Genomic DNA, 125359 nt, shown 5'->3' with positions numbered 1-125359 from the left:
CTGTGTCATTCCTATGTTGGGTATCCTGAGCTTGCTGCCGCTGCGCCTACTGTTCTATCACTCTTGGAGACCGTCTAGTCCTAGGCGAAGGGGGGTCAGGAATGCTGCCCAAGGACACTGAATCTGCCAGCTGTCTCCCTCCTGGTGTTTCCTCTTCTAGCTGTTCCTCACCCAGTATTTCCCAGCTTTTCCGCTCTGGACTATGCCCTTCTGCAAACCACTGTTCTGAATCAATACTGTCCTCCTGCCCTTGGGAAGCTTCAGAAGAAGGGGGCAGCGGCTCCCACCATTCCTCCTCAGTCCAGCCCCTGGCAATTGTTGGGACAATGTGGAAAGGAGGTGAGACTCTGCCCAGACCTAGAATAGGAAGAATGGAGGCTAGGAGATGCCTGCTTACAGATTCCTGCATCCCTTCCGCCACCCCACCAAAAGGCATACATAAACTCTCTCCCTTTTTCCCAAGGCTATAATCAGACACTCATTTATCAAGCATTAAATGTGATTTGAACCCTCCCTAACGCAGATATGTTTTTCTGCATTCGTGTGGCTGACGGGGTCCGAGCAGAGAGAACGAGCCCCCTCATTTTTTAAGTCTATACATACATTGTAGTGCGTGTGTGCGTGTGCGTGTGTGTGTGTGCATATGTGTATTGCTTTTATGTATAATTTTACAATTTTTAATTGACACCATTACTCCCCTTGTAAACTATCGTTGTGGTTTTTTCTGGTCTATGACCGTAATAAATTAATTCAAAAATTAATTCAATTCTGATGTGCAGAGATCTTTCTCATACTAATTAATTCCAGAGGGTTCTGGAAGCTTCTCTGTGTGAAAGAAACAAGCAGAAGGTTCCTGATGTTTGGGTTATTCCTTCAGAGAAGCTGAGTACAGCTGGCTTAAACTGGTTCTCTTTTTTTTTCTGTCAAGAGCATGCTGACTCGGTTTCACTTTCTCTTTTCCTTCTGGTGTGGCATTCTGTATATAGTGTTAAGGTTCAGTCTTATTATAAGTTATTGGAATTTTTAAGTTAAGTCTGCTGCAACTGGATTTCTTATGGACAGTGCCAATCCTGAATGTATTGGATTTGTGACCATTATGCTCATTTGCCTTCAGTAGCAGTAAAGCTCTGCTGGATGAAAAACAATTGCCTCTGATCTGTTTTTTGGGGAATCCTGCAACGTGTTTAAGTTTTTACTCTGCTAACTACCGGTATACACTGGAATCTGCTCTGGATCAATACTGAGTAGAATTCCATGACATCCCTCCTTCTGTATTCAGAATTTTTGTACTTTTGCTATTTTACATATCATGATGTTTCCATACTGTATCTTAAAGGAAGGCATTAATCCCCTTGTTTTGCATGGAAGATTGCTTGTTCTTAGGATAAAGGACAACAAAAGAACATCGGATGCAAGGGAAACTTCCCCTTAGCTGAGCCAAACCACTGGCCCATGCAGCTCAGTACTGGCAACTCTGATTGGCAGCATCTCCCCACCATTTCAGGCAGGAGATATTCCTATCCCTTCTTGGAGAAACCAGAGATTGAACTAGGAATATGCAGAGCTGGTGCTGTATTCCTGAGCTGCAGCCTTTCCCATGAACTTGGGTATTTTGAGTTTTCCGGAGAACTGAAAAAGAGGTTGGGAATAGTCTCCCATTCGAAGTGAATTATTTACTTATTTCCCACCCTTCTCACCCCTAAGGTTCCAGGGTGCGCTACAGCGATCGAATATGACATTAAAAGTTTTACATGTGTTTTGGAAGAGATGAGGTAGGTGAGATAGACAGGAGCTAGTCTTTGGGTTTGGAAAGAGCCTTTGTTGCATGGTGCTAAAAATGTGTACGTGGTACAGTGGATGCTCGGGTTGCGAATGTGATCCGTGCAGAATGCACGTTAGCAACCTGCAGCGTTCGCAACTCGCAGCAGTGCGTCTGTGCATGTGCGGGTTGCGATTCGGTGCTTCTGCGCATGCACAAAGCGCGATTTATTGCTTCTTCACATGCACGGCCGCCGAAACCTGGAAGTAACCTGTTCCGGTACTTCCGGGTTTCGGCAGGTCCGTAACCCCAGAAAACGCAAACTGAAGCATCTTTAACCCAAGGTAAGACTGTATTTCCCCTACAAGGCCTTGGTCACCTGGGTGCTGCTAGGACAGGTGGAGTCTCTTGAAGCTCCATCAGCACAGCTGCCTCCGCACCCTCCCAAGTTACAGACAGAAAGCAGTTACAGATAGGTAGCCGTGTTGGTCTGCCATAGTCAAAACAAAAAAATTTCCTTCCAGTAGCACCTTAAAGACCAACTAAGTCAGTTCTTGGTATGAGCTTTCGTGTGCATGCAGTGTATCTGAAGAAGTGTGCATGCACACGAAAGCTCATACCAAGAACTGACTTAGTTGGTCTTTAAGGTGCTACTGGAAGACAGAAAGCAGGGACTCTAGTGTCCTTATTTGAGCAGAGCCACACAAGATGGATGGAGTGAGATCTGCTAAACCTGATAACAATCCCAGGCTAAAGGGGGGTGTAGAGATGATGTAGGATTCCTGGATCCCAGCAGCCCCAACCACCACTACTGGCGATGGGAGCCGGGAGCCCAGCAGCACCCAAAAGGCCACAAGTTCTGTACCCTTTGTTTAAGACATAAAAGGCCTGTGGCACCACGAGGTCCAAACCCCACCCGATGTCACAAGCCTCCCGCTCTTTGCATCTCAGGCTTTGGGAAACCCTGGAGTTGTCGTTCCACTTCTTGGGAAACACTGACAGGGAAAGAGCTCACAATATATGGGAAGGAGAGCCAACACAGCCCTCCTCCTGCCCCTCTGCACTCCCATTGTCAGGGAACTGCCATCGGAGCCAGAGGCGGAGGCAAGGCTCGAGAGTGATGCTGGAGAGGGGCCCAGCAGGGAGAGAGGCAGCCCATCTGCTGGGGAAGGAAATCAGCGTAACACCAGGGGTGAAGGGGGGCAGATGGGGGAATCGGAGAGAAGGCTCCAGGACTCTTCCCCGGAGACCAGCGGGGAGAGCACGGGTCCTCCGCTGCCCACACCCTCCCTGCGCAGAAGACTTCCGCGCAGGGAGAGTAGGAGGAGACTTGGCGTTAAAGAACTTCTTTGCTGGAAGAGGTTCAAGAAACGCCCACTGACAGATTCTGCCAGCGACTGAAACAGCCACAAAGTGAAGGGCTGTCCAGACAGAAAGGGTTCAACCAGGTAACCTAGCCAGCAGTGGCGGCAACTTACGCACGAGCAACCCCTAGAACCATTACACCCATCCTAGCCCGAGAGCCCATGAAAGGAAGCCAGGAAGCAGGTGGGTTTCTAGAAAAAGAAAAAAAAACTGGTTTATTGTACGAAAACATCTGAGATAGGAGGAAGCGATCAGCCCCGTGAGGTGGGCATGGTAAAGCCATCTATGGAATGAATGGCAACTCAAATAGCAAGGAGAGGCGTTTTATAAAACTCAGCGTTTTATAGCAAGTGCAGGGTTTTGCGACGTTGCAGAACTACAACTCCCATCATCCCTTGGGCATGCTTGCTGGGGCTGCTGGGAGCTGGGAGACAGGAACATGGTTCAAATCCACCTTCCACCAGCCACACTCGTGGGTGGGAGCTGTCGTTCGGGTCAAAGATCTTATGGAATTTTTAAGCAGCCGATGCTGGTCCTCCTCAGAGTAGACCCTCTGGAAGTAATGGGCATGGCTAGCTTGGGTCCAGTAATGTTAACACATGGGTAGGCAAACTAAGGCCCGGGGGCCGGATACGACCCAATCGCCTTCTAAATCCGGCCCGCGGACGGTCCGGGAATCAGCCTGTTTTTACATGAGTTGAATGTGTCCTTTTATTTAAAATGCATCTCTGGGTTATTTGTGGGGGACAGAAATTAATTCATTTCCTCCCCAAAAAAATATATAGTCCGGCCCTCCAAAAGGTCTGAGGGACAGTGGACCGGCCCCCTGCTGAAAAAGTTTGCTGACCCCTGCATTAACAGATCTGCTCTCTGGGGGAAACTGAGAGCGTTAAACCTATCCAACACCAGTTGCAGAGAAAACACCCCGTTCAGTTCCTGGTTCATACAGGCCTTCCTGCAGAGCGGGCAGACCCAATCCCCAGGACTCCTGCAGCATCCTGATCTCCCCTTCTCCCTGCTAACGCCAACCCATCTCACGGGCGCAGAACATTTATTGCTGAGCGAGGGGTTCTGATGCCGCCTCCTTGGGCCGCTCCCAGAGGTAGGTCTGGATGGAGTCGGCGGTCGACACGGCCTCAATGTGGCCCACGCCAGGGTCGGAGATGACAAACGGGACATCCTTGTGGGACCTGAGGAAGAGGGCGAGACAGGAAACGATTTAGAAAGACAGGCAGGCGGTGTGCCGAGAGGAAAATCTGGGCCAGGAACAGTACCGGATTTTGGTTTGATGAGGCCCTAAGCTACTGAAGGTAATGGGGCCCTTTATATGTCCAGCTGTACTTTGTCAACAACAAATTGTCACTGTTTTTTGTGTTGAATATATGCTTTATGGTAATTTATGGACCTAATAGGTATCTAAGGGACAAGAGTGGCGCTGTGGGTTAAACCACAGAGCCTAGGACTTGCCGATCAGAAGGTCGGTGGTTCAAATCCCCGCGATGGGGTGAGCTCCCGCTGCTCGGTCCCTGCTCCTGCCAACCTAGCAGTTCAAAAGCACAAAGTGCAAGTGGATAAATGGGTACCGCTCCGGTGCGAAGGTAAATGGCGTTTCTGTGCACAGCTCTGGTTCGCCAGCAGCGGCTTAGTCATGCTGGCCACATGACCCGGAAGCTGTATGCCAGCTCCCTCAGCCAATAAAGTGAGATGAGCACCACAACCCCAGAGTCGGCTAAGGATCTAATCATCGGGGTCCCTTTACCCTTTACCTTTTAATAGGTATCTAAAGCCATTTGCACATAACAAAATGTGTATTTTAGCAAAGCAATTGTGGAACTGAAATACAATTAAGAAGTATATTAATAGTGAAATAATTATTAAGCTCTAACTGTATGTAGGTTTTACTTGTTTTTTTATCTTATATTTTGGAAATGTAGTTTCATTTTTCCCCCTTTGCATTTTTGGACACACACACCCCTCAGAGAGTGGGGCCCTAAGCCATAGCTTCTTTAACTTATACAGTGATACCTCGGGTTACATACGCTTCAGGTTACATATGCTTCGGGTTACAGACTCTGCTAACCCAGAAATAGTGCTTCAGGTTAAGAACTTTGCTTCAGGATGAGAACAGAAATCGTGCTCTGGCGGCGTGGCAGCAGCAGGAGGCCCTATTAGCTAAAGTGGTGCTTCAGGTTAAGAACAGTTTCAGGTTAAGAACGGACCTCCGGAACGAATTAAGTACTTAACCAGAGGTACCGCTGTACGTAAATCTGGCACTGGCCAGGAATAGTTCTGGAGGGTGCCCTGGGAGAAATCTGCTTCTTCCTCGGCCCACGAGAAAAGGGCAACCAAAACGAGCTCAAAGGCCAGGCAGCGGAGTCAAGGCAGAGAAGAGGAAGACATTGGAGAAAAGGTTCCTGCATCTTTTCGTCTTATTTTCTTCTGACAGCTGTTCAGCGGCAGCACGGAGGCCACCTGGCTCCCACTCACCTGTTCAAGACAACAACGGCCGCTGAGCCATCTGGACGCAGGAAGGCCGAATATTCCAGGTCGGTCCACTTACTCCTCTGAATCTCAATCCGCTGGGTTCCCTCTGGGAGGAACTTGCTGCAATGGCATATCAAAGAAGCAGGAAAGGGGAATATGGTTAGATCTAAGTAGCCCAAGACCAGCCCTGCTGCTGCAGAGCGAGGGTGTACTTGTCCCACCTTAACACAACCAAGGGGGTTATCCTGAGGGGGTTTGGGGGGGGCTGGGCCTGAGAGTGTTTATCTGTTTGCTTGTTTATTAAATTTGTATCCCGTACCTTCCTCTCAGAGGAGCCCAGGGCAGCAAATATAAAATATTTAAAAACATTACGGTTTTAAAAGAATGATGATGGGGGGGGGGGCTTCCAAAAACATACTTACCACATCTAAAACGTTTATTTATATTTATTTATTGAATTTATATACCGCCCTATACCCGGAGGTCTCAGGTTGGTTCACATAAAAGATCACAATATATAAAATCAAAGTAAAAACAATTACCTGGTAACACCCCCCCCCCCAAAAAAAGCCGCATTTTAAAAGGGTACAGGATGTTGATCAGGTCAGCCAAAGGCCTGGTTAAAAAGGAACATTTTTGCCTGGCGCCTAAAGGTGTATAATGACGGCACCAGGTGAACTTCCCCGGGGAGAGCGGTCCATAGACGGGGAGCCACCGCAGAGAAGGCTACGTTCTCGAGTTGCCACCCTCTGGAGCAACCACATTCCCTCGTGGTTTTTAATTTCACCCTTGCCTTGCCCCACATCTATCAGCCATCTGATTCCTGGGTGAACAGGAACATTTAAATAAAAATCTGCCTACAACCTGACAGCACAAGGGACAGGTGCACGTCACCAGGGAGGGTGTTCCACAAACAAGGAGCCACCCCCGAGAAGGCCCTGTCACCCATCAAAGCCCAGCAGGCCATAGCCTGAGGCGGCGCCACCCACAGGGCCTCCCCATTTTAGGACTCAATATGGTTGGCACGGGGGTCACCTGCTTTGGGGACTTGTGGAGGGTCGCGCCGTCTCACCTGAAGTGTGCCATGTGATAAAACATGGGCTGTTTGTAAAACACATCGTTGGCCGCGTCTACAATGACAGGACTGTCAACATAATTTTTGCTCCAGTTGGGGCCTCCTTCCATGTCCAGGACAAGGTTCCAGTCCGTCCAGCCTGTGACGTAGTTATTGAGATTCTGCAGGAAGGCGGAGAAGAACACTTGATTCGTTTATTAATCTTATTTATTTCACATTTTTAATGTACCACTAGGTTGATCAGATTGTATGCGCTGGCTACATAGAAGTACTTTTCAAACTAAGGAAGGAAACCAATACATCATAGTCATACACACCTCTTAATAGGCTTAATTTACGCATTAATTCAATTTTTTGCCTTTCATTTCCTCCCAAAGCCACCTGAGGGCAGCAAACAAGAAATGATAAACCCATATTTTAGTGTTCTAAATGTCAGTTTGCATTTCTTAGTAATGAAAGTATTGATCTGATGTCTACTGAATTCCTAGTCTACTGAATTCCAGAGGGTTCTGGAAGCTTCTCTGTGTGAAAGAAACAAGCAGAAGGTTCCGGATGTTTGGGTTATTCCTTCAGAGAAGCTGAGTACAGATGGCTTAAACTGGTTCTCTTATCTCTTTCTGTCAAGCTCATGCTGACTATAAAAATAGACCACAAGGAGCCGGGATTTGACTTTCTCTTTCAATCTCTTTTCCTTCTGGTGTGGCGTTCTGTACATAGTATGCTATAATGTCAAGGTTTAGACTTTTTATAAGTTATTGTAATTTTAAGCTAAGTCTGCTGCAACTGGATTTCTTATGAACAGCGCCACTCCTGAATGTATTGGATTTGTGACCATTATGCTCAATTGCCTTCAGTAGCAGTAAAGCTCTGCTGGATAAAACACAATTGCCTCTGATCTATTTTTTGGGAATCTGCCTCTGGATCAATACTGAGTAGAATTCAAGGACACTAAACTGTGGAACTCCCTGCCAATTGACTGCCAATTGGCAGGCACCTTCACCGTACTCTTTTGGCCGCCGGCTGAAAACGTCTTTGTCTAGGCAAACCCAACCCGGACACGTAGAAGTTTACAGGTGTTTTAGTTCTTTTTAGCTGGTTTTAATGAGCTTTTTGAGGACGCAGGTGGCGCTGTGGGTTAAAGCCTCAGCGCCTAGGACTTGCCGATCGAAAGGTCGGTGGTTCGAATCCCTGTGGCGGGGTGCGCTCCCGCTGCTCGGTCCCAGCGCCTGCCAACCTAGCAGTTCGAAAGCACCTCCGGGTGCAAGTAGATAAATAGGGACCGCTTACCAGCGGGAAGGTAAACGTCGTTTCCGTGTGCGGCTCTGGCTCACCAGAGCAGCGATGTCACGCTGGCCACGTGACCCGGAAGTGTCTCCGGACAGCACTGGTCCCTGGCCTCTTGAGTGAGATGGGTGCACAACCCCAGAGTCTGTCAAGACTGGCCCGTACGGGCAGGGGTACCTTTACCTTTACCTAATGAGCTTTTGAATATTTTTAAAAGCTGGCAGTGGCCGATTTGTGCAGGTGTGATGTTCCGAGACATTGGCGCACATCCATGAAATCGCCTACAATCTGAACACCCGTCGAGAAAGCCTGAAAACACCCCATTCCACCCCTTTTTGTAACGTTTTCAGATCACGTCTGAGCGGCAGAATGCGCAGTCACTGCAAACATATCAGACGCACCTAAAACTGTTGCTGCCCGTACTCATTTTTCACTGGGTTTTTTAATCTTTCGCTTTCATATTTCATTTTGTATTTTTCGTTAACTGTGGAGAGGTTTCCTTCAAGCTGATATATATAATGGTATAGAAATTTTGTTCAGACAAAGAAACAAATGTCAGACTCTGAAATTCTACTAAACTTTTCTTTTTTTTAAAAAAAGAAGTTACTGCAGCTCCCGCTCCTACCGCAAGGATACTGTGGCTGTATTTGCTGCCGCGGTCCCACTCCCCCAGCACCACACGGGGCTCCCAAAAATACGATCCTGTAGAGGCTTCGGTGGAGATGAGATAATACTTGGGGAAAAGGTGGTGAGTGATGGAGAGAGTCAAGTCGATGGGGGCCAGGAAATCCAAATACCAGTGGATGCCGATCCCATTGATGTAACTGGCTGCCACGGGGTCCTTGAGAACCTAGAAGAACGCAAGGGATAATAAAAACCGAGCTGTCAAGCTCACAGAGCTCTTAACAGCTTCAAATTCTATTTTTGGCCTTTCCATCCCCCACCAGCATGTTTCTAGACCTCATGGAGGAGAGCGAAGATGAGAGCTACAAATCACCAAAGCAAACTCAAGGCTAGCTGGTTTCAGTGGGCCATATCTTCAGGATGTGCACATTTGAGACTCTGTAAGGTAGCGATGAGGGGTGGGAAGAGAAGTCTAATTCCTTGTCCTGGGTTATGAAGATGGGAATTTAGCAATTGCTCCCCACAGGTGTGGGTAACCTGTTTACCCCACTCCCCTTGAGGCAATCGGTTCAGACCTCAGGCCAGAGCAATCGGTCCTTCCTCCGGCTGCTCTGATTGGGAGAAAAGAATAATAATGATAATGATGATGATGATGATGATGATGATGATGATGATGATGATTATTTATACCCCGCCCATGTGGCTGGGTTTCCAAACTCGATAGATACCGTATTTTTCGCTCTATAAGACGCGCCAGACCACAAGACGCACCTAGTTTTTGGAGGAGGAAAACAAGAAAAAAAATATTCTGAATCTCAGAAGCCAGAACAGCAAGAGGGATCACTGCGCAGTGAAAGCAGCAATCCCTCTTGCTGTTCTGGCTTCTGGGATAGCTGCGCAGCCTGCATTCGCTCCATAAGACACACACACATTTCCCCTTACTTTTTAGGAGGGGAAAAGTGAGTCTTATAGAGCAAAAATACGGTATTTAGCTTGATCCTTCCTGGTTTATTTGTACAACAACAACAACAATTTATTGCTCTGGACTCAAGGGATGCTTAGGGCAAAGCCATGACTGTCCAAACGGCCTCCTGGGGCTTTAAACGCATAGTGTCGACATGGCCTCATCTCCAATGCCTTTGGCAAAATAGATAGGAAAACAGAGCCCCTGGGGTTTGAGTTCCACCAGTCCAGGGTGGCCCACTCACCACTTCGGCCCAGTAAGGGAGCATCATCCTTTGGTCATCCAGAATGATCAGCTCAATGCCCTTGTAAGAGCTGTTGGCCAAGGCAGGACCCAGATCTTGGGCGATGAAGTCCCGTTGGTGCTCAGGGGAGAAGCCCAGGCACTGGAAGGGGTAAAAGATGATGTCGCCAGCCGTCGGCTCGTTCCCGGCCGTCACAGCCCAGAAAGTCAAGTTATACTTGGCGTATTCGTCTAAGAACCTGCAGAGGGGAATGGCAGAGAAAGTTAGCAGGAGCTGCGAGCCAAGATATCCTCGCTAAGGATATTACTTCCTGAGATTTTTCTTTTAAGAAACTAAACTTTTTTGTCCGTCCAGAATCTTCCCATTTTCAGCTTCATGGAATGCCCACAGGTTTGATGAGAAGGGTGCAATAACTTTGTCTATCCGCTCTCTCTCGGCTGAACATAACTTTTATAGACATCCACCATTTCATCTCATCCCGCCTTTTCTCTAAGAGAAAAGGTCCCAAATGCTTCAACCTTTCTTCCTAGTGAAGTCACTCTTTTTCCTTGATGATTTCTGAACCTTTCTCAGCTCTACGATATCCTTTTTCTCCCCTGAGGAAGAAGGCGGCCCCTTGGTGCTGAATTGTCTCCTCGCGTCTCCGCCATTTTTCTCTTGTTGTAAACAAAAAATCTGCCCTTTTCCCTTCTGGGGTATCCAAGAGCCCATATAGAGTCCTTACGTAGGTTCCCTATTGGTAGGCGAAAATAACAGAGGCCAACCAGAGAATATTGAGAAGCAAAGCAGCTAGTAAGCCTGATCTTTATTGATCTGTTGCAACAGGGTGCTCCCCTCACCCGCAGGAGAGAGGAGGGACCCAGAACAAGGCCTTATATAGTCTTTTGAAATTGCCACCCTGTAGATCAAGACCACCCCCAGAAACATCATACCTACATCACAGAAATGGCAGTCTAAAACAGAAATTTGGATGTTGTTTTTCCTGTTTGCCAGGTTATCTGAGTGCCTTTCCTGATAGTCTATCACCTATTAAAATGCTGATTACTCAATTCCTGAGACAATGGGAAGGCTCCCTGACCCCCCTCCCTCCTTGCAGGGAAAACATTTGGTCAGTTTGGAAATCAAAATGGTTTCAGGTCGGTCTTCCTGTGCTGATTTATGTGCGTGCCTGGTTGGTACACTTATGAACGTTTAACATATATCTAAGACCTCAAAAGGGACGCGGGTGGCGCTGTGGGTTAAACCACAGAGCCTAGGGCTTGCCGATCAGAAGGTTGGTGGTTCAAATCCCCGCAACGGGGTGAGCTCCCAGTGCTCGGTCCCTGCTCCTGCCAACCTAGCAGTTCGAAAGCACGTCAAAGTTCAAGTAGATAAATAGGTACCACTCCGGCAGGAAGGTAAACGGTGTTTCCATGCGCTGCTCTGGTTCGCCAGAAGCGGCTTAATCATGCTGGCCACATGACCCGGAAGCTTTACACTGGCTCCCTTGGCCAGTAAAGCAAGATGAGCACCGCAACCCCAGAGTCGGTCACAACTGGACCTAATGGTCAGGGGTCCCTTTACCTTTACCTTTTAAGACCTCAAAATTTCTATCACCATCTCCCAGTAGCCTTTGCTGCACTAGCAGTGTGCTTTGTTTGTGTGCCTAACAACTTTATTGCTCTGCGGCTGTCGCAAACTGGTCAGCCGTCAAATAAAATGGAACCAAACAACGTCGGTGGTCGGTGTCGTTACCTGATGAAATAGTTGGCCCAGGCCTTGTGGTATCTGTCTCCCGGCTTCCCCTTGAGGGTTCCTCGGCCTGTCATGGCCCCGTTGGTCTTCATCCACACTGGGGAGGTCCAAGGGCTGGCGTAGAGGGCAAGTGGCTTCTTGGCCACCGCCTGGGCTTGCTGAAGGATTGGGATCTGGGGAGGGGAAGTGGAACATCGTTTGTAATCAATAAAGATTTGGCCTGATTTTACCCAACACCTGTGTCGTGTCTTAGTGATTTCACTGCTCTCACACGGTTGCCAGAGAGAATATTCTGTTAGAATTCCTGCTCCGTGATTGCAGTCATGGGATTGTTGTCTTTCACATGACGGTGTATGTTTTGACTCCACAGAGTGGGAAGTGACGGAGACAGGATGTTTGTGTTACTGTGTTCTGTGAAGTGGGACTATTGTCCTTTGTTCTTTTTCTCTTTGCTGTCTGGTGCTAGAGAGAGAGGGAGCCATGTTGCAGTGCTCCGTGTGTGTTTATATGTAAATAAAGTAGATTAGCCAAAATGCTGAGTTGCTGAGGTCTGTCACACAAACTGCGCAGACTCTGTGGATCCCTAAGTGTGGCAGTGTCTGTTGGCATCGGTCGCTGTGATGTTCGGGCAGAAGAAAGCTTTTGAAGCTCACAAACGAATGACCAGGAGGGAGAGAACATGCCAGTCGGGCATGTTTCTCTGCCAGGGTCCTACTCGAGTGTAGGACAAGCTCCTGACACATTTCCCAGGTTCCTCTGGTGGCCCCCAGCTCTTGTTGGGCTGTCACCATCCCTAACCATTGGCCATGCTGGCTGATGGGGATGGTGAGAGCTGGAGGCCAAGAACTGCAGCTCCGATCGTCCCTAACTATTGGCCAGTACTGGATGTGGATGATGGGCATTGGAGTCCAATAATATTCTGAAGGATACCAGGTCCGCTCATCTCCAGATCAGTGGAAGAGAGGACACAGAAGACCTGTGGTTCAGTCCTTAGGATCTGCCATAAAGGCAACAGAGCTGGCCAAGCAGCGGACTGTGTCTCTCCAGCTATTGTTGGACTACAACTCCTATCATCCACAGCCAGTATTGGCCAATAGTCAGGGATGATGCAGGGCTGCAGTTCAACAATATTCCTGGAAGAGTCAGCTGCTTAGTAGAGGATGCTGCTATCGTCAGAGCATTGGTCCCTTGGTCCGTCCAGCTATAAAATAATAACTAAATAAAATAGCTTGGTATTGTCTGCACTGACTGGCAGCAGCTCTCCAGGATTTTAGACAGGGGACTGGGGATTAAACCTGAGACCAGATGCTCTACCAGTGAGCTACGGCCATTTCTCTTTTATCTTATAAGATGGCATTCGGGGTCCAAAGTGGAGCCTGAGAGTCTTGGGCTAAGGTTTCTTAGTCAGTCCCCCTAAGCACAAATGAAACGGGTTCACATTAAAAAGCAAACCGAATCCACTTTCTCCCCTGGGAATGGGCCTAAATCTTTATCCTGGGGATCGGCAAATCCCTTCACCTTCATTTTGGTGTCTTCTTCCGTCAGGCTAAAGTTTTTCAGCTCAAAGTCGTCCTCCGAATCGTCGTACGTATAGAGCCTCACGGAGAAATCGCAGCTTGCCATGGGGACGCGGACCAAGGTGTATTCGATCCCTTGGAGAAAGCGGAGCCAATGGCAGACAGAGCAGGGTTACTCCCAGGAATAGGGCTCACTGAGGAAATGTTTTTTTTTGGGGGGGGGGGGGTCCTTCCATATTTCAAAGTGAATTCACCCGATCCGCAAATTAATGTGTAAATTGGACAAAGTCTGATTTGGAACCCACAGGCCTAACAAATTCTGTTGGATCTTTGGAGGCGATGAGTGTGGTTATTATTACTTGTTCAATTTCTTTCCTGCCCTGCACCGTGGGGTCCTAGGGAAGGTCACAATGATGTAAAACCAGTCCTTTTTTTCTTTAAAAAAATGGTTAGGGTTACTCTCACCATTTTATAGTTCAAATCGGGAAAATAAATGCAGTAAATGGACAAAAGCACAAAGATTCACAAAATGTTTAAGGGTATGTGTGCCCCTGTGTCCCCTCAGAAAAAGCACTGTGTAAAACTATAATGTTTTAAATCAGTTTAAAACAACCAAGAGAATAGATTGGGTCCTAATATAGATAGGAGAGAGAGAGAGAGAACAGATTACTAGATAGACAGATTGAGACAGAGTGAAACTCAGAGTTTGAGCATTAGAATAGTTAGTGAGTTAGAAAGAATTAGAGAGCGAGTTAAACAGCATTAGACAGCAATTGCACCACAAGCTGGGGGGGAAATGAGGCAAATTTTCCCTTATGGTACAGGACAATGCAACATCCTTGCTAAGGACATTGTATGGGGCTGCCCTCTGGGGTCACGTGCGATTTTTATGTACAGTGGTACCTCGGGTTACATACGCTTCAGGTTACAGAGTCCGCTAACCCAGAAATAGTACCTCGGGTTAAGAACTTTGCTTCAGGATGAGAACAGAAATCACGTGGCAGTGGGAGGCCCCATTAGCTAAAGCGGTACCTCAGGTTAAGAACAGTTTCAGGTTAAGAACAGACCTCCAGAACGAATTAAGTTCTTAAACCGAGGTACCACTGTATAAGGAAAGGAATAAAACCCTAGTGCAATTGCACCTTCCAGACACAAGATGGCAGTATGAAGAAGATTGCAGGGAGCCCCATGGTTTGCAGCAGTTTAAAAATATATATATATTTACTGTGGGAGGATGAGAGGCAGGGGAAGAAGCAGGTGGAAAAAGTCCAGTGAGGACTGAGCATAACTGCTTAGAGTAGTAAAGGATGAATCTGTCCATTCTCATTTCCCCATTCTCAGGCTCCATCTGCAACTGTACATTTGAACCAGCATCCTGCCACTTTGAACACCACTTCCCCCAGAGGATTCTGGGAATTGTAGTTTTTGCTGAGAGTTGACGGAGGAGGCCCCTGTTTTCATCGCAGAACTACCGTTCCCAGAGTTCCCTGTGAAGAAGGTTTGGACCAGGCATAGGCAAACTCGGCCCTCCAGATGTTTTGGTCCCGTTAGCAAGGGATGATGGGAGTTGTAGTCCCAAAACATCTGGAGGGCCGAGTTTGCCTATGCCTGGGTTTGGACTGTTACACCAACTCTGGGACTTGTCAGTTTCCTTCAGGTTCGCCAACGTTTTTGCTCTTCTGCCTTCCACACCAGGATGGCATGCAGATATTAGACGGGGTAGAGCTTTCTCCCCCCCGCCCACCCACCCACTGGAATAGCAGAGGAGCAGAACCAGCGGAGTAAGTTGGCAACCCGGCTGCTGCTACCCAACTCTTGGCAACTTACCTTGTTCTGAGAAATAGGATTTGAGGAGATTTGTCTGAGCCTTTGGAGAAAGCGCCAGGATATTGATGGCCGCCGAATCTGTCAAGGCCCCACCAAAGCCCTTGATTTTTTGATATTTCTGGGATGTCTTGATCTTCAGCGTGAGGGTTTCTATAGGGAAGGAAGAAGGAAGGTGGCTTAGATTGCATAGCACTGCTTGCTTATTCCTAGTAGATGCTGCTACTTTAGGGTAGGGTTGGGCTACATCTGTCCATTGCAGTTTTCCCTCTCTTTCTTATTTTTCCAGTCTTAAATTCTACATTTCCACATCAGTCAGTCATTTATTTATTTATTTATTTATTTATTTACTTTGATTAAATTTTCAAAATTTAACAAAAATAACAAACAACAGCAAACGCAACAACAACCACAAAGAAAAATATACACAAAAAGAATATCAAATCCATAAAAAGGGATTCTCTGAATCCCTTTGACTTCCCTCCCTACCGCGCCCTGGTTCCTTAAATTTTCTTTTCAGCCGCATATCATTTCTACTCCAAATTATTATTATTTACCTCAAATTTCCCGTGCTATTTCTAAAATTTATTTATTTTTTAAAGCCCCCACGAAAATACACCAGCATTTTAGTGTGAATTTCTCCTAATGTAGACTAGCAGTAGCCGCACAGCAAGTGACAGTAGAGCTCCTTGCAGATAAACATCTATTTATTACACACCAGGTAGCCATATTTGAGCTGGCAGTCAAGAATGTGGAATCCAGCTATGTGAATGCACGCAAATCTTAAGTCTTAATGTTCTGAATTTTTTAATGTTGTAAACTGCTACAGGTTACGTGTATGATTTTAGATGGAAGTTTCCCTTTTTTCACTGTCATCAATTGTAAAGGCTTTTGGCTTTTGGCTACATATAATAAAAATTGACAATGTTACTAAGATTGGATTAAGTACAGTTAATATGTATGTTTGTTTAAAAATAACCACCATATCTCAGTCCTGCCTACCTCACAGGGTCGTTGTGAGGTTAAAATGGAGTGTGTAAGCTTAATTTTATTGGAGAAAGGTTAGGATATATATAGAGAGAGGAAGACTCCTTGGAGGTAGATCTAAAAAAGTAGACAAACCCACCTTTTCCTGGAGGGTCATTGTGCAGGGCTCCTTCACTGCGCTCCACACGCGACCCGGCTTTGTTGCTTTCATACTTGACGTACGAACCCAGAGGGAGGAGGGAGACAGGCTCCAAGGTGTCACAGTAGTTAGCCCCACATTCACACACCAACGAGCCGTGCCCAAAATTCCTGGCAGAACATGGACTGCCTCCTGGGGAAAGGAAGGGAAAATCTGGCTTTTTTGTTGTTCCATTTCTGGGAAGCGGAGAGGTAAGTCAGGAAGAGATCAATGAGGCCTTTTAGCAGGAAAGCTTTGCCGAATCAGTAGCCACGCAAAGCCGTATGCGCTAGAACAATTGCAATTTATTTCTATGCATATAGTAAAAATGTAAGCATGTCATCACACTGCAGTTGGCTTGACCACAGACAGGTGGCGCTATGAACTACAGCATGACAAGAGGCAGTGGGCGGGTGGTCTGAGCAAGTGTCAGAGGGACAACCATGATAGGAATAGAAATGGCTTTTCCCTGATAGGAGGAAACATCTGGGCCACCTCATTGGTCTGTGATGTCGCAGTTGGGAGAGTGGGGGTGAAGTTATGGCAAGCACAGAAAGCTGGTATAGTTAGAAAGCTAAAGAATGGCAATGGTGGCTGAGCCTTGGATTATGTTTCCAGAACCAAAAGTGCTTCTAAAAGGGGGATAATCAGTGCTCCTCATACCTGCAATTCTTTGCAGTGCCCACATCAGCCCACATCCTTCCTCCCCGATTATTCCCAATTTTTCCTTTCTGGGAAGCGAGGGGTGGGGGTGGGGTGGGGAGTTGATATTTTTTGTTAATAAAACAGCCCGGTAGCCAATCACCCATCTTGCTTCTGCAATATTCAGCCTCCATCGGAAAGCCCCCCCCCTTTGCCATCCAGCACCACAATGACTGAGCAACACCTTTTATCACCACAGGTAGACTGCCTCTGGGTGTGGATGCTCTACTTAGACCTCAAACGAGGCAGGGGGGAGTCACTGGCACATCTTCTGGAGGCAAGTCTCTTGGTTGGTAAGGCCAGGCTTGTTTGTAATCGTAAACCTTCGGTCGAATGTCGCTCACCTGTCACAGCAACCGTCAGCTGGAGAAGCAGGAAACAAACAATGGCCCCTTTCCACATGGTTTCACAGCCAGATGCAGTAAATGCTGCTGCGGGGAAAGATGGTCCTGAAACAAAAATAAAGAGGGGGGGGGGCGTGTTCAGTCATGATTTCAAGGCTCATCATTTATAACCTCATGGCTAGCCAGCTCTCCCTCCAGCTGTGTTTTCAGCTGTGTTTTCTCCAACAAGACTTCCATGGGCATGTGCAAAGTGCAGTGCAAAAAGAGTCAGATAGCTTCATCCATTTCAGTGTCTGCCCATCTTGTTTTTCCAGTCTTAAGTGCTGTTTTCCTCATCAGTTTGTGATTATTACTTAAAGGGGGGGGGAGAGATCTCATGAGAATTAATCAGCATTTTAGCAGGCATTTTTCATGATTCTATGCAAAAAAATTATTTCCTAATCTACTGCTTCCAACCCAGGTCCCCTAATATATATAGTGCATTTGGGTACATGGTTTTTGCAATTATATGCATTTCGATGCACACTTTATCCTGATGTATGCATTTTGATGAATGTGACTGGGCTGGAAAAACTCATTGCGAAATGCAGAGGTGGAGGGAATTTTGAAAGATCTTAAAGTTTCATCTACTGGTTTCAGAAAGAGCGAATGAGGGAGGTTTGCCTTTAAATGCAAACTGGCTCAAATTCCTTCTGCATGACTGGCAGATTGAGATCTGGGAGATGGGGCACAGCCAATCGAGGGGCTGGACCAGATGACTTTCGTCAACTGCACGCTTCCCTTGTGAGGATGGACAGAAGGATTCGTCCATTTCTTTTTCTCATTTTATCCATCTCAATTTTGGTTCTCCTTGTTCCTGCAGCAACTTGCCAATTTTCTTTTCTTAAAGTCCTCATGAAAATTCAACAGCAGTTTAGTCACACATTTTTGTGACTTCTAAGAAACACATTTTTAATGAAGTTTTGATATTTCTGCAAGCAATTTCTCCTACTATAACGCATCTCGTTCTGTCATTTGAAACAACATACTCATTTTTAGGCACCGATCTCTGCATTTTTGTGAACATTGGTCAGAGAGCTGCATTGCAAAACTGAGCCAAATGTGGATTTAGAAGGACGGGTGTGGTTTGCTTCTCGTGTTGTTTCAGAAAGTGGTAAAGGTAAAGGGACCCCTGACTGTTAAGTCCAGTCGCGGACGACTCAGGGATTGTGGCGCTCATCTTGCTTTACTGGCTGAGGGAGCCGACGTTTGTCCGCAGACAGTTTTTCCAGGTCATGTGGCCAGCATGACTAATCTGCTTCTGACAAACCAGAGCAGTGCACGGAAATGCCGTTTACCTTCCCTCTGGAGTGGTACCTATTTATCTACTTGCACTTTGATGTGCTTTGGAACTGCTAGGTTGGCAGGAGCAGGGATCGAACAACGGGAGCTCATCCTGTTGCGGGGATTTGAACCGCTGACCTTCTGACTGCCGGAGCACGATTTCTGTTCTCATCCTGAAGCAAAGTTCTTAACCTGAAGCACTATTTCTGGGCCAGCGGAGTCTGTAACCTGAAGCGTATGTAACCCGAGGTACCACTGTACAATGTTTAGGAAGAACATGAAACACCCTTACTGCTGAATGAGTTTGCATGTATGTAGTGGAAGGAATGTAGAATTCCACTGCTTCCACTACAAAGGTAAAGGTAAAGGGACCCCTGACCATTAGGTCCAGTTGTGACCCACTCTGGTGTTGCGGCGCTCATCTCGCTTTATTGGCTGAGGGAAACACCCCCTCCGTTTACCTTCCCGCCAGAGCGGTACCTAATGGTCGGCAGAAGCAGGGACCAGCAACGGAAGTCACCACATCTCTGAACTGCAAGCCCCAAGCTCAGCACCAACCAATATACACTGTTACAAAAACCTTAGACTTGCTTTGATCTCTTTTTTGCACCAGCAATATTCCCCCCAGAGGGAGGTGCACCGTTCCTGGAGGTACTGCAATACCAGGTCGATGCATGGAGTGGACGGAGCAAGCCCCTATTCCATCTCCCAGCTCCAAAAATCCATTTAATATATAGTCCTCAAATAGAGGACATATCAGATATTAAACTGATAAGAACAGATACTACACTTGATCTTAGCCAAAAGGCCGAGAAGCGATAACAAGCTAAGCAAAAATTAAGCGGGTCTTCTTTCCCGATGCCTTTTGAGCTCTCGGGGGGCATCTGGTATTGCAAAGCGCTCACCGCCCCGACGGGATCAACACCGTTTCCAGTTCAACAAAACATGCTCTGGCAACTTTTCTGCTTCTGTTGCCGAACTCACCGGCCTTTTGATGGGCAGTTTAATTTCAAAAATAGTGGATTCTGTTGATTTTATCCATTTCTCAGCCGTCTGTCAGGTCAGCTCGACGGCCATTGGTGTTATATTTGCATAAACCCACCCCTATTGGCCATCGCGTGCTGCGCAACTGTTAACTCACTGCTTGCCAGCAGAGGTCCCAAACGTTTCAATTTGACAGCTCCTTGTTCCTTTTAAGCTGAATACTCGTGCTCCCTTTAAGATTCATGCACATTAGGAAGGAAAAATGCTTAAAAAAAAAAAAAACAGAGAGAAGAAGAATCAGCATTGCATGAGGGCATTCAGCATTTGTTTTCCAGAGGTACTTTGGCTGTCCCCTGTTGGAAGCAGGAATCTGGGTTAGAGGCATTTCTCTGCTTGGATCAGGCAAACCACCTTGACTGATGCGCAGCAGTGTGTGGCTGCACACAGGGTCCATCTAAAACGCATTAAAACACATGATTTCCCCCCAGAGAATCCTGGGAGCTGTAGTTTGTTAAGGGTGCTGGGAAATGGAGCTCTGTGAGGTATAAACTGCCGCGGGAACCAGTGGCGTAGCAGGGGGGGTGCAGGGGGGGCTGGCCGCACCGGGCGCAACATCTGGGGGTTAGGGTTAGGGGGAGCAAATCCATGGGTTAGGGGGCGCAAATTACTTGCCTTGCCCCGGGTGCTGACAACCCACGCTACGCCACTGGCAGGAACCCCCCCCCATCATTCAGTTTGTACAAACTTCACACACACACACTACATACACTACGCTTCTGTTATAAATTCATAGAAAATCAACCATACATCAGATCTGCACTGTCCATTTTTATTTTACTCCATGAAGGAAGGACTACAAAATGGGGAAGGTTTGATACAGGGCAGCCATAATCCTTGAGCATCCCAGCACATACACTGGAGCCCTGCCCAGTTGCTATGCCAACCCTGATGGTCCTAGACAGAAGACCATCAAGATCACAAAGAACTTGCATATGGGAGTGGATTCAGCAGGGACTGGAACAAAGGACAATGATCAGCTCTTCCCTCTGGGGGCAGGAAACTGCAAACTCCCCTCTGTCACCTGGAAAGTACTCATGGGGAGGGGGAAAGGGGGAACCAGCCAGGTGACAAGATACTCAGGTTACCTTCACAACTCCTCCCTCAACCCCTCCTTTTTGTGATGTAGTCTTAGGGGTGTAGTTTGGGGGATTAGTAACTAATAAAAGTTGGGGTCTTCTTTTGTTCTGGGCTTCCATTTTGCTTCATCTTGTTGCAAGTGGGAGTCCTGTCGCGACAGTATCCAATAAAGGCCAAGCCTACAGGCTGCTGTTTTGCTCCAAGTTATCCTGGTTGGTGTCTTTGTTTTTGTCCAAGGGAGCCATCAGATTTTTCCGTTAACAAAACTACACTTCTCATGATTCTTTGCAGGGAAGGGAAAATGATGTTATTCAAATATATGGTGCCGAATGCTTTTTTTGCCCATAAGAGATGCAAATCAGATGTGGCAAGCGGCTGAGCCTCCTCGCCAGTTCTTATCTGACAGAAATCAGAGCACATAAAAGGAAATGATGAGGAAAAGCTTCTCTGGCTTAGTTTCTGTCTGCCAGGCGTCCATTAAAAGGCAGAGGAGCAGGTGCAGTTGAAACAAGATGGCAACTGCTCCGACTGGAGGGCAAGTTGTTGCAGCATTAGACAAAAACAAACAGGTCTGTGTCTGTTGGGATGGGCCAAGGAGGCCCTAAGGTGTGGCTGGCGTAGGAGGATGAGAAGGAGAGGGTGGCTGGGAGAATATTTTCCCCAGGCAGTCTGCAGGTGCAAACAGGGCTGGCCCAAGACAATTTGCCACCTGAGGTGGACCCCCAAAATGACAGCCCCCTTCCCCACCAACAAAGAAGGGGTTAGGGAAGATCTGCCTCGGGAGCAAGCAGGGAGGAAAGATCAACGTCAGGATCTGCTGCCCTGGTGGTACCTGCCGCCAGAGGCAGTCGCTGCCCCTTGCCTCGTGAGTGGGCCGGCCCTGCAGACCCTCAAAGTGTCCCTATTTGCCAGAGACAGTCCTGGATTTACAGAAGCCATCCCGGTTTCTGATTTGATCCCAGAATGTCCCACTTGGCACATCCCTATTTTCATCAGAGAAAGATTGGAGGCTATGGAGCTATGCAAACCCCGAGCCAAGGAGATAAGTAACTATACAACATTTAGAAGACATCTGGTTTCTCACTTTTTAATGTTTAATTCTGTTTTTATATATGTTAGAAGCCACCCAGAGTGGCTGGGGAAACCCAGTCAGATGGGCAAGGTATGAATAATAAAATTATTATTATTATTATTATTATTATTATTATTATTATTATTATTATTATTACTATTACTATTATTATTGAATAGGACAGGCTTCCTCAACCTCGGCCCTCCTGATGTTTTTGGCCTACAACTCCCATGATCCCTAGCTAGCAGGACCAGTGGTCAGGGAGGATGGGAATTGTAGTCTCAAAACATCTGGAGGGCCGATGTTGAGGAAGCCTGGAATAGGATGTCCTATTTTCATCAGAGAAATGTTGGAGGGTATGGGGTTCAAAGCAGGATAGGAGTAACTATGGGAAAGTGCTAGAATAATAGTAATAGTAATAATAATATATTATTTATACCCCGCCCATCTGGCTGGGTTTCCCCAGCCACTCTGGGCGGCTCCCAACCGAATATTAAAACACAATATAGCATTAAACATTAAAAACTTCCCTAAACAGGACTATTAGTTCTGTGTTCTGCTGCTCTGAAGGCTGAATCCGTAGATGTAAGAACATGCAGGTGGACCAACCTGTCTCTTTTGATCCTCCAAGTTTCTCCCACCCCTCGGGCTTCAGTTCAGTTCTCCAAGAGTGACAGTAGCTAAATATAAGAACCTAGGAAGAGCGTGCAGGATCAGGCCAAGGGCCTGTCTAGTCCAGCATCCTGTTTTCACAGTGGCCAAGCCACTTCTGGGAAACCCACAAGCAAAACTCCAATTGTGCTCAATGTGTTCAGCATCACCTGGCACCACCAACTCTGTACTGTAATGACCTGCAAAAAGGAGCACAGAGGCCCTCCTCATACATATTCCACCAGTTATTTCAGGCTTACAAATAAAATCAAAAGTCTTTGAACATTGTAGTGCCCTGGCAGTTGCCGCACAAAGTTTCTGGAAGAAGAATAAACAGGGAGAGCTGATGATTGGAGGCGGCTGGAGGATGGATGGCGGTTAACAGATTGAGGTTGAATCCTGACAAGACAGAAGTACTGTTTTTGGGGGACAGGGAGCGGGCGGGTGTGAGGGATTCCCTGGTGCTGAATGGGGTAACTGTGCCCCTGAAGGACCAGGTGTGCAGCCTGGGAGTCATTTTGGACTCATAGCTGTCCATGGAGGCGCAGGTTAACTCTGTGTCCAGGGCAGCTGTTTACCAGCTCCATCTGGTACACAGGCTGAGACCCTCCCTGCCCGCGGACTGTTTTGCCAGAGTGGTGCATGCTCTGGTTATCTCCCGCTTGGACTACTGCAACGCGCTCTACGTGGGGCTACCTTTGAAGGTGACCCGGAAACTGCAATTAATCCAGAATGCGGCAGCTAGACTGGTGACTGGGAGCGGCCGCCGAGAACACATAACACTGGTTCTAAAAGAACAATTCAAAGTGTTGGTGCTGACCTTTCAAGCCCTAAACGGCCTCGGTCCAGTATACCTGAAGCAGCGTCTCCACCTCCATCATTCAGCTCAGACACTGAGATCCAGCGCCGAGGGCCTTCTGGCGGTTCCCTCATTGTGAGAAGTGAGGCTACAGGGAACCAGACAGAGGGCCTTCTTGGTAGTGGCGCCCGCCCTGTGGAACGCCCTCCCATCAGATGTCAAAGAGATAAAGAATTACCTGACATTCAGAAGACATCTTAAGGCAGCCCTGTTCAGGGAAGCTTTTAATATGTAATGCTGTACTGTTTTTAACACTGATTGGGAGCCGCCCAGAGTGGCTGGGGAAACTCAGCCAGATGGGCGGGGTATAAATAATAAATTATGATGATGATGATGATCTGGGACCTGGGATAGCTCAGTTGGAAGAGGGTTGTGGCTTGGAGCCCCACGTCGAGCATTCCTGCATTGCAGGGGGTTGGACTAGATGTCCTTCAAGGTCCCTTCCAACTTTACAGTTCTATGGTCTATGTGTCCATGAAATTCAGAAGCATTGCTACCCAGGACCGCAGAAGCAGAGCACAGCCGTCACAGCTAGTTCTCTGTCCAAGTTGGTGGCTGTCCCTGCCTCCTTTGGGCAGGAGTTCCATGGTTAAACCATCCTAAAATCTCCCAGCGTTCAGAAGATACTGATGTTATAAATATGAAATTGGGGACTGCTAAATATGTGATATGATGAAATCCAGATTGGAGGGTGTCAAGGAAGTCTTTTAGCAATGTAAATACACCGAGGAATAAGAAGGAAAAAATTCTTCTTTTGTTTTGTGTGTTTTTAAGTTTTTATGTTGTGTCAAATGTCATGTTTTTCCTTTGTGTTTTTGTCTGTGTTTTATAAGAGAAAACTAATAAATCTTTTTGGGGGGGGGGAATAAAAATCTGCCAGCGTTCACCTGCAGTGGATGACTGTGAGTTCCAATGCTAGGAGAGAGGCAGAAAAGTTTTTAATCTGCACTGGAAGCTGCCTTGGGCTCCATGAGATCGTTTGTCCGGAGAGCTCTGCATTGTCCACACTGGAGCTCTCCAGGGTCTTAAGAGAGGAGTTTTCCTCCAGCTTCCAAATTAAGGAACAGGCTCACTACCAAAATGATTACGGTTTTAAATGACAATTTAAGGTTATATTCTAGTGATCAAGATTTAATGTATATTTTTAACTGCTGTTATATCTGAAGTGTCTCTGTTAAACCCAATCACAATCCAATGTATTCCTGTTGTGTTTTATGATTTTTCCGATATTGTAAGTGAGCCGGAACTGGTCTGTGACCGGAATAATAAAATTCATTCTCCAGCCCAACCTAGAGATGCCCGGGATTGCATACAAAGCCTATGCTTTGCCAATGAGCTATGGTCCTTCTTCTGCAGCCCCCTCCTCTTTTGGGGGATCCTTCCTAGGTCAGATTCCTTATTGGTTCTGCTTGGCACACACACACACACACACACACACACACACACACACACACACAGTCTCTCTCTCTCTTAGGGGTTTGAGAGAGAAAGAAAGAAAGAAAGAAAGAAAGAAAGAAAGAAAGAAAGAAAGAAAGAACTCTATGGGGCTGCGGTCAGCTCAGCCCCCCAAAAATATGTGAAGATGGGCCTGAGCCCCCCACAATCTTGAGGGCCCTGTAGGGCCTTGCGGCCTCCTCCTATCAATTGTTATTAAAGTTTTCACAACACAATAAAATTATATCTAGAACAAAGGAAGACTTCCTCCCGCCACGTGTGTGTCGTACGTGTGACATCATGTGCATTCAACAAGCTCCGCCCCCCGCATGCCGCACAGAACTCGGCGCCTCTGGAGAGAGGGATGTGTGAGTGTGAAAACGCTAGCCTATTGCAGAAATATAAAAACCTCCCACTTTTGTCTCTGGCCCCTCCCGCCGCTGGCATGTGGCCCTCGGGAGGTTGTGGAGAAGTGAATGCAGCCCTCCAGCTGCAAAAAAGGAGGTACCGGTGTTTCCCTGATCTCCTCTATAGCGGCTCAGCTTTCCAAAGTACAGAGAGTCTCCTTGGAAGTGCTAGTAATTGATTTGCGGTTTCATTGCAATCAAGCAATCAATTGCGATATGGATTAAGAGAACAGGTCCCTGCCCCACTAGGCTTACAATCTCAGGATCAAAGTCAACACTGCGGTGATTGTGCAGATGCAATCAGCACATGCTTTTTTTGCAGCACCAGGGAAACGGAGCAAGGCAGCTGTTGCTTTTTGTGACACCACCACTGGCCAAGGGTTCGACAAAAGGCGCAGACAACATCAGACGATCAGAGGACAGCCTTCCTGCTCTAGAAAGGCAAAAAGACTTCAAAGGTTTTAGGCTAGGCTAGGGGAAAATTAGATGGTTGTATTTCGTGGCCTCTGATTTGGGACAAGGACCCCCATGGTTTGTGGATGAGATTATTTATGTACTGCGGTACCTCGGTTTACATACGCTTCAGGTTACATACGCTTCAGGTTACAGACTCCGCTAACCCAGAAATAGTACCTCAGGTTAAGAACTTTGCTTCAGGATGAGAACAGAAATCGTGCTCCGGCAGCACAGCGGCAGAAGGAGGCCCCATTAGCTAAAGTGGTGCTTCAGGTTAAGAACAGTTTCAGGTTAAGAACGGACATCCAAGACGAATTAAGTTCTTAACCCGAGGTACCACTGTACTTATTAAATTTATAGCCGACTTCCCCCACCCCAAGGAACTCAAGGTGGCCCATATACATCTCTCTCCCCCTTCCCATTTTATCCTCACAACAACCCTGTGAGGTAGGTTAGCATACCCTCCAACATTTCTCTGATGAAAATAGGGACATCCTATTCCATAATAATAATATTAATTGTATTATTTATACCACGACCATCTGACTGGGTACACCAGCTACTCTGGGTGGCTACCAACATATATAAAAACATAATGATTTTTTTTTTAAAAAAAAACTGCCCTGTAGTTCAGATCTCTTCTAAAAGTCAGATAGTTGTTTATTTCCTTGACATCTGATGGGAGGGCGTTCCACAGGGCGGGCGCCACTACCAAGAAGGCCCTCTGTCTGGTTCCCTGTAACCTCACTTCTTGCAGTGAGGGAACTGCCAGAAGGCCCTCAGAGATGGACCTCAGTGTCCAGGCTGGACAATGGGGGTGGAGACGCTCCTTCAGGTATACTGGACCGAAGCCGTTTAGGGCTTTAAAGGTCAGCACCAACACTTTGAATTTGAAATGTAGGTCTTTCAAGACCAGTGTTATATGGGCAGTTATATGGTCTCAGCCTGCGTACCAGAGGGAGCTGTTAGACAGCTGCCCTGGACACAGAATTGACCTGCGCCTCTATAGACAGCTGTGAGTCCAAAATGACTCCCAGGCTGCACACCTGGTCCTTCAGGGGCACAGTTACCCCATTCTGGGCTAGGGAGTCCCCCACACCAGCTCGCCCGCTGTCCCCCCAAAACAGTCCTCCTGTCTTGTCAGGATTCAGCCTCAATCCATCCTCCAGCCGCCTCCAGGCACTCACACAGGACCTTCACTGGTTCTGATTTTAAAAAGAGGTAGAGCTGGGTATCATCTGCATACTGATGAACACCCAGCCCAAACCCCCTGACGATCTCTCCCAGTGGCTTCATATAGATGTTAAATAGCATGGGGGACAGGACAGAACCCTGAGGCACCCCACAAGTGAGAGCCCAGGGGGTCTGAAAACTCATCCCCCAACACCACTCGCCCCAATGAGAATCCCACAAGCAGGACCTGAGGGGAACAGCAAATCTCCCCTTCTGTGGAGGTGGATATAGTCAGAGAGTTTAGCAGCCATCAGTAGCCTCGGCCTCTGCTAATCTGCCTCCGTTAATCCACTTTCAAAGCCATTCCAAGTTGGAAGCCATCCCTTTCTCCTGTGACAGGGAGTTCCGCAGGGTAATTGGAAAAAATTAAAAGAAGCAGTAAAAGACATTCAACTTCTGCTGTGTTGCCTCTTAAGAGTTCATCCACACTTCCTTATGTCCCATTTCTCTTCCCCGCCCCCTGTTTCCTGGGCGAAACCAGCTCTTTAGTGCTCAGTTTGGATTTTCTCCAGGCTGATTTTCTCCGAGCTAAGAGTGGGTTTTCTCTGCGAAAGGAGTGCAGCAAGGGGGAAACAGCTCAAATTCATGCCCTTACTATACGCAGTGTAAATACAGTGCTACCTCAGGTTACATACGCTTCAGGTTACATACGCTTCAGGTTACAGACTCCGCTAACCCAGAAATAGTGCTTCAGGTTAAGAACTTTGCTTCAGGGTGAGAACAGAAATTGGGCTCTGGCGGCGCAGCAGCAGCAGGAGACCCCATTAGCTAAAGTGGTGCTTCAGGTTAAGAACAGTTTCAGGTTAAATACAGACCTCCGGAATGAATTAAGTACTTAACCTGAGGTACCACTGTAAGAACTTCCTTTTATGTGCCTCCATAGACAGCTGTGAGTCCAAAATGTGAGCTCCTACTTGCTTTTTCTCTCAAGCTCAAAACCCCCAGATGCTCTCCTGTACTATTTCAGACATGTGGTTTATATACGGTACTTATGTATCTGATTGCCTTGTACATTTATTATATATATATATATATATATATATATATATATATATATATATGGGACCTTAGAATTCTAAAAAATAAAAATTAAAAAAACCAGATGCGGTGACTTTCTTCGCTAGGGGAAGAAATTCAAGAGCAGCTCTCTCTCCCATGTGGGAAAGACGGAATCCAAGCCTGTCACAACCCCATCTCCTTCCATGCCCAGTCCCCCACTCCCTACGACAACCCCTGCCCCAGCTCACCTGTTTGTCCGCCACAGATGCGAGACAGAGGACCCCTGGCTCAGTCTTGATGCTTCCAGAACCCAGTTCCCTTGCGTGGCTCCCCGGGATCCTGAAACACCTGAGAGCAACTGGCTGGTGGATCTGGCAAACATAAGTGGGAGGGATCCCGCCCGTCTGGCTCAACAGGAAAATCCGCTCCTGATGAAACCTGGTTCCCTGTTCCCCCGTTTTGGATATGCAATTCCTCTGGGAATTGGGGCCTGGGTGTCGCAAGTGCTTTCTTCAACGCACCCAGAGTTGTGGAAGCAGGAGCTCTGCCTCGCCGCAGGGCTACACAGACCTGCTCATTCCAAAACTTAGGCAGAGGAAAAAAACCCCCAAATTTTCAGGGCAGAGGCCTGCTTTTAAATTAAAAGCTGAGGCAAACTGCAAGGCTGTAAACTTGGCCGTGGAACTGTAGGGTCTTCCTGACTCACCAGGGATAGACTGGTCTCCCTCCTTGGATTTCCAGTTCTCTCTAGTGGGAATTTTATAAAGGAAAGTGCATAGGTGGAATTGTGCCCACTTGCACTGTCGGGAAGAATACAGTTTAGGAACTCTGAAAGGTAGCGGTTCTCGTGAGAGGTGACACAGCAGGAGTTTTTAAAATGATGTACAGCATAGAAAAAGTGGCTACAGAAAAGCGTTTCTCCCTCTCTCATAACACTAGAATTTGGGGACATGCAATGAAGATTCAGGACACATAAAAGGAAGTTCTTATTTACACTGTGTACAGTTAGACTTCGGAACTCCCTCCCACAGGAGGCCATGATGGCTGCTAACTCGGGTGACTTTGAAAGGGAATTAGAGGAGAGCCAGTGTGGTGTAGTGGTTAAGAGCGGTGGACTCGTAATCTGGTGAACCGGGTTCGCGTCTCCGCTCCTCCACATGCAGCTGCTCAGTGACCTTGGGCCAGTCACACTTCTCTGAAGTCTCTCAGCCCCACTCACCTCACAGAGTGTTTGTTGTGGGGGAGGAAGGGAAAGGAGAATGTTAGCCGCTTTGAGACTCCTTCGGGTAGTGATAAAGCGGGATATCAAATCCAAACTCTTCTTCTTATATAAAAAAAAAGAAAAGAAAAATAAAGGGAATTAGAGAAACCAGTGAAGGCAGTGAACATCCTGTACAATTGCCTGGAGGCAGTTGGCGGATGGATAGCGGCTAATGGATTGAGGTTGAATCCTGACAAGACAGAAGTACTGTTCTTGGTCTTGCCAGAGTGGTGCATGCTCTGGTTATCTCCCGCTTGGACTACTGCAATGCGCTCTACGTGGGGCTACCTTTGAAGGCGACCTGGCAACTACAAATAATCCAGAATGCGGCAGCTAGACTGGTGACTGGGAGCGGCTACCGAGACCATATAACACCGGTCTTGAAAGACCTACACTGGCTCCCAGTATGTTTCCAAGCACAATTCCAAGTATTGGTGCTGACCTTTCAAGCCCTAAACGGCCTCGGTCCAGTATACCTGAAGGAGCATCTCCACCTCCATCGTTCTGCCCGGACACTAAGGTCCAGAGCTGAGGGCCTTCTGGCGGTTCCCTCACTGCGAGAAGCCATGTTACAGGGAACCAGGCAGAGGGCCTTCTCGGTAGTGGCACCCGCCCTGTGGAATGCCCTCCCACCAGATGTCAAAGAAAAGAAATAATTACCAAACTTTTAGAAGACATCTGAAGGCAGCCCTGTTTAGGGAAGCTTTTAATGTTTACTAGGTTATTGTATTTTAGTGTTTTGTTGGAAGCCGCCCAGAGTGGCTGGGGAAACCCAGACAGATGGGTGGGGTATAAATAAATAATAATAATAATAATAATAATAATAATAATAATAATAATATGGAGGAGAGTGGCCTATTGATGGCTATTGGCCACGGTGGTTGTGCTCTGCCTGCACAGTCAGAGGCGGCAATGCTTTCAAATACTGGTTGCCTGAAGCCACCGGAGGGGAGAGAGCTCTTGTGTTCGAATTCTGCTTGTGGGTTTCTCACAGGTATCCGGCTGTGAGAATAGGAGGCTGGACTCTGTTCGAATGGCGGTTCCGTATCACAACTAGGATTGTCCTCAGGACAAGAACGAATGTCCTTTTCGGACAATTTGAAGAAATATTATGGTATGGCGAACTCGTGAGCAGGATTCGAGCTATGAGCAACAGAAGTAATTTGATTAGACTATTGCGGTTATGATTTGATAGGTAGAAGGTAGGGTGCAGCAGAAAGAGAGAAACAACTCTGTGGAAAAAGAGGCGGGAAGCCGACAAAAATGAGAGAAAAGGTGAAACTGTATGTTGATTCTATAGGTTGAAAATGTTGAAACTTTATAAAATATAATCGGAAGGAAAAGATTGTCCTCGGGATCATTTGATGCTGTTGCTCTCATTTTGAAAAGGTATCTATCCGTATTCTGCAAATATATATACTACACTGAAATGTTTAAACGTTTCTTTGCTTGTCCTTCAGTCTTCCCATCACGCTTGCCATCTTTTCCTGCCTCACCCCTTGAGACTTCTAGAATGTTCTTAACTGTTTTTACAGCGTTTTTTAAACTGCTTTTGAATACCCACAGGCTATGTAGGGATGGATGGAGCTGTCCACATCGGTCCTCTCTATTTATTTACTTGTAGTATTCAAATGGGGGGACGCATTTACTTGTAGTATTCAAATGGGTGGCGCTGTGGGTTAAAGCCTCAGCGCCTAGGACTTGCCGATCGAAAGGTCGGCGGTTCGAATCCCTGCGGCGGGGTGCGCTCCCGCTGCTCGGTCCCAGCGCCTGCCAACCTAGCAGTTCGAAAGCACCTCCGGGTGCAAGTAGATAAATAGGGACCGCTTACTAGCGGGAAGGTAAACGGCGTTTCCGTGTGCAGCTCTGGCTCGCCAGAGCAGCGATGTCACGCTGGCCACGTGACCCGGAAGTGTCTCCGGACAGCGCTGGCCCCTGGCCTCTTGAGTGAGATGGGCGCACAACCCCAGAGTCTGTCAAGACTGGCCCGTACGGGCAGGGGTACCTTTACCTTTACCTTTTAGTATTCAAATGCCACTTATCAGGTGGAGCTCATAGAGCAGTTTGCAGAAGATTATTACAACAAAAGGCACCGGTTGTTTTTTGTTTGCTGTTTTAAGTTATGAAAGAATGGAGAAGACAACTTGTTTGTTAAGGGGAAAGCTTTTAATGCTTCTTTGCCACTTGTCCTTCAGATATCCCTGTGGTGGCAGTTGGTGGCAGGGGGAAAAGAAGGGGGCACATTTCTGCCGCAATTTGTGATTTGAACTTTTTAAAAAAAAATAAATAAATACAAATATTCTTGAACATTTGGCAGGAAAGGGATCTCAGGGTTTCATGGCAGTTCACTTGATGAAAATGTCATCCCAGTGTATGACAAGTGTGAAAAAGGCAAAGTCCGTTCCTTTGCAGAGGGGAATTGAAAATAAAACTGCCACTCTGCCATAAAGATATAGAGAAGCTTTTTAAGGTCTAATGTTTTATTATGTTTTAATATATGTTGGAAGCTGCCCAGAGTGGCTGGGGCAACACAGTCAGATGAGCAGGGTACAAATAATGTTGTTGTTGTTGTTGTATCTGTGGTACACCCATACTTTGAATGCTGTGTACAGCTCTGGTTGCCTCCCTTAAAGAACAATATACATTTCTAATTTGTTTTTAAATATATGGAGATATTACTGCAAAGTGCTTTGATCTTTCTCATAGCGGTAAATAAACAGGTTATCAATCAAGCAACAAAGCAGTCAATAAATTAAACAAATGAAGTAGAGAAATTTGCTGATGAATCTTCATGAGGATATAGCTGTTATAGCTTTCTACTGTATTTTTCGCTCCATAAGACGCACCTGACCATAAGGCGCACCTAGTTTTTAGAGGGGGAATGCAAGAAAAAAAAATCCTTCTCTCTCCTCGGGGAAAAGCCCCCAAGAGCCGCACACACGTTCTGCGTGGCTCTTTAAAGGGAGCGCGGCTCTTGGGGGCTTTTGCGGGAGGTGGGGGAAGTGAGAGAGCCACGCTCTGTCACTTCCCTCACCTCCAGCAAGAGCCACGGATAGCCGCGCGAAGCCTCCGCAGGGCAGCGGGATGAAGGCTCCCTGTGCCCTGTGGAGGCTTTGCCTGGCTAAGCCAGAAGCTAGAACAGCGAGAGGGAACGCTGGGCAGCGCTCACTCTCGCTGTTCTGTCTTCTGTCTTAGCCGCGCAGCCTGCATTCACTCCATAAGACGCACACACATTTCCCCTTACTTTTTAGGAGGGGAAAAGTGTGTCTTATAGAGCGAAAAATACGGTATATATCTCACAACATTGCTACAAGATGAATTTAGGATTGTAAAAATGAGAAACCAGGTGAGTTTAAGTGACTTTTCCATCCCTGGTGTGCACTAGACAGTCCTTTGGTCTGACGCTGAAAACTCCTCTTGACTTCTGAGGGACTACTGGAGTGTTAAGTGCTCATTTGACATAATTCGGCATCATCCTAGGGTGGGAACCCCTGAGGGTGAGGGTCATCAAGCTCCACCCTCTGCGGCACAGAAATCCTGTCCACAGCTGTCTTTGGGTGGGCTTGAACCACCAACCTTCTGGTTAACAGCCCGGCGCACTGACCCACCAACACTCCTCGGTTCAAGATTTTTCTCCAGGACCATGAGATCTAGAAGCTTGGCGATGAGCGTTTTTGCTAACACATCTGGAAGCCAGATTCGGTTGCACCTTCCAGCTGCGAAACTTTCAAAGGAACCGAAGGAAGGGAACGAAGGAAGAGTTGGCGCCATGGATTAAAACGCTCTGGGCTTGTGAAAAGGCAATGAAGTACATGTAGCAATCGTTGTGGTTCTCATCAGACAGGTTTTTTTGCCACCACAAAGAGAGGGTGTGGGAAAGCAGGCAAGGTGTGTCAGGAGGCCTGGAGGTGAGGTTCACGACGGCTGCATCATAATCACACCTGTAATTATGCCTTACAACCTTGATGGCAGAAAGTGAGAATGAATTAAAGAACCTTTTAATGAGGGTGAAAGAGGAGAGCGCAAAATATGGTCTGAAGCTCAACATCAAAAAAACGAAGATCATGGCCACTGGTCCCATCACCTCCTGGCAAATAGAAGGGGAAGAAATGGAGGCAGTGAGATATTTTACTTTCTTGGGCTCCGTGATCACTGCAGATGGAGGGCACAAGGAGAAGGGTACGACAGAGGATGAGATGGTTGGACAGTGTTCGCGAAGCTACCAGCATGAGTTTGACCAAACTGCGGGAGGCAGTGGAAGACAGGAGTGCCTGGCGTGCTCTGGGCCAGGGAGTCATAAAGAGTCGGACACGACTAAACAACTAAACAACAACACAACTTGTATACAGTGAGATTACGCAAACACCGCCCACTCAGGTCTGTAGGGATGATCGCGGAGTGGGGAGTGGGGTCCAGAGGGAGCACACTCCCCACCCGCAGGCGGCCACAGCTGTCTGAACATTGTACCCTCTGTCTAACCTTTTGCGATCTCAGTAGTCTGCGGTGTCCTGTCTGTGATCTTTGTCTCTGAGACCTTTTGTCTCCTTCGTCATACACTGTGCAAGGGGAAAATGACGCTGTGGAAACAGGTGCCAAAATAACTTTGTACCACCCCACGATCTCGGGACCGGAAGATGTGTAAAGGTCACAGCCCCAAATGTATCTGCCTGGTTTGCATATTTGTCTCAATAAAAGGAGGCTCCACAGGGCTGGCCGGCAGCTTGCATGCAGCTCATCGACTCCTGCCTCATGTCCATCACTTCATGGCTCTCTTAGTCTTAATTCCCCTCGTTTACTGACACGCACACCCATCAAACCCGAAAGTCAGTTGCCCTGTTGTTATCTTTTTATTCAGCAGCCTAACAGCCCACGGATAGAAGCTGTGTGGCCGCCGTGCGCGAGCGGCGGCCTGTACGGATTTGCGCATGTGCGGTATACCATACAGACTGCGCATGTGTGGCATTCTGTATGGCCGCCACATGTGTGCACTCCGTATGGGGTGCCGCACATGTGCAGTCTGTACGGAAGCAAAGTTCTTAACCCGAGGTACTATTTCTGGGTTAGCGGAGTCTGTAACCTGAAGCGTATGTAACCCGAGGTACCACTGTATAGCATATTCAACACAAAAAAAGTGACTATTTGTTGTTGACAAAGGACAGCTGGACATAGAAAGGGCCCCATTACCTTCAATAGCTAAGGGCCCCAATTAACCTAAATCCGGCCCTGGTTGTGGTGGATATTGGTTCCCACCACTTGCCATCCGCACCCGGGGGGGGGGGCGAGTTTGCACCACTCATTTAAAGCCCCACAATTACCAGCTGCTTGCCTGGTTAGAGGCAGTGCTGATAACGCCCAGGTTGCATGTTTGGCCCCTGTATGGGGCAGCTGCATATTCCTGCATTGCAGGGGACTAGAAAATGATCCACAGGGTCCCTTCCAACAGATTCCATGATTCCCTCTTTAAGCAGTCATGGTTTCCTGCAAAGGATTCTGGAACCTGGGAAGGATGTGGATTGCTATTAGGAGACCTAACGTTCCCAGAGTGCTTCAATAATCAATCCCTCTTCCCAGGGAACTCTGGGAGCATGGAAATCTGCATTGCTTGTTGAAATTAGGGTTATAATTAGGGTTGCAATGCACCCCTAATTATTATTCCTGGATAATTATAAGTTGATCACGAAGGTGTAATAATAATACATAATAATTTATTATTTATACCCCGCCTATCTGCCTGGGTTTCCCCAGCCACTCTGGGCGGCTCCCAACAGAATATTAAAAATACAGTGATGCCTCTAGATGCTAATGAGATCTGTTCCGGAGCCCTGTTTGCATCCTGAAGTGAACGCAACCCGCGTCTGCGCGTGTGCACATGCGCAGGTCACAATTCGTCACTTCTGCGCATGCACGTGACCTCATTTTGAGCGTCTGCGCATGCGCAAACGGTGAAACCTGGAAGTAACCATTGCTTCCGGGTCGCCGCGGAGCGCAACCCGAAAACACTCGCCCTAAAGCAACTTTAACCCGAGGTATGACTGTACATTAAAACATCAGTCATTAAAAACTTCCCTAAACAGGGCTGCCTTCAGATGTTTTTCAAAACGTCAGATAGTTATTCATCTCCTTGACATCTGACGGGAGGGCGTTCCACAGAGTGGGCGCCACTACCGAGAAGGCCCTCTGCCTGGTTCCCTGCAACCTCACTTCTCGCAGGGAGGGAACCACCAGAAGGCCCTCGGCTGAATGATGGGAGACGCTCCTTCAGGTATACTGGGCCGAGGCCATTTAGGGCTTTAAAGTTCAGCACCAACACCTTGAATTGTGCTCAGGACCTTGCATTTCTGAATCTGACACTGTACTACTGTCCCCAAACCGTCGGATAGCTCCCAGTTTGTGGGTTGGGGGGGGGGTATGAATTACCGGCATTTATGAGTTACTGGTCTCTACAGCCACAACAGGCGCTGTGATTCCCTGGCAGTTTCACTTCACCCCTAGAGGCATACTCCACAGACCCTCCAAGTGTCCTTATTTTCCAGGGACACTCCTGGATTTACAGAAGCCATTCCAGTTTCTGATTTGATCCTGGAATGTCCCGCTTCTCCTTAGGACGTCCCTATTTTCATCGGAGTGTATGGAGTTATGTGACCCCCCCAAGCCAAGGAGATAAGTAACCATACAACCTTTAGAAGACATCTGAAGGCAGCCTTGAATAGGGAATGTTTTTTAAAAATGTGTAATGTTATGTTATGTTTTTTTATATGCTGGTAGCCGCACAGAGTGTCTGGGGCAACCTAGTCAGATGGGTGGGGTATACAGTAAATAATAATAAAAATATTATTATTATTGAATAAAGGTAAAGGGACCCCTGACCATTAGGTCCAGTCGTGACCGGCTCTGGAGTTGCGGCGCTCATTTCGCTTTACTGGCCGAGGGAGCAGGCATACAGCTTCCGGGTCATGTGTCCAGCATGACTAAGCCGCTTTGGCCAACCAGAGCAGCGCACGGAAACGCCGTTTACCTTCCCGCCGGAGTGGTACCTATTTATCTACTTGCACATTGTGCTTTCAAACTGCTAGGTTGGCAGGAGCAGGGACAGAGCAATGGGAGCTCACCCCGTCGCGGGGATTCGAACCACGTCCTTCTGATTGGCAAGTCCTAGGCTCTGTAGTTTAACCCACAGCGCCACCCGCGTCCCTTATTATTATTGAATAGGATGTCTCTATTTTCATCGGAGAAATGTTGGAGGGTACGGGGTTCAAAGCAGAATCAGAGTAACTATGGGAAAGTACTATAATTATTATTATTTATACCCCGCCCATCTGGCTGGATTTCCCCAACCCATCTGGGCAGCTACCAACTGAATATTAAAACACAATACAGCTTTAAACATTAAAAACATTAGCAGAGGCCAAGGCTATTGATGGCTATCCATCTCCCTGACTTTGATCCACCTACATGCTAGAGGAGGTAATGCTTCTGAATATAATTTTCTTGAAAATGCAGAAAGGGAGCGTTGCTGTTGCCCTCAGGTTCTGCTTGTGGGATTCTCGTTGGGGTGAGTGAATACAACGAGCTGGGCTGGATGGGCTATCGGTCTGATCCAGCAGCCAGGCTCTTCCTCTGTTCTCCAGAGATGCCTTCCACTGCCGACGATGGCTAAATGGAACTTCCATGTTCAGAAGCAATCTACCTTAGAATAACCATACGTTTGGGGCAAAAAAAAAAATGGGGAAGGGGTGTTATATAGTTATGCAACCCCCGAGCCAAGGAGATAAGTAACTATACAAACTTTAGAGGACATCTGAAGGCAGCCCTGTATGGGGCAGTTATTATGTTTAATGTTTTATTATGTGTTTATTGTTAAGTTGTGGGTGAACATATCAGACGACACAGCGATTCTTCAAAGAGCTCTTGTTTATTCACAGGCCAGAACAGAACTGAACTGAAGGGTGCAGACAGCCTGCTTATATAGAGCTCCACTAGAACGCAACAGTAACCACTTTCTGTAACTATCCAGTCACTGAACGTCACTTTCAATCCCTTATTTGCATATGTGGACCTGAGTGAAAACTATCTACAGTATCCCCCTGCTCGCCCAGGGTGAGAACTTCAGTACATAACGCCTGTATATGTTGGAAGCTGCCCAGAGTGGCTGGGGCAACCCAGTCAGATGGGCGGGGTAATAATAAAAATAGTAATAGTAATAGTAATAGTAACAGCAACATTATTATTATTGTTGTTGTTGTTGTTGTTGTTGTTGTTGTTGTTATTGTTATGGAATAGGAAATCCCTATTTTCATTGGAGAAATGTTGGTGGGTATGTGCGCCGTTGTCTTTTGAGACAGACAGATGCCAACAACAACAACAACTATTAACTCTCACTAGTTAACTCCCTCTGATCAGAATCCTCTCTGGGTTTTGGGCTCTCTAACTGAAGCAGTTAAGAACCCACGAAGAGCCTGGGTTCTAGTCCAGCATGCTGTTCTCCCAATGGCCCACCAGTTTCCTCAGTGAGAATCCTACAATGGGATTTGAGGACAAGAGCACACTCTCCCCTTATGGGGTTTTTACAGAAGCAACGTGGGGTCTGACTATGGAGGCAGAGTGCAGCTGTCTCGGCTAGTAGCCTTATCTTCCAGCAACTTGCCCAGTCCTCTTTTAAACTCAGAGCAAGGAGTGTCTGTCGCAAGAGATAAGCCCCAGCTTTGCAAGACACAAGATGAAGATCACAGACAAGATAGAACACAAGCACTGCTGATTATGAATAAAGGCGCTGGTAAATGTGGGATAGGGACGCGGGTGGTGCTGTGGGTTAAACCACAAAGCCTAGGACTTGCCGATCAGAAGGTCGGCGGTTCAAATCCCCAAGACAGGGTGAGCTCCCGTTTCTCGGTCCCTGCTCCTGCCCACCTAGCAGTTCGAAAGCACGTCAAAGTGCAAGTAGATAAATAGGTACCACTCCGGCGGGAAGGTAAACGGCGTTTCCGTGCACTGCTCTGGTTCACCAGAAGCGGCTTAGTCATGCTGGCCACATGACCTGGAAGCTGTACGCCGGCTCCCTCGGCCAATAAAGCAAGATGAGCGCCGCAACCCCAGAGTCAGCCACAACTGGACCTAATGGTCAGGGGTCCCTTTACCTTTACCCTTTAAATGTGGGATGGTGACTGATTGATCGGAAGAAGACCTATAATCTCCCCACCAACAAATCAAGTTGAATGCTGGTCACTGGACAAAGAAATCAGAACAATTCCTCGATAAAAAGCAGGCAACATATGTTTTTAGGACCCACCTCATTTCTGCAATTTTTACTTGTTTTTACATGCCGTATATTTAAAGCACTGTGATAATACTGCTTTAAACAGTGGTTTATATGGTTTCTCCCAGAGAATTCTGGGAGCTGTAGTTTGCTAAGGGTGTGGATCCTGTTCCCCTCCCTGCAGGAGTGGTTTAACAACCTATCTCTCTTTACTAAGAACTCTGAGAAATGTAGCTCCATGGGGGAATATATAAAGGACCCCTGACAGCGAACGACTCTGGGGTTGCGGCGCTCATCTCGCTTTACTGGCCAAGGGAGCCGACGTTTGTCCACAGACAGTTTTTCCGGGTCATGTGGCCAGCATGACTAAGCCGCTTCTGGTGAAACCAGAGTAGCACACGGAAACACCATTTACCTTCCTGCTGGAGTGGTACCTATTTATCTACTTGCACTGCATGCTTTCAAACTGCTAGGTTGGCAGGAGCTGGGACTTAGCAACGGGAGCTCACCCTCTCATAGGGATTCGAACCGCCAACTTTCCAATCGGCAAGCCCAAGAGGCTCAGTTGTTTACACCACAGCGCCACTTGTGTCCCCATGGGGGAATAGGGGGGTCTCTTAAGAGGGGGCCTCGGCACCCATAACAAACTACAGCTCCCAGAATTCTTTGGGGGAAGCCAGGACCTTTCAAAGTGGTATCAGATCATATCAATGGTGGACGGGGCCACGAAAATGCTTTCTTCACCAGAAACACAATGACTATTACATCTCTTGACTACGCACAATTATTTGCTTGCAGGTGTCCTCTACAGGTCAATGAAGTGCATATAGTGCAATGAAAGCCAAGGCTGTGTACCAACCTCTTCTGCACAGAAATGAAAATGGATCTAAAGCTCGTAGCTGAAATACATGAGGAAAAGAAGGGGGGAATAAATAACTCCCCGGTTTCTCCTCTCAAGTCGCAAGGGCCTCCTCCCAGCTCCCTCACCGGCGACTTTTAACTGCCGGAGATGTCACAAACGTGGAGTTGCTTCTTGTTATTCCTGCCGGTCTGCCGGAACACCTCTCTTGATTTACATCTTCCCATTTATCTTATACATCAGGTTATTCTTCATTAAGTAACATTTCCAGTGAGAGAGCATCCCAACCTCCTTTTAAATAGGGTGGGAATTCCCACAGTGGTTTAACCATTCCTCTTCCCAGGGAATTATGGGAAGAAGAAGAAGCATATCTCAATAATTCTTGGCACCTTTAAGCTAGAGCTCCCAGCATTCTTTGAGGGAAGCTATGGTATATTTAGTATTTTACATGGATGGTGTCAGTGTAGCTCATGTTTGATGGGGCTGATGGGAGTTGTAGCCCAACAACATCCAGAATTTAGCCACCCCTTGATCGCCTCACAGAGCTACAATTCTCAGAGTGGTTTAACAATCAACCCTTCTTCCCAGGGAACTCTGGGAATTTTAGCTCTGTGGGGATCAGAGTGTCTTCTAACAACTCTCAGCGCCCTTTAACAAACTACAGATCCCAAAACTCTTTTGGCAGTTTAAAGTGGTACCATAATGCTTTCAGTGTATGCTGTTCATGTGCCCTCTGTAATGATATATTTCCCCATGCAATTTTCTGCCATCAACATGCTTGCTTTTATGCCACCTTACTTTATCATGTTATTTCAAACCTAATTTACTTTTAAAAAAATTAAATATATAAACATTCAGCGGGATAACTCACTCTTTTTACTGAATCCAAACAGAAGATTGTCCGTCTGGAAACGATGAGAAGAATTAAGTATCTGCTGTAATTAATTAATCGATTGATTAATTTCAATGGTTAATTATTAGCTTTATTAGTATCTACCATTCGGCTTCTAAGCAGGTGGGAAGACTGACCCTGAGCCTCCAATTTAAAGGAATTTCATCAGAAACAACAATGTTTATTTACCCCATGGGAGACCTGTCTCAGAGATATTAGGGCAGATGTGAGGAATCTGTGGCCTGCCAGATGTTGCTGGACTACAACTCCCATAATCCCTGCCCTTTGGTTGTGATGGCTGGGGGCTGATGGGAGCTGGAGTCCAAGAACATGGCTGAACTACAACTCCCATCATCCCTGCCCATTCGCCGTGCTGGCTAGGTCCGATGAGAGTTGGAGTCTGAAATATCTGAAGAGCGTGAACTTCAAGTGGTCTCTGTGTTTTCCAGTGCCTTTTGCCAGCTGCAACTGTACTTGGAGGGGTTCGGAGATCCATGTCCCGCTAACCTAGACTGCTGCAATGTGCTGCACATGGGGCTGCCCATGGAAACGGCCTGGGAACTTTTGCTGGTGCAGAGTAAAGCTGCAAGGCTGCTAAATGGAACCAGATGCTAGGAACATATTAAAAAGGTAAAGGGACCCCTGACCATTAGGTCCAGTCGCAGACGACTCTGACGTTGCAGTGCTCATCTCGCTCTATAGGCCAAGGGAGCCGGCGTTTGTCCACGGACAGCTTCCGGGTCATGTGGCCAGCATGACTAAGCCACTTCTAGCAAACCAGAGCAGCGCACGGAAATGCCGTTTACCTTCCCGCCAGAGCGGTACCTATTTATCTACTGGCACTGATGTGCTTTCGAACTGCTAGGTGGGCAAGAGCTGGGACCAAACAACCGGAGCTCACCCCGTCGCGGGGATTTAAACCGCCGACCTTCCGATCGGCAAATACTTTCCCTGGCTGCTAATCTGTTTCCAGGGAACTGGTGGTGTTGACCTTGGAGTCTGCACTCACACCTTGGGACCTTGCTAGCATCCCTTCCAGCGTGTCCTGAGATCATATAGAGTCGAGTCCTTGCAAGGAGCACCCACAACGATGGGAGAGAAGGGAAGCAGGGCTCAATTCGACTGCTTTCGTAAGGCTCGGCTCCATCAGGCACCTCCTACCCCTGAACTAGGCTTGATGGTCATTATAAGAGTAATTGTTTCAGAGGCCTGAGGCAGCTAAAAAAGCCAATGCAATTCTGGGCTGCATCAATAGGAGTATAGTATCTAGATCAAGGGAGGTAATAGTGCCACTGTATTCTGCTCTGGTCAGACCTCACCTGGAGTACTGTGCCCACTTCTGGGCACCACAGTTCAAGAAGGACACTGACAAACTGGAACGTGTCCAGAGGAGGGCAACTAAAATGGTCAAAGGACTGGAAACGATGCCTTATGAGGAACGGCTAAGGGAGCTGGGCATGTTTAGCCTGGAGAAGAGGAGGTTAAGGGGTGATATGATAGCCATGTTCAAATATATAAAAGGATGTCATATAGATGAGGAGAAAGGTTGTTTTCTGCTGCTCCAGAGAAGCGGACACGGAGCAATGGATCCAAACTACAAGAAAGAAGATTCCACCTAAACATTAGGAGGAACTTCCTGACAGTGAGAGCTGTTCGACAGTGGAATTTGCTGCCAAGGAGTGTGGTGGAGTCTCCTTCTTTGGAGGTCTTTAAGCAGAGGCTTGACAACCATATGTCAGGAGTGCTCTGATGGTGTTTCCTGCTTGGCAGGGGGTTGGACTCGATGGCCCTTGTGGTCTCTTCCAACTCTATGATTCTATGATTCTATCTTTTCCATCCTTGTGTGTTATGTGATCCCACCCTACCCTGAGCCAAGGAGATAAGTAACTCTAAACCTTTAGAAGACATCTGAAGGCTATCTAAAGAGAAGTTTTTCATGTTTTAGTATGTTTTTCCTATATGTTGGAAGCCACCCAGAGTGGCTGAGCCAATGCAGTCAGATGGGTGGAGTATAAATAATAAAATTATTATTATTATGGAATAAAAGGACTGTCAGAGCTGTCCGACAGTGGAACAGTCTCCCTTGGGAGGTGGCGGACTCTCCTACCTTGGAGAGGTTTTTAAGCAGAGGTTAGATGGCCATCTGTCATATGTGCTTTAGCTGAGATTCCTGCATGGTTGGGGGTCAGACTAGATGCCTCTGGGGCTCCCTTCCAATTCTATGATTCTATTACTCTATTTTCATTGGAGAAATGTTGGAGGGCATATCGGGATTATGGGGGCAGAGCTTCCAGTTTAGGGATTACATGGATCTGAGTACAAGAGAGAGAGAAAAGAAAGACAGAAAGACAGAAAGACAGACGAAAGAAAGAAAGAAAGAAAGAAAGAAAGAAAGAAAGAAAGAAAGAAAGAAAGAAAGAAAGAAAAACTGGCTCAAGGTCACGGACTTCTTAACCAAAACGAATACCCAAATGTTCAGGACCACCCATCACGTCAGCAGCTGAATGTATGGCTCAGAAGAACCTTCAAAAAGCAGAACCAATTCTTCACCACAAGGACTTTGGTTTCCAGAAATTCATGTTTGAGGCAGGGAGGAGGGAACGAGAAGGGGGTCCGGGAACAGCGCTGCCAAGATAAATGGGTCAACCACAACGCCGAAGGCCGACGGACAAGAGACGTCCGGCCAGCATGGGGCAAAGAGGCTTCAGGCCCATTTCCAGACCTCGTTGCGGATACAGAAGCAGGCGGCTGTGGAACTTGGCAGGCAAGGGAGAGCCGACGTCACCCTGTCTGGATCAACAAGCCAGGCAGGGGCTTCTGTCTGGCAAAGGCTGCCAGGAAATCGATCCTGGTGCCTAGGCCTCCAAGCCTCACCAAACAGAGCGGATCCAGCTGTGTGAAGGGGGTTGTGGGATTACGCACGGAACTGGGGTTTATGTAAGGCGAAACAAGGGAGGCTGTCTATATAAGATCAGGGTGTGGCGTGGAGAAGGTGGCGGGTTTTTCCTTCCTCTCCTTTCTATAGCTCAGGGAGAAACCCAGTAAAACTGAGGGGGTCTGCAGACTGAGGGGAGAAGAAAGTTCCTTGCTTTATTGTAGGGAACTCATTGCCACAAGGAATAGCCACAAGTGTGAGCGATTTGAAGTAGGGCTATTCCAGTCATTTGGCTGAGTAAAAGGTAAAGGTAAAGGGACCCCTGCTTGCTAGTTTCCCAAAGCCACCAATGTGAGAAGGTTGGACACTGGACGTGAGCACCACAGAACTGGAAGGGCCATGAGGGTTAGCCTGTCCAACCCACTGAAATGCAGGAATCTTCTTTGCCCTACCTGGGGCTCGAACTGGCCACCCTGAGATTAAGAGTCTCATAAGATTAAGAGTTTGAATCAATGGACAAATTATAGGAATTGGATAGCACGGGGGGGAACCAACCCAAGCATCCAAATTAGAATGAATCATCTGTGCACATGGTTAAAGATTTGAAGAGAGAACAATTTTTTGGGGGGGAGGGGGGAAATTAGGATAAATGAGTAGGGACAAAAGTACACAGTGGTACCTCGGGTTACATACACTTCAGGTTACATACGCTTCAGGTTACACACTCCACTAAACCAGAAATAGCACTTCAGGTTAAGAACTTTGCTTCAGGATAAGAACAGAAATCAGGCATTAGCTAAAGTGGTGCTTCAGGTTAACAATTTCAGGTTAAGAACGGACCTCCGGAACGAATGAAGTACTTAACCCGAGTTACCACTGTATATTGTTATGCATAACTAATAGGAGGATGATTTTGATGCATGTTATTGTTAGATTGTCAACTGAATGATTTATTCCGTAAATTATTGACGTCCCTGAATGACAGTGTGATTATAAAGAAGGGGGGGGCAATAAAAAAAAATGTAAAATCAAGAGTCTCTCTTCTGCCTTGGTCAGACCACACACCTGGAATACTGTGTCCAATTCTGGGTACCACAATTTAGGAAGCATGTTGACAAGCTGGAAGGTGTGCAGAGGAGGGTGACCAAGATGACTGAGGGTCTTACGAGGAGCAGTTGATGGAGTTGGGTATGTTCAGCCTGGGAAAGAGGAGACAGGCTAGCCTCCTCTTCAAATATCCAAAGGGCAGCCGCATGGAAGATGGGGCAAGCTTGTTTTCTCCAGCTTCAAGTTATAGCAAAGGAGATTTTGACCAAACACCAGAAAAAAACTTTCTGACAGTAAGAGCTGTTTGACAGTGGAACGGACTCCCTTGGGAGGTGGTAGACTCTTTACTTGAAGGGCTTTAAAGCAGAGGTTGGATGGCCACCTGTCATGGATGCTTATTTCAGATTCCTGCATTGCAGGTGTAATGGTTCTAGGGGTTGCTCGTGCGTAAGTCGTCGCCACACCTGGCTGGGTTACCTGGGTGAACCCTTTCTGTCCGGACAGCCACCCATCCGTGGCTGTCTCAATCGCTGGCAGAATCTGTCAGTGGACGTTTCTTGAACTTCTTCCAGCAAAGAAGTTCTTTGACGCCGAGTCTCCTCCTACTCTCCCTGCGCGGAAGTCTTCTGCGCAGGGAGGGTGTGGGCAGCAGAGGACCCATGCTCTCCCCGCTGGTCTCCGGTGAAGAGTCCTGGAGCCTCCTCTCTGATTCCCCCATCTGCCCCCCTTCTCCATTGGTGTTATGCTGTTTTCCTTCCCCAGCAGATGGGCTGCCTCTCTTCCTACTGGGACCCTCTCCGGCATCCCTCTGGAGCCTTCCCTCCGCCTCTGGCTCTGATGGCAGTTCCCTGACAGCAGGGAGTTGGACTAGATGGCCCTTGGGGTCCCTTTCAAGTCTGTGACTTGGTGGGCCTTTGGCCTGATCCAGGAGAACTCTTATGTTTTTATGCTGGTGAAATCACCCAGTGAAAATCAATGGTGCCCCCTGATTCAAGGCCCACCTAAGGAAGTTCTTGTCCTGCACTACGGATGCAGAATCCGTCCGTCCCATTGAACGTGGCCAACAGCTAGGGATAATGTCAGTAGCAACATCTAGAGCAGTGGTTCTCACATTTCTCATCCCCTCACTTGAAAAATCACAGGTAGTTTCAACAGTTGGGCTTTTTTTTTTTGCCTCCTGTAGATGTGCTAAAAGGGACGCGGGTGGCGCTGTGGGTTAAACCACAGAGCCTAGGACTTGCCGATCAGAAGGTCGGTGGTTCGAATCCCTGTGACAGGGTGAGCTCCCGTTCCTCGGTCCCTGCTCCTGCCAACCTGGCAGTTCGAAAGCACTTCAAAGTGCAAGTAGATAAATAGGCACCACTCTGGTGGGAAGGTAAACGGCATTTCCGTGCGCTGCTCTGGTTCGCCAGAAGCAGCTTAGTCCTGCTGGCCACATGACCCGGAAGCTGTACGCCGGCTCCCTCAGCCAATAAAGCGAGATGAGCGCCACAACCCCAGAGTTGGTCATGACTGGACCTAATGGTCAGGGGTCCCTTTACCTTTAGATGTGCTAAACGTTGCATTTCAAAATTGTATTTTATTGCTTTTCTATTTCTTACACTGATATTCTATTGCATTCCCATTCCACAGAATTCAAACTGCAATGCAATACAAAAATGCAATCTAAGAAAGAAAAGAAGCAACAATTCTTATTTTTATTGTTTTAAAAAGCCCTCAGTAAGGATATTTAATGCCACGGACTACCTCAGCAAAGCTTTAAAGGCCGCTGAGGGTCGATGGACCACAGAACTTCCTGGATCTCAAATTTCCTGGGGAGGTACGGCCGGTCTGGACCCTTTCGATGGCCATCTCCCACCAAACAACAGGTTTCGATCCGGCTTAGAGGTTTGTGACGCAGAGCGAAAGCAAGTCATCTGGCAGAGGTTGGTTCACAGAGGTTTATTGGGCCCGGCTGGGCGCCCACCCCCATGATTCTGGAATGAACAAGAGGGTAGAGTCTGAGGGGGTGACAGGGACGGTCTGGGTCCAGCGAGGTACAAAAACAACGGTCCGTTTGGAGAACGCAGAACAGGTCCCTGGAGCTCACTCCTCTTCCTCCTCTTCTTCCTCCTCGAGGGCGATGGCGCGGGGGCCGCCGGGCCGGGGCTGCTGCTTCTGGACCGAGACGATACCGGTGAGGAGAGCGTAGCCGACCATGGCCATCAGGCCCACCAGCACCGACAGGACCTGGTTGCGGCGCTTGTATGGCTCCTCCTCAGCGTCACTCCCGTCCCCGGCGGCTGCCTTGGGGACGCTGGGCGGCGGGTCGCCTGAGGGAGACAACCGGCACGGCCGTCAGGGGGAAGAATCGCAATAATGTGAGGTAGGCAAGATGGCGGAGGCGTGGCGGCTGAGGCGACTCATCGGTCAGAGCAGGGCTGGGGAAGCTGGCGCTGCCCAGACGCGGCTAGACTCCAGCTCCCATCATTCCTGGCCGCCGGGAGGCAGAGGACATTCTGGTACTACAACTCCCATCATCGCTGGCCAGGGCTGATGGGAGTTGGAGTCCAAAAGCGGCTGGAGGTTCTCCCTAGCTATGGGAAGAAGGGGGTGAAATCCCATTTCCCAGGGGCCTCCCTTCCCAGCAAATTACCAACACGCCATATTGGTTTCGGTGCCTGATTAAAACATTTTTGCTTAGGCAAGTTATCCAGACACGCAGAAATCATTTTATAATCATTTCATTTTTTAATGAAATATTTTTAGAATGTGTGAATATCTGATTGTTTGATTGTTGATTGTTGTTAGCCGCCCTGAGCCTGGCTTCGGCTGGGGAGGGCGGGATATAAATAAAATGTATTATTATTATTATTATTTCTTTTTAAGCTACCGTTGGTTTTAAAACCACCGTTTGGAATATTTTCAATACCTGCTTTTAGCTTGTCTTTTCTTGATAATAATTTAATTTATTATTATTATTATTCTTTATGTGACACCCTTCCGATTGGGGTGCTGCAAACTACTTTGAGGGGGGGTTGTTTTTGTTTTTTAAAAAAGAAATATTGGTACATAAATGTTGTTAAATAAAAATAAGCCCCCCTGCTGGTCGCCCTCAAGCTCAGACCTGCTGATGGTAATGCACATGACTAATTTAAGGGCCATTCCTTTCATTGGGTCTTCTTCTGAGTGGAAACTAAGAAACAAGCGTAAATTGCTAAAATAATGCATTACATAAGAAATCAGTCAATGGAATTAAGATGCCTGATTTGTCAGCATCATATGATTAGAATGTCAGACTAGGATTAGGGAGAGACCAGGATTCAAATCCTCACCCCGTCCGTGAAAAGTCGTTGGGTGCCTCCCAGCCTAACCTACCTCACCAGGTTGTTGTGGGGATTAAATAAGAAATGGGGCAGAGAACCACGTACGCCACCTTGAGCTCACTGGAGAAGGTAAGATATAAATGGAATATATATCCCTCGCTGCAAGAAATTAAGTTGACAGGGAACCAGGCAGAGGGACTTCTCAGTAGTGGCACCCACCCTGTGGAACGCCCTCCCATCAGATGTCAAGGAAATAAACAACTATTTGACTTTTAGAAGACACTTGAAGGCAGCCCTGTATAGGGAAGTTTTTAGTGTTTGATGATTTATTATGCTTTTATATTTCTTGGAAGCCGCCCAGAGTGGCTGGGGCAACCTAGCCAGATGAGCTGGGTACAAATAATTAATTTATTATTAAAATTATTGTATTATTGGCTATTATAAATAACGAATTTTCCAGCACCATCTTGATCTTTTGCCAATTTCCCCCCGGCCGCTTGGGGTTTGCTGTGGTTCCTTCCTCCTCTCCTACCCTGGGTCCCTTTCTCGCTCCCCCCCCCCCCCCAGGCGACAGAACCAAGCACCCACCTTCATCCCAGGGGAAGTAGAGACTTAAGATGGATGTGCAATAATTGCAGAGGTTCGGGAGGGACTTGAGGTGCTGCTGGAACTTCCCGTTGGGCAGTTTGGCTTTCAAGAGCGGGGCCAAGTGGCTGAAGACAATGGCGTCCAGGGAGGCAGGCCTGAAAAGAGGAGGAGGGAGGGAGGAAAGAAAGAAAGAAAGAACAGAAGAGGTGAGGGAATCCCCAGCAGGGCAAGAGGCGAAGGCTAACCCTCTCCTGTCAGCAGTGTGGTGGACTTGGGAGTCCAGGGTTCAAATCCTGTGGCCAACACACTGGTCTGTCTGCAGGTTTACAAACCACTTCACAACCCAAACTTACCAAAATGCTACACAATGAAAAGATTAAATGGAAATTAAATGAGGAGGGAAAGAGAAACATATACCGTATTTTTCGCTCCACAAGATGCACCTGACCAGAGGAGGAAACAAGAAAAAAAAATATTCTGAACGTAACAGTGGGTGTATGATTTTTGTGGTTCATGCCGTGGCCACAGACATGATATGTGATTTGACGGTGAGTTTGGGGTAGCCCAATGCAAAAATCCTGAGAAGATCCGTGCTTTGTAACCACGTTTCTGAGCCATTGCGGCTCCTGAAACAGTGGATGCGTGGTTTTTTTGGTGCAGGCTGTAGCCATGGACATGCTATGTGATCTGATGGTGAATTTGGGGTGACCCAATGCAACAATCCTGAGGATCCATGTGCTTTTACCTCCCCACTCTCAGGCAGCCTCCTTTATCGCTAGCCTCCCTTATCTCTCTCCCGATCCCTTGCTGATCAGCGGCTTTGTTTCAACACCCACTTCCCTCTTTCAAAAAAAAAAGCATGATCTGCTTTTCGCCCCTGGGCAATTCGGCTCCAGGGACCATGCATTCGCTTCATAAGATGCACAGACATTTCCCCTTACTTTTTAGGAGGAAAAAAGTGTGTGTTATGGAGCGAAAAATACGGTAAGAATTTATTATTATTATTATTAGTCATATCTTGAATCCCAAGCACCTTGTAATTCGAACGGCGTGGCTCCCGAACGCCGCTAACCCAGAAGCGAGTGTTCCAGTTTGCAAACGTTCTTTGGAACCTGATTGTCCGGCGGGGCTTCCGTGGTTTCCAACTGGCTGCAGGAGCTTCCTGCAGCCAATCAGTAGCCGCGCTTTGGTTTCCGAACGTTTTGGAAGTCGAATGAAATTCCGGAACGGATTCCGTTCGACTTCCAAGGTACGAATGTATTATTATTATTATTATTACCGCATGTGCCACCTTGAGCTCCTTGGAGGAACAGGTTGCCTATAAACACAGTAAATAAGTGGCAAGCGTCGCCAGCGTTTGGCTAAATTAATGTGAAAGACAGTGCCTCTGAGCATGGACAGAGTGTGCTCCCACTCATGGTAGAGTAAGGAGACATTAAAGAACTGCAGGGATTCCAGTTCCTAAGGGACTTCGCACGCTCTTACAGAAGCCTACATACTTCCACTCACAAACGGCGAACTTACGAATCTCCGAAAAAGAACTTCTGCCTGCCAAGGCGTTGGGACAGCAGCGTCAGACACTCACGGGCTTCCCGGTACAGCTGCGGGGCACAGGGAGAGAAAAACGCTGTCAGGCTGCGACCCTTGCCATTCTCAAGCATTGCCCCTTGACACAAAGTGGCTCCCTCACCTCCCAGAAACCTTACCCCCATAAGAACCGCCTGCTTCTTTGCATAGCTGTCAACTTGCAGATTTGAAAATAAGGGACCAGCAGCCTCAAAAATAAGGGATCAGCAGCCAAAATAAGGGATTTTCCAGGCACAGGTATGTTCAACTTCTGAGCCCTTCCGAGCCAAAGGCAGAAAGCCCAGCCAGCAGCCAAACGAAGCCTCAAGCCTCAAGGAAAACCACTGTCACCTCTCCGCTGGGAAGCACTGAGCAAAGGCGAGTCTCCAGGCAACGCGGCCGATTTGATCGGCACAAGGCATGCAAGCTCCACCCCCCAGTCATTCTTAGACTCCTTATTGGGTGAACAACGCAGCCAAGCAACACAGTTGGAGCCTCCCTCCTCCCTGGCTGTCAGGGAGGGAGGGAGAGGAGCTGCTTCCTTTGAAACCCGGGAAATTTAAGGGACATCATCAATAAGGGACAGCAGCGGGACATGGCGCTGGGATAAGGGACTGTCCCGCCAAATAAGGGACGCTTGACAGCTATGCTTCTTTGGGCTGCAGAAAAGACCCTCTGTCCAGGCAAGCAAGAGGCAAAGAACAGAGTTCAAGGGAGGGCGAATCAGGGCCAGCAGAGGGTGTGGCCCTGAGGAAAGGAGGCGGGGCCTGGGAAGAGTTCCGAGGGCCAGGGGGAGAGGGCTGGAGGGCCGCCTCTGAAGTTCTCCACCACCCTGCTGTCGCTGCCCCGGCTTGTTGCGGCCTCATCCTGCTCCCACTGACCTCCTTCTCCAGCTCCTCTTCGTTGTCCAGGCAGTTTTCCCCGCAGACCATTTGCAGCCGCTCCAGCTGCCGCTTCTGCATGCGGCCCGGGAGGAAGAAGTTCAGGGGGAAAGGGATGGCCTCCCCGTACCACTTCCGGGTGTGCTCCACGTAGTTTTTGGCGTCTACCCAGAACGTGTGGATCTGTCGGAGAAAGAGAAGCCTGATGGGACAACAACTCCCTTTCTTTGTCGTTTTCTGCATTTATATCCCCCAAAGTGGAAAAAAGCAGAAGCCCCAGCAGAGGAAGACAAAATAGCAAAACTTACCGGAAGAATAAGAAATCAAGATAACAAAATTTTTTCATATAAAAGAATGGAAATGGTTTATTGAATATTTACAGATAAATTGCAAACAGAATAAAAACATTAGCAGGATTATTGTAATAACCAGCGGCTTCGTAAGAGTATATGTTTAAAGCGGATAATTAAATGAGCCAATTACCGTATTTTTCGTCCCACAGGACGCATCGGCCCATAGGACGCACCTAGTTTTTTGTGGGGGAAATAAAGGGAATTCCCCCCCCCTTTATTTCCCCTCCCAAACCAGGTCGGGGAATCCAAACCAGGTTGGGGAACAGCGGTATGGCGGCGCTCCGCCTCCCCGCTGTCCCCCGAGCTTGTGGGGCTGGCGCTGGGGAGAAGTGCGCTTTTCCCTAGCGCCAGCCTCCAAACCAGGTCGAGGAACAGCGGGATGGTGGCGCTGTGCCTCCCAGCTGTCCCCCGAGCTTGTGGGGCTGCCCGATGTCTGCCTGAAGCGTGGAGCACTCTGCTTCAGAGCTCCCTGCGCTCCGTGCAGCAGGCTGCTATCCGCAGCCTAGGGGGCCCTGCAAGAACTCCCGCGGGCTCCCCAGGCTTGCTGATAGCTTCCTGAAGCCTGGAGAGCAAGAGGGGTTGGTGCGCACCGGCCCCTCTCGCTCTCCAAGCTTCAACGAAAGCCTGCATTCGCCCCATGGGACGCACACAGATTTCCCCTTCATTTTTGGAGGGGAAAAAGTGCGTCATATCGGGCGAAAAATACGGTAAAAGAATTTGGATATGCAGAAGATATTAAAAAATAAATTTAAGGAACCGCAGAAAGAGGGGGAAGGAAGTCAAACTTCACTCTCCCATCTTATGGCTTCCAGCAACTTGTATTCAGAACTATTACTGCCTCCAGCCATTCAGGCAAAGCCAATGACAGTCTTGTCCTCTGAGAATCTCTGCAACCCTCTTTTTGGCCATCACTGCCTCCTGTGGCAGTGAGTTCCACAGTTTAACTATGTGCTGCTGCAAGAAGAAGCAGGGGGAGGGGGTTGTGTGTGCAGCTGCATAATCTATTGTTTTTATTCATTCAAACTCGGCTTCCCTTTCCTGCATGAAAGGGAAAGTCAGACCCGTCAGTCACAAACACAGTGGGGCAGCCCGTTTGGGCCCCGACCCTACAAGTCTGGAGTGTAGAGTGGTTGCCCCCACCCCCGATTGACGCAGCAACTTCTCCCACCTGCCCCAACTCACCAGCACAGGCAGGAGCTTCTCCTGCAACAGGGACACGAAGGCGAGCGTGTCAGCCCCCTGTCGAGCCGAGAGGTCATAGTCTGCGTTGAATTTCTGCAGGGGGGGGGGAGAAAGGATCAGGGCAAGGACAGAGGTCCCCCACAGCTCCCTCAGGACCTCGTATGGGGAGGGGGTGCTGCTGGCACATTTGGGCCCATGTGGTGGGTTTTTATTATTATTTATTTTTAATTACCATCAAATTATTATCAGATTGTTGTTGTTGTTCTTATACCACCCTTTATCAAAATATCACAGGGCAGTGTTTGTCTAATTCAATTTGTATAAAGGGTAAGGGGACCCCTGACCATTAGGTCCAGTCGTGACCAACTCTGGGGTTGCGGCGCTCATCTTGCTTTACTGGCCGAGGGAGCCGGAGTACAGCTTCCCGGTCATGTGGCCAGCATGACTAAGCCACTTCTGGCGAACCAGAGCAGCGCACGGAAACGGCGTTTACCTTCCTGCTGGAGCGGTACCTATTTATCTACTTGCACTTTGACGTGCTTTCGAACTGCTAGGTTGGCAGGAGCAGGGACCGAGCAACGGGAGCTCACCCCGTCGCAGGGATTCGAACCGACGACCTTCTGATCGGCAAGTCCTAGGCTCTGTGGTTTAACCCACAGCGCCACCCGCGTCCCTCTATATAAATTTGTATACTGCCCTATATATCCACAGGTCTCAGTGCGGTTACAACAAAATTTCACAAAATAAAAACTCAAAATAAATAAAAACGAAAAAACCCAATAGCCGCCCCCCCAAAAAACACATTTTTAAAGGGCCTTGGGTGTCTATCAGTGCTAGAGAGGTTGTGCAACTGTGATTTCAGAATCAGGGGGGACTCCCTTCCTTTGCCCCCACCCAACCTCGATTGCCCCAGAGGTGATCCCAAGGAGGCTGTAAGGGAGATACCCATTTCCTGAGGTGGGTGATGATCTGCTGAGTGTCTGAGATGATGCCTTCATCTTTTGTCCTCAGTGCCGGGAGGGTCCCTGCAAACAGACAACGTCAGAGGCAGGTGACTGGGTTGTTTCCCAGGCACAGTTAGGAGAGCTGGGTTTCAGCCCTGAAGCCCTTCACAAGTGACCCACTGAATCAGGGAGTGTCCCAAAAAAGGAAAAGTTATGGGGAAATGATACCTTTGATCACAAGGCACACAAAGTTCCCATGGCTGGTTCTCCTTAATATGCATATGTTGCAAATCATAAATAAAAGAACTCATAACACATCTGTTAAACGCTGCAAGAACAACCATTGCCAGGACATGGAAATCATTGCAATTATTCAATATGGACCAATGTCATAATGCAATTGGGCATTAGCATTATTGGAAAAACCAACAGAGAAATTAAAAGGAGCAAGAGCCTAAAAGAAACACAACAATTTTTATGCAGTCTGGGGTGACTTCAATTGCACAAATGATGAGGCATGTGGGAGAGCAGTACCCATCGTCTACCGCACAGTTTGGTGTGCGCAAAGCACATATTTTAATTATTATTTTTTGCTCCTTCCTCCCGCCTTCATATAAACTCCTGTAGATCATAATTGCTGTTGATACAAAATCTCTTTGTAGTCAACAATCCAAGCCAATATATGGTGTGATGCATCGTTTTGTGTCTGTTAAAACTATGATGGTTTTGGTATATAACATATACATAACTTTGTTAGTGCATTTGAAGACGTTTCTCTGAGTGTTTGCCGTTGTTTTATTTTTGATTTTCATTTTGTGTAATTGTTGCGTGTCCGTATGCTCTAATAAAAAGTAAAATGAAGAATAAGGTTTGGCCAATGACCCATCTAGTCCAGCGTCCTGCAGTGGCATAGTGTGGGGGGTGCAGGGGGGCTGGCCGCACCGGGCGCAACATGGGGGGGCGGACTTGCACTCGCAGCTCTCTGCCCCTACCTGGCTCGAGTGCTAAAATCCATGGGTTAGGGGGCGCAAATTACTTGCCTTGCCCCGGGTGCTGACAACCCACGCTATGCCACTGGCGTCCTGTTCTCACAGCGGCCGACCAGGTGTCTCTTGGAAAATCCACAAGCAGATCCCGAACTCAAGAGCCCTCTCCCCTCCTGTGATTTCCAAATACTGGTGTTCTGAAATACTGCTACCAGGGTATTGTTAGCCCAGAAATGGAAGCAAGAAGAAATTCCGACAAAAGAATGGCAGGCAAAATTAATGGACTACGAAGAATCAGATAAAATGACAGGAAGGATTCGAAACTTGCGGGATCAGAGATTCACAGAAGATTGGAAGAAATATACGAACTATTTGTAGAGCAACTGTAATCAACAAATTACGCTAGTAGGATTACAAGAAGTTTTGTAAGGAGAAATGTATGAAACATTGCAAAGTAGAGAAAGAACAGAGATACTAGTTATGAGATAAATGTAATAGTGAAGTAAGAAATGTATATTAAGTGTAAAGGCTGGAAAACTTTCAGATGTGATTGATGGAAGTCAAAAAATGGTGTAAGATAGGAAAGTGTTTAATTACTGTTGAAAATGATATGTTGGAAAATTAATTTAAAAATTATAAAAAAAGAAACAAACATTACTACCAACCACTTGTGCAGAAAGAAGGAGGCAGACGTCCCTCAATTTCCCTGCTTCCCATGAAAATCTTACCTGAGGGGCTTCGCCAAGGATTTGTGATTTTGTGAACCTTGAGGGGTGCACCTGTGAAACGGGCATAAGTCTGGAAAGGAGGGGGGGAAACAAACTGAGCTTTGTGTAGTGTATTTATTTTTTACATTCCCTCAAGGAGATCAGAGTGGCTTATAAAATCCCCTCTCCCCCCTACAACAATCTTGTGAGGTAGGCAAGGCTATGAAGCAATAAGTGATCAAGCACGCTTGAGCTCCATGGCTGAACGCCGGTCTTCCCAACTCTAATTCACACAACACGTTTAAAGTGCTATGATACCCCTTTACACAGTCATGGCTTCCACCTGCACCAAAGAACTCTGGGAGCTGTAGTTTCTTAAGGGATTGTGAAGGGATGAAGAGAATTGTTTGGAGGAGACACCTATTCTGGAACTACAATTCCCAGAGTGGTTTAACCATCAATCCCTCTCTCTGGGGAACTCTGGGAATTATAGCTCCGTGAGGAGAACAGGGGTCTCCTAACCGCTCTGAGCACCCTTAACAAACTACAGCTCCCAGAATTCTTTGGGGGAACCCGTGACCAATCAGCCCAGTGGCCCATCTAGCTCTCACCAAGGGCAACCGGTTGCCCCAATGGGAAGCCCGTAAGCTGGACCCGGGCGCAACAGCAGCTGTCTCTCCACTTGTGATTTCCAATAACTGTTCTGTCTAATGTGGTAGGCCCAACTGGTTTGCAAGTAGCCCCTGATAAGTCTTAGCCTCCGTCAATCTGTCAAATCGGCAGATTAAAAATAAACTTTTAAAAATATAATTGCAAGGGGGAGGCTGCAAACAAGCCTAAGAGCCACCCCGGGGGGGGGGGGGAATAAACCCAAAGTCAGTGACTAAATCACAGCTATAAACACAGCACTGGCCCACAATTAGCTAAAAGACCTTTTACCATATGGTAGAAGGTCATGGAGAAAAGGGAGAAAGTTTAAAGGTTACATATTCCTTTAAAATGTTAACAACCCCTGGAATTGCAGGTCTGCTTGTCAACCTTTTCTATTTTCTTAAACAGGCTTTGCTCCTTAGTTTTTAAAAGGCGGGGAGGGGGGAAACCGTCATCCTGGAGTGCTTTGCTTCTTATAATAACCTGCTTTGCTTAAGGGCTTCGAAAGCTCCAACGCTGCCAACTTTCTGCCTGCTAAAAAGCACCGGAGCAGCGCTGGGGACTGAAGTTGGCCCAGGGAAAGGACGAAGAGCAGCCAGGAGGTAAAGACGTGGCCCCTCGTCTTTCCCCAAGTCCTCCCCACCGTGCCAGGGAAGAGGCAGAGGCTGCGTCCCAAAGGGCAAAGCTTTTGGGGAGAGCCAGCGGCGCCCGCGTTTGGAGATGGGGTCCCCCGCTCCACGCCACTCGCTCTCCAAGGCTCACCAAAACGGCCAGGCAGTCGGGATCCACCGACGGCAACCCCCAGCCGCCAGCCCAGCAGTACAGCTCCATGGGCGCCGCCATGTTGCAGCCCTTCCGACCCGGAACAACACGCTCCGAGGGAAAGAGGGGGGTAGAGAAGAGAAGTCACTCCGATTCCGTCCAGTCCCCGCGCGCAAAAGCGTGCGCTCTGCGCTTAGGGCGCAGCGGAAAAACGGCCCCGATCGCAGCGCGGGAATTCAACCCGGTTCTGCGTTCGATGGCCAAGGGGGAGCTTTCCCCTCGACTTTCTCTTGAACCCGAGCCCTAGGGGCGGGTTTGACTCGGGAGTATCCGCACGAAGGCTTCAAACAGCGCGCTCTTCCTTCCTAGCCACGGTCTACCCAGGAGTAAGCCCCACTGAGTTTGGAGAGGCTTGCTTTCTCGGGGAAGGGGAGCTAGGATCGCAGACTTCTTCCCCCAAAGTGGCGTGCTTGTAGCAACACGCGTCATTAAAAGCTCATGGCTTCCCCCAAGGGTGCCAGTTCTCACCGTGAAATAGTTACAGTAAGTGCCACACTTTTAACATGTGGGTACTGCGTACCCTTGAGTACCCCCATAAAAGCACTTATTATTATTATTGGTGTTTAGATCTGGCCTTTTATCCCCAGCATTCAAGGTGGCCTCCAACATTTGCAAACAACCTTATAAAATACAAAGTAAAAAAAGCAAACTAAACTGATTGACATCTGATGCCCTTTTAAAATGTGTCGCAGAAGGGGAGATTATTGGGTTGTCTCTGTTTTTGTTTTTATTATGTATCTTGTACTTTTTATATTGTGATTTTATGTTGTGAACCGCCCTGAAATCTACAGGTATAGGGTGGTATACAAATTCAATTAAAAATTAGATAGAGAAAAGCTATAATTACAATACATCAGAACGCATTGGCAATTAAAATGCAGTGTGATCTTGACAGTGGCCTTAATTTTCAAGGGCTGGTCTGTACAGGAAGGTTTTATCCTACCTACGCTGTGGGTTAAACCACAGAGACTAGGACTTGCTGATCAGAAGGTCAGCGATTTGAATCCCCGCGACGGGGGAGGGGGAGCTCCCGTTGCTCGGTCCCTGCTCCTGCCAACCTAGCAGTTCAAAAGCACGTCAAAGTGCAAGTAGATAAAGAGGTACTGCTCTGGCGGGAAGATAAACGGTGTTTCCGTGCGCTGCTCTGGTTCACCAGAAGCGGCTTAGACATGCTGGCCACATGACCCGGAAGCTGTACGCCGGATTCCTTGGCCAATAAAGCGAGATAAGCGCTGCAACCCCAGAGTCAGTCACAACTGGACCTAATGGTCAGGGGTCCCTTTACCTTTACAGAAGGGATAACAAGGAGGTGGGCCAGTTTGGCCTCTCTCGGGAGGGAATTCCATAACATGGGAGCAGCCACTAACCATTGATGGATAAGCACAGAAGGCTTTTGCCTTACTTCTGAGTAACTGCTACTCAACCTCCACACAAATGGGGACAAGACGTCCAGTGCATGAGAAGATTTTCACTCTGGGTAACCATTAAAGGAAATGTTTCTCTGAGCATGTCTTTCCTTTACCATAATACAGGGGTGTGGAACTTAAAGCCCGGGGGGGGCTCCAGTCCTCTCTATCCGGCCCTTGAAACCCTCCAGTCCTCTCTATCCGGCCCTTGAAACACTCCCCAGTCCACACCTCTCCTACCAAGGCCACACCCCTCCCCAGTCCTCTTTTGCACCCTGACTAAAATTTGCATTCATTTTGCCTCTGGGCCAACCCCTATTCCTTTCAAAGAGCTACAATTTCAGCATTGCCTGGGAACAGGGATGGGTCATTAAACCATTTTGGGAAGTGTAGCTCTGGGAGAGGAGCAGGGCGCCTCCTAACAGCTCTCAGCACCCTTAACGAACTATAGTTCCCAGGATTTGTGGGGAAGCCATGAGTGTTTGAAGTGATATGGTGATGCTTTAAATGTACAGAGCAGAGAGGGCCTTGGTGTGTCACAGTCAACATTCTTAGCTTCTACCTGCTTTTTTGTGTATTGTCAAAAGAGGGAGCATCTCTCTTTGAACAACTCCCCCCCTTGCACAACACAACACACACACATGCAGAGGCCATTGGATAGCTCAGTTGGTTAGAGCATGATGCTGATAATACCAAGGTTGTAGGTTCGACCCCCATAAGGGATTTTTTGCACTTGGGCAAAAAAAATGAGAGGCACAAATACAAGATGGGTGACACCTGGCTTGAGAGCAGTACATGTGAAAAGGATCTAGGAGTTTTGGTTGACCACAAACTTGACATGAGCCAACAGTGTGACGCGGCAGCTAAAAAAGCCAATGCAATTCTGGGCTGCATCAATAGGAGTATAGCATCTAGATCAAGGGAAGTCATAGTGCCACTGTATTCTGCTCTGGTCAGACCTCACCTGGAGTACTGTGTCCAGTTCTGGGCACCACAGTTCAAGAAGGACACTGACAAACTGGAACGTGTCCAGAGGAGGGCAACCAAAATGGTCAAAGGCCTGGAAACGATGCCTTATGAGGAACGGCTAAGGGAGCTGGGCATGTTTAGCCTGGAGAAGAGGAGGTTAAGGGGTGATATGATAGCCATGTTCAAATATATAAAAGGATGTCACATAGAGGAGGGAGAAAGGTTGTTTTCTGCTGCTCCAGAGAAGCGGACACGGAGCAATGGTTCCAAACTACAAGAAAGAAGATTCCACCTAAACATTAGGAAGAACTTCCTGACAGTAAGAGCTGTTTGACAGTGGAATTTGCTGCCAAGGAGTGTGGTGGAGTCTCCTTCTTTGGAGGTCTTTAAGCAGAGGCTTGACAACCATAGTCAGGAGTGCTCTGATGGTGTTTCCTGCTTGGCAGGGGGTTGGACTCCATGGCCCTTGTGGTCTCTTCCAACTCTACGATTCTATGAAGGGACTCGCATTTTCCTGCATTGACAGGGTTTGGACTAGATCATGGGTGGGCAAACTAAGGCCCGGGGGCCGGATCCGGCCCAATTGCCTTCTAAATCCGGCCCGCGGATGGTCCGGGAATCAGCGTGTTTTTACGTGAGTAGAATGCGTGCTTTTATTTAAAATGCATCTCTGGGTTATTTGTGGGGCATAGGAATTCATTATTATTTTTCAAAATATAGTCCGGCCCCCCACAAGGTCTGAGGGACAGTGGACCGGCCCCCTGCTGAAAAAGTTTGCTGACCCCTAGACTAGGGTCCCTTCCAACTCTACAATTCTATGATTCTACATTATGGAGAGGCCCTCTCTGACATTGGGTTGGATTTATTCTTTATTTTCATTCATTTATTGATTACATTTACATCACACCTTTCCTCCAAGGATCGCAGGGCGGCACAGATGGTTCCTCTTCCTCCCCATTTCATCCACACAACAACCCTGTGAGGTAGGCTAGGCTGAGAGAGTAAGTGACTTCTCCAAGGTAACCCAGGGAACATCATGGGTAGGGTGGCCATATTCCCCAAGGTGAAAATCTGGACAAAGTTGCTGAGGTTTTGGGGGCCTTTTTTTTGGATTTTTAAAGCATTTTTTTTAAAAAAAAAAACCCAACTTTCCATATGTCCGGCCATTTTGCCAATTCAGTGAAAACCCACCCAGATGCTGTTTTGAGAGCCCAATTCCTGGAAATGTTCAGAAAAACCCAGACATATGGCAGCCCTAATCATGCGTCTAGTAGGGAATTTGAACCCTGGACTCCCAGGTCTTAGTCCAACACTCTGACCACTCCACCACACTCTCTGACTGTCCAGCTACGGTCTACTCAAGATCGAACCTATTGCTGTTAATGGACCCAAGTTAGTCATGTTCCTTCGTTTCTCCCTCCAAGTAGCGCTAACATTGGACGCAACCCCTCCATTTTAACAATAACCATTCATTTTTGCCCCCTGTTCAGCCAAGCACAAGTCGAAAGACAGACACTGACGTCAGGGAGGCTCTCTTGTGTTTGCAGAGGAGCGAAGGATCCAAACCAGAGGAAACAAGAAGAGATTGATTTGGTTGGGGGGAGAGGGAGAGACATGCATCCTGTCCCTTTTTGCCAAGGGAGGTGAGATCCAGCTCTGAGGCTGCAGCAGATGGGCCTCTGTTCCTGTTTGAGGCAGAGAACTCAATCTCGGGGGCACCCTTGGCTCAGAAAAGAGGCGGATTTGCCCAGGCAGGCAGCCAGCACGTTCCTCTGTGGCTATTGCCTCATTATATTTCCCTTGCAAAAAATAGTGCCTCCGCAATGATCTCATTTGAAGGGGACACCAGAACACGATTCCATCACATTCTGGGCAGGAGTCTGTGCACACACACACACACACACACACACACACACACACACACAGGAGGAAGGGAGGGAGAAAGCCTCTTTTACAACGCTGTTGCTCAGGTCTGCCGCTGCAGAGGGAGCCAGAGTGGGTGGACTACAGCTCTCCAGAAGCTCTCAAACCCTCCGAAAGGATATTGTAGAGTCAGGAAAGGTTCATAAAAGGGCAACCCAAGTGATCCAGGGGACAGAGCAGCTCCACAATGAAGAAAGGTGGCAGCGTTTGAGGCTTTTTATGCAGCTGGATAGCTCAGTTGGTTCGAAAGCACATCAAAGTGCAAGTAGATAAATAGGTACCACTCCAGCGGGAAGGTAAACGGCGTTTCCGTGCACTGCTCTGGTTCGCCAGAAGCAGCTTAGTCATGCTGGGCACATGACCCGGAAGTTGTATACTGGCTCCCTCGGCCAATAAAGCGAGATGAGCGCCGCAATCCCAGTCACAACTGGACCAAATGGTCGGGGGTCCCTTTACCTTTACCTTTACCTTTAGCTCAGTTGATTAGAGTAGGGTTGCCGTCTTTCAAACAGTGAAAAGTTTGAAATATGGCAACCCTATGAAATATGGCAACCCAGGCAGAAAAGTTGTTCAGCTTTTTTTTTTAGTTCTGCCCAACATTGTTGAACTTTCTTAGCAAAATCCCCCCCCCCCCCAAAAAATGCTATTTTCCAGCAATTTTTGTGGAAGGTCAGCAAAAACGCCACTGTAGACATTAGACATTTTTACCTAGTTCCACCCAGACACTGCTGCCGACTGCAATATTCCAGACTGCAGAAATCCCAGACATACAGTAACCCTAGGTTAGAGCGTGGTGCTGCTAACACCAAGGCTTCAGGTTCGAGCCCCATAAGAGACACGATGCATTGCGGTGGGGTGGGCTAGATGATCCTCAAGCTCCCTTCCAGGTCAATGATTCTTTGATTCAGGGACTGAATCCGCAACAACCGCTGCTGGCAAACGTCTTGCTGGAAGAGAAAAGGCAAGTAAGAAGTTTATAGGAAGATAGAGAAAGTAGAGAAAAGTTTGTCTCCCTCTCTCTTCCAATGAAGCTGAATGATGGAAGATTTAGGACAGATAAAGTCCTCCTTTGCACAGCGCACACTCATATCATACTGTAAAACCTTTTATTGGCATCACATGCAACATCCAAAACAAATCAGTACAGAATTACCACTTCCCCAGTGGCACAAAACATTTGCTAAATGAAAAGAGGCAGAGACCCCAGCATTCAAGGATACGAGTCAATGAGCACACTCTGTCTCTTTTCCAAAGTTTGGTGAATTCTGACCGTGTGATCCGTTTGTTCTCGACAGAGAAAGGTGATCTTTCCCCTGTTGTTGGAGTCACTCGGTTTGACAAATTTATCGACATTTAATAACTGAACTGTCCCACTAGCACTCGCATAGGTCACCTAAGAAGAGGGGGATTGGCGATTGGACTGTCAAAGAAACCATAGCAATTAAAACCGAGGTTAGGAGAATCTATAGAGAGTTCAGAGAGATGGACAGCCTAATATCTACTTCTCCAGATCCCGACAACTCAGGGAAACTATCCAGCTCAGTCGGACAAGATGTAATCAGCGCATACTCGAACCATAGCTGTCAACCTTCCCTTTTTTTTTGCGGGAAATTCAATAATTTCAGCACCGCTTCCCGCTGCTATCCCGGATTGTTAGATATCCCGTAGACTGTCCCCAGGACAGGTGAGGCTGCTGATCCCTTATTTTCGAGGCTGCTGATCCCTTATTTGCAAATCTGAAAGTTGACAGCTATGACTCGAACTACGGAACTCCCTGCCACAGGAGGCAGTGCTGGCCACCAACTTAGAAGGTTTTCAAAGAGGATTGGGCAAATTCATGGCTACTAGCCATGATGGCTATGCTCTGCTTCCACAGCGGAGGCAGCGATGCTTCTGAAAGACAGGGCTTTTCATGTGAATGTGCAAAGACCCCCTGTCTTCTCAGCTGCCTTGCTCATCCCGTCTCAACCTGCAGTCCTTGCCAGAAGCCGACTGGTTTTTTGTGGGAGGTGGCGTGAGGCTTGGATCCAAAACCCAGCCCGCGCCACACTCTCTCTGAAACGGGTTGCTATGGAAAGACAACAAGGCTTCTGGAGGCAGGGGAGGGGGGGGAACCCTCGCTCTGTAATTTAGAGGGAATCCAGAAAGGAATATTCCTCCAATTCCCGTTTCATGAGGAAATATTTGGATCGGGGCCCTGTCTGGCCACAAAAGCCTGGCTCGAGTTTGTCTCTGCGGCCTGATGAGGCTCCCCTAGGCTAGAGGAGAAGCGGAGGGAAGGCCCACCTGGGCGCAACCAGGCCCCGTTGTTATGGCGGCAGGGGAAACAAAGCGTAAACACAGCTTGGCCTGCCGCGGCCCCGGCTGAGGGATTGGCCTCCGCTCAGGGGACAACCGTCTTGGCCAACTTTCTGGGGAGGGGAGGCTTCTTGCAGGTCCTGCCCCAGCCACCAACAGCTGCATCTCCCTATTTCACAAAGGGCTGAAACACATTTGTGTGTGTGTGTGTGAAGGGCGAAATCAACGGGCACGACTAACTTTATTCATTTCCATGGGTCTGCTCTGAGTAGGCTGGCCATCGCACACGGAGAACACTGAATTCACATTAAATTGAATTAATCAGCAGCAGAACCGAAAGTTTGAAAGGCAAAAGCTGCCCTGAGTAGCTGGGGCAACCTAGCTGGATGGGCAGGGTACAAATAAATATATGATTCTGATTTGGGCAGAATGCAAACAGAGAGGAAGATAGCCTAATTTCTTGGGGCAGGGAGTTCCACAGGTGGCTTGTGCTTTTCGCCGACCCACAAGCCACTGGGAGGTCTTCCCATTCAAGGGAGCTCTGCTCAGTAATAGAGCATCTCAAGACCCCTGAGTTGGTGCTGGAGAACCCTCTGTTCCTATTTCAACCAACCCTTTATTTGGGACCACGAGAACTGGAATCTTGATTTATTTTTAGCAGGCTTGTACAGTAGCTCGATGGTACAGTTATATTGTTGTTGTTGTTGTTTAGTCATTTAGTCGTCTCCGACTCTTCGTGACCCCCTGGACCAGAGCACGCCAGGCACTCCTGTCTTCCACTGCCTCCCACAGTTTGGTCAAACTCATGCTGGTAGCTTCGAGAACACTGTCCCACCATCTCGTCCTCTGTCATCCCCTTCTCCTTGTGCCCTCCATCTTTCCCAACATCAGGGTCTTTTCCAGGGAGTCTTCTCTTCTCATGAGGTGGCCAAAGTCTTGGAGCCTCAGCTTCAGGATCTGTCCTTCCAGTGAGCACTCAGGGCTGATTTCCTTCAGAATGGAGAGGTTTGATCTTCTTGCAGACCATGGGACTCTCAAGAGTCTCCTCCAGCACCAGAATTCAAAAGCATCAATTCTTCAGTGATCAGCCTTCTTATACATCTCCCAGGTAGGGCTTGGAAAAACCCACCGCCTGAAAGCCTGGACAGCTGCTGCCAGTCAGTGTTGCGAATACTGATCTAGATGGACCAAATGGACTGACTTCCTGTGCTCCTATGTTCCTAAGATAACTGTGTCCCATATTGATGGCTGTGTCTGTGTGCAGGAATAACATCTGGGCTTCCTGCTTCAATTGGGTCCTGCAAGGGATGCTCTCGTTTTCAGCCACAGAAAAATGTGCCTTGCGGGGAGACTTCTTCCCAGAATATGTATTCCCTGCCCACCCCCCGCCGCCTCTGAAAAATGGGAAGGGGATTCCCTTCATCCCTAGGACATGCCACATGCCCGCAATCCTGCTGCTCGCTGGGTGGAGAGAGGGATCTTGGCCAAACCTCAACAGCAGTAAAAGAAGAAGCACCCCTCTCCAGCTCCTGGGAGCCGACCCAAGTCTTGGAAGAAAAACAATGAGGTCATCTTGGAAGCTCTGTGCAAGACAAGAGCCCAGACCTTTAAGGATCCATCGGAGGAGAGAGAGGGTGGTGGGGCAAAGGGGGAGCAGAGATGGGACAGTCCTGTCTACACAGGCTAGGGAGGAGGAGGAAGATTTATTTCATTTAGGAACTGCTTCCCACGAGGCATCCCATTACAAAGAATATGCTGGGAGCATCAGGGCGGAAACAATATGAGCAGCTGGAATGGTGTGTGTGTGTATGTTTGTGAAGGAGACACTGAACTGGTGCCAAAGTGTCCTTTCTGCATTGACTCATCTGCCATAAAACCCAAGAGCATTGTCACTGGCAATTTGGGATATATTCTAGGCGAATCTATCCATTTCGGTTTTCCCCAGTTTTTCGTTTTTCTGATCTATTCACTTTTCCACATCAGTTTGCAGTTTATTTATTTATTTATAATGCATTTTAGCTGGATAGCTCAGTTGGTTACAGCGTATTGCTGACAACACCGAGGTTGCAGGTTCGATCCCAGACAGCTGCAAATTCCTGCATTGCAAGGACTTGGACTAGAATGATCTTCAGGGTCCCTTCCAGCTCTAGGTTTCTATGAGATAACAGCACGTTAGTGTGAATTTCTCCCAACGGACACATTCTTGTATGCAATTTCGCCTGATAGACACATTATTATTTTTTTTTGCAAAGCCATTTTCCCTAATATGATGCAATGCCTTATTGTGTCTTATTTTCTCTCACATAGGGTTTCAACACACACTCTACCAAAACATGCATTTTTGTAACCATGACTTGGCTGGGGAACCACGTTGCAGAAATTTGGAGAAGTGAGAATTTGGAAAGATGGCTTTGTTTTGGTTTGTGCATTCTTTCTAAAAGGGCTAATTAGGTAGGTTTGCTTTTAAATGCAAACTGGATCCAATTTTTCTTCCATCTCCAGCTGTGCATCCCCAGTTCAGGCCGGCCTTCACGGATCTTGCCATTGTACTTGTAAGCCAAGCACAACTATGTACTCTCCTGCAGGTCATGCATTGCTGGGCTGTTTCTGAGGGAAGGTTGCCAGCTGGTAGTGATGTCATCCCCAAGCTTTCAAGGGATCTTGCCCCATATTTCTTCCTGTTAATGGGAAGGAGAGCACATCCTAGGCACAGGCAAGTTTCTCATTCGATTCCTGATATCCACTGGACATCCACTCAGGACAGATAAAAGAAAGGACTTAATTATTCAGGTGATAATTAAACGATGGAATTCACTGCCACAGTGAGGCACAGCTTTGAAAGAGGGCTAGAGCATGGGTAGGCAAACTAAGGCCCAGGGGCCGGATGCTGCCCAATCACCTTCTCAATCCGGCCCGCGGACGGTCCGGGAATCAGCGTATTTTTACATGAGAAGAATGTGTCCTTTTATTTAAAATGCACCTCTGGGTTATTTGTGGGGCCTGCCTGGTGTTTTTACATGAGTAGAATGTGTGCTTTTATTTAAAATGCATTTCTGGGTTGTTTGTGGGGCTTAGGAATTCGTTCATTTTCCCCCCAAAATATAGTCCGGCCCAGCACAAGGTCTAAGGGACAGTGGACCGGCCCCCTGCTGAAAAAGTTTGCTCACCCCTAGGCTAGAGGAATTCATGGAGAATATAACCTCAATGGCTGTGTTCCAGCTCTACTCTTGGTGGGGTGCTAAGGTGCCTCTGAATATCAGTGGCTGGGAACCACAAGTACAGAAGGGACTATTGCACCCAGGTCTTCCTAGCTGTGGTTTTCCCATAGGCACCAAGTTGGCCCCTGGGTGAACGGGATGCTGGGCAAGTCGGGCCTTTGATCTGGTCCAGGAGGACTCTTTTTAAGTTCATGGGTGGCGCTGTGGGTTAAACCACAGAGCCTAGGACTTGCTGATCAGAAGGTCAGCGGTTCGAATCCCTGCGACGGGGTGAGCTCCCGTTGCTCGGTCCCTGCTCCTGCCAACCTAGCAGTTCGAAAGCACGTCAAAGTGCAAATAGATAAAGAGGTACCACTCCGACGGGAAGGTAAATGGCGTTTCCGTGCGCTGCTCTGGTTCGCCAGAAGCGGCTTAGCCATGCTGGCCACATGACCCGGAAGCTGTACGCCGGCTCCCCTGGCCAATAAAGCGAGATGAGCGCCGCAACCCCAGAGTTGGCCACGACTGGACCTAATGGTCAGGGGTCCCTTTACCTTTATTCTTAATAAATTCAAGAGTCAACACGCCATCTTCAGAGGCAGCCTGCCTGTGAACATCACACCCTCCAGAACCAATAGCTTGGGTGGGGGGCAGCCATCTACCCCCCTTCAGTGGGTACATCTGACTGGCCACCTTTTGAAACCAGAACCCCAGGCCTTTCCTGTTTGGTGCTTCTTCTGCAGTCCGCCAGTGCCCTTCTGATAAAGAATCGCCAGGGACTCGCTCACACTTTGCTCTTCTTGTGCCTCTAAAGCACAGGTCCAAGTGCTTTTCCGTTTCCCCCGGGGACAAGCAGAAGTGTGGAGGAGCCCCAAGACATGTTCCGTTGTTTGGCTAGCAGTGGCTATTTGCCCTGTGGACCCTGGCAGACAGCAGTCCTGAACTCCCTTCAGAAACTGGGTTTTGCCCCTCAAGCCTTTCTAAGCCTGGGGTTGGGGCAGGCAAAAGCTACATTCAGGCAAAGAATCATAGACACCGAGAGACAACAGGACTGTTCAAGGTGCCCTGACTATAAAATTGGAGAAATCGAGAGAGATATAGCCGCACCGGCAGCATATCTCTTCTTTCTCGTATCCAAAAATGCAAGAAGGGTCTTTACACTCGCCAGAAGCTCGGCTTTGCCCTTGCAGGTCCTGGAAGGATCCTTTTAAAAAATCCCGTATGCTTAGAGACTGTGCCTCTTCATTAGGGGAGATAGGAAGCCCAGAGCACTTGTTCTTTAGCTGTCCCTTTTATGAAGAGGCACGGAGTGAGACCATTGGTCCCCTATTGGTGAGGCTCACTGACCTCCCGGAAAAGCAAAAATTGACCTTTTCTTGTTAGGCAAAAATCAGAAGACGACTTGGATGGTCACCAGATTCTGTGTACAGATCTGTAGGCGCAGACCATCTCCCGACTCAAACTAGTTCGTTAAGAAAATCCCCAAACTTGGTTCCATGGGTGACTCTGGGTCAGCTCCCTGCGGCAGTTTATCTTAAAGTTTTAAGTGTCTACGTGCTTATCGCATTTATAAATTTTAAATTTATTGTTGTACATTGTTTTAATTGTTTTCTTTCTGTGACTGTACCCCCAAGTGCGTTTTATAAGCTGGTCTCCGACCATAATAAATTATCTCTCTATCTATCTGTCTTGAGGACCAAGAACTGAGCCTCCAGGATCAGGGGCAGTCTACCTCATTACCAGTTACCAGGCACAACGACAGCAGAGGGGCATATTCTGCTGCCCCAGTCGCAGGATGATGCTGTTTATTTGGCTTGGCCACCGGATGAAAAGCCCACGCTGGACTGGAGGGACCCCTCTTTCGATCCGGTCCAGCAGAGTATCCTGCCGCTTTAAGAGCGATCCCGGGACGGAAAATTCCACCCCGTGCAGCTTTCTCCCCTCATTGCATCTTTTTGATGTGTGTTAGTGGGCGGGGGGGGGGGGGGGAGCGCGCGCGAGAGAAGCCACATCAGATGGAAACCCGCGACGGCAAGCGACTCCTTAAAGGGACAGGAGCCCGGACGCCGCGATTTGGTTCTCGTTGAGGACAGGCGAGGTCCTGTAGTCGTGCTCCCTTTTCCTTTTCCCTTTTGGGAGGGCGAGCAGAGCATCCCCACCCCGCCCTGTTCCCCCCGATTCGTGCCCCCCACCCCGCCCGGAAACCTGCTCCGATCCGCGGGCGCAGAGGCAGGGAGGGCTCGGCTCGGATCGTGGAAGAGGCAGCGCTTCTTCGGCCGCGCCGTTGCAAGCGAGCCTCGGCTGCCGCTGCTGCCCTTTGTCCCTGCGGCGGCGCCGCCCCTTCCTCGGAGCGCCCCCATCCGCCGCCCCCGCCGGCCGCCCCGCCGGCCGCCCGTCCACGCCCCGCTCCTCCTCCTGCGCCTGGAAGCTGCGAGGATGGAGCGGCTCCTGCGAAGACCCCCGGCCGCCCTCCGCCGCCTCCCGCTCCTCCTTCTCCTCCTCCTGGGCGCAGCGGGCGCAGCCAGGCAGGGGCTGCAAGGTAAGCGGGCGGCGGGGACGGCGCGCTCGGTCCAAGCCCAGCCAAAGTCCCGGGTTCGGTCCCCGAAGGGCTCGCTCGTCCGGAAGCGCTGCCCGAGTTCTGCTTTAGGGGCAGAAGGTGCCGGGTTCGACCACGGGGAGGGATTGCTGGAGAGATGCTGCCGGTCAGTGTCGACCAGGCGGACCCAGTGGTCGGATTGCTGCCGGTCAGTGTCGACCAGGCGGACCCAGTGCTCTGATTGCTGCCGGTCAGTGTTGGCAGCGCGGAGCTAGATGGATGGAGTGAGTGTTGGTGACGCCAAGCTAGGGGGACCCGATGGTCCGATTGCTGCCCAGTGCTATGATTGCTGCCGGTCAGTGTCAGCAATCCTGAGCTAGACAGACTCAATGGTCTTTTTTGCTGCTGGTCAGTGTTGGCAGCATGAGGCTAGTCAGTGTTGGTCATGCCAAGCTAGGTGGACCCAATGGTCCAATTGCTGCCAGTCAGTGTCGACAGTCCTGAGTTTGATGGACCAAGTGGTCTGACTTGTATATGAGACAATCTGTTTAAAACAGCCGAATGCAAAAATGGTCCTTTTCTAAACATAGAGTAAGCTTCTTAGTCCTCATGGTTGCTTTAAATCACAAGAGAGGGCACTGATCAATAGCCAGACCATTGGTCCAAATTGGCTCAATACTGTCGACCTTCTATCCAAAACCAGGAGGTCTGGATTCTTGCTTCACATTTCTGGGAAGAACACCACCTAACAGCAAAGCATGTGGTTTGAATTCAGAATGTCCCAGGTTCCGTCTCATGTTGGGAGGCTGATTTAAACAGCAGCATCGGTCTCTTTTCCTGCCTCACCTGGAAATGCCATCAGGGACTGAACCCTCTGCATGCAAAGAAGATGCTCTGCTTCTGAGCTATAGTCCTTCCCTTAAATCTAAACTAAGATTCCAGTCCTCATGACTCTGGATTAAGGGCTGATTTCAGCAAGATGTTTCCTCACAGCCACACTCTTAGTCCAGCTAGCTTGGACAGGGAGTCTCCAGGGTTTGGGAGGCGGGACGACGGCATTCTCAGCCCTGCCAGGGATTGAACGCCAGACCTTTCGCCTGCAAAGCAGATGGTGCAACTCTGAGTAAGAGAAGGAAGGGAAGATGGCAAGGAGGACAGCAATTTAACCCTCCCTCTCCCCAAGTCACTATGGCCATCTCTAATCTCATCACACACACGTTCGGATCTGCTTTTTAAATCATCTTTCTATCCCCTCTCTTGCCAACCTAGCAGTCTGAAAGCATGTCAAAGTGCAAGTAGATAAATAGGTACCACTCCGGCAGGAAGGTAAACAGCATTTCTGTGCACTGCTCTGGTTCGCCAGAAGCGGCTTAGTCATGCTGGCCACATGACCTGGAAGCTGTACGCCGGCTCCCTCGGCCAATAAAGAGAGATGAGCGCCACAACCCCAGAGTCGGTCACGACTGGATCTAATGATCAGGGGTCCCTTTACCTTTTATCCCCCCTCTCTCTCCTCTGAGAAGCTCAAGGTAGTTTACATCTTCCTCCTTCACTCTTTATCCTCACAACAACCCTCCAAAGTAGGCTGGGCCAAGAGACAGTGAGCTTCTGAACCCAACTCTCTCGAGTTAGACATTCTAAACATTTAAGGTTCCCTGGCTGTCAATGTAAAGAAATAGTTTAGTATCAATAAATAAAGCAATATATTGGTGCTGGTGTTCTTAGTTCTGCAAATCTAACAAGTGATCAAAATATGAAGAGTGGTGGTGGTGAAGTAGAGGGGGACTGAGATAAAATTGTAAGTTTAAGAGTTCAGCGCTTCAAATGTTGTGGGGGGGATGCCACATTTTTGAATGCTTCCCTGCATTAACACCATCTTTCCCCTGCATGGAGAAAGCCAGCTCCAAAGGCAAAACGTTGGTCTCCTAGGACACATCTCCCTGATGAGCTGTGTTTCTGCTTGCGGGGATTTGTTGTCATCTTAATGTGGAGGAGCATTCGGAAGTGGTGCTTCCCACCTATAGCCTGAAGCGGTACAGACCATTTGACCAGGGTCTACAGATAACCAAAATAAAGCAATAGAATGGACTGTATCACTCCTGGAAGCTTCTCCCTTCACATACAAAAAACAATTGAGCTCTCTGCAAGGAGAAATGTAGCACTTCAGGGAGAGCAGTGGGCAGGGAGCTTTTTACAGAGAGGAGCATTTGCGTGTGTTGCGGAGGGGTGGAATAAAACCTCCCCTTCACTTGGAGTCCAAGTGGCACAGTCCATTCTGATGCTTTGTCCTGAAGCAGGTGTGAACAGAGGATGAATCAAGCCCCTGATTTGCATGCAGAAGGTCTCAGGTTTAATCCCTACCATCTCCAGGTAGGACTGGGAGAAAAACACCGTCTGAACTCCTGGAAAGCTGCTGCCAGTCAGTGTAGGCAACACTAGCCTATAATAATAATAATAATAATAATAATAATAATAATAATAATAATGTATTATTTATACCCTGCCCATCTGGCTGGGCTTCCCCAGCCACTATGGGCAGCTTTCAAAAAAATATTAAAATACCGTAATACATCAAACATTAAAAGCTTCCCTAAACAGGGCTGCCTTCAGATGTCTTCTAAAAGTCTGGTAGTAGTTGTTCTCTTTAACATCTGGTGGGAGGGTGTTCCACAGGGCGGGTGCCACTACCGAGAAGGCCCTCTGCCTGGTTCCCTGTAACTTGGCTTCTCACAATGAGGGAACCACCAGAAGGCCCTCGGTGCTGGACCTCAGTGTCCGGGCAGAAGGATGGGGGTGGAGACGCTCCTTCAGGTATACTGGGCCGAGGCTGTTTAGGGCTTTAAATGTCAGCACCGACACTTTGAATTGTGCTCGGAAACATATTGGGAGCCAATGTAGGTCTTTCAAGACCGGTGTTATATGGTCTCGGCGGCCGCTCCCAGTCACCAGTCTGGCTGCCGCATTCTGGATTAGTTGTAGATGGACCAGTAGTCTGATTCAGTGTAAGGCATCTTCCTATGGTCTTTTCCTCTTATGCTTAACTCTGTGACAAGGTTCTGTGCTGCTCAGACTGGCAGCCAACCCCCCCCCCCCAAAGAAAAACCAGGCAAGCTGTTAATCCACCCAGGGGCCAAATCGTCGCCAACGGCTGTAACATTCCTTTCCGTAGCAGCTGTCCAAATTAAGTGTTAACGGTATTCCTGGTTTGAGATATATATAGTTAATCTGTTTGTACTCAAAGTTCTGGGCAGGATCTGCCCCGACTTCTGTGCCAGGGAGTGGAATCCGAGGATGTTCCAGGTGGACTCTTTATCAGACACCGCACACACCTTTGGGAGGTCTGGTCCGGGGCGGGTGGCGAGGCTGTGAATATGGACCCTCTCCTCCTGCCCAGAAGGAGACCACAGAACCCCCAGTAGATGCAAAGGCTTCTGTGTGCTTGAACGGAGACAGTGTGCTCAATCCATTCTTGTAAATAAATATCGGGCTGGAAGGCTGCAAACCGGAGGCCCTCTTTTCCCAGGACTTGCAGTGCCTTCCATAAGCACACAAGGACAGCCTGCTGGACCAAGCCAAGGGCCCACCTACTCCATCTAGGACCAGGCCGACCAGGACCTGAGCACAAGAACACTCTGCCCACTTGCGACTCCCTGCAACGGGCACCTGGAGGCAGAATGCATCTGACAGTAGAGGTAGAATGTAGCCGTCATGGCTAGTAGCCATGGGCAGCCTTTTCCTCCAAGAATTTGTCCTCTTAAAGCCATCCAAGGGATGCGGGTGGCGCTGTGGGTTAAACCACAGAGCCTAGGACTCACCGATCAGAAGGTCGGCGGTTCAAATCCCCGCGACGGGATGAGCTCCCGTTGCTCGGTCCCTGCTCCTGCCAACCTACCAGTTCAAAAGCATGTCAAAGTGCAAGTAGATTAATAGGTATCGCTCCAGCGGGAAGGTAAACAGCATTTCCACGCACTGCTCTGGTTCGCCAGAAGCGGCTTAGCCATTCTGGCCACATGACCCGGAAGCTGTACGCCGGCTCCCTCAGCCAATAAAGCGAGATGAGCGCGCAACCCCAGAGTCGGTCACGACTGGACCTCATGGTCAGGGGTCCCTTTACCTTTTTAAAAGCCATCCAAGCTGGTGGCCATTGATGCCTCTTGTGGGAGTGAGTTCCACAGTTTAACAAAGAAAAAGTTCCTTTTATCTTTTCTAACATTCAGCTTCATTGCAGTGGTGTAGCATGGGTTGCTAGTGCCCGGGGCAGCGTGTGTGGGAGGGAGGGAAACAGAGGCATTCAACTGCCCCAAACCTGCAGAGATAAGAAAAGAAGAGTCGTTCCATTGTCTGGAGAGGTCAGTTCCTGGTTTGCACAGAGAAGCCGTTTTGAACGGAGCTCAGCGATGCAAGCATGCAGCTATGCTGAAGCAGCACCGGGTGTCAAAATTTTGCACCCCTAAGAATTTTTCACCTGGGGAAGCTGTCCCTCTGGCCCCCAAGCTACGCCCCTCCACTGATCCATGAGTTCTACCATTATAAGAGAGGGAGAAAAACTTTTCCCAATCCAATTTCTCCATGCATAATTTTTATAAACTTCTGTCATGTCACCCCTGACACACCTTTTCTCTAAACTAAGAAGTCCCAAACACTGCAACCTTTCAGTCCATCCCCTTGGTAATTTTAATTTCGCTTCCCTGAACGTTTCCCAGCTAAACAATATCCTTTCTGGAGTGAGGCGGCAGGCGGCAGTATACTGAGTTGGAGAGAGGCAGGGCTCAGCAGCAGCAAAGTTGACCCGGTGCAAACTCACCAGCAGAACTAGACTCCCTGCCAATACGTTCCCACTGCGCTGACCTCCCTGCTACACCCATCTCCATCCTGGTATTATTCTGCAGTGACTCAGATACAGGAAGGTTGGGTGAGTAGGCCAGTCCTGCCACATTGTCTGCTGCGGCTGCAAATGAAAGAGACATTCAGCTAGACACTCTCAAGGCAACACAGCCTGCCTTTAAATTATAATAATTCCAATCATAAAAACAACACACACACACACACACACACAAGATTGCATTGCATTGGATAATGTTTTGACGCAGGAACAAGCTGGATAGTTGCATTTTGTTCTGGAAGTGCAGTAAATTATCCTGATGTGAAAGGAGGGTAGAGAAATCAAGGCAGTTAAGGAATAACAAACCCTCCAAGTGTCCCTATTTTCCAGGGACGTCCCTGATTTAGAGAAGCCGTCCCATTTTTAAATTTGATCCTGGAATGTCCCTCTTTTCCTTAAAGGTAAAGGTAAAGGGACCCCTGTTAGGTCCAGTCGTGACCGACTCTGGGGTTGCGGCGCTCATCTCGCTTTACTGGCCGAGGGAGCCAGCTACAGCTTCCGGGTCATGTGGCCAGCATGACTGAGCCGCTTCTGGCGAACCAGAGCAGCACACGTAAATGCCATTTACCTTCCTGCCAGAGTGGTACCTATTTATCTACTTGCACTGGCATGCTTTCGAACTGCTAGGTTGGCAGGAGCTGGGACCGAGCAACGGGAGCTCACCCCGTCACGGGGATTCGAACCACCGACCTTCTGATTGGCAAGTCCTAGGCTCTGTGGTTTAACCCACAGCGCCACCCACGTCCCATCTTTTCCTTAGGACATCCCTATTTTCATTGGAGAAATGTTGGAGGCATGGAGGCAATCCTGTATTGGGAAGGTTTTTTAAAAAAATGTTTAATGTTTTATTATGTTTTTATATATGTTGGAAGCTGCCTAGAGCAGTGTTTCCCAACCTTGTGCCTCCAGATGTTTTTGGCCTACAACTCCCATCATCCCTAGCTAGCAAGACCAGTGGTCAGGGATGATGGGAGTTGTAGGCCAAAAACATCTGGAGGCACAAGGTTGGGAAACACTGGCCTAGAGTGGCTGGGGCAACCCAGGAAGATGCGTGGAGTATAAATAGTAAAATCTTCATTATGGAATCGGACGTCCCTATTTTCATAGGAGAAATGTTGGAGGGTATGGAATAAAATCCTAAAGTCAAGAAGACCTTACTTTAGGTGGAGGGTTGGGAAAGGTTGAAACTCATCTAGCCTGCCACCTTGTGTGGAGATTAGGAGTTGCGCTTGGCTCTAAAAGCGCAGCATCTTTTCCTGAGCCAAACTTGCCCACCGCCCTGCAGAACACTTGGAAATTGTCTGTGGCCTTCTTGGCTCGCATAGGTAAGCTGCCTCTTACCATTGGTTGGTACTGACTGCACTGGCTGGCAGCAGCTCTCCAGGGTTTTAAAAAGGGAGTCTCTTCCAGCCCTACATAGAGATACCGGGACTTGAACCCAGGATCTTGTTCACACAGAGCAGAGATCCCACCACCAAGCTATGGCCCTTCCCTTAAATCAGGCATAGGCAAACTCGGCCCTCCAGATGTTTTGAGACTACAATTCCCATCACCCCTGGCCACTGGTCCAGTTAGCTAGGGATGATGGGAGTTGCAGCCCTAAAACATCTGGAGGGCTGAGTTTGCCTATGCCTGCCTTAAATAGACCGTAAGGTTCTAGTCCTCATGGTTCTCAGCTGGCTGGAGCGTGGTGCTGGAAGGTCAAGGTTGCAGATTCAAGTCCTATATGGGACAGCTGCATATTCCTGCATTGCAGGGGGTTGAACGAGATGACCCCAACTCTACAAAGCCACTTCCACCCTGCCAAAGGAGGTGGTGTTGCAGGCTTCACGTTCACGCCCCCACTACGTGCGCCATGGTTGGCGCTCAGCCTCGGTGCAATTGAGGGAATCCCCGGCCGCGTCACCCCCTGGACAGCCAATTGGCTGGCTCGGGGGGGGCATGGCCTGCCCTATTTATCACTGGCGCTGCTGGGGATCTCCCTCTTTTGCCGCCTCCAGCTACTCCGGTTTCCCACCCTTTAAGGTTTTCGTCCTTGACCTTGCTATGGACCTTGGTTGGTCGCCATTAAGGGGCCTGGTAGGAATTTTTTCCACTTGGCAAATTGGCACCAGCCACTTGGTTTTCGCCTGCCTCGTAGCAAATCGTCACAACTTTCTTGGTATTGGTGGTTAGGCATTGGTATTGTTCTGTAGTTGGAAGAGGGGAGGAAGAGCCATCACCTGCCCCACATATTGAAGGGTAGTCCGATAAAGGATTCTGGGGGGCATGGCCCTGTCCGAAGCCTAGGGAGCTGAGGGCCTAAGGCACGCCCCCAAGCGGTGACCCCGGGGGAGTTGCTAGCATAGCTGTCAACCGTCCCTTATTTGACGGGAAATTCCATTATCTCAGCGTCATGTCCCGCTGCTGTCCCTTATTGATGATGTCCCTTAAATTTCCTGGGTTTCAAAGGAAGCAGCTCCTCTCCCTCCCTCCTCGCCGGCCAGGGAGGAGGGAGGCTCCAACTGTGTTGCTTGGCTGCGTTGCTCACCCAATAAGGAGTCTAAGAACGACTGGGGGGTGGAGCTTGCATGCCTTGTGCCGATCAAAGGGGACTGGCCTTTGCTCAGCGCTTCCCAGCAGAGAGGTGACGGTGGTTTTCCTTGCTGCATCCCCTTTGCTGGGTTGCTGCGCTGTGGGAACCACTGGTTGAGGCTTTGTTTGGCTGCTGGCTGGGCTTTCTGCCCTTGGCTCGGAGGGGCTCAGAAAATCCCTTATTTTGGCTGCTGATCCCTTATTTTCGAGGCTGCTGGTCCCTTATTTTCAAATCTGTAAGTTGACAGCTATGGGAAGTTCCTAGTTAATGTGCATCAGCCGGACTCCCCCTACTGATGGTCAACCCTTCCCAGTCTTCAGGCGGACGGGCTGGTTGGATATACAGTAGTTGGTTAGGACCAATGCCTAAGCCAATACCGCTCATCACCTGTAACCAACAAAGTTGTGGCCTTATTTAGCCCATTAACCTTAATAATTGTGTCATGTGTCTTTATTTCCACTGGGGGGGGGGGATGAGAACTTGCCACGCAATTCTATGATTCTATGAATCAGGCCCTTGGTCCATCTAACTCAGTATTGTCCACACTGACTGGCAGCAGCTCTCTCCAGGGTTTCAAGCAGCCCTGTGCGAAGCTGCCACCGGGGATTGAGCCTAGGACATTCTGGATGCAAAGCAGATGTTCCCCCCATTGAGCAACGAACGCACATCAGACAGGCAGAGGGAGAAAGTGCCACAACACAAACTCTTTTTCTTCTGTGACGGACAGCCAGTTCTGCCAATGCTTGACCTTTGCTCTCCCACTGCTCCTCCCCTAGTACTTGACCTCCTGTCGGTGACGGAGCCCAGGCATATGGCCAATGTGGCCGAGAAGATCCACACGGAGCTGCTGACCGTCCGTGACCTCTACCTGCTCTCCACCTTCCGCCTGCCCCCCAAGCAAGGCGGGGTGTTGTTTGGGGTCTACTACAAGAAGGACAACAGCCGCTGGCTTGAAGCCACGGTGGTGGGCAAGACCAACAAAGGTGAGTGAGAGCGAGGAGACCTAGGATCCGAACCCGCCACCCTGTCCAGGCGTGAGGGGGAAAGAAAAAGGCCAGGAATGTCTCAGGGCCCACCTGCACCGAGCATTTAAAGCAGTATTTGCCACTTTAAACAGCCACGGCTCCCCTCCTGCAAAGACCCCTGGGAACTGTAGTTTGTTAAAGGCACTGGGAGTCATTCAGAGCCCCCCTGTTCCCCTCTGATTCCTGGAGTTGCCTGGGAAGAGAGATTGAGCGATAAGCCGTTCTGAGAATTGTAGGAGGGGGGTCTCCTAAAAACTCTTAGCACCTATAACAAACTACAATTCCCAAGTTGGTTGATTCCTAACTGTTGCTCCAGCTTGGGGGGGGGGGAGTCCTGAGTTTAAGTACAGTGGTACGTCGTTTTATGAACAGTCCTGTTAACGAACTACAGTGGTACCTCAGGTTAAGAACTTAATTCATTCTGGAGGTCCGTTCTTAACCTGAAACTGTTCTTAACCTGAAGCACCACTTTAGCTAATGGGGCCTCCTGCTGCTGCCGTGCTGCCAGAGCACAATTTCTGTTCTCATCCTGAAGCAAAATTCTTAACCCGAGGTAATATTTCTGGGTTAGCAGAGTCTGTAACCTGAAGCGTCTGTAACCCGAGGCACCACTGTATTCAGTTTACAAACTCCGCAAAACCGGAAGTAGTGTTCCTGTTTGCGAACCTTACCTCGTTCTACGAACAGAATCCAAAAAGTGGAAGGGCACCGGCAGCAGGAGGCCTCATTAGGGAAAATGCACCTCAGTTTCAGAACAGATTTGGTTTAAGAACGGACTTCAGGAACGGATTAAATTCGTAAACCAAGGTACCACTGTAATAAGTTAACTTCGACCTGAAAGAAATGCATCTCCTGACCCAACTTTGTTTTACCAACCTTTTTTCTCAGTAAATAAAACTTTTATTGTTTGATCAACCCCTGCCTGAGACTCCCGGGAATGAAGTCCCACCCCCCACAAGACCCCCCCAAAAGGTAGCCTGCGGTAAATTGTAGAAATTTGTTTAATCGGTGAGTCCGCTATATTTAATTGGGGACACTTATTGGGGTGAGCCCATTTACATGTCTAAGGAGTTGGCCATTGTTATGTACTGAAGTTCTCACCCTGGGCAGCAGGGGGATACTGTAGATAGTTTTCACTCACGTCCACATTTGGCCCCTGAGGACTGGAATCTTGTTTTCATTTTGGGTGCGGGACTGTGGCTCAGTGGGAGAGTGTTATGTACTGAAGTTCTCACCCTGGGTCAGCAGGGGGATATTGTAGATAGTTATGCAAATAAGGGATCGAAAGTGACGTTCAGTGATTGGATAGTTTTAGAAAATGGTTACTGTTGCATTCTAGTGGAGCTCTATATAAGCAGGCTGGCTGAAGCCTTCAGTTCAGTTCTGTCCTGCCTGTGAATAAACAAGAGCTGTTTGAAGAATCACTGTGTCGTCTGATATGTTCACCCACAACTTAACAGCCATCACAACTATAGCATTTGCAGTCGTACCTTGGAAGTCAAACGGAATCCATTCCGGAAGTCCGTTTGACTTCCAAAATGTTCAGAACCAAAGTGTGGCTTCGGATTGGCTGCAAGAAACTCCTGCAGCCAATCGGAAGCCACAGAAGCCCCGTCGGACGTTCGGCTTCCAAAAATAGTTTGCAAACCGGAACAGTCACTTCCGGGTTTGCGGCGTTCGGGAGCCAAAACATTCGAGAACTAAGCTGTTTGAAAACCAAGGTATGACTATACACAGCTTTGAACATCATGCTCATCCCTTCTCTCTCTCTTTCTCTCCCACCAGTCCACCTCCGATACCTGCGGGCCGACGGGAAGGTGCATTCGGTGAACCTGCAGAACACCAACCTGGTCGACGGGCGCAGCCACACCGCCCTCCTGCGGATGAGCAGCCTGCAAGGTGGCCGCCTCTCGGTGGAGCTTTACGTGGACTGCAAGCTAGTGGACTCCAGCGCCGGGCAGCCCGAGATGGCGCCCCTCGACCCGGAGCAGGTGGAGGCAGTGGAGGTTCGGACGGGACAGAAAGGCTACCTCCGCTCACAGGTAAGGGAGGAAAAGAAAAGCTGACATTCTGTCACCCTTTAGTGTGACCAAGGGAGTGAGTGATTGATTGATTGATTGATTGATTGATTGGGTGGTTCACAGAAAAGATCACAATATACAAAAATAATATTAAAAACAATAACCCAATAACACACACCCATTATTATTAATTTTTACATAAATGGTGTTCGTTGTTGTACTGCTATAATATGCTGTTTGGGTAAGGTGACTAAAGTTCCAATTAAGGCTTAGAATAAAACCAAACACTTTTTACTTTAGATGTCATCAATACAGTGGCACCTCAGGTTACATATGCTTCAGGTTACATACACTTAGGTTACAGACTCCGCTAACCCAGAAATAGTGCTTCAGGTTAAGAACTTTGCTTCAGGATGAGAACAGAAATCGTGCTCTAGTGGCGCGGCAGCAGCAGGAGGCCCCATTAGCTAAAGTGGTGCTTCAGGTTAAGAACAGTTTCAGGTTAAGTACGGACCTCCAGAACGAATTAAGTACTTAACCTGAGGTACCACTGTATTATGATAGTTTGCCTTTTATATAATACACTGATTTCTCTGATACTTTTCAATGTACAAATGGGATGGGAAGTGAAGGGCGGGGCTATGCAAATGAAAGGGAGGGGCAATACAGAAAAGGGCCATCTTGTTTGCAAGATCTCTAGGGAGAGTGTGATGATCAGGGCTGACAACATGGATTATAAAGAACCACTTGGGGAAATCTCTTTGTCGTCTGCTTTGTCAACCCACTACTTAATTGGGGGGGGGGGCAGCTAAGCCCCGCTACACATAATCACATGACATGATGCACCATTAGAATGGTAATGTCCATCGACTTGGGGGGCCCCAGCCCCCTCAAATTTTTTATTAGTCGTTGGCTCCTGTGGTGCCGATTTAATTCTCACCATGCCCATAGGATCTTTAAAAGCTGACCTTTCTGTTTCCTCCATAAGACAATGGCTGAAGCTTTTTATTACGTCATGAAGCTGATTTATGTTAACGAAGAAAATTTCAGCCTTCCTCTCTTACAGCACTCCCTCATTTTATTATTAGATTATTATTTTTTAATAAATTTGTATACCACCCTATACCTATATATCTCAGGTCAGTTCACAGCATAAAATTACAATATAAAAACCACAAAGCACATAATAAAAACTAGAACAAAAACCAAGCCAATAATCCACCCCTCCCTTTCCACAACACATTTAAAAATGCATCTGATATCTATCAGCCAAAGGCCTTGTTGTAGAGGAACATTTTCTCCTAATGGCGTATAATGAAGGCTCCAGGTGAGCCTCCCTGGAGAGATAATTCCACAATTGAGGAGCCACCGAGGAAAAGACCCGATCTTGTGTTGCAACCCTCCGTATCTCACATGGAGGAAACACACGAAGAAGGACCTCAGAGGAAGATCTCAGGGTCCAGGTTGGTTCATTTGGAGACAGTCCTTGAGGTATTGAGGTCCTGAGCCATTTATCTGTGCAGCAACCTTGTGAGGTAGGGTTGGGTGAGATAAGTTGACTGGGAAAAGCCAGGCTTCCTCAACCTCGGCCCTCCAGATGTTTTGGGCCTACAAATCCCATGATCCCTAGCTAGTAGGACCAGTGGTCAGGGAGGATGGGAATAGTAGTCTCAAAACATCTGGAGGGCCGAGGTTGAGGAAGCCCGGGGCAAAAGCAGTATCTGGCCCTCATAAGTCTTTCCCAAGCCATACCCCTGCATCCTCCTCTAATGTTTTTGCCAGGCTGGAATGTGTCCTTGAATTCCTCATGATGCCTCTAGCCTGCCCGGAAGAAGAATTTGAGAGGGGTGTTTGCAATAACCAGCCTACCGTACAAAGGGAGGGGCATTGCATTCATTGCCCCTCCCACTTTTGCTTCTGGCTCCACCCACCACCTGCATGTGGCCCCTGGAAGGCGAATGTGGCCCTTGAACTTTACTAGTCTCACTTGCCCCCATTTAGGGGATTGCAACCTAGGCGTACTGACACCTCTCCTCACCCCCAATTCCATCTTAGGGTTTCTTGGAATCCCTGAAGCTGATCCTGGGAGGCTCAATGAGCCGCGTGGGAGCCTTAAGCGAATGCCCCTTCCAGGGGGATGAATCCATGCAGAACACAGGTAAGGATTTCTTCGGCTTTTTACTTGCTCGGCCAGAGCGGGATATTCCATTCACGTTCAGGATCTGGGCTCAGGGTCCTGTGGTGCATTCCCACTATGGCTGCATTCACACAACGCGTTTAAAGCCGTGTCAGACCGCTTTAACCCCAAAGGATTCTGGGAGCTGCCGTTTGTTCAGGGCGCTAAGAGTTGTAAGGAAACCCACCCCGAGCTACAATTCCCAGAGTGGTTTAACAGTCAATCAAATCTCACAGAGAACTCTGGGAGTTGTAGTTTGGGCCCGGGAGGGCTAGGAGGGATTTCCTAACCATTTTCGGTATCTTTAACACACTACAGGTCCCATAATATTTTTGGGGAAGCCAGGGCTCCTTAAAGTGGGATGAGAGCATTTTAAATGGATGCTATGAATGTGGCCTCTGAGTTACAGTGGAACCTCGATTGTCGAACATTTCGGAAGTCGATCAATATGGAACCCAGAAGTGAATGCTTCCGTTTTCAAATGCGCCTCGGAACTCGAAGCGTTTCTCCATTTTTTAAAAAGGAATTTGCCAACTGGCAATTGCACCTCGGTTGTTGAACATTTCAGAAGTTGAACGGTCTTCCAAAATGGATTACGTTCGACAACAGAGGATCCACTGTATTCTGATAGCAGAGGCCCACATCCCCGTTTTGGGTCCACCAGCAACTGACAGTGCGTTATTGAACTTCTTCAAGCCCTTACACAGCATCTTAATTCTGTTTTCCTTTCACTTTCAGTATCCAACGTGATCAATTCCCTATTTGGTGAGTCTGATGACTGCTCATTTCTTACATCCCCCTCATTCTTGTGTGTCTCAGAACAAATCTTGTCTTCTTAAGCACAAGTTTTTTCCTCAGTTGCAGAGCTTGTTGCGTGGTGAGGGCAATGATGTTCTTGGTTCAAGCATCTTAAGTCTTAAGGCATGGGTAGGCAAACTAAGGCCCGGGGGCCGGATCCAGCCCAATTGCCTTCTCAATCCGGCCCGTGGACGGTCCGAGAATCAGCGTGTTTTTACATGAGTAGAATGTGTCCTTTTATTTAAAATGCATCTCTGGGTTATTTGTGGGGCATAGGAATTCGTTCTCCCCCCCCCCCACAAAAAAATATAGTCCGGCCCCCCACAAGGTCTGAGGGACAGTGGACCGGCCCCCTGCTGAAAAAGTTTGCTGACCCCCTGTAAGGTGTTACTAGCAGTACATAAAGCCCTGAACAGCTTGGGACTAGTTTACCTGCGAGAGATATCTTTACCCCAAATATTCCCATTTGACAACTTTGATCTGTGGAACCGGTTCTGTTACACATGCCACATAGTACTCATTCTGCATTTGTAAGAAGTCAATCTTTTAGCTTGGCAGCACCTGAACTTTGGCAGCACCTGAACTGTTGACGTCAGGCAGACACCTTTCCAATACACTTTTCCATGCCTGCTAAAAATATCATTGTTTAGGCAAGCCTACCTAGACCTGTAGAACATCGGCATGTGTTTTGACCTGGCTTTTTAGCTTATCGACGATCTTAATTATTTTTCAAATGTTTTAAACGGTTGCTTTCTCACTGATAATTTCAGCGTTTCTTTCAGCATTTGTAAAACACCTTCTGAGGTGGTTTTTCTTGTACATAAATAAATTTTCCATAAAAATAAATAAGTCGAGGCAATTGACTTTCCCCCATTGTTGTGACAGGGGAGCAAACCAGGGCCCTCGTGAAACAACTCACCCTTTTCAACCAGATCTTGATGGAACTTCAGGAGGATATGAGAGACCAGGTGAGAGGGGGACAATAAGTCCAGGTAAGGTCAACCTGGGGAGGGGTATACAACTTTGCAAAAAAAAAAAAATCTCAACCACTTTCATGTCTGTATTTTCACCTTTTGAAATATGGCAACCCTACACTGAAAACTTTTTATATTCGGTCAGAGTCAAAGAATACATCTTTTCAAAATAGCTACTGTTATGCACTGAAGTTCTCACCCTGGGCCAGCAGGGGGATACTGTAGATAGTTTTCACTCAGGTCCGCATATGCAAATAAGGAATTGAAAGTGATGTTCAGTGATTGGATAGTTACAGAAAGTGGTTACTGTTGCTTTGTAGTTGAGCTCTATATAAGCAGGTTGGCTGAACCCTTCAGTTCAGTTCTGTTCTGGCCTGTGAATAAACAAGAACTGTCTAAAGAATCTCTGTGTTGTCTGATATGTTCACCTACAACTTAACAGCTACCCAATTTCTTATTTTTAACTTTTTAAATATATTTTTTTGTATTGTTTGGTTTGCTGCGCAATTGTTGCAAACTACTCTGCTGCCCCATTTCCTTGTCCATCGCTCCAGCGCCCCATCTGCAGCGCACTCCATTGCACACACAGTGATGTGTCTCTGTTCTTTCCAGGTGAAGGAGATGTCTTTGATCCGGAACACCATCATGGAATGTCAGGTGTGCGGTGAGTGCCGAGGGAGGGGACTGGGTGGGAAAGACGGAATGATGTGAAATTGGGTTCTTTCCTGGACTGTGAGGCAAGCACCGTTCATGATTATATGTTGGGCTTTAAGTTATGTGAAATTCCCAGCACTAAATACCTAAAGAGACCCCTTGAGTCGATTGCCACATTTAGCAACATCGATAAAATCTATTACCTGCTGTCTGGCTTGGACAAACACAGTGAAGTTTGTGCTAAAAGCCTCTCAGCTCAGGAAAGCCCTAAAGTCCTGTCTTGCACACAGAGTTGTCCGCCATTTGTGTATATCTGTGAAGTGTTTTATAATGTTTTAAACATATGTGCTATAATCAGTGCTTCTTTTCCTAACAAAAATGTTTAGAGGTACTCTCATTTTGACTCAAGGAAATCACCATTTTATAGTTCAAATCAGGGAAAATGAATACAGTAAATGGACAAAAGTACAAAGATTCACAAAATGGTTAGAGGCATGCGTCCCCGCAGGGGAAAAAAAGCACTGGCTATAATATGTTTCTGAGATGTGTCTGTTTTTGTTTGCTCTTGGCTATAACCTGTAATTTGGTTGACCAATAAAATCTGATGATGATGATACGCACGCAAGCTTGATTTTGTCAGTCATCCTAGCACAGCCTTCTGGGGTGGGTGGGTCACTTGCCCTATTATTATTATTATTATTATTATTATTATTATTATTATTATTATTATTACCACCATGCCCATCTGACTGGGTTGCCCCAGCCACTGTGGGCAGCTTCCAACATATATAAAAACATAATGAAACATCAAGCATAAAAAAAAAAAATCCCTATACAGGGCTGCCTTCAGATATTTTCTAAAGGTTGTTTATTTACTTATTTCCTTGGCCCGGGGGTTGAATAACACCATACCCTCCAACAATTCTCTGATGAAAATAGGGACGTCCTAGGGAAAAGCGGGACCTTCTGGGATCAAATCAGAAACCGGGACAGCTTCTGTAAATCCCGGACTGTCCCTGGAAAATAGGGGCACTTGGAGGGTCTCCAATAGGACTGGAATACAGGCCCAGAGCAAATGCCCAACCCTTGATGCAGGTTCTGGTTGTCAGCATCCTTCCCCTTATTATTCCTTTGCTCCAGTATTCACTGACTTGACCCCTCGCTGCCATCATTTCCCCTCTTCTCCACGGCAGGCTTTCACGAACACCGCTCCCGCTGCAACCCAAATCCTTGCTTCAGCGGCGTCGACTGCATGGAGACCTACGAGTACCCGGGCTACCGTTGCGGACCTTGTCCGCCAGGCTTTGAAGGCAACGGCACCCACTGCGCCGACATCAACGAGGTAAGCACAGTGGTTTTAGCATCATTCAGCTAGGAATTTGGCTGTCCTGAGGCTGAGGTTTAGCTGCCAGCCAGATTCATCATCCTCTGTGCTGGAGTCGACACAGTCATGTTCAGATCTCGGTGACCTCGCAGTTTCCAGCTTGATGCCAAATCAGATTTGTCATTCTTTGGCAAAGAGTTTTATTCCACCACAAACTCTTAGGCTGATTTTCAGTTGATCCTCGTTAATGGTCCCACCCTGCTTTCATAAGGTCAAGTGCTTCCTTTGTTCGGTTTCTTTCCTTGGCAATAACTCTGAACGATTTTTGCCTGCTGTTAACTGTTCTATTTATTTATTTTTGTTGTTGTTGAATAATTCCCCCCCTCATTTTTTCATTGGTTTTCCAAATTTATAATAAACACAAAAAGAAAACATACAACAAACAAACAAACAAACATATATCTTAACTGTTAGAATCCCACTTTAAATAACATTGTTAGGTGACTTCCTCAGATCCCCCCTAACTGTGTTTCCATAATACTCATTTTAGCGGTTTTCCAATATCCACTTTCAAATTAAATTAACTTGTTCCATTAACATCTTTCTTTCTTTTCATAATGCTCTCAATCCATAATGATAAACTATCAAACTATTTTACTCCTAGGCCAATTTGGTATTTACAAGTAGTTCTACTTAATTTATGTTTGAGTATCTAGCCAAATAGTCCTTAAATTTCTTCCATTCTTCTTGATGTTCCTCTTCCTTCCGATCGCGGATTCTTCCGGTCAGGTCGGCCAGCTCCAAAAAATCCATCATCTTCATCTGCCATTCCTTAATTTTTATTGGACTCCAAGAAAACAAAACAGAGGAACTTCTAGTAAACACACCTAACGGAATCTTGCTACCGACACAGCAATGTAAATCTTTATTACGGTCATAGACCAGCATTAACACTACCAACACAGAGTCACAGCAAATGATGGCATTATCTTGGAATAATTGCCAGTTTTGTGTGATTATTATGCATCAGTATATCCCGTCGAAAGCAAGTTGTGGGTATTGGAGGGGCCTGAGAATTTCGTAAAACCTAATAAACAAAGTGATTATTTTAAAAAAATGCGATAGGCAGGTAGCATGGTGTTGAGGGTTGGCGCCAATTTGAAGATGAAGGACTCACAACCGAGGTCTCCTGTTGTCCACAGTGTGCCCATGCCAACCCCTGTTTCCCTGGATCCAAATGTCTCAACACGGCACCCGGTTTCCGCTGCGAACCCTGCCCGCCCGGCTACAAGGGGAACCTCATATCTGGAGTAGGGGCAGACTATGCCAAAGCCAGCAAACAGGTGAGGAATTTTCTTTTTTGGGGGGTGTTTCTTTTATATAAAACCAAGATTGCCCATGCGGTTATATTCCTTTGCCCCAGGCACATGGTGGAACTGGCACCATTACTGGTGCTGCATAATGCTCATTCCCCATTTGTAAGAAACCAACCTTTTCGGGTAGCAGCATCTACACTTGGGAACTTCCTGTCCATTGACACCAAAGAGGGGCATTTGCCGCATTCTTTTCCGCTAAAAAAGTTTTGGCTTAGGGACTTGCCAATCAGAAGGTCAGCAGTTCGAATCCTCGCGACAGGGTGAGCTCCCATTGCTCGGTCCCTGCTCCTGCCAAACTAGCAGTTCGAAAGCACCTCAAAGTGCAAGTAGATAAATAGGTACCGCTCCAGCGGGAAGGTAAATGGCGTTTCCATGCGCTGCTCTGGTTCACCAGAAGCGGCTTAGTCATGCTGGCCACATGACCCGGAAGCTGTACGCCGGCTCCATCGGCCAATAAAGCGAGATGAGCGCCGCAACTCCAGAGTCGGTCACGACTGGACCTAATGGTTAGGGGTCCCTTTACCTTTTATCCAGACACGTACAATGTTGTCACGTTTTTATCTTATTGTTCATTTTAATTATCTTTCAAGGGCGTTTTTAGCTGTGTTTCAACGATCATTTCACTGTTTTATTCTTTTTGTAAACCACTCTGAGGTGTTTTCTTACATGTGCTGTTAGCTATTACGACCACAATCGATTTATCGATCACCTTCTAAGCCGCCATCTCAAGGCGATTTCCACATAAGGCAATTTAAAACAGTTAAAAAGGCAAAAACAACAGACGCGTTTAAAATTGGACTAAAACCGTTGCAAGTGGACGCTCGTGGGCGATCGAGTGATATATAAATTTTGTGCAATAAATCAATAACGAATAGATGAATAAGCAAACGTTCCAATAAATAACAACTCGAGAGGGGTCTTTATTTCTTTATGTATTGCATTTATATATCAAAACGATCTCTCTCCTCTCTCCAGACTTGCACAGACATTGACGAATGCAACGATGGGAACAATGGCGGATGTGACCCCAACGCCATCTGCACCAATACAGTGGTAAGTCTGTCTAGGGTGAAGAAGTGGGGTCCTCCATGTGGAAACAGGGACTGAAGAGGCTACGGTTACATGCCCCGACTGCCCTTATGCTACTGGGACCGGTTCAGGTTCTTGTATTGATTTGTAAGCCCCGAACAATTAGGATCCACGATACATCAAGGACCACCTGATCCTTTATTTCCCTGCCCAATCAGGGAGCTGTTTGGGGGAGCCACTGCTAGGGGTCCACCATGTTAGGGGTCTCCCATGCCTCGTATAAACGTCCACACGCTCCAACACATTGAGGCCAAAACCTGGACGCTGTCTTCCCAGTTGCCACCTCCTCATGTTTTAATCACAAGAGCACGGCAGCCATTTTGGTTCTTGCGTTCTCGCACGATTTCATGCTGTGGTTTCCCCTCCTGAAAAAAAGCACTTTGGGGAGCACGGTGCCCCAAAATGCATGTTTTTGGGTGCCGCACGAAGGTTGTGGCCACACAAAAAGCATTGTTCTGGGGTTGGGGGAGGAATCATGCCACAAAGTCACACGAGATCAAGGCAACCAAAATGGCCGCCATTCTCTCACGGTAAAAAAATGGAATGCCCCGGTTTTTCCGTGACACTTGGAGGCATGCACATCTTGTATCCACCAGATCTGTGCATTCAGGAGTGTGGGTCCGATTTTGCGCAGTTCCCTTCCAGCTGAAGTCAAACAGTCCCCTTCCCTGTTGAACGTCCAGCTGAGCAGGTCTTGTGAGGCGTGAGGCCAAGGGAGAGCCCTGAGAGCATTGGAGCCAACTCCTAGGGGCCAAGGTCCCTTCGCTCCCCCCCCCCCATAAAATATTTGAGGGAGCTAGGCTACCCCCAAAGTTGATGGGCATTGTTATTCAAATAGTGTGTGTGTGCCACATTGATTATGCAAATGGAGGGTTGCTGGAGGGGGGAGAGGCCACATTTGGCCCCTGGGCTCAGAGTTCCTCACCCCTGCTGTAAGGTAAACTATTGATTATCCTCATATTGGAGGCTGAGAAAGAGTGGCTTGCCTAAGGCTGCTTAACTGAGTTTGTGGGACTGGCTCTGAAGAACCCTTTGTTCCTGTTTGAACTACAGTGGTACGTTGGGTTAAGAACTTAATTCGTTCTGGAGGTCCGTTCTTAACCTGAAACTGTTCTTAACCTGAAGCACCACTTTAGCTAATGGGGCCTCCTGCTGCCGCTGTGCCGCCAGAGCACGATTTCTGTTCTCATCCTGAAGCAAAGTTCTTAACCCGAGGTACTATTTCTGGGTTAGCGAAGTCTGTAACCTGAAGCCTCTGTAACCCAAGGTACCACTGTAGTCCTTTAAAACCATGAGGACTGGAATCTTGGTTTCTTTTTGGGTGCAGGACCAGTCAGTGGGAGAGCACCCTCCTTGCATGCAGAACAGGTCCCAGGTTCAATCCCCAACATATCCAGGAGGGCTGGGGATATCTGCCCCTCTTGCTTGGAATCCTGGACAGCTGCTGCCAGTCAGTGTTGACACTACTGAGTTAGATGGACCAACAGCATTCCACATTCCTGCAAAAAATATAACACACAAAAAACCCATTTCCTTTTTGTTTTGTTTCCCTTGGTAGGGATCCTACAAATGTGGGCCTTGCAAGTCTGGTTTTGTGGGGAACCAGAATGGCAGCTGCACCCCACAGAAGACCTGCCAGAGTCCCAGCCACAACCCCTGCGACATCAACGGATACTGCCTCTTCGAACGCAACGGAGACGTTTCCTGCGCGGTGAGTCCTTTTGAGGCAAAATTGGGTCGAATGCATTTAGGGTTGCCATATTGTTGAGCTTTCTTTGCCAAATTTGAAAATGATGTTTTTGAGCTATCTCCAAAAACACATTTCTTGCGATTTCCCTGGACACTGCTTCCTAATGCAGTATTCTGCATATGGCAACTCTACATAAATTTAAAGAAAGATTACCAGATGTCCCCGTTTCCCGGGGACAGTCCCCAGATTTACAAATCAGTCCCCATACAAAATCCATTGGAGTTGAAAAGTGTCCCCGGATTCATTGAAAAAAAATCTGGTAACCTTAATTTTAATTTAAAGTGCTATGATGCTAGTTTAAATAGGCCTGGCTTCCCCCAAAGAATTCTGGGAAATGTAGTTTGTTACGTGAGCTGAGAGTTGTTAGGAGGTCCCTATTCCCCTTACAGAACTACAAATACCAGTGTTCCCTGAGAAGAAGAATTGTGTGTTAAACCACTCTGGGAATTGTAGCTCAGTGGAGGGAATAGGAGTCTCCCTACAACTCATAGCAACCTTAACAAACTACACCTCCCAGAATTCTCTGCGGGAAGCCATGGCAGTTCAGAGGGTCACCCTAGTGCTTCAAATGTATGGAGTGGACTTGCAAGTTGCTCCTTCTTTCCACTGGCTCTGGCGCCACCTACTGTTGGCCTTCCATCTTGCCACCATTGCAAAGTGGCCGAGAGACTTCTCTCGCACAACACAAATCAATCTGCCTCCTTTTCCCCAGCTCTGCAGTGTCTTTTTTTTGAGTCGGAACTGATCCTGCGTTCGTACAAATTTCATTCTACACCTTTCAGTCATGGGCATCTACAGGGTTCCCCCCCCCCGTGGGGGACGGGGTATGTGGCAAAGTAAAAAACAGAAAAGGGGAAACAGGCTAATTGTTTCTACCCCACCTCCAAATTAGAAGAGTCCGTATATTTTATTTATCTACTTATTTACTGCAGTTATATCCCACCATTTCTCCATGGGGTTCAAGGGGGCAGGTATACTATTTATCTTCACAACAACCCTGTGAGGTAGGTTAGGCTGGGAGTGAGTAATAATGATGATAATGATGATAATGATGATGATAATAATAATTTATTTATACCCCACCCATTTGGATGGGCTTCCCCAGCCACTCTGGGCGGCTTCCAACAAAATATTAGAATACAGGAATGCATCAAACATTAAAAGCTTCCCTAAACAGGGCTGCCTTCAGATGTCTTCTAAAAGTCTGGTAGTTGTTCTCTTTGACATCTGGTGGGAGGGTGTTCCACAGGGCGGATGCCACTACCGAGAGGGCCCTCTGCCTGGTTCCCTGTAACTTGGCTTCTCGCAGTGAGGGAACCACCAGAAGGCCCTCGGCGCTGGACCTCTGTGTCCGGGTAGAACAATGGTGGAGACGCTCCTTCAGATATACTGGACTGAGGCCGTTTAGGGCTTTAAAGGTCAGCACCAATACTTGGAATTGTGCTCGGAAACGTACTGGGAGCCAGTGTAGGTCTTTCAAGACCGGTGTTATGTGGTCTCGGTGGCTGCTCCCAGTCACCAGTCTGGCTGCCGCGTTCTGGATTAGTTGTAGTTTCTGGGTCACCCAATGAGGTCACCCACATCCAATGAGCTTCATGACCTGGAAGGGGTTTCCCAGGTCCTAGTCGTGCACTCTAACCACTGCACCACACTGCCTTTCTGGCTTGTTCCTCAGGTTCTACGATTGCCAGAAGCTAGCTCTTCTTTTTAACGAAGGTTGAAATCGACAGATTATTATTATTCATATGAGACAGAGGGAATGTCCCCATGCCCCCAACTTGCAGATTGTCGGGGACATGGGGCTGATACCTGCTGTTGCAAAAATATTGTTTCCTCTTTGCCTTCCCAGTGCAGCGTGGGTTGGGCCGGGAACGGCAATGTGTGCGGACGAGACACAGACATCGATGGCTACCCAGATGAGCCTTTGCCCTGCATTGATAACAACAAGCATTGCTCCAAGGTAAGATGTGATGGCAGCAGGAACAAAAGGGCCTATCGATGGCTACTAGCCACGTTGGCTATACTCTTCCTCCACAGTCTAAGAGAATAATGCTTATGAATACCAGTTCCTGGAAACCACAGGAGGGGCGAATGCTGTTCTATGTGTCTTAAAGGTAAAGGTAAAGGGACCCCTGACCATTAGGTCCAGTCGTGGCCGACTCTGGGGTTGCGGCGCTAATCTTGCTTTATTGGCCGAGGGAGCCAGCGTACAGCTTCCGGGTCATGTGGCCAGCATGACTAAGCCGCTTCCGGCGAACCAGAGCAGCGCATGGAAACGCCATTTACCTTCCCGCCAGAGTGGTACCTATTTATCTACTTTCACTTTGATGTGCTTTCAAACTGCTAGGTTGGGAGGAGCTGGGACCGAGCAACGGGAGCTCACCCTGTCACGGGGATTCAAACCGCCAACCTTCTGATCGGCAAGCCCTAGGCTCTGTGGTTTAGCCCACAGCGCCACCCACGCCCCATATATATGTGTGTCTTATATATATATATTTAATCAAAGTATTTCTCTCCTGACATATCTTCCTATATACATAAAAATGTAAGCCTGTCGTCATGCAGCTGCTGTTGGAGAATTAAAACCCCATTTAAATCATCCCTTTGTTCAGAAACATAAGGACTGAAATCATAGAATTATATTTTAAGGGAAAAGCTGTAGCTCAGGGGTAGAGTTTGTGCTCTGTATGCAGGATGTGGCAGGTTTGTTCCCTGGCATCTCCACCGAGGACTGGGGAAAACGTATGTTGGAAACCCTGAACAGTCGCAGCCGGTTAGGGATTTCTTCTGACTAGTCCCACCCTCCACCTTGCCCCTTTTCACGCAGGACAACTGCCGGCTTACACCGAACTCGGGTCAAGAGGATGCTGACAACGATGGCATCGGGGACCAGTGTGACGATGATGCGGATGGCGACGGGATCAAGAACGTGGAGGTAGGCCCAAGCGCAACTTCCCACTCAGGCTGGATGTATCGGACAAGAGCGAGGGTAGGGGACCTTTTTTAGGCCAAGGGCCACATTATACTCGTGGGCAACCTCCCAGGGGCCGCTTACCAAGCTGGGTGCAGCCAGAGACACACTCCATCCTTCCATCTAGGCAAGCACAAGGTATTATCCCAGTCCAAGTACTTGTTCCAACTAGGTAGAACCACAGGGGATGGGCAGCTTTTAATGTTTAATAGACTATTGTATTTTAATATTTTGTTGGAAGCCTCCCAGAGGGGCTGGGGAAACCCAGCCTGATGGGCGGGGTATAAATAATAAATTATCATTATTATATTATAATTATTATAGTGCAGAGGAAGGCTGGTAAAGGGTGTGGCCTGGGAAAAGGGGTGTGGCTGGGTCAGAGGACCGTGGGTCAGATAGAGAGGGCATTTGGGCCCTTGGCCTGAGGCGTCCCATCCCTAGAAGCATTAAGGATATAGGCTCTAAGACCTTCTTATCCCATATACAACGCTCAACCTATTTCTAGCCCCTTTGCAAAGAACAGACCACACACTGCAAAGTATGTGTAAGACGCTTTACTTACAGATTCAAGGTCTCAGTCATGCTTTGTTCCATGCAGCAGCAAGGATAACACAGGCAAAATGCCCTTGGGTAGAAAATGCAGAATATAATTTCAAAGACATGTTGCAAACTCAGGAGTGAGCTCACACATGTCTGTCTTGGTAGATTGCACAATGAGAGATAGAGAGAGAGGAAGTAGAAAGTCTCCGTCTCCAGAGGAGTCTATCTAGCAATGCAACTCTGTGGTTGTTTACCCACTTCATGCACTAACTAACAGCTGCGCACAGTTATGTTTGACTGCAACCTCCCACAAAAGGAACATCATGAAACGGGGCAGAAGAACCAGCATTGCAATCAGGAAGGCTAAGGCAATATTCCCCATGTCTGAATTCACCTTTTTCTCTCTCTTGTGCCCTGGTCATAGGACAACTGCCGTCTCTTCCCCAATAAAGACCAGCAGAATTCAGACACGGATTCCTTTGGGGATGCTTGTGATAACTGCCCCAACGTACCCAACAACGACCAGAAGGACACAGACGGCAACGGGGAGGGGGACGCTTGCGACAATGACATCGACGGCGACGGTGAGTGGAAGGGTCAAATCCTGGTAGAGTTCGTATGGCTGGCTTTGTCATACAGGTTAAGCCAGCACCCAGCAAAGATGGATGAGTCTTCTTTCCATACCATGCCCATTTTTGCATGAATTCAGTCATAGTTCTGTCCTGTCCTGTTTTCTTAGGTTTAAGAAATATGGAAGCCCTCCCCAAAAGGGGAAATAACATTTATTTCCTTCAGGTCTTTGTACACCACCCTTTAGCCCAAAAAGGATCTCCTAAAGTGGTGTCCAAAGATCAATATTAAGATTGCAATCTAAGAAAACACACAGCACGTGAGGAAAAGGGAATGGGAGGGAGGAGGAAAGGCAAGCCCAGGCACTGGTTTTTCAGGTTATGGTTTTTATAACACATTTAATATGTCTGATCTGAGAAAACAAATTTAACAACCGGTACGGAAGCATGATGACACACGCTCTAAGGATGTTTGGTTTTTTTAATAATAATTAAAAAAGCTATTGGGAAGCAATTCAACTTAATTAATTGTACCCTGGAAAGCTGCTGCCTATCAGTGTAGACAATACTAAGCTAGATGGACTCGGTTTAAGGCACGTTCCTGTGCACCTATGAAACAGCCCCTTTCCCCCTCTCCTCTTCCGTAGGAATTCCCAATGGGCTTGACAATTGCCCCAAAGTGCCCAACCCGCTGCAGACGGATCGCGACGAAGATGGCGTGGGAGACGCCTGTGACAGTTGTCCTGAGATCAGTAACCCTACTCAGGTATGAGCGTTGTAACATCCTATATTTCCCAGGATCCTCAGGCAGTGGTGTCCAAACTATTTTCAAAGATGGCCAGATTTGATGGTGAAGGGCTGTGAGGGCCAACCAAATGGCCGACCAAAGTGGTTAAACTTTTTTTAGGATTGAAGTTGTTGAGGGTTTTTTTTTTAGGCAGGCCGGATTGGGACTTTGGACGTGCCTGCAGTTTAAGGGAAGCCATGGCGATTAAAATGACATCATCACGCTTTAAATGTGCGGTGAAGATGAGAGTGGCGTTTGCATGTGGCTCCAGTTATGCTCGTTTGCTTACTCACCTGAGGCCATGCTCTCTTTCAGACAGATGCGGACAGCGACCTGGTGGGTGACGTTTGCGACACGAACGTCGACAGGTGAGGAAAAAGCAAAACGAAAACCCAAACCTAAAACCCGCGAAAATGCATGATCTCAGAATCTATAGGGATATTGTCTGTTTGTCCTTCTATGTATTCAGATACTTGTTAAGATATCATTACCAAATTTGGCATGATGGCTCCTGATATCAGGTTTGGGTCTATGTTTGGACCCCATTTTGAATCAATTTGGTATTTTGAATTCACTATTATTTTCTCAGTGCTATTTTTCTAGAAAAAGAGATACTTCGGCCCAGTATGCCTGAAGGAGCATCTCCACCCCGGTTGTTCAACCCAGACACTGAGGTCCACCTGCAAGGGCCTTCTGGTGGTTCCCTCCCTGCGAGAAGTGAGGTTGCAGGGAACCAGGCACAGGGCCTTATTGGTAGTGGCACCTGCCCTCAGATGTCAAGGAAATAAATAACTGTACAACTGAAAGCAGCACCAAAGATTTTAATGTTCTATGTTTTATCATGTTTCTCTATATGCTGGAAGACTGCTCAGAGTGTCTGGCACAACCTAGTCAGATGGACAGGGTACAAATAATAAAATTGTTGTTGTTCAGTGATGGCGACGGTCACCAGGACACGAAAGACAACTGTGCAGAGATCCCCAACAGCTCCCAGCTCGATTCAGACAATGACGGGCTGGGAGATGAGTGTGACAATGACGACGACAACGACGGGATCCCCGATTATGTGCCCCCGGGCCCTGACAACTGCCGTCTCGTCCCTAATCCCAACCAGAAGGATTCTGATGGTGAGCACGGGATAATTTAAAGTGGAATCTGCCCAGAATTCTTTACATCAATGGCACCAGCCACAAAATGGCTGACGCGACATTGGGGGGGGGTATGGCACGACACAAAATGGATGCCCTGCTATGTGGCGTAGCACAAAATGGCTGCCGCACCTCGGAGAGCAAAAAAAGAGACAGGACCACAAAATTGTGAGGGGATGTTGCCTCTATTCAGTGCGTGAAAAGGCACCTACATCCACCGCCACTGGTCTCACTCGCAGAAAGAAGCTCTCCTCTGTACACAACAGAGACAACATCTGTTTTGAGACAATGTTTACAGAGACCTTTTTGAGGCACCCTAGGAGGAGGAGTGTGTCACTCTGGGGTCCCCAGACTGCCGCCTTCTCAAAGAGTGCCTTGAAGGGAGCACACAGAATTGCAGATGAAATTGGACTTATTGGACCTGTGGATGTTGCTGGACTCCAGCTCCCATCAGCCCCGGCCAGCAGGGCGAACAGTCAGGGATGACGGGAGTTGTAGTGACGTCTACAGAGACACAGGTTCACCACCCATCTCAGATCCTACCTCACAGGGTTGTTGTGAGGATTGAAACAGAATATCAGGAAGGGGGAGAACATTATACGCTACCCCAGACTAAGATCATTGCTCACTTCCCCACTCAGATCATGAACACCACAACCAAGGCAGGCCAGAGGTTGCAGGTCTCCAGCTCCTTCAGCCATCAGGGTTAATGGGTTAATGGGAACTGGAGTCCAGCAACATCTGGGGCGATCCAGGCTCCCCACTCCTGTCCTGGACCAGTCATTCCCCAACCAATCAGGAATCCCATACCCAATGCACTTAAAGGTAAAGGGACCCCTGACCATTAGGTCCAGTTGTGGCCGACTCTGGGGTTGCGGCGCTCATCTCGCTTTATTGGCCGAGGAAGCCGGCGTACAGCTTCCGGGTCTTGTGCCCAGCATGACTAAGCCGCTTCTGGCGAACCAGAGCAGCGCACGGAAACGCCGTTTACCTTCCCGCCGGAGCGGTACCTATTTATCTACTTGCACTTTGAAGTGCTTTCACCCCATCGTGGGGATTCGAACCGCCAACCTTCTGATCGGGAAGTCCTAGGCTTTGTGGTTTAACCTACAGCGCCACCCGCGTCTCTTATCCAATGCACTTACAGGGGTATAAAGCAGGGATGGGGAACCCCTGGCCCTCCAGATGTTGTTGGACGCCAACTCCCATCAGCCCCAGCCAGCATGACCAGTGTTCAGGGATGATGGGGGATGTAGTCCATCTGGAGGACCACACTTCCCCCACGCCCGATAGGTATGAATATGGCGAAACATCTTCCAACGTGCTTTAGTGGCCGGGCGTTCACCATCTTTTGCCCTTCGCACAGGCAATGGCGTAGGGGATGTGTGCGAGGAGGACTTTGACAACGACACAGTGGCTGACCCGCTGGATGTCTGCCCGGAGAGCTCCGAGGTGACGCTGACCGACTTCCGTGCGTACCAGACGGTCATCTTGGATCCTGAGGGCGACGCCCAGATTGATCCCAATTGGGTGGTTCTCAATCAGGTACGGCAAGGGAGCCGGGAAGGTGCTGCAGGCTTCAGAGGTGAAATAAACCCAATTGGTTCCTTGGGCAAAAGGGGGAAAGGTCAATAAATCTTGGTAAGCCACTGGGTAGAGAAGACCTTAGTCTTTGCACAGTGCAGGATAAGCCCCCGTTGAAAAACTTCAAAGGCCTCTGGGGTTCATTGGGGACGAGTAGACAAGCGGCCATGTTGCCTATCAGGTTTGGTTTCTCGGGGTCAAGCGCCATAGGGACATAGGAAATCTACCGAATCTGGGCTTTAACGGGCTCTAACCACTGAGCTATGGCCCTTCTCTCGGTGCTTGGGTGCTAGATGCAAAACCCCAGGGGTCAATCTGGGCAGCTGCCTTGCCCTTTGCTTATACTCGACCGTCTCGTCACCACCCTTTCCTTCTCTCTTTTTTCTTCCCAACCTCCAGGGCATGGAGATTGTACAGACGATGAACAGTGACCCAGGCTTGGCTGTCGGTAAGAGGAATATACAGTATTTTTCGCTCCATAAGGCGCACCGGACCATAAGGCACACCTAGAGGGGGAAATCAAGGGGAAAAGAATTATTTCCCCCTGGGAGAAGCGCGCAGCCTGTCCGCTTCTCCCAGAGCTTCTCGGGGCTGCCGGGGGAAGCCCGGGTTCCCCTCCTCAGCCCCAAAGAGCAAAGAAGCCAAGACAGCGAGCGGGATCCATCTTCCTCTTTAGCTGTGCGCAACCTCTCCAGCCGGGCTATGGCAATTCCCCCACCTCCCGCAAAAGCCCACAGGAGCCGCGCACCCTTTAAGGAGCGCGCGGCTCCTGTGTGCTTTTCTACAAGGAGGGAGACTGGCCGCGTCAGTCCCTTCTCCCTCCTGGGGAAAAGCCCGCAAGAGCCGCGTGGAGCTTGTGTGCAGCTCCTGGGGGCTTTTCCTGCCTGCCTCCCCCCTGCATTTGCTCCATAAGACGCACACACATTTCCCCTTACTCTTTAGGAGGGAAAAATACGGTAAACATACTTGGCCGCCAATAATTCTTTGCTGCACTCAAACCATACAGTTAAAGCACTACAAAACTGCTTGAAACGGCCATGGCTTCCACCCAGGAATTCTGGGGCCTGTGATTTGTTAAGGGTGCTGAGGGAGAGGAGACCCTGCTATTCCCCTCACAGAACTACAATTCCCAGAGCGGTTTAACAACCAATCCCTCTGCCCAGAGAACTCTGGGAATTGTAGCTCTTTGAGGCTCCTAACAGTTCTCAGCACTCTTCACAAACAATAGTTCCCAGAATCCTTTGGGGGAAGCCATGACTGTTCGAAGTGATATCATGGCGCTTGAAGCCTATGGTCTGAGTGTGTCCTAGCAACTGTTCTTCAGGGTTTCAAGCAAGCAGAGAAAAATATTTCCCATCGCCTGTGCCTACCAGTCCGTTCCTCTATCTTGGCATGACGACCGCTAACTCTTTCCTTCTCTCTCTCACCACGGGACAGGGTACACAGCCTTCAACGGGGTAGACTTTGAAGGCACCTTCCACGTCAACACCATCACTGACGACGACTACGCCGGCTTCATCTTCGCCTACCAGGACAGCGCCAGTTTCTACGTGGTCATGTGGAAGCAGACGGAGCAGACCTACTGGCAGGCTACGCCCTTCCGCGCCACAGCTGAGCCGAGCCTGCAGCTCAAAGTGAGTGCCCTACTCTCCAAGTGTTCCTATTTTCCAGGGACAGTCCCAGAATTACGAAAGCCACCGCGGCTTCTGATTTGATCCTGGAATGCCCAGGGTTATGCTACCTTCTGAGATTATAAGTGATCTTAATCATTACTTTATACAGTGGTACCTCGGGTTACATACACTTCAGGTTACAGACTCCGCTAACCCAGAAATAATACCTCGGGTTAAGAACTTTGCTTCAGGATGAGAACATAAATCGTGCAGTGGCAGCGGGAGGCCCCATTAGCTAAAGTGGTGCTTCTGGTTAAGAACAGTTTCAGGTTAAGAACAGACCTCCAGAACGAATTAAGTTCTTAACTCGAGGTACCACTGTATAATTATACAATAATGATAACGAAGGAGACATAATAATAATCAAGGTGGATGTTGCCTACTAACCATAAGCATTTATTTATACGCTAGTTTGTTTCTTTATATAACATCGGCTTTTTTTTATTTATTCCTATTCCTTCTTGATTTATCATTGTCAATACACTGCTGTTCATTAAATTAAGTAACCTTTAATATTTGCTATTAGGTAATAAATTCTGATCACACACTTCTGTCAGGAGCTGACCTCCTCAAGTTTAGGTTTTGAAGCGAAAGCTGATAGATTTTTTTAAAAAATGTATTATTGATTCATTCACTCTTCTTTCCAAAGCTCAGCTGCTAAGGCTGAGGTTTCGAAATGAATGCCGATCCATCTAAATTTAGTCAATGAATAACTCACATGTTTCATGAAGAAACCAGCCCTTCTGCCAGGGAGCCTGGGATGCTATACAGTGGTACCTCGGGTTACGTACTTAATTCGTTCCGGAGGTCCGTTCTTAACCTGAAACTGTTCTTAACCTGAAGCACCACTTTTGCTAATGGGGCCCTCCTGCTGCTGCCGTACCATCGGAGCCTGATTTCTGTTCTTATCCTGAAGCAAAGTTCTTAACCTGAAGCACTATTTCTGGGTTCTGGAGTATGTAACCTGAAGCGTATGTAACCCGAGGTACCACTGTACATGGCTCCGCTTGCAATAAAATTATCCTCATGACGACCCTGTGACGGAGTTCACGTGGCAATGCGTAGCCCACCCAGCAAGCAAGCGACTTGTAGAGGAACAGGCAGAAAGGCAGGGCTGCCCTGGGCAGGAAGAAAGGTAGATGTCAAGGAATCAACTCTGAGTGGGACACAGAATTGCAGAGTGGGAAGGGACCTGATTGATCACCTCGTCCAACCTCCCAGCATTCAGCGAGGCCTCATCTGCATTATACAGTCTATAGCAGTATATCACTTTAATATAATAGTTTTATATACTTTAATATTTGTTATGGGTGGTGAGAGTTGTTAGGAGAGACCCCTCCCCCCCACAAAGAACCCTTTTATTTGGTTTTTCAGATTGAAATTTTACAGTCACATGTGCAACATACAACATAAAAACAAGATTCCAAGGAATTCCCTCCTCCCCTTTGTGGGTCCTATTGTTAATCATTCCCGGCTGCATTTTTTATGATAATTATCCAAATCTTTTACCTCTCCATTGTGTCCAAAATGATTTATCAATGGTATCTAACACCAAGTAAACGGGCAAAAATGTATAAATCTAAATCAAACAAATGCTGGAAATGTAGAGAAAGAAGGTTCTTTTTATCACATGTGGTGGTCTTGTAGTAAGGTTAAAACTTACTGGGAAATGATATATAATGAATTGAAAAGGATGTTCAAAATAACTTTGATAAAAAGCAACAACCCAGAAGATTTCTTTTGGGAATTATAGGGACAGAACTACCTAAATTGTATAAAATTCACCATTAAACCAATCTTACTAATGGTTTTTACAGTTTAAGATAAGTTATAAATTAAAATTTTGGTCTTCCTTATTTCTGATTTTTCAGTCATTTTAGCCATTTCGGCATAATTCATCATCTGGGGACTGCAGTGTTGAGACTTGCTGGAAGACCTCCATTTCCCTTCCAGAGCTACGGACTGGTTTAACAACCAATCCTTCTTCCCAGGGAGCTCTTGGGAATTGTAACTCTGTAAGGGCAACAGGGATGTCTCCCAGCCACTCTCAGCAGCCTTAACAAACTACAGCTCCCAGAATTCTCTGCAGGGAGGGCTGCCGCAGCTGTTTAAAGTGGTATCATAGCGCTTCAAAGGTATGGTGCGAACGGGTCTTGCTGAAGCAGAATCCAGCGTGGCTTCTGCAAGGCCTGATCCTGTCTCTCCTGGCTGAAACGATGCGTGCTGTTTCTCCTGCTCCCCACAACCCCTCTCCTCGCTGGCAGGCGGTGAAGTCTAGCACCGGTCCCGGAGAATACCTGCGGAATGCCTTGTGGCACACGGGCCACACCCCCGACCACGTCCGCCTGCTCTGGAAGGACCCCCGCAACGTGGGCTGGAAGGACAAGACCTCTTACCGCTTGCGGCTGCTCCACCGGCCCCAAGTGGGCTACATCAGGTGAGGTGTGGGGCTGTAGCGGTTGCTTCAGCGGTGCCACGCACCCTTCTGACATTATGCTACCTTCTGAGACTATAAGTCATCTTAATCATTATCTTATATAATTAGGCCATAATAATAGTCAAGGTGGACGTTGCCTCCTAACCTCACTCACTTATTTATTTATTTATTTATTTATTTATTTATTTATTTCTTTATTTACTATTCTTTATTGACTTATCATTGTCAACACATTACTGTTAATTAAATTAAGTAACCTTTAATATTTATTAGTAAAGGTAAAGGGACCCCTGACCATTAGGTCCCGTTGTGGCCAACTCTGGGGTTGTGGTGCTCATCTCGCTTTACTGGCCGAGGGAGCCGGTGTACAGCTTCTGGGTCATGTGGCCAGCATGACTAAGCCGCTTCTGGCGAACCAGAGCAGCGCATGGAAACGCCATTTACCTTCCCACTAGAGCGGTACCTATTTATCTACTTGGACTTTGACGTGCTTTCAAACTGCTAGGTTGGCAGGAGCAGGGACCGGCAACGGGAGCTCACCCCGTCGCTCGGATTCAAACCGCCAACCTTCTGATCGGCAAGCCCTAGGCTCTGTGGTTTAACCCACAGCGCCACCCATGTCCCTTTTAATATTTATTACTGTTACTAGCTAGCTACTAAATTCTGATCACACACTTCCGTCAAGAGCTGACCTCCTCAAGTTTAGGTTTTCGAGTGAAGGCTAGGCTGATTGAACAACGTTTGTCATTAATGTACCATATTGGCCCTAATATAGGCCGCACCCTGATATCAGACACACTTTTAAAATTCACAGGGAGAAAAGAAAAAAAGGAAATACCTGAATATAAGCCACTCCCTTAAAATCCCACAGGCACTCACACCTGCTCCATTTTACCATGTGTCTGTTTCAGCAGTGATATCGTAAAAAATCCAATTTTTGTAAGGCCACAAATTTAAGCCGCACTTTAACGTTTCATGGTTGGAATTTGGAAAAAACGTGTGGCTTATATTTGGGGGGTCAGTATGGTATTATTGATTATTGATTATTATATTCTAATCACACCCTTCCTTCAAAAGCTCACCTCCTCATGTTGAGGTTTCGAAATGAACGCTGGCCCATTAAATTTATTCAGTGAATACCTCACATGTTTCATGTAGAACCCAGCCCTTCTGCCAGGGAGTCTGGGATGCCTCCCCTTGTGATAAAATTATCCTCACAATGACCCTGTCACATGGCGATGCATAGCCCACCCAGTGAGCAAGGGACTTGTAGATCCCCCTCAGTCTGTGTCTGATGTGCTGTTCACTATCCCACACTATTTTCAGGGGTGACTAATACGTTGTTGTTTTTTACTAATATTTTATGGAAAGAATTTCAGTTACAGAAAATAAAGCGATGAAAGAAAGAAGAGAGATAGAAAAAAGTACAAAAAATACAGAAAGAAAGAAAGAAATAGTATAATATAATCAGTTACTCTTCCATACATTATTAGCTAGATATATAAATAAAATGATTGCCTCCTAAAGCATATATGATTTTTAATAGTCTACTGTGTTTGGCATGGGACGCGGGTGGCGCTGTGGGTTAAACCACAGAGCCTAGGACTTGCCGATCAGAAGGCTGGTGGTTCGAATCTGAGCGACGGGGTGAGATCCCGTTGCTCGGTCCCTGCTCCTGCCAACCTAGCGGTTTGAACGCACGTCAAAGTGCAAGTAGAGAAATAGATACCGCTCCAGCGGGAAGGTAAACGGCGTTTCCGTTCGCCAGAAGCGGCTTAGTCATGCTGGCCACATGACCTGGAAGCTGTACGCCGGCTCCCTCGGCCAGTAAAGCGAGATGAGCGCCGTAACCCCAGAGTCGGTCATGGCTAGACCTACTTACGTTCAGCATAAACTCGTTCCAAATGTCTTTACATTTGTCCAAACAAAGTCTGCATCTATAAGCAATCCATTCATATATTGCAAGTGTTGTTTAATACGTTAAAAGTACATCTGGGCCTTCCTTGCGCTGGTGCGGTTTGGCTCACTCGCTCGACTTCTCTAGAGTGGCAAAGGATAATTTGTAGATTGAGGGGGGGGAACTATGAGTCTGTTGGATTGAGTGTGAGAGGGAGACAGTAAAAAGGCCTTGGGGGGGGTTTGAATACTTCTCTTTCCCCATTTCCCCGCCACCGCCAGCCTCCCCTCTCCCAGCTGCCGTAGAGTCTGAGCCATTCCTTGTTTAACAATGTGGCCGGTCCTCTGTGTGTGTGTGTGTGTGTGTGTGTGTGTGTGTGTGTGTGTGTAAAGGGGGGGTGGCTCATTCCACTGGGAACGAGTTCACCCCCACCCCCTCCACTCCCTTCCCCAAGAACCATTCACTGGATGGGCCCCAAGGCCCATTGTCTGGTTCACCATGGCAACCCGAGTCCGGGTGGAATGCTTTTGGCCCTCAGCAGACCTTTTTAAAATGCAAAAAAGGGAGAAAAGAAATCTGGACAATGGGAAAAGGTGGTGGGGGGCAATCCTGCAGAGAATAGGGCAGAGCGGGAGGAGGAGGAATGAAGCCTGGGAACTTTCTCCCCCCTCCTTTGCGGAAAGAGCAGGAAAAGAGTGGGGACGACGACATCTCCCCATCTCTCCACTGCAACTCCACCACCCGGCCTGTGCCCCCCCCCCGCACCTTGAACCGGACTAGATCCCTAGATCTCTGTAGACCATCAAAACACGCCAACTTTTGACAAGAGGCAAAGAGGCCTTACGATGGCTTGCGCGGTTATGGTGGCTTGGAAGGAACATGTCTCCTAACGTCCTTCAGATGTTCTGGGCACTTCAGAGTAGCGTTGTCTTTACTCAGAGTAAAGGGTTCCACCTTTAGTTATGTTTCTGAATGCCGGCCATTGAGATCCACAAGAGACGAAGGCGCTCTTGTGCTCGGGTGCTGCTGAGTTCAGTGTGCTGAGTTCACCGTTTCCAAAACAATGTGTGAAACGAAACCCAGCCACCCCATGAAATTCGCACCCCTCTGAATTTTGCAATGCTATTTCCCAGCCAAATACCAAGAACGAGAATGAATATACAGTGGAACCTCGGTTTTTGAAAACCAAAAACGGAAGCCTCAATACAGAAAACTCAGAAAGGAAGCCACGTTTCCTGTTCGACTTCCGAGGCATGTTTGAAAACCGAGGTGCTTACTTCCAGGTTTTTGGTGTTTCAGTTCCGAAACGTTTGACTACAGAGGCGTTCGAAAAACGAGGTATCACTGCACTGTGGTAAATAGGGAGCTGCCTTGTTTCTGTGACAGCAAGTTGTTTTAAACTGTTTTTAATATTGTGTTTATGAAGGGCGGGTCACCCTGAAATGGGGACAACCTGAAGTGGCGGCCTCACCATTGTCTATACGGGACATATTGCTTCTGTTATAAGCAGTTTTTCCCCTCTCTCCATTTGGAAAGGGTCCCAGAGCAGCCTATGTGAGATCAATATAAGTAAGGCATTCCCTGACCCTCAGGTTTGCAATGTGAAAGGTACAACACAAAAGGAGAAGGGGCTGAGGAGGGAAGAGGAAAACTCCAGGTGCCAGTCCTTACAATAGCCGAGCCCAAAGGTGGAGTGGGTCTTCCATCCAGTCTTTCTCAATATTCAGCAGCTGGGAGGGATGGGCTGTTGCAAGATAAGAGCTGAGGAAGGCTCAGGGTTGTCTAAGACACGACGATCACAGTCCACTCATGTGTGTGCCGGCCCTGGGCTTTGTGAACCTCCCTGCTTCAAAACCATCCTTGCAGGTCGGCTGCCATTCATCTACCTTCTTTTTTTCTCCTGATCATCATGACACACACCGCCAACAAGGATTTTCCAAGCACCTGACCCCCTCCTGTCTCCCCCCACAGGGTGCTGCTATATGAGGGACCCCAGCTGGTGGCCGACTCGGGCGTCATCATCGACACGACGATGCGAGGGGGCCGCCTGGGGGTGTTTTGCTTCTCCCAGGAGAACATCATTTGGTCCAACCTGCAGTATCGCTGCAACGGTCAGCTGTGGGACAATTTGGGGTGGTTCAAAGCAGGGCTTCGCTCACCTGAGCTAGGCCTCATTCTCCTAGACCCGGGTGGGGGGTGGGATTTCCATGGAGGTCTTTAGCACCAAATCAGAGTGGGGGGTAGTATCCCCTCTGCCCTCCCCAAATAGTTGAGCCTGTTCTGGGGGAAATGACAGGATGTTTATATCACCGAGGCTGAAATTCTATATACCAGGTGGAGACAAAGGCAGAATTTGATTCAGTTTGCATTTAAAGCCATGCTTGAAAAGTTGCGCTTTTCTGAATTTTGCAATGCAGTTATCCAACCGGTGCTTACCAAGAAATGCACGTTAGGTAAAAGTATACATCGAAAATGAATATGTTGGTCCAAATAACATAGAAAAGGGGTTTGTATTAGGAGAAATGGCATGCATGATTGCGTGCATTGATCAAAATGTGTTCCTCATGAGAAATTCACACTAAAATGCAGAAGACTTTCATGAGGATTAAAAAACCCCCCACAAAAAATCTGAATTTAACAATGAGAAGATGAAGAGCAACAGAATCAACAGATCCTTCCATCATCAGGGATTGGGGCCCTCCAGGTGTTGATGAACTCCAGCGCCCATCAGCCCCATGATGATGGGAGTTGTAGTTCAGGAATATCTGGAGGACCACAGGGTTCTTCACCCCTTGCCTAGACCCGTGTCCCAACCTATCAGGGATCACATATTCAATACATTTACAGATGTGTAAAGCAGGGATGAGGAGCACATGCCCCTCTAGATGGACTCCTGTCTCCCATCTCCCCTCAGTGTTGGCCATGCTGGCTGGAGATTGATGGGAGCTGGAGTGCAACAACATCTGGAAAGCCACAGATCTTCTCCAGAGCTCTGCTTTCCATAGGTCCAATGCAAAACCTTGACTATGATGTTTCCACTCTACCTAATACGCTCTCTCTCTTTCTCCCTTCTCTCTGTAGATACCATCCCTGTGGACTTTGAGCCGTTCCGCCGGATCTTACTGGAAGGGGCTTGAACTAAGGTCATCAAAAGGGCTCAGCGCCCATCCTAGAAGTGGGCATCATTTCAGACCCCCATACACAACACACACACACACACACACACACACACAATGGACTGGAAAACTAGCAGACCTCACCCCATAAGCTTCTGGAAACCCCCAGGAGTTTGCTGGCAGCAGTCTCTTCTGTCGGGTTCGCAAGATTCCTTGGCCAAAGGACCAGCAAAGGATTCTGGGCCAGCAAGGGCCCAGCCAATCAGAGAGGGTGGCGACAGAGCAAACTCCCACTATGTCCCGTCTTTTGCTGTCTTCATTTTGGGAAACGATTTATCCATAAAAGCTCTGGCTGTTTTTCTAACTTCTTGCTCCTGTTGTTGTTTGGTGAGGGTACCAGTGGGTGGGTGGGGTCCCGAATAGTAGAAGACTTAGTTTTTTCAGTGTTTCACCTTCAAAGTAATCATCTTTCAGCGAGGGAATGAGGGAGCCAGATATTTAAACAGCTGCTTTATACCACTATGACATCCTTTTTTCCCCTGCACCCACAAAGAATTCTGGGTTGAGAAGTCTTTGTTAAAAGAAGCCCCACTTCCCCATTCGACCTCAGAGAGGACTAGAATCCCCAGAGTTTACTGGGAATCATAGACCTGTAGAGTTGGAAGGGACCCCGAGGGTCATCTAGTCCAACCCCCTGCAATGCAGGAATCTTTTGCCCAACGTGGGGCTTGGACCCACTGAGATTAAGAGCTTACTGACTGAGCTATGCTTCATGGACCAATAGCTATTAAAACAGCTGACCTTTATGTGGATCTTAATTTCACATATATGCCCATAGGTTGCTGACCTTGGGATTGTAGTGGATGGAAAAGATCACTCCATTGTGAGACAGCTACGAAAAGGCAAAATTCAGTGCTGGGGATTATTAGGAAAGGAATGAAACTACCGATATTGCAATGCTGTTATACAAATCTATGGTGCAGCTGCATTTGGAATATCCTGTAGGGTTCTGGTCAGCTCTCCTCAAAAAGGATATTGTAGAACGAGAAAAAGATTCAGAAAAGGGCAACCGAAATGCTCAAGGGACTGGAGTAATGAGGAAAGATGCCAGCATTTTTAGTTTAAAGTAAGAGGGGGACATGACTGAAATTTATAAGATTAGGCACAAATGGAAAAGGGGATGAAGAACAGTTTTTCGCCCTCTGCTGTAGCCTTAAATCTTGTGGGCATTTGGTGGAGATGATCATTGAAAGATTCAGGACCGAGGAAAGGAAGTTCTTCACAGAGCAGATAGTTAAATGTGGATTAGACAAATTTATGGAGGATCAAGCTATCACCCACCAGACTCAATGGCTGTGCTCTGCCTCCACTTTCAGAAACGGCATTTCTTTGGATAACAGTTCCTGGGAATCTCAGGAGGGCAGAGTGCTGTTGTCCTAAGGTCCGGTTTGCCCACATTCAGAACAGGAAGCTGGACCAGAGGGGCCATTGACTCTTCTTACGTTCTTATGAATTCTGCATCAGGGGCACTTTTGAGCACTAAGAAAAGCATTCCATATAAAAGTTGAAATTATTAGGAACAGAGAATGCATCAGGTCCATTTGGTCCAGTATTGTCTGCACTGACGGACAGCAGCTGCCCGCCATTTCAGGCAGGGGAGTCTTGCCCCCGCTCTACCTGGAGATACTCCATCACTGAGCCATGTCCCTTTCCCAGGTATAATTAATACTCTCACCACCCAGAGCCGTACCCCAAGACATTTGGGCACCTGAGGCAGACCCCAAAACGGCTCCCGCTTCCCTGCCAGAGAAGAAGGGATGAGGGAAGATCTACCTCAGCAACAAGGGAGAAGAAAGATCAACATTGGGATCTGCTGCCTCAGTGGAATCTGCCGCCTGAGGCAGTCGTCTCGCCAAACAGATTTCCTTCCTGTCACTAGAGAAGGAAGACATGAGAAAGTTTGCACTTGAGGTCCGACAGAAGCGCTCCGATTGAAAATGTGTGTCTCCGTCCTGTTGTTTTGGTGGCTCCCGAATCTCACAATCACCTCTGTCTTGTCTCCAGGTCTCTGGCCTTTGGAAGGAGAGCCTGACTTGGTATCCCGAGAGGTCCTGGGTTAGGTATGTCCCCATGGGGCACCCGTAGGCGAACCCAGGACAGCAGGAGGCCGGGACAAGTGCAATATTAGCAGGAGAACGAACAACACTGCACTGTGCCCCATTCCTCCCGCCAACCTGGAAAGAGGAACACTTGCAGGCCTCTGGTTGAGCAAGTCACTGCTGCGTCACGGCCTGGGCTTCTCCCATGGGAGAGAGAGAGAGGACCAGGCTGCCGGTCCTGCGAAAAGAGTGGATAAATTATTACCATGGGGGTCTCGAGCGATACCCACCTGCACCCTCTCAGAGAAAGCCTCTCCAAGCCCCGTCCAGGCCCCCCCCCACAAGCCGGAGTCGCAACTGGCGCTCTGGAGCTGGGCATTTGGTTAAATAATCACCCGCCCTGGCCAAGACACTCGGACGTTGCTGTGGCGACCAGTGTCCCGGCAACGGCCAAGTGAATGCTGCGCTCTTGCCGGCAGCGAGGAGCCTTGTTTGGTTGGGGGGCGCCCCGCTCCACCCACGCCGCAGAGAGGACCCCGCAAGGCTCCCACGCACAGAGCGGAGAGAGCCGGCAAACGGGACTCCTGGGGAGGCATTCTACCTGCTTCCGCAAACTAAAATAAATTCTCCAAAATAAAAAACAAAACAACGCCATCGATCTCCTCTGGATCCCAGACTTGAGAAAGTTTTCAAATTTTGGAGGGTCACCACCTGTTGTGAGGGTGGGGGGGAGGACCCCCCTCCTTGGCCTTGAGAGGAAAAATGGAAATAAGGGAATCTTGCCCATCCTGCTGATGCCGAAAGACCCACCTGCTGCCTCTGTGGGCTAAGGGCAGAGGAGCGGCGCAGGTGGTAAAGATGTGGCAACCCTGAAAAGCCCCCTGTTGGCCAGGATGGGCATTGTGCCCACAGAAGGAGGGTTTTTGCTCTTTCAGGTAGATCTACTTGCCTTTGAAACGTGTGGCCGGAGAGCTTGTTTTTGGCAACCTCCCCAGCCTGGAAGGTGCAGGATGAGACGGGTCCTGATACAGTTCAGTCCTTCCAGCGTGTTTGGCTGGGGCCCTGACCGCGTCGACTCTCTCGCAAAAAAGTTCTGTTCGGGAGAGGGCTCTCCACCCCCCCCCACTCCGCCTCCAAGCTCGGCTCTTTAGCTACACAATGGAGCGGGCAGGGATGGGAGCGCCCAGCAACAATGGGCATGCATAGACTCCAGCGGCCCATTCAAGCAGCAAAAAGTGTCCTCTTAAAAGGGCAATGCGCAAGGCGGACCAGGGGGATGGGGACACAGCAGAGAGAGAGACCAGGAAACGGGTGGAAGCCCAACTTCAGAATGGAAACGCAGACACTGCCAAGTTAAGGGTGCCTCTGGACATGTGCAAAGTGGAGTTCTTTTTGGAGCGGCTTCAGGCAACCCCTAAGGTAGGGATGGGGGAACTTTCTTTTTTTTCTTTTTAGACCAAGGGAACTTTGGAACTCCCTGCCTAATGAAACCAGGCAGGCCCCTTCTCTGTACAGTGGTACCTCGAGTTACATACACTTCAGGTTACATAGGCTTCAGGGTCCATACGCTTCAGGGTACACACTCTGCTAACCCAGAAATAGTGCTTCAGGTTAAGAACTTTGCTTCAGGATAAGAACAGAAATCGGGCTCCGGCAGCACGGCAGCAGCAGGAGGCCCCATTAGCTAACATGGAGCTTCAGGTTAAGAACAGTTTCAGGTTAAGAACGGACCTCCGGAATGAATTAAGTACTTAACCTGAGGTACCACTGTACTGTGCTTGACACCTGCTAAAAACGTTTTTGTTTCGACAAGGCTACCCAAATGATGCGAGTTTTGATCTGTCCTTTGTCTGTGGGTGTTTTTTTTAAACTTTTCAAAAGTTTTAAATTATGGCCGTTCACTTTCCTTAGTGATAATTTTATTGCTTTATCTTTTTTCATAAATTGCTCTGAGGTTTTTTGTTTTGTTTTTACAGTCAAGCGGCGTATAGATTCTATGAAATAAATAACAGGGATATACGTTCCATCCCAGGTGACTTTCCACACAAGCGGTGGGTGGGATCAAAGGCAAGAGCGGGCGCAGCGATGGATCTGTCTCTCGCCTTTTGCACCAGCAGGCTATATTCCAGCCACTCACAACAGTCCGAGGCTGCTCCACCCACCGCCCCGTTCTCCACGCAAGCTAGCAAGAGGCACAACCACAGCTCAGGGACCCACCTCAGCTCAGGGGGCGGAGCTGGGCCAGCAAGAGGCGTGGCCTTAGAGGGGGTGTGGCCTGGTGAGAGTCTCGAGGGCCAAATAGAAAGGCTTTGAGGGCCGCATTCAGCCACTAGACCTGAGATTTCCCAGCCCTACTCCCAATTTCAAGGGTACATTTTGCCTTTCACTCTCAGTTACACCCCCTTTTACAGTCAAACGGCTTAGTTGTCAAACAAATTGGCTCCTGAATGCTGAAAACCCAGAAGTAAGTGTTCCAGTTTTCAAATGTTTTTCGGAAGCCAAACAGACTTCCGGAACAGATTAACTTCGAGAACCAAGGTATGAGTGTATTTGTATTTATCACTGGTTAAATTTATAGGCCGCTTTTTCCACACTCTAATATTCTATTATTCTATTCATTCCCAGTCTTTCCTCCAATTAGCTCAATACAGGGCCACACTTCTCTCCTCCCCCCCCTTCCTATTTTATTGTTTATACCGTATTTTATGTTTTGGTTTTTTTGTAGCATCAATTAAGTGTATTAAATTTGTTGTTAGCTGCCCTGAGCCTGGTTTCCTGAACCGGGAAGGGCGGGGTATAAATAAAAAATTATTATTATTATTATTATTATTATTATTATTATTATTATTATTTTACCCTCACAACAACCCTGCGAGGTTGTGGAGGCATTCTGTTCTATTCATTTCCCGCCTTCCCTCCAAGGCAGCAAACTTGTTTTTTTCTCTCTTCCCCATCTCCCATTCCACCTGCACAACAGCCCTGCGAGGTTGTTCACCCAGTAATTGGCTACTGTGGTCATAGAGTGAGCTTCACAGGCAGGCATAGATTTGAACTCTGGTATATCCCAGAGCCTAGCCTGACACCCTGGGGGGGGGGGGGGATTGGATTCTGAAAAGTTCACGAGGGGGATGAAATTTTCACGCAGGGGGAAATTCCACAGCTCTTACCACAAATTGGCTTGCAAAATATATATATATCCCAGGAATTCCTAGTGATGTGCCAGCCCTGCACTCTGGCAGAACGTACAGTGGAGACCACTCCATTTGGGCAAATGGGGTGCTTTTGGCCCAATAACCCCAGTCTGTCTTCAGCCAGCCCCTGCCAGCCTCTCCACTTTGCGGGGGGCGGCACTGACAGCCACCTTCCTCCTCCTTCCCCTTCACGTTTCACTTGTAGAAATCAGCGGCGGCAAGAGGAGGGGACAAATTTGCAATGAATGGGTTCTGCAATTATTGGCTCCGGCTGTCACCTCTCTAAGAGTATCCCCTGTGTTGCAAAAGAGAAAACTCTGAACAACACGGCTAATAATGTATTAATGATAAATTTATAACATTACAGTGGTATCTCAAGTTAAGTACTTAATTTGTTCCGGAGGTCCGTTCTTAACCTGAAACTGTTCTTAACCTGAAGCACCACTTTAGCTAATAGGGCCTCCTGCTGCTGCCACGCCGTCGGAGCACGATTTCTGTTCTTATCCTGAAGCAAAATTCTTAACCTGAAGCACTATTTCTGGGTTAGTGGAGTCTGTAACCTGAAGCGTATGTAACCCGAGGTACCACTGTACCTTGTTTCACAATTCATAACCAGCAAACATGTAAAATGTGCATGGAGTCACAATTAATAGGAGTCAAATACAGTAGTACCTCAAGTTACATACGCTTCAGGTTACATTCACTGCAGGTTACAGACTCCACTAACCCAGAAATAGTACCTTGTGTTAGGGATGAGAACAGAAATCGGGCTCCAGCAGCACAGTGGTAGTGGGAGGCCCCATTAGCTAAAGTGGTGATTCAGGTTAAGAACGGACCTCCGGAACGAATTAAGTACTTACCATGAGGTACCACTGTAAATGTTCCATGAACAGAAATATTAGGCGTAGTCAGTAACTATCAAAAAGCCCTTCCTGCCCGCAGACTGTCTTGCCAGAGTGGTGCATGCTCTGGTTATCTCTCGCTTGGACTACTGCAATGCGCTCTGCATGGGGCTACCTTTGAAGGTGACCCGGAAACTACAACTAATCCAGAATGCGCCAGCTAGACTGGTGACTGGGAGCGGCTGCCGAGACCACATAACACTGGTCCTGAAAGACCTACGTTGGCCCCCAGTACGTTTCCGAGCACAATTCAAAGTGTTGGTGCTGACCTTTCAAGCCCTAAACAGCCTTGGTCCAGTATACCTGAAGGAGCATCTCCACCCCCATCGTTCTGCCGGGACACTGAGGTCCAGCACCGAGGGCCTTCTGGCGGTTCCCTCACTGCGAGAAGCCAAGTTACAGAGAACCAGGCACAGGGCCTTCTCAGTAGTGGCACCTTCCCTGTGGAACGCCCTCCCGCCAGATGTCAAAGAGAACAACAACTACCAGACGTTTAGAAGACATCTGAAGGCAGCCCTGTTCAGGGAAGCTTTTAATGTTTAATAGACTATTGTATTTTAATATTCTGTTGGAAGCCGCCCAGAGTGGCTGGGGAAACCTAGCCAGATGGGTGGGGCATTAATAATAATAATAATAATAATAATAATAATAATAATAATTTTTTATTAAGGCAAAAACCCTATCACTGCATATTTGCAGGATATTGACTGTTGAAAGGCTTTTCGCCTCCATCTCAGTGTTCTTTGATCATTACTGACTACTTTTCAACACAACCAGCTCTGCCATTAGAGAGACTGAGGCGGCTGCCTCAGACGGCAAAAGCCCCTGGGCGGCAGCAGAAGCAGCAGCAGGATGGCATTGGAAACTGCTCCGGAACCTGCAGAGCAAAATGGGTGCCAATGCAGCAGGGGAGGCAGAGGACTCTGTTGGTTGTGGACTCTCCTTCCTTGGAGGTTTTTAAACAGAGGTTGGGTGGCCGTCTGTCATGGATGCTTCAGTTGAGATTCCTGCATTGCAGGGAAGAAGAAGAAGAAGAAGAAGAAGAAGAAGAAGAAGAAGAAGAAGAAGAAGAAGAAGAGGAGGAGTTTGGATTTGATATCCTGCCTTTCATTCCCTTTAAGGAGTCTCAAAGCGGCTAACATTCTCCTTTCCCTTCCTCCCCCACAACAAACACTCTGTGGGGTGAGCGGGGCTGAGAGACTTCAGAGAAGTGTGACTGGCCCAAGGTCACCCAGCAGCTACATGTGGAGGAGCGGAGACGCGAACCCGGTTCACCAGATTACAAGACTCCCGCTCTTAACCACTACACCACACTGGCTCTCAGGGGGTTGGACTAAATGACCGTCGGGGTCCCTTCTGACTCTGCAGTTCAGTGATTCTATGAAGCAGTGGCAGTGGCAACAGGCAGAACAGCAGCACATCTGCTTTTCAAGATTATTCCATTCAGTGTCTGTCAGGTGTGCGTGCAGGAGCCAGGCCCTGTGACCAATAAGGCTTCTCAGGCCCGGGGCCTTCCTAAGTTTGATTTTTATCCACCCTGGCCAAGGTGCTGGAGAGTATGGCACAATGGGCAGCCTTCACAGTGATTTTGACATGTTAACAAACTTATTTCTCTCCCAAAACACACACACACCCAAAGATGGAAAGGGGCTAAATGCAATCCTCTCTGTCTGGCGCTGAGAATTCTCCCCTGACTGGGCAAGAAAAATTGATGGACTATGCAGAACTGGCAAAACTGACATACAAGCTACGGGACAAGGATAACTGTGACTTTAAAGATGAATGAGAACCCTTTACAAAGTATTTGAAGATGCAACAAAGCAAATTGGACTCCTTGGCTGGCTTTGAATAAACATTCACAAACTTTTTATTGATAATAATCAGCTAAATAGTTTGAGGATCTATACAACTGCGTAACATGCAGAAAACAGCACTTTTAGAGAAATCAAAGACTGGAACTGATGGAAGTCGGGGGGGGTGGGAGGGTTCTATGGGGGGGAGGGAGGAAAAATGGCAGGAAAATAAGGATGATATGTTTCTGGATAATATGTTTTGTTTTAATTTTGAATAAAAAAGTTATTGAGAGAGAGAGAGAGAGAGAGAGAGAGAGAGAGAGAATTCTTCCCTAAGCTGCACCCATCCCTGGCCCTGGTTTCACACCCTCCTTGAAGGCTTTTGCCCAGCTGGAATGTGCCCTTGAACCCCGATCATTCCTCTTTCTTGTCTGGATGGAGAGCAAAGAGGGGCGTATGCAGGAGTGCATGTGCAGAAACTAGCCTGCTGTTCGGATGTAAACATTCACATGCATTGCTCTGGTCATTGTTGCCTCTGGCCCCTGGGATGTTGTGCAGAAGGAAATGTGGCCCTCAGGCTGGAAAATGCATTTTCAGGATGCTCAGGTGCCGTTTAGAAATTTCATGCCCAGCCGTTGCCTGGCTAAGTTGCTGGCAAAGAAATAGCCAGGAGGTGGTGCTGCAACCCCGGCCATGTGGAAAGTGCCACCGGGTTAGTGTGCTTATTCCAGGAAGGTCTGTGTATATTTGGAAAAAGCAGTACTAAAAAGCCGAGACATCACCTTGCCAACAAAGGTCCATATAGTTCAAGCTATGGTTTTCCCAGTAGTGATGTATGGAAGTGAGAGCTGGACCATAAAGAAGGCTGATTGCCGAAGAATTGATGCTTTTGAATTACGGTGCTGGAGGAGACTCTTGAGAGTCCCATGGACTGCTAGAAGATCAAACCGATCCATTCTGAAGGAAATCAGCCCTGAGTGCTCACTGGAAGGACAGATCCTGAAGCTGAGGCTCCAATACTTTGGCCATCTCATGAGAAGAGAAGACTCCCTGGAAAAGACCCTGATGTTGGGAAAGATGGTGGGCACAAGGAGAAGGGGACGACAGAGGACGAGATGGTTGGATAGCGTTCTCGAAGCTACCAGCATGAGTTTGACCAAACTGTGGGAGGCAGTGGAAGACAGGAGGGCCTGGCGTGCTCTGGTCCATGGGGTCACGAAGAGCTGGACACGACTAAACGACTAAACAACAACAACTAGGCCAGGCTTCCTCAACCTCGGCCCTCCCCCTTTTTTTCAGACTACAATTCCCATCATCCCTGACCACTGGTCCTGCTAGCTAGGGATCATGGGAGTTGTAGGCCAAAACTATCTGGAGGGCTGAGGTTGAGGAAGCCTGTACTAGGCACTGGGGGGTCTGGGGCCTTGGACTTGGGAGGGTGGGGTGAACAGCAGTGCTGGGTTTCTAAAGCGGCAGGTTCAGGGCTCAAACCAGTCTGGAACTGGACTGTCAGGAGTTCTTAGTGCAAAACACTCTGTGCATGCTCAGGATCACTCTCTTCCCCCCTTTCTCTTCTGCAAAGGCTGAGCTCTCTCTGCATTTGCGATTCCCAGTAACTGGTATTCAGAGGTCACCCCAAAACTGGTGTTTGGGAAAAGGCTCAGTGGTTGCAGCATGCAGAAGGTCCCAGGTTCCAATTCCCGGCATCTCCAGGCTCCATATCTGAAACCCTGGAGAGCTGCTGCCAGTCAGTGTCGACAATACTGAGCTAGCTGGAGCACAGCACTGACTCTGTGCAAGGCAGTTTCCTGTGTTCCTATATAAGTCCACCTCTTGCGTAAAATCCTAAAATTGTAGAGTTGGCAGGGATCCCAAAGGGTTAACTAGTCCAACCCGCTGCAATGCAGGAATAGAACCATGAGGTCTAGCACCATGAGGACTGGAATCTAACCAAGGTTCAAAGCTTCTCTTTATACATACTCACTCCTCCAAATTTGTAATGCAGCTCTCCAATCAAAAAGGGTCTGCAAAAAAAATGGCCTGGCAAACTTGGAACTATGCATGGCAGTCAAACAACTCCAATATGTTCTCTATATATGGAGACAACTTTAATTCTCACCTCCCCACCCACCCCTCCACCACTGATGATTTGGACTTTGTATGCAATTGTTCTAATTTGCATGGTTTTTCACTTCTGCTTTTCATATATTATTTTTCATTTCTTGTTATAATTGTCCTCTCTGTTCTGTGCGAACTGAAATTAAAAAATGATGCGTATTAGGGGAAAGCGTGCATTTCAAAATGCATGTATTAGTGGAAATAACATGCCACACTTAGGGAAAACTGCTTGTGAAAATTGTGTACAATTGGGCAGAATAGTGCATAGAAATGCATATAATTTTGGAGAAACCGGGGCTAAAATGCTGGCAGGTTTCCATGAGGACCCTTGGAAATGAAACTGACAAATGGATGCAGATACGTGGTGGAATTAAATTAAACCCGGAACAAGGAGAAACCGAAACAGACTGATCGGCCCATCCCTGTGGTGTGGATCTCTCAAGTTTTGCAAAACAGAAAGGTTGTTTTGGGGAAAAGGCAGCTCAGGCCTGTAGCCAAAAAATTTTATGGATGCCAAAGAACAAAGGGAGCATCAAGGAATGGAACGGAGGTGCTAAAATATTATAACCGGAGCCTTCACTTAAAAGAAACGGAATGCAATGCAAGAATTCTCTTGCACCGCTTTTGACCCTTTGGAGGTTTTCCCTGCGAAGCTCCTCCAGCAGTGAAGAACCTCAGGCCTGGAGGGCCGAATGTGGCCCTTCCAAGCCTCTCTGTCTGGGGGGTTTGTGTGTGTGAGTGTTGAAATCAGCCTCCTCTACAAAATTCACATGGTTTGCTCCGCCCCTTTTTTCTTTGGCCCTGCCCACCATGGCCATGTGATCACGGGGCGTCTGCCCAGAAGGGAACGCATCCCTCGGGGGGGGGGGAGAGGTGCCATAGCCTCGAGCGAAAGTCGCAAGAGCTGAGCCAATAGCAAAGGTCCCCCCAAAAGCTGGGTAAATTGGTTATGTGTGCCACCGAAGCAGCCAGAATTCTGTACGCACATAAATGGAAATAAGTTCTAATAATGAAAGAGGAGCAGACCTTAAAATCATTGGACTATGTGGAGATGGAGAAACTGACATCAAAAATAAGACACCAAGAAGGAGAAACGCGTGCAGAAAAACGGAGAGCCTTTTCTGATTAGTTGAGAAAATATTATAGTCAAATGAAATCACAGGGCCATAGCTGTCAACTTTCAGATTTGAAAATAAGGGATCAGCAGCCTCACCTATCCTGGGGACAGTCTACGGGATATCTAACAATCCGGGATAGCAGCGGGAAACGGCGCCGGAATAAGGGAATTTCCCGCAAAAAAAGGGAAGGTTGACAGCTATGCACAGGACTTGAAATATAGGCAAAGGAATAAGAATGATAAAGGAATGCAATGTAAGATTTATGTGCTCAGTAGTGGCGCCTGCCCATCAGATGTCAAGGAAATAAACAACTACCTGACTTTTAGAAGACATCTGAAGGCAGCCCTGTTTAGGGAAGTTTTAATGTCTGAAGTTTTATTCTGTTTTTAGTCCTCTGTTGGGAGCCGCCCAGAGTGGCTGGGGAAACCAAAATAATAAAAATATGATGATTATTATTATGCTTTAGATAAATATTACATATATGGCAATAGGTGAAAGATTTGAATAGAAACCTCATGGAAGGAAGTCAAAATCTTAAGGGAAGATTGCATTGAAATTGAATTCGTTGAATTGTCTGAAAACTAATAAAACATTGGGGGGGGGAAGGAAACCAAAGGTGTCCTTGCAAGCGACTTTGCTCCCTCCCTTCAGTTCAGGCGCTTGGGTTGTTAAATTTCAATGACCCGTCTTGCCCAACCATAACAGCCGAACGATGTTTCCCCCTCAAATTTGGCTGCGCTGTGACGTCAAAAGACTCTGGAGCTCACACTTTTATCGCTTTATTCATCTCATATTTGCAATGGGTGTGGAAAGGGCCTCTGGGTGATACAGAGACTGGTCTTGAAATGTTTTAACAAGGTTCTTTTATTTATTCTGACTCCTGTTCCCTCCGCCGTCCCCAGACAGGTATGATTAAGTGTTCTGTGCACTTTCTGGACTCATTGCCCTTTGTACGAGTCCATGATCTTCCAGGCACCAGGCTCAGACCCGAGCCAGGATTCGCATGCGCCTGTTCCCAGCGGGGGCTGGACACAGCCCTGGCAGCTAGTCTCCCTCTATAGCCTTGCTATTAATTTGCTGCATTTCCATCCCACTAAAAAGGAGCTCAAGGTGTCTTGAACCTTCCATCACTGGATGTCTGCCATTTCCTGTGTTTACGAGAGAGGGAGAAAGACTTTCCCCTATTCTTCTCCACCGTAGAAGATAGACAGATAATTTATTACGGTCGGAGACCAGCTTATAAAACACACTTGGGGGTACAATCCCAGAAGGAAAACAAACATTTAAAACAATGTATAAAACAATAAATTTAAAATTTATAAATGCGATAAGCGTATAGACACTTAAAACTTTAAGATAAGCTACTGCAGAGAGATGACCCAGAGTCACCCATGGAACCGAGTCTGGGGATTTTCTTAACGAACTAGTTTGGATCGGGGGATGGTCTGCGCCCACAGATGTGTACACAGAAACTGGCGACCATCCGGGTCGTCTTATGATCTTTGCCTAACAAGAAAAGGTCAATTTTTGCTTTTCCGGGAGGTCAGCGAGCCTCACCAGCAGGGGATCGATGGTCTTACTTCGTGCCTCTTCATAAAAGGGACATCTAAAGAACAAGTGCTCTGGGCTTCCTATCTCCCCCAATGAACAGGCGCAAAGTCTCTGAGCATTTTTTTAAAGGATCCTTCCAGGACCTGCGAGGGCAGAGCCGAGCTTCTGGCGAGTGTAAAGGCCCTTCTTGCATTTTTGGATACGAGAAAGAAGAGATATGCTGCCAGTGTGGCTATATATCTCTTGATTTCTCCAATTTTATAGTTGGGGCACCTTGAGCAGTCCTGTTGTCTCTCGGTGTCTATGATTCTTTGCCTGACCATAGCTTTTGCCTGGCCCAACCCCAGACTTAGAAGGGCTTGAGGGTCAAAACCCAGTTCCTGAAGTGTGTTCAGGACTGCTCTCTGCCAGCCTGACTGGAACTGGTCGCAGAGGATCAGTGGGGGTATTCCTCGGGGGAGCAAATTCAATGTCAGCCATTTGTAGATTGATGTTAGGTGGATATAAGCCTCCACTCTCATCATCCCCGTTTCTAGTGTAACCCATGCATTTGAAACACATCTGGGGACTTGTAGGAGAGCTCTAAGGAGTTTGGATTGAACTCTCTCAAGGGAGGAGAAAGCAGAGGAAGGCGGGCCCAGAAAGGATCCATAAAGGAGCTGCACTGTAGAATTGTAGAGTTGGAAGGGACCCAAAGGGGCACCTAGTCCACTGATGCCTTTCTGCGAATACTGAGTACAATATGGGTATGTCTTTAAGTTAACATCTTACATTAAAAATCTGACAGTACCAAACTATCGAAGGCTTTCACCAAAGCCAGACTAAACGTCTTTCCTTCTGCAGTGTTGGATGGCAGGTTGAGAGGAGTTCCCTACCAGGACAGACTTTGCTCGTGCGCTCAAGACATCGATTCCATAAAACGTATTTTGTTGCATGGTGCAAAATATGAGCAAGCCAGGGCTGAACTGATACTACCCTTGCTGGTACCTTTCCCAGGAAAATCAGAGGCTCACTATGTCAGGTTCCTATTGGAAGACCGGACAAATGCTAGAACATTAGCAGTGGCAAAGTTTTTATCGGTGGTTGCAAGAACAAATAATCCCTATATTCTGAACAAAATGCTTGTTTAACCTGGAGTTAGGCTGTATGAATTGTGTATTGCTTTGTAATGATTTGTTGGGTCTCTGGACCGTAATAAAGATTGATGATGATGATGTTAGCTCAGTCGGCGAGAGCGTGGTGCTGATAACGTCGAGGTTGCAGGTTCGATCCCTGCATGTGAGATAGCTGCATGTTCCTGCATCGCAGGGGGTTGGACTAGATGACCCCTTGTCTCTTCCAACTCTACAATTCTACCATTCTCCTCCAGGGATCCTCTTTTCCAGCCCAGCGACTTTCTTTTTTCTTTTTTAAAGATTTTTATTAAAGTTTCAAACATTTTATAAAAACAAAACTAAACAATACAATAATACAAACAAACAGACAAAAATAAAAACAAGTATAATTTCAGTCCCTTATTTTCTTATAACTTACTTCCCTGACTTCCTCATACCTCCCCTTTCTGTATTCCAATTTCTAATTTATTAATTCAGGAAATCCTTTCCCTTATTTTTCATTTAATTTTTAGTCTCTCTTTTCTTTTTTACTTATCCTTTACAGCTGGAAACCACATATTTTCTAAACCAACGTCATTCTAACATTCATTAATTTTACAGTATTTCTTAAGATAGTCCTTAAATTTCTTCCAATCTTCTTCCGCTGTCTCTTTCCCCTGGTCTCGGATTCTGCCAGTCATCTCTGCCAGTCCCATATAATCTATCACCTTCATCTGCCATTCTTCCAAGGTGGGTAGATCTTGTGTCTTCCAATACTTTGTGATGAGTATTCTTGCTGCTGCTGTAGCATACATAAAGAATGTTCTATCCTTCTTTGGCACCAATTGGCCGACCATGCCCAAAAGAAAGGCCTCTGGTTTCTTCACCCAGCGACTTTCACTACGTCTCACGGGAGGGGACATCGTAGTTTAACTATGCGCTGGCCGGGTGAAGAAGCAGCAAAATATGTGGCAGCAATCCAGCTGCTAACCGAATGTAACTCTGACCCACCGTGACACTCTCACAAGGAAAGGCACTGTGTGAAAAAGATTTATTACTGAAATGAGATCGTTCACCTAGCTGCCTAAAAATAGCATCCATAGGATTTAAGTTCCCTTTATTGGTTTTTTAAATTTGTTTATTTTCAACGCCCTTGATCTTACTTCCTCTTCCTAGAAGGGATGAAATTTAACTTGGCTTGCCACGCTGCGCGAAGGAGTTGAAAGGTGACGGGTTTCTCGCCGTTATAGAATCATAGAATTGTAGTAGGGACCCTGAAGGACTCATACTTAATCTGTTAATGTTTTGCAGCCCTGGGAGGGCGGTGGCAGATTTAGTCACGACACATCAAGGAGTCACCGCAATATCCTACTTTCTCTTGGTAGCTGCTGTTCATTTTCCCCATGCATCATGTGTTTGCAGAGGGGTGTGGCCGAAAATAAGGCCATTTTTCCCACCGCTGACCCGCTCCTCTGCCTCTGTTTCCTGGCATGCTGGCAGCTCCCTTCCCAAACTAGAGCTCAAACAATTTATTTATTTGGGGGGGGGGGGGAGCTGTCTCAGCCTTCTGCCTGGCTCACGAGCTTTCCAGAAGCAGGCATCTGTCCCCTGTCAGAGACAGGGTGCTTGGGCAAACGAAACTTTGGTCCGACTGAGCGAGAGTGAGGCGTTTTCCATGGCATGCCAGTCTATCAGTATCTGTTAGTCGTCATAATAGTTGAAGACAGAGCCTCCCTACCCAGAAGCATTCTACCTCCAGAAAACTGTTTGGGCTGTGGGGGGGGCGTGGTCAGAGAAGAACAGCTGCGGGTGATCCAGGAAGCATCTGTCAGTGTGAATCTGGATGCTGGACTGGACAGAACTTGGTCTGACTGAGCAAATAAAGTCTTCCATGCCTCAACACTGCTGTTATTTTACTGGCCATTTCGCCATAATATAAACAGTGGGCCTGGAGAGAACATAAAACCATAAACAGACCATAAAAATGAAATAAAAGCAGCAGCATCTATGCTCGAAATAAGGGGAAATTGCCTGGCAATACTTCCTCCTTCTGTAAAGGTTCTTCTCCGCTCCTGTGTTCTTGCAGCAAACAGAATGATTTTGGGGTTCGCCGTGCGCAGGCTCAGCAGTTAAGAGCGCCCACTGGGTTTGTGGAAGGGGTATAGGAAAGGGTAGGCAACTTGGAGTCCTGGGGGCACATGTGGCCCTCGGCCTAATTTCAAAAGTGATCGGTTCAAGCTTCCGGAGAAAAAGCATTTTTTTCTTTCCTGTCAGCCTGCTGGGCAGAGAGGAAGGAAGAGAAGTAATGATGGAAGGACATGAGAGGATGTTTGAAAGAGAAAGGGGGAAATGGGACACTAGGGGAGAGGGGAGCTTGTTGGAGGCTGAGACCCCTCTGGCTTCTTCACCAGCCGGACTCAGCCCTGCCTCTTGGCCTCCCTCCTCTTCTGCCTCCACTTCTGCCTCTGATTCTGAACTGCTCTCTGCCAGAGACTCTCCCTGCTCACTAAACCCTGTTGCCTCTTCAGCTTCCGACACATTCTGCTCTGAGTCTTCTTCTCATTGTCCCACCACCAGTCTCTGGGCTCTGAGCTGCCTTCCCTGGGCTGGTTTCTTCTACCTCCCCTCTGCATCCAGCCCATCCAGTGCCGGATTTACCTATAAGCTAAACAAGCTATAGCTTAGCGCCCCACTCTCTTGGGGGTCCCCAAAAAGTTTAAAGAGAAAAAAACCCTGGATGTACATTTCCAAAATATAAGATAAAGAACAAATAAAATAAAAGCTATACACAGCAACAGTGTTTTGTGTTGTGTAGGCTCCTGTGTTGTAAGAAGTGGGCCCTGCCTGCTAGCCTGCTCCCTAAAATATCACCAGTTTGCTCATTTCCATATATAGGGTGCCTAAAAAAATGGTAAAGGACCCCTGACAGTTAAGTCCAGTCGTGAACGACTCTGGGGTTGTAGTGCTCATCTCGCTTTACTGGCCGAGAGAGCTGACGTTTGTCCGCAGACAGTTTTTCTGGGTCATGTGACCAGCATGACCAAGCCGCTTCTGGCAAAACCAGAGCAGCACACGGAAACGCCATTTACCTTCCTGCTGGAGCGGTACCTATTTATCTACTTGCACTTTGACGTGCTTTCGAACTGCTAGGTTGGCAGCAATAGGGTGCCTACATTCTGCTATTTATAATTATTAGTAGTTTGCATTATTTCATGTTACAGCAAGTTTCTAGAGACTAGGTTATGAGTCTTTGTAAATTGTGTTTCTAAAGGAACTTTTGTTATTGCCAAATGGCAATGTGTTTGCATTACTAAGTTTGCTATAAATAAAAAATATTTTCAAGTTAGAGCTTAATAATTGTATTTCACTATTTATATACTTCTTCATGTGTTTCAGTTCAACAATTACTTTGTTAAAATAGATATTTTGTTATGTGCACATGGCTTTAGATACCTATTACCGGTAGGTCCATAAATAACCCTATAGCATATAATATAAAAGGTAAAGGTAAAGGGACCCCTGACCATTAGGTCCAGTCGTGGGGTTGCAGCGCTTATCTCGCTTTATTAGCCAAGGGAACCGGCGTACAGCTTCCGGGTCATGTGGCTAGCATGACAAAGCCACTTCTGGCGAACCAGAGCAGTGCACAGAAACGCCGTTTACCTTCCCACCGGAGTGGTGCCTATTTATCTACTTGCACTTTGACGTGCTTTCGAACTGCTAGGTTGGCAGGAGCAGGGACCGAGCAACGGGAGCTCACCCCATCGTGGGGAATTGAACCGCCAACCTTTTGATCAGCAAGTCCTAGGCTCTGTGGTTTAACCCACAGCGCCACCCTAGCATATAATATATTCAACACAAAAAACAGGGCAGCTGGACATATAAAGGGTCCCATTACCTTCATTAGCTTAGGGCTCCATCAAACCTAAATCCAGCCCTGAGCCTGTCCACGGCATTGCAGCTGTTTGAGAGAGCCTGTTCTTTGCCCCATTGAATGAAGATGTTATGCATGCAGGGAAGAACAATGAAGGGCAGGTAGGGGACAAAGAGACTGACAGCATCATGCCATGGCCCATCGATAGTGAAAAGCCACAGGGAATGCAGGGCCCTAGAAGCAACGGAGGGATGTTTTCTCGGTAAATAACATCAATTTACAAAGGCACCCAACCGCTCGGCCTCAAAGATTCCTGATTGCACAGTCTCTGAACAGGTTGTGCAAATTCTGAATCTATTTCTGGAATTCAGAGACAGACGCTGTGGGAGAGCTTGCCGCCTCTGCTTTTTTTTGGTTTTGCGGTTCGTGGGGCATAGGGAGGAGCAGGGAAGCTTTTCCCCTGGGTGATTCCAGCAACTGGCATTCAGCGGCAGTCTCCCTGGACTCCGATAAGGCTCAAGAAGGTGCCATTAATCACCTAAAACAGTAGGAAATTGTTTCTGCAGGTGCCTGTCCACTGGCCTGGCCTTTACCAAAGCAAGACTGAATTTCAGTGAGAAAAGGAGGCAGGAATTTGGGATGTCAAGGGGTGGGAAAAAGGCTGCAGCTCCATGTCCCGACAGTGGAGGCAGAGAGTGTTTCTGAGCACATGAAGAGAGGCTGCCCTTCACCCCATAGAAATCCCTTCACCCGTCATCAAGGAAGGACTAACCCCAAGGCCAAAAAAAAAGGCACACAAGAAACTCAAGGATCACGCCAACGTTTGCTTTTGCTTGAAAGGAACACAAAAGAAATTCAGTTCTGCTAACCAAACCTTTCTTTCCCCCTTTTCTCTGCGTGAGCAAAGTTCATTTAGAGAGCACGAGGTTTCTCAGCAGACCCACAAAAGCTCCTGCTTTTATATATATATATATTATTTATATAAATGAAATTCCTGATGCAATCACTTGATCAGATTACATACCAGTCCATTACTGGTAAACCAGGCTTTGTTTTCTCATTGTTCAATTTCAGCTGGGAGAACTTCCCTAAGTAGCCGAGAAAACTCTTTGAAAGAGGTCCTGCCGCGAAGGTCGGCAGCTTTCCTCCAGCCCCTCTGCCAAGGCCCACATTCCCTGGATCTGTCCGGGGCCACATGCCAACTGTGGATAGAGTATTGGACCTGGGAGGGAGATCCGGGTTCAAATCTCCGCTTGGCAATGATGTTCACTGGAGCCAGTCACTGTCTCTCAGACTGCCTAACCTACCTCAGGGGGTGGTTGTGAGGATAAAATGGGGGTGAAGAGAAGCAGGTGCACCATCTTTAAGCTCCTCGGAGAAAAAGGTGGGATAGAAATGCAATAAAATAAATAAGACACAGGGGAGCAGAGTCTTCTGATTTAGTCCCGGAATGTCCCTATTTGCCCTGCTGGTGCTGCTGCCGCCGAATTTGGAGAGGAGGGTGAGCCAGCATTTGTTCTGAGCAGCGGTGATGATGGAGCATCCCATTGCCTCTACATGGCCGCTGCTGCCGGCCTCCTCCCTTGGCCCCTGGAGACCAGGTGAGAAGGAGGAGAGGTTGATGCTGCCACCCAGGGCCAGGCCCACGTGAAGCACTGGCTCTGAGGGGCAGGCAGAGGGCAGGGCCACCCTGAGCAGGAAGAAAGGAGGCGCAGAGCGGAATGCAAGGAGCCAGTGTGGTGTAGTGGTTAAGAGCGGTGGACTCGTAATCTGGTGAACCGGGTTCGATTCCCCGCTCCTCCACATGCAGCTGCTGGGTGACCTTGGGCCAGTCACACTTCTCTGAAATCTCTCAGCCCCACTCACCTCACAGAGTGTTTGTTGTGGGGGAGGAAGGGAAAGGAGAATGTTAGCTTCTTTGAGACTCCTTTGGGTAGTGATAAAGCGGGATATCAAATCCAAACTCTTCTTCTTGATTTTTTTAAAAAACGCTTTGGGCATCCGCGTCTAATCTTGCCCCTTTCTAAAAAAGATTTACACTGGTACCTCAGGTTACAGACGCTTCAGGTTACAGACACTTCAGGTTACAGACTCCGCTAACCCAGAAATAGT

General features: G+C 47.9%; 3 protein-coding genes and 1 long non-coding RNA gene across 5 annotated transcripts; 1 reads left to right on the top strand and 3 right to left on the bottom strand.

Annotated features, from left to right (window-relative positions):
- Positions 1 to 3312: 3312 nt before the first annotated feature.
- On the bottom strand, positions 3313 to 28047 carry LOC310833245 (lysosomal acid glucosylceramidase-like). The gene is made up of 11 exons (XM_083715816.1): positions 27889 to 28047; positions 17086 to 17190; positions 16001 to 16192; positions 14878 to 15027; positions 13052 to 13185; positions 11534 to 11706; positions 9800 to 10037; positions 8593 to 8817; positions 6681 to 6844; positions 5612 to 5728; positions 3313 to 4314 (listed from the first exon to the last, which is right to left on the bottom strand). Exons 2-11 carry the CDS (start codon positions 17141 to 17143, stop codon positions 4176 to 4178), a joined length of 1590 nt encoding a protein of 529 aa, XP_083571942.1. The 5' UTR covers positions 17144 to 17190; positions 27889 to 28047; the 3' UTR covers positions 3313 to 4175.
- A 17458-nt stretch (positions 28048 to 45505) lies between these two features.
- MTX1 (metaxin 1) lies at positions 45506 to 55906 on the bottom strand. The gene is made up of 8 exons (XM_083716041.1): positions 55753 to 55906; positions 54361 to 54430; positions 52648 to 52727; positions 51703 to 51795; positions 50168 to 50350; positions 49245 to 49321; positions 47721 to 47875; positions 45506 to 46139 (listed from the first exon to the last, which is right to left on the bottom strand). The coding sequence occupies exons 1-8, from the start codon at positions 55831 to 55833 to the stop codon at positions 45913 to 45915; spliced, it is 966 nt and encodes a 321-aa protein (XP_083572167.1). The 5' UTR covers positions 55834 to 55906; the 3' UTR covers positions 45506 to 45912.
- A 250-nt stretch (positions 55907 to 56156) lies between these two features.
- On the top strand, positions 56157 to 105871 carry THBS3 (thrombospondin 3). 2 transcript variants are annotated; one of them, XM_083715615.1, is made up of 23 exons: positions 56157 to 56295; positions 76375 to 76581; positions 78409 to 78665; positions 80700 to 80802; positions 81559 to 81585; positions 82504 to 82586; positions 83205 to 83256; positions 84440 to 84588; positions 85773 to 85913; positions 86922 to 86999; positions 88594 to 88746; positions 90635 to 90745; positions 91613 to 91720; positions 92721 to 92880; positions 93513 to 93631; positions 93968 to 94020; positions 94586 to 94779; positions 96167 to 96345; positions 96784 to 96832; positions 97822 to 98018; positions 100322 to 100494; positions 104363 to 104502; positions 105473 to 105871. In XM_083715615.1, exons 2-23 carry the CDS (start codon positions 76410 to 76412, stop codon positions 105526 to 105528), a joined length of 2754 nt encoding a protein of 917 aa, XP_083571741.1. In that variant the 5' UTR covers positions 56157 to 56295; positions 76375 to 76409; the 3' UTR covers positions 105529 to 105871. The 2 variants fall into 2 exon arrangements, with proteins under 2 accessions (XP_083571741.1, XP_083571740.1); XM_083715614.1 differs by lacking the exon at positions 56157 to 56295 and adding an exon at positions 67619 to 68144.
- Positions 105872 to 118024: 12153 nt separating this feature from the next.
- On the bottom strand, positions 118025 to 119661 carry LOC310833028. Its single transcript, XR_014558522.1, has 2 exons — positions 118622 to 119661; positions 118025 to 118580 (listed from the first exon to the last, which is right to left on the bottom strand). It is a non-coding gene; the product is annotated as an uncharacterized lncRNA (long non-coding RNA).
- Positions 119662 to 125359: the final 5698 nt, after the last annotated feature.

The sequence above is a fragment of the Podarcis gaigeae genome (genome assembly GCF_964106915.1).
Source record: "Podarcis gaigeae genome assembly, chromosome: 16".
Classification (NCBI taxonomy): Eukaryota; Metazoa; Chordata; class Lepidosauria; order Squamata; family Lacertidae; genus Podarcis; species Podarcis gaigeae.
The sequence above is the reverse complement of the archived record's forward strand: the minus strand, read 5'-3'. Positions and strand labels throughout refer to the sequence as shown.

Bases quoted from the DNA above. Each gene is read 5' to 3' on its own strand.
- MTX1 (XM_083716041.1), bottom strand. From the start codon at position 55,833: ATGGCGGCGCCCATGGAGCTGTACTGCTGGGCTGGCGGCTGGGGGTTG. The intron at 51,796-52,647 runs GTATCTCCCTTA...CCCCCCCTGCAG, and splicing joins TCACCCACCTCAGGAAATGG to AAATTCAACGCAGACTATGA. The intron at 50,351-51,702 runs GTGAGTTGGGGC...TTTCTCCGACAG, and splicing joins AGAAGCTCCTGCCTGTGCTG to ATCCACACGTTCTGGGTAGA.
- THBS3 (XM_083715614.1), top strand. From the start codon at position 68,042: ATGGAGCGGCTCCTGCGAAGACCCCCGGCCGCCCTCCGCCGCCTCCCG. The intron at 76,582-78,408 runs GTGAGTGAGAGC...CTCTCCCACCAG, and splicing joins GGTGGGCAAGACCAACAAAG to TCCACCTCCGATACCTGCGG. The intron at 92,881-93,512 runs GTGAGTGGAAGG...CCTCTTCCGTAG, and splicing joins CAATGACATCGACGGCGACG to GAATTCCCAATGGGCTTGAC.
- LOC310833245 (XM_083715816.1), bottom strand. From the start codon at position 17,143: ATGTGGAAAGGGGCCATTGTTTGTTTCCTGCTTCTCCAGCTGACGGTT. The intron at 13,186-14,877 runs GTAAGTTGCCAA...GCTTTCTCCAAG, and splicing joins ATCCTATTTCTCAGAACAAG to GGATCGAATACACCTTGGTC. The intron at 5,729-6,680 runs GTGAGACGGCGC...ATGCCATTGCAG, and splicing joins TATCACATGGCACACTTCAG to CAAGTTCCTCCCAGAGGGAA.